Consider the following 122383-nt stretch of genomic DNA (forward strand, 5'->3'; position numbering starts at 1 on the left):
CACTGGCTCCGAGGCTGCAGTCCCATGAGCGAGGCCTCGTTCTCAGCCTCTGCCGGGCCGTGGTTCCTCCACCAGGCCGTCCGCTCCCAGCTGCGGGGCGTCCGGGCTGCCCGTGGACAGCACAGCTACAAACACTGCTGTGTCTCTTGAGTGACACCAGGTCGGGGAACCTGTAGGTGTGTGGCACTTGGGAGCCAAAGCTGCCACCACCGTGGCTGCGCCTGCGCTCACTCCAGCTTGCCTCTGAGGTTTTAGTCTTTCAACCAACACATTGCCATCAGGCACCCGTGCAGGGCGTGGCACCGTGCCGGGCCAGGGAGGATCATGGCACAGGGGCATCTGCCACCTCGACAAGAAACCAGCAAACCCGCGGACACACAGGATCATGCTGCCACGGAGCAACACTGAGGCCGTGATGCAGGGTGACCCAAAGAGAGGGGGTGACCGGAGAGGGCCTCTTGCTGGGGTGAATTTAAACAGGCTGAACTGCTGCCTGGGACAACAACATCTCAAATCAGGGTTCAAGCCCCGGCTGCTCCACTTCTGATCCAGCTCCCTGCCAATGCGTCTGGGAAAGCAGCGGAAAGATGGCCCAAATGCTTGGGCACCTGCCACTCACTCACGTGAGAGACCAGGATGAAGTTCCTGGTCCTGGCTCTGGCCTGGCCTAGCTCCGGCTGTCCCAGCCATTCGGGGAGTGAACCAGTAAATGGAAGACTCTCTCTCTCTCTCTCTCTCTCTCTCTCTCTCTCTTTCTCTTAGTCTGCCTTTCAAATTAAATTTTTTAAAAGAAAATGTTTTTTAAATAAAGTGACACTAGAGAGGAGGGGCTCCAGGGGAGGAATCCAGGCAGGGGGCCCAGCATGTGCAGAGGCCCCGAGGTAGGGGTGTCGCAATGTGCAACTGGGACTCGGACGGAGTCAGTGGACACTGACCATTCTGGGAATGCTGGGCGCCTGCTGTGTGCACCTGGGCAGGTCACTGGCCCCCTCTGAGCGTCTTCCTGCTGTCCCGTCCATAACACGGAGCTGGTACTAACTGCCTTGCAGCCCGCAGTGGGAATCAAGTGCGGCAGGAGGTGTCTGGCTTGGGCCGTGGAAGTGCGCTCACGCTAACCACGGGGACAGAGCCCAGCCGGGGGCCCTGGGAGTCGGCCCCTCCCCCGCGGCCGCGTGGCGCGCGCTGCGCTGCCGCCGGGCGCCGACAGAGGGCAGGAGCGGCCCGCGTCTCCCAGCCCCGGAGCGCCCCGGGCGCGCGGCGGCGTGCGGATGTGGGCTCGCGACGCTGGGGCTCCCGCGCGTGCGGGGCTGCGGATCCGGATCGTGACGTGGGCGAGGAGGGGCTCAGCGAGTGCCGGGCCCAGATCCCCACCTCCCATGCCGGTGCCAAGCGGGCTTCCAGGGTGCGGCCGCCGCCGCCGTGGCGGAGACCCGGCTGAGCTTGGGGGCCTTGGCTCGGTCAAGGCCGGCCCGAGTCCCCACGGGGCCGCCTGGAGCCACTCTGAATGTCAGGGGCTTAGTGTGAACAGAAGCGCCAGCAGCGGCACAGTAACGGCTTTCCTGTTGCTCGCAGGTGTTGTGTGCATCTTACTGGGTTAAAGAAAACAGCAACTTTGACTTTGCTTTCCTTTTAAAATGTGGCTGTTTAAAGTTGTAAATCACACTGGCGCTCCCCTTGGCTTCTGCCGAGTCTACACTGCACCGTGCTAGTCTACACGTCACGGCTCTGACCAGCACTTCATCATCGAATCCTCCCACTGAGACCGAGGTGCTAGGAGGTCACGTGACTTGACTGCTCGGGGCTGCGTGTGGGCACACGGCCCAGCAGTGCCTACCCCATGCCCAGGGGCGGGACACACAAGCATTAGCAGTGGGCAGTGCCTGAGTGTGTGTCGAGTGCGCCAAGACTCAGGTGTATCAGGTGGAGCGTCCTAGCAAACACCCACCACCCACGCCCCGGCTGGCGCACAGGCAGAAGTCACCTGCACGCCTCGGTCCAGCGACAATGTCACCAGCACACACGTCCACATCGCTGTGCACGGACCCCTGCTCACACTCATGCACACACACCTGGCAGTGTGGCCGAGCCCCCTGCCGGAGAACCTTCCAGGCCAAGGCCCCACCAGCAGTTGGCCCTGCTCACCTAGGGCCTGCAACCGGCACCTGACTGAGTTTCCACCTGCCTCAGAGGGACCAGGGTGCCCTTCGGGTCCCGTAGCCAGGCCAGGCCAGGCCGGTGCTGCGGGCCCTTCCTCCTGGCTGCCAGGCATTTGCATAAAGCTCCCCAGCCCAAGGATCGCATTACATGGAGGCCTGATGATAATCTTTGTTGAAATAATATTTAACACATGCTGCACTTTTAATTAACTATCTGAATAATCTCAAATTAATACCAGAGCTTTAAAAATAAGTTTTCATTTTCGCGTTTGGTAACATAATAGCGGCCCGGCTGGCCCGTTTCCCCCTCCTTTGATTTAATTAAAAGCCCTTTTGTGTATCTCTTGTCACTTCAGAAAGGGACAAAAGCCCCCGTGTGGGCAGCCAGGCTCCTGGCTTGGGGTCCAGTTCCGAGGCCAGGGCCAGCTCGGGTGTGCTGAGGTCCCGAGCTGCGGTCTCCAGCCAGGATGCCCCCCCACATCACACACCCGACAGCATCCTGGAGACGCTGGGGTAGTCACGCGCCCACAGGCTGCCCCCTCACACAGGGACACACACAGAGGTAGGCAGCCACCATTACCACCAGGCCCCAGCCAGGCCCACAGGCCACGCCCCCACGCCGGTGCGCACTGCACCTGTGGCACGCACCACTGTGGCAATCACACACACGGCTTAGGCTTCATAACTGGAGTCATTTTGGGCTTGGAGTTAGCAGTTTTCGCTCTGAACCTGGATCTGAGAAGGCCTCCTGCCCGGCCCCTCACCAGTCCCAGAGAACAGGAGCCAGTCTGTCTGTCTGTCTGCCTCTTTCCCTGCTTCTCTCTCTCTCTCTCTCTCTCTCTCTCTCTCTCTCGATGTCTGTCTCTGGTTTTTTTACTATCTGCTTTTCTGTCCCTGTCCCTCTGTCCCTTGCTTAACCCTCCTAGGGGCAGCCAGGCAGGCGGCCTCTGAGGCACATGGTTTGCTGCTATGTGTGATCCCACTTTCTTCCTCAGGCGACAGCCCCCACCCCACCCCCACTGCCACCGCCCCTCCAATTCCTGAGGACCAGACAGGGGACAGCTTTTCCCAGGTGGCCTGGGCCTTGCTGGCAAGCCGGCTAGGGAAACTCCTGAGCGCCCTGCCTTTCCTCTCCCAGGCCCAGGGGGGCCCAGCCCTCGGGAACGCTTCGGGGAGGGGGCTCAGGTAGGCCCCACCCCCACGAGCCTGGATTCTTGCCCAGGCAAGTGGAGATCCCTGTGCTTGTGGGAGGCCGTCTGGTCCAGGTGGGGGCAGTCATCTGCAGGGACCCGCTCGTGGTTAGTCACCTGTGTGGTCACAGATGCTGAAGGGCAGGGAGATGTGACGTGACTGGACGGAGCCTCGAGGTGCGAGGGCCCCTCTGCTCCCAGGCACCCACTCCAGGTGCAGAACACAGTGCTGTCGGGAGGCGGCTGGGCAGCCCTCAAGGAGGAGGAGGCGGGCTGGGGAGGACACACACAGGGCCTAACCTCCTGTCCCGCACCCTGGGCCTGGGACCTGAAGCATGAGCAGCAGGGCCAGGTCCTAGGAGCTGGCCACCCTAGGGTACAGTGCCCCTCGCCACCACCAACCAGTCCCTTCCAGCTCAGACTGGGGCCCAGCGCACTCCCCACCCTGAGCGCTGCCTGGAGGAGCTGGCGAGCCTGCTCCCGCCTCCCCACCCTGGCCGGTGAGGACTGGCTGGGCCACTCCAGGCACCTTGTCACACCCCTGCAAATGTCGCATATACAGCCACACTGTCACTGTCACACAGAGGGATGCAAAGCAGAGCCAGTGGGTGAGAACCAGTGACCCAGCCTCAGCTCATATCACACGTCTGTGCCCACGTGGGGCCACGCTCACACACGTGATCACAGACGCATGCACTTGGGGTCACCGAGATGACACACACAGGTGAGTACACTGGTCCAGACGCTATGTGCAGGAGTGACAGTCAGAGGTGGCCTCCGGAAGTCCCACCCACCAGCTCCTCTGCCTGAGCACCTGCCATGTCCAGGCAGCCGCTGCCACACAAGCTCCAGAAGTCCCCGCGAGTCTCAAGGCCGGGCAGTGGTCCCATTGTGCAGGGGGGGAAACAGGCTCAGAGAGATGTGTTAAGCTGCTCAAGGTCACACAGCAGGAGGCAATGCCACTCTGCAGCTCCAGCCTGCATGGTCAGCAGGGCCAGCGAGCCAGCGGTCTCCTAGCCTCTGAAAGGCTAACGCCAGGGTGACATCAAGGGCGAGTAGGGAGTGGGGCTCAGGGCCAGGCTACCCGGGCAAGGACAGGAGCATGGCCCTCAGGTCGTCCAGCTTGGAGCCCCAGGCCGGTGGTAAGGGTTCCCCAAGCCTCTCTGGGTTATCCTAGAACCTGGGGGGGACGGCTTGTCCCCAGCGAGGGACCTGTGGCATCACAGCCAAGGGCTGTTGTGTTCAGCAGAGAGAATTCCATGCCACCAGCAAGTCTTCCTTCCATTCATTTGCTCCATCACTGGGTCAGTCGGCAAGCAGGCGTCCAGTGCCTGTGGACACAGGGGCTGCCCGGAGCGGATGTTCTCCTGGGGAAGGTGGACAGCGTGCGGGCGCCATGCACATCTGTGACATGCACACACGGATCATTTCTCGGAGCAAGCAGGGAGGGCTTCCCGGAGGCGGCCTCTGGGCTGAGCCCCAAGTGACAAGGAGGCAACCAGGCGGAGGAGCGGCAAAGGCACCAGCCAGCCAATGGCTGCCTCGTGGGACTGAGGCCGCAGTGAGGACAGAGGTTCCAATTTTGCAAGAAAAGCTGCACATCTGGAAGTTTGCACAAAACCTTCTGCTTCAAAAGCAGCCGAACTGCTTCCATTTTTCCCCCCCTGAAACTGTTCGAGCCACACAAAACCTAATCTGAGGTCTCGGTCACAAGTAAGGACTTGAGTTCCAATTCTGGTCCCCACACTTTCTGGCTGTGCAGCCCTGAGAAAGTTGCTTGTTCTCTCTGTGCTCAGTGTTTTCATCTGTGAAATGGAGAGAACAGTGCCGACCATAAGGGCTGTTGTGGAGGAGTGAATGTTTTCACTTATTCAGCAAACACTGAGCACCTGCTGTGTGCACACTGGTGTCAGGGGCTGGATCACAGCGGCCTGCAGGACCCAGCGTCTCTGCCCTGCTGCATCCGACCGCCGGTCGGCGGGAGAGATCGGAAGTGAGCGTCATGGAAACGCCAAGGAAGAAAACCAGGCGGAGAGCAAGGCAGCTTAGGTCGAGGAAGGAGGAGACGGCATTTAAGCAAAGGCCTCCAGGGAACGAGGGGGTGAGGCGCAGGGACCCCAGGGACAAGCACGTTGCACGCAGAGCGAACAGTCACGCAAAGGCCCTGCGGCCTGCAGCCTGGCTACTCGGGACCAGCAGGGAGACTGGCACAGGCGAGTGCAGCCGCGGGAGCGAGTGGAGCAGGAGTGGAGCAGGGAATGGCGGAGGGCCTGTGATTTGCACAGGAAGAATGGGGGGGGGGGCGAGCAGGGAGATGGGAAGGGGGGGCGGTGGCCGCAGTGCAGGGGCAGGGGACCGAGGTGGCACTGGGAGTGGGAGAAGTCGCTGGGATTCTGGACAGACTGCTGGGGGGGGGGGGGGGTGGGCAGCCAGCAGGGGTCACAGGTGCTGCCCAGGTGCTGGGCCTGGGCTCCCAGAAGAATGGGAGGCTTTGGGGGGCCGCGAGCCTGGGAGGGGCAGCAGGCGCTGAGGAGGAGGAAGAGGAGTAGCAGTGGCTCCTGGGGGGGGGGCGTCCCATGTGGCCTGGACCAGACTTGGGGAGAACACGGGGTTGGGGGGATGGACAGAATCCTCCAGCCAAGACCCAAGCGTGCTGACAGCATCCGCTGGACACCTCCACTTCTGGCAAAGGCTCTTGGAACCGGAGACGGGACCTGAGGGGTCTCAGGGCCTGGGCACTCAGTGCTGGGGCACTCAGGCTGGGCTTCCCGCACAGGCGGCAGCCCCTCCCCTCCCCCACCGCTCTCTCCCCAGCGCCTCCCCCTCCCCCTCGCCACCTGCGGGGTCGGTCAGATCCGGGCCTTTGTCCCGCGCCCCAGCCCCGCCGCCCTGCGTGGCGCCCCCCAAGCAAACACAGCTGAGCGCCCGGGCTCGCGTGCCGCCCCCGCCCCCCAAATCTCCCGGCCGCAGGGCGGAGGCTTAGCGGGCAGCTGTGGGCCTGCGGGCCGGGCCCAGCGTGGCCGGCGCCCCTCTCGCGCCGCTGCCACCCGGCCGCGGGTGCCTTTGTCATGCAGATGGCCCGCTGGCGGCTGCCTCGCTTTCGCCAGGCGCCCTGCACCAACAGCTGACCTGGGGCGCTGGGGGTGGGGTGGGGGGTGGTGGGCCCAGGGTCTGTACCCGTCTTTCTTGCCTCCTCCCACTGCAAAGTGTGGCCACAGGCTGAGGTTGGCTCTCCAGAGAGTGTGGCGCAGCCCCCACCGGTCCAGCCGGACCCGCAGAGAAGGCCCCCAAAGCCAACAGGGACATCACCTGCACTGTAGGGCGATGGCACCCTGTGCTCAGGCCCCCAGGATCCCTCCCCCAAGTGCCACTCCCCCCCCCCCACTCCTACACGCCCTGTCCAGGGGCCCTGCCGGGGGCCAGGCGGTCTGCTTTCACCCAGCATAGGACTCAAAGCAGAGGGGACACGCAATGCAAAGTTATTTACTGCTGCCGCCATCAGGAGTCAGGCCTGGGGCAGGGCCTGGGAGGAGAAATTCCTGCTGCTGGAATCAGCCCCGGGCAGCCGGTTCCCCCTGCTAGGGTCACCAGCCAGCATCCTCCCAGAAGCCTCGTGCAGGCCAGGAGCCCCAGGCCCGGGAGCAGCGGCCACACCTGCAAGGAAGGGAGGCCTGGGGACCTGTGGTGGCAGGAGGCTGCCAGGTGGATCCACGAAGGAACAGCCCACCCGTGGGATTTGCCCGTTCTGGGCTCAAAAGCACAACACGGCGCGCAGGCAGCACGGGTGGCTGGCGCCAGGCACAGAACTCGGCCGCCTGCATTCCTGTGACATTGTGGGAACTCAGGTCCAGGGGGTCACCCCGAGGATTCCTCCTTGCAAGGAGTCGAGGGGACCAGTGGGCTGAGACGAGGTGGGGGCTGGAGCTCCCCGGGAGCCTGGCCTTGTGTGCCCATGGGAGTCCCAGTGCCGGGTGGCCTTGGGTAACTAACCTAACCCCTCCAAATCTCAGCGCCCTCCACTGTAAGATGGGAACTGAGGCGCGTGGGTCAAGGGCTCGCGACAGGAGCACCGCAGAGCGGCACCAAGGGAAAAGCAGGTGTTCCGACGCAGTGGGTTTTAAGCAGCTTTTGCAAATGGAGACAGCAGCCACCTGGGCTTTGGTTTCCCTTTGGAACAAAGAAAAACTGGTCTTGGGACCTCACCGGGAGTCTCCCACAACTTCCGGTCCTAGCTGTGGCTGGCCGAGCCGCGGAGGCTGGTGGGTCACGTTCTTCAGCCTGTCTGCCGGGCTGTGGGTCATTCCCAGCCTAGAGCCAAGGCTGCCTGCCCCCAATAAGGTCTCCATAGAAGGGGAGGACAGACGGGAGGCTCCACCTCCATCGGGGCCCCGCCCCTCCCTCGTGCTCCAGTTAGCCGGAAAGGCCGGTGGGAGGTGGGGGGTTTGTCCCGGGCACACTCCTGCAGGGAGGGGCCTGTGTGGTCAGATCCAGTTTCTGGCAGGACTGGTTAGTCCAGGTGGCCCTCCGCGGATGGCGAGATGGATGGCGAGATAAAGGCTGTGCAGATCGGCCCGCATCGGGCAGGAGACCCACACTGGGCAAAGACTGGGAAGTGGAGTGGGGCCTGCTCCTGTCTTGTCCCCGCTGCTGACCCCAACTCTGAGGGTCCCATGGGTGCCACTCGGAGCTTCCCTCCCCTGCCTACATTGGGAGGTGGCACAGAAAAAGGTGCTCCCTGGGGAGAGGGGGACACAGGCCCGAGTTCGTCCATGGGGGTTGTGGGTGGGCACTGCAGGCAAGCCTTCGTCCAGGTATAGGATGAGGCTGTGAGCACGCCCCGAGAGGGCCAGGCTGCTCCAGGTCCGGTGGCTCGGGTGCCATGCAGGCCAGCACCCCCTAGGGGTTGTCTGGGTCACACATCTCAGAAGCCCCAGGATCTGGTGAGACAGAGCATCCTGCTGGGCTGGCCCAGTTGACCAAAGCCAGCAGTCGGTGCCACCTCGCCCAGTACCCCTGCCCTCACCAGGAGGTGCCAGGCTCGGCCTGGGGACTCAGAGAGCAGGTCTCTTCCCCAGTGACTTGGCTCTGTGGTGCCCAAGTCGGGGAGCCCCCTGCAGCCTGGTGCCCACACATGTCCTTCATGGCGCCCCTCTTCTGCCTTCACTGGTCTGCCTCCCCCGTGAGGGCCCCTACGGCACAGGGTGGAGAGATGGGTCAGTCTTCCTCCTCTGCTTTCCCGGGCCGGGGTGGACAATGACCATGTCCTTGACCAAAGGTTATGCTGCCCTTGTGCTCAGATCAGCTCCGGGCCCAGGACTTAGGCTGGAGAACCCAGGCAGAGGGGGCCCGGGACCAAGATCAGCAGTTGGCGGGCGAGCCCTTGAAGTGGCCGCAGAAGCGTCGGAGACAGCCCTGTTTAAAATGGCCCGGGGTAGAGCAAGCCGGCCGCCATGGCGAAGACGGCTGCTGACTCACAGAGCCCCAGAACGAGGGGCACACCACGCAGGGCCAACAGGGGAAGGGCCGGGCTGGTCGGCGGGCAGAGAGAGAGGGAGAGGGAGAGGGAGAGGGGCCGGGCGGAGGGATTTCAGGGATCTAGGACGCGGGCTGTCTTTAGCCGTCTGGTGCACAGCCCTGGTTGTCCAGGACAGGGGAAGAGCGCCCTAGAAGCGGGGACCCTGTTGGGGGTGGGGGGACGGACGTTGAGGGCGTGGCCCTGGGTGGGCAGGTTTGTATCTGAGAAGCACACCCCGGACAACTGGAGAGTATCCTAGGATGGGCTAATCCGGGGAGGGGCGGTGCCTTCACGGAGCCCCGCCCCGGAAGTGACGGTCTGAGCGTGCCCCCCCCCCCTCGTTGACTGCGCTAGCCCTACGCTCTCGGTTCAAGGTGTACTTTGTTATTTAAATGTTCAACGGACATGCAGCAGCCCCAGAGCTGAGCCCCACGACCCCCATGCTCTGACCCCTAGGTTCCCCCCTTGCTAAGGAACAGTGAGTGCTCTCCTGAGGGGCCTGAGGCCGGAAGTGCTTTGCCTCGTCCAGCCGTGGTTGCTGTGATGGCTCGTTTGACTTTGCCACCAGACACGCGGGGACAAGGAGACACCCCGGGAGACACCCGGGCTCCAGGGCCTCCTCCTGGCCCCGTGGGGCTGTGGTGCTCGCCTTCGCGCGGTGGTCTGAGTTGAACCTCAAGGTCAGTGGAAAACGTATCACATCCGCCATCCCATCACCACCAGGGCCCCTAATCTGGCCAAGCAGAAGATCGTGGGGGCAGGAAGTAGGGGTTCGGGCAGCAGGGCCCGGGGTGAGAGGGTCCCCTCCACACGCACCCCGTCCCATCAGCCAGGGCAGAGACAAAACAGAGCAGGCAGGTTCTCTTGCCCCAGGGTGCTGGGTCCCACTTGTCCCCTGCCCAGGGCATGAGAAGCCCAGGCCCTTGGGCCCCCAGGATTTATTACCAGGGGGCCCCAGGTTCTCGGGCTCCAGGCCTCAGGCTGTGAGTCACACCAGCAGCCTGCCCGCTTCCGAGGCCTCTGGACGTGGCCTGCGCCATGCTACCAGTAGCCGGGAGTCTCCAGCCTGCCCCCTGACCTGCCCGGGGCTGCTCGGCCGGGTGATCACGTGAGCCGATCCCCTAAGAAGTCCCTTCTCCTGTCTCCATGTGTGCATCCCACTGGGTGTGTCTCGGGAGCGCTGACATGGACTGTGGCCGCTATGTCACTCCCTCGCCGCAGGCTGGTCGTGTGGTCTCAGCCGACTGGAGCCTGAGTGGGTGCACAGTGAGGGGAGTTACCAGCTCTCCTGTGTCTAGAGCCACGGCACCGGGAAAAAGCCATGGCTCGGGTCATGTTCCGCACGCTGGAGCCCAGATCAGAAACCAAGTGAGAAGTCCCTTGTCCCAGTTGGAGAAACACTGTCACCAGGCCTGGGGGTAGTGGTGCGTGCAGGCAAACCAGAGGGCGTGAAGGTGATATCCCAGGTGGGCAGGGTCCAGAGTGTCCCCCGTGCCATCAGAGCGGCTGCCAGTCTCCTCCAGGCGCAGGCCCCTCCCTGCAGCCCCATTGGAGCTCCCTGTTGCTGGAACATTGCCCAGTAACAGCAGCACGTGCCAGTCGCCTCCACCCCTGCCACCCCGGGGCACCTTGGTTCACAAACCCGTCTGGAGGGGCCGCGGGATGAGCCAGTCCTGCCCCTGCTGTCGCCACCTCTCTGCTGCAGTGAGCGCACACCCCGTGTTGTGCCAGTCCTGTGATCCAACCCGAACTTCCTGCTCCTCGGCTCCCTGCCCCAGAGAGGGCAAGCCCCTGCCTGCTGCCCAGAGCCCCCAGACCCATTCCTCAGGTTCCTTGCCCTCCCCATGCGGTAAGTCACGTGTGCACGGCTCCCAGCACCCCAGGGTCACCTTTCCTAGGGGGCAGGGAGGAGGTCACAGGGTGGCAGGCTCTGTATTCGGTCATTTGCCATCAGCTTGGGAGCCCTGCCTGGAGCAACAGGTGAGTACCACCACCAAGGACGCAGGTCCGCTTCTGCATGGGCCAGGTCCCAAGTCCTCCCTTTCGATCACGTGGCGGCATGCCACTTTCTTGGCCATCTTTCTTTTGTTTTCTTTAAGTTGATTTGAAAGGCGGAGTTACAGAAAGAGAGAGAGCTCTTCCATCCGCTGGTCCACTCCCCAAATGGCTGCAGCATCTGGAGCTGAGCCTATCCAAAGCCAGGAGCCAGGAGCTTCTTCCAGGTCTCCCACGCAGATGCAGGGGCCCAAGGACTTGGGCCATTTTCTACTGCCTTCCCAGGCCATAGCAGGGAGCTGGATGGGAAGTAGAGCAGCTGGGACTCAAACCGGCGCCCATATGGGATGCCAGTACTGCAGGCGTTGGCTTTACCTGCCACGCCACAGCGTTAACCCCTCTCTTGGCGTTTTAGGACCAGCCCTTCAGTCGCCTGATGCAGGGGTCAGAGCAGATTTTCCAAAGACGGTGTTTGTTACAGCTCCAATCCCGGGGTCCCCTGAACGCTGGACCTTTTCTTGAAGGGCGGGGGGACAGCTTGTTCTTTTCCCAGTGGGAATTTCTCAGATTTCTCCAGCTGGGAGTCCCTGAAGTCTCCATGGGCGGCTGCTCCCCAGGCCTCCCTAGCAGGACGTCACGCATTGCACAGGCCAGCACAATGTTCAGTTGAGGCAGGAGTCTAGATCCAGAGTTGGGATCAGCATTGATTCACTCACAGACTTACTTATTTTTAATTCATTTATCTAAAATTATATATTTGCTATGGTGGCTTTGTAGTGTAGCGGGTAAAGCCTCCTCCTGCAACACGGGAGTCTCGTATGGGCGCCAGTTCATGTCCAGGCTGCCCCACTTCCAACCCAGCTCCCTGCTAATGTGCCTGGGAAAGCAGCAGAAGATGGCCCAAGTGCTTGGGCCCCTGCACCTGTGTAGGAGACCTGGAGGAAGCTCCTGGCTCCTGGCTTCCACCTGGCCCAGCCCCAACCATTGTGGCCACCTGGGGAGTGAACCAGTGGGGCCAGTTCAAGTCCCTGCTGCTCTACTTCCAATCCAGCGCTCTGCTGTGGCCTGGGAAAGCAGTAGAAGATGGCCCAAGTCCTTGGGCCCCTGCACCTGCATGGGAGACCTGAAGGAACTCTTGGCTCCTGGCTTCGGGTCAACACAGCTCCAACCATTGTGGCCAATTGGAGAGTGAACCAGCGAATGGAAGACCTCTCTCTTTCTCTATGCCTTGCCTTCTCTCTCTGTGTAGCTACCTTTCAAATGAATAACTCAATCTTTTAAAAATTATTTATTTATTTATGAAGGAGAGAGACAGAGCTCCCATCTGGGTTCTCTCCCCAAATGTACATCCCAGTTGAAGCCAAAAGCCAGGAACTCAGTCCAGGTGTCAGATGTGGGTGCCAGAACCCAGCTGTTTGAGCCGTCACGGCTGCCTCCCAGGATCACATTAGTAGGAACCAGGCACTCCAGAGTGGGATGCTGGCATCTGAACTGGTGTCCTAACCACTAGCCAAGCACCTGCCCCAGGTATTTACTTCAACAGAGCCTGAAGAGCATTGTGGGCAAGGCAACAGGATATGCAAAGGCCCTGTGGCGAACAAGAGACTGTGACTGCAGAAGGAGCAAACCATAGAGAATAATGAGCCTCAGGGATCAGTGGGAGAGGGGGATGAAGAGGTGGCAGGGACTCTGCCTTTTAGTGCCTTGAGGCTGAGGATAAGGAGCTGGGGGCTCTTGTTGGCTTCTTGGGAGCTTTTGGTGAGTTCTAGGCAGGGCGATCACGTGATCTGATTTGCGCTTCTACAGAGCACACTGGTTGCTGCATGGAGTCAGGAGACAGGAGGGGGCTGTCGTCACATGGGCAAGGCTGAGCGCGGAGGCCGGAAAGGGCTACGCCCCAAAGCCTTCCTGGAGGGCCCCGCGCCCCCACCTCCATCCTCTCCCTGGACGGCTACTGTGCAGCCGCGCCTGCAGGTGAGCCTGGAAAGGTGAGCGGCAGTCCCGGGCCCGGCCGCGGAGGAGCCTGGCGCCCTGTTTCTGAGGAGGAAGGGGCGTGAATGTGGAGCAGCGCCTGGCGCCTCTGCCGCCGTGGTCTCGCTGCTTCCCGGTGTTCCTGAGCTGTGGTCGGCAGCCTGCCCTGGGGGCTGCAGGCCTGCTGGTGGTGGCGGAGGAGGTTGGGTACCGGTGGTGACCGTAGGGGTAAAGCTGCCCGTCCTGGCACTGGAAGGGGGCTGCTCGTCGGGGGCAGGGTGATGGGCCGGGTGGGATCCGGGTGCGGGTGGAGCGGCGGCCCTATCCGGCCGATGGTCAGTGGTGGCGATGGCAGGGTGGTGTGGGCGGTGGCTGCGGTGGTTATACCTGGGAGCGTTTTTGCAGCGGCTGTGACAGCAGAGGACGCCGTCTGCTGGTGACATTGGTGACGTCTGTGGTGATGGAGATGGCATTGCTCCCACGGCGGTGATGGGATGGTCTGGGGCGGTGGCGGTGGGGCTGGTGTCTGTGTGCGCTGTGATGGTGCTCACGGCCACATTCGTGCTCTGCTAGCGCTGACACTAGTGGTACTGGACGCGGTCTTGGTGATGACTTTAGTCCCCCGGCCCTGCCTGTCCCAGTGCCCAAAGTAGGGTGGGGCTTCTTGCGCTCAGCTTTCTTTCTGACGGGTTCTGTTCCTCCCACTGCTGGGGGCCGGCCTCGCAGGCTCCCCTCCCCGGCATGCTGGCCGCCTCTGCGGACTTCCCTGTCGCTCCTCTTCCTCGCCTGCGCTTCATCCCAGGCTGCCCGTCGTCCTGTAGGAGTCTCGTGTCCATTGGTGAGCCTAATGTCTGGCCTTGCCAGCCCCTGGCTGCCTCGTGTGTCGTGACTTCCGTGGGAAGGTGACACCCTCTGGGCTCCCCGCACCCTCAGTGCCCCCTCTGCCAGCTGCGGTCACCCTGTCCTGGCTGCTCCAGCTTCCCCCTTCCTAACGGGGACCCCCCGCCAACGTCTCCCGCTCCATAAGCGTCCTCATTTTCCTCAGGGTCCCCTTCGGGATCAGAGTAGCCACCACGTGTGGGCTGGCCCTGGACACTCCCTGCCATGTTGTCTTCCCAGGGTCCCCATTGTCGGTCAGCATGTGACAGATTTACCCCAGGAGTCAGCAGCTTGAAACAACAGCCAGGGGCCTGGGTCGTGGCACAGCTGGTCAGCTTGCTGCTCGCGACGCCAGCATCTCCTGTGGGAGCACCAGTTCGACTCCTGGCCACCCCACTTCCGATCCAGCTCCCTGCTAATGCTCTAGAAAAGATGGCTCAAGTGTGGGAGACCCAGGTGGAGTTCCAGGCTCCTGGCTGCAGCCTGGCCCAGCCCTGGCTGTGTAGGCTATTTGGGAATGAACCAGTAGACTGAAGATCTCTCTCTCTCTTTCTCTCTCTGCCTTTCAAATAAGTACATCAACAAACCAACAACCCACAGCAACACACACACTCTTCCACGGATCTTGTGAGTCAGGAACCCAGGAGCCAGTGGCTGGGCGGTTCTGACTCGGGGTCTCTGGTGAGGCTGCAGCCCCCTGCAGCTCCAGGGACCAGGGCCCAGTGACCACACTGGCTTGGAGCAGATCCCCTGCAGCCCACGACGCTCCCCTGGCCACCGTCTCCTCCTCCACATACTCCGCCTCCAGAGCCTTCGGCCTCTCCTCTGCCACTTTATTCTCAGAGAGTGACCTCACCTCCAATTTTACAGAAAAAATAGAAGCCGCAGGAAGTCCTCTTCCTGTGACCAGGCGACAAGCACACATGGCTCTCTCCCGTCCCTGCTGTCCTTCCGCCAAGACGAGGCGCTCACCTGCCCTGGGTGCGTCCCTGCCTCCCTCCCAGGGGCAGGCCCCGGGCCGATGCCCTCCACAGACCACAGGGACAGCCACGTTGGGAGGCACAGCAACGGGAGCTGACTTGCAGGGGCTCCCGGCCGGGCAGGCTGCAGTGGTCCTGCTGAGTCCGCTCAATTACCCTTCCCTTCTTAGCAAATCCGATCACTCCTGTCTTCCAAATACATGAGGAGGCTTCCAAGAAGTCCGTGGAAGGTGGATAGATTTAGGGTCAGCGTTGTGACATGAGATACTGCCTCTGACACTGGCATCCGTATCGGAGCACTGGTTCAAGTCTCAGCTGTTCCTCCTCCCATCAGCTCTCTGCTTATGGCCTGAGAAAGCAGTGGAAGATGACCCACTGCCTGAGGCCCTGCACCCATGGAGGAGACCCAGATGAAGCTCCTGGCTCCTGGCTTTGGTTTGGCCCAGCCCTGGCTGTTGCAGCCACCTGGGGAGTGAACCAGGAGATGGAAGATATCCCCTCCTCCAACAGTCTCCTTCACATGGCCCCCAGAGTGATTCTTGTCTACAAAGAGCACAGCCTTGGAGGGGCCGCAGGCCTCTCTCTGTGATCCAGCCCCCACCACCTCTCCTGCTCCTCTCTCCCTTTGGCTCACTGGCTTCTTTCTGCTTTGGAGAGTGCCTCTGCCTCAGGGCCTTTGCACTGGCTGTACTCCCCGCAGGGGAGACTCCTCCAGAGCTTCTGCCGAGCTTCCTCAGTTGAGGTGTGGTAAAGGTTCAACCAGGGCAGTGGCAGAGGGCAGGGGCAGAATCCTGGGACCTGGCGTCTTAGCTGGCGTCATGATGACCCCCGGGTGCCTGAGTATGCAGTGGGGTGGCCGGGGGAAGCATCACCGAGAAGGGACACAGGTAGGGGTCAGATTTGGAAGACCTCGAGCTGTGCTGGGCGTGGGGAGAGTGGGCCAGCCCGGAAAGGATGCACAAATGCAGGCCCAGTAGGCTCAGGGTCTGGAGCCCAAGCTGCCAAGAGGCAGTGGTCCCGGGGACAGCCCCTGCGGCTCAGCGGCGCCCGCACTCTTGACCCCCAGGCCTGCAGGGAGAAGAGCCAGGCCCTTCAGCAGCAAAATCAGTGGCAGAGGCCATGCCGGGACCCAGTTCAGTGGGAAGCACGAATGGTCTGGCCGGGAATGAGTCCGTGATCGGCCGATCGATAAGCCTACTTAATAATTAACTTTTTAATTCAGTATCAGTTCGGAACAAGTATGGAATCGGTCTCTTGCAGTTATGCCCCTGTCTTCTGTTCTCGGCCCTGTGGTTGTGGAGGCATGTGGCGGGGTCTGTGTCCTGTGCTGTGCAAGCTGGGGACAGATCAGAGACTGGCCTTACCCCCACAGAGCTGGGCTCAGACCCAGGCTACTCAACACACCAGATGGGAGACGTGCCCCTGTCCCTGCGGTCCCACAGGAGGGGGCGCCGGGGCAAGCCCAGGCTGGCTGGCCTCACTGGAGGAGCTGGACGGATGCTCTGGCCGTGGGGCAGCTGGAGCCGGTGGCTCCCAGGTGTCTGGAGAGCAAGGCTTGCACCCTCGCAGCCACCCTAGAGCCCTCGACCCCATGGGCTTCCTGACCGGCTGCTCGGGTGACCGCAGGCATAACCACGGCGCCTTGGGGGCTCACGTGGCTGGCGGTGCCGGGTTCCTGCTTCGGGGTGTGCCAGCGCAGTGTGGTTGGCGGGCGGGCGGCCCTGGCCCTGTGCTGCCCGCAGCGTGTGCTACCGAGCCCCCTGGGGAGGAGGTCTGTCTGCTGCGCCAGCCCCTCCCCACCCAGGTCAGGGAGAGGCAGGGCTCTCAGGAATGAGGCCGGAGACCCCGCCTTGCCTTGGGTGGGCCCAGACCCCTCTGAGATGCCAGTGGAGGTTGTGACTTGTCTTTTCCTGAAACACGACGAGCTTGCTCTTGGGCAGCTCCCAGCATCCTGTCTGCATCCGGGGGACCCTAGGGCCTCCCTTCTACTCCAGACTGCAACTCTGGGCTGAGACCGTGCCCAGGGCGACCAAGCCCTCCGGATGGAAGAAGTGCCGTGGCCCAGGCTCTGGAGCCAGGAACACAGCCTTGGGGGGTGACCACGGGAGTGTCCACAGAGCCAGCGCCCAAGGGAGCTCCTACAGGTGGAGGTAGCAAGGCCCAGAGAGAGGCAGGGCCAACCTGAGGCTACCAGCCAGAGAGGCCACACAGGCCCTGGCCCTGCCAGCTGCCGCCCAGCTGGGCCAGCATTGTTCTTGTCACTGTTCCCTGAACCGTGCAGAGTGACAGCTCCTTACACGGCACTCGCACTGCCTCAGCTGCTGGAGGCTTTGCGAGGCGACGTCGTAGGTTACGGGAAATGTGCTGCTTTCTGTGAGGGACTTTAGCACCTGCAGGTCGCGGTATCCGCGGGAGTCCTGGAACCAGCGCCACCCCTACACCCCCCGCCCCGCAGATCCCAAGGGACGACTGCCGGCCCCTTCCCTGGAGGACCCGCAAGTTCAGGAAGGGGACCCGCAGAGGAGCAGGCGCTCCGGGGTGAGGGGCAGCATGACAGGGGGTCACGGGGCGGGGCCTGGGAGTGTGGCCTTTGAGGCAGCCGGAAGCCGGCTGACTGCCCACTCCCCTCCTCGGACACTGAGGGGAGACAGGGCTGCCTGGGCACTGCCCCATGTCCCATCTCCCACGTGCTCCCCAGCACCGGTGTGAGGGTTGCTACGTGGCAGGAAACAACCCTGCACAAAAGGAAACTGAGGCATAGAGGGGTAGGTGGACCCTGGTGTCCGAGGTCAAACCACAGCCCTCCTGCCTGCACCTGGGGCGCGTGTCCCTAGGGGCTGGAGGTTGGGGAGGCCCTGCTGGCTCCCAGGCACACGAGGGTCAGCCCTCCCCACACCATGCCGCCCACCGCTGGAGAGGCCAGGTCGGGGCCGGGGGGCGAGGCAAAGCCAGGTGATAAAGGAGAAACCTGCTGAAAGCTGGCTGCACAGTCCCACCTGGATGGGGTCCCCAGAGCAGACAAGAGGTGAACAGGCAGCTGCTGTTTCCCGTGTGGGAGGGTGAGAAAGTGCAGGAAGTGGATGGACGGCGACGGCGGCTGCACAGCATCGCCAGTGTGCTCCGTGCTGCTGAGGCGGGCACTTAGAAACAGTTAAAGAAGGGGCCGGCGCTGTGGCGTCGCGGGTCAAGCAGCTGCCTGCAATGCCAGCGTCCCATACGAGCACTGATTCTAACTCTGCCTTTCTTCTTTTTTTAATGTTTATGTATTTATTTGAAAGTGAGAGTTACACAGAGAGAGGAGAGACAGAAAGAGAGGTCTTTCTTCCATCTACTGCTTCATGACCAGCACTGGGCGCAGGCCAAAGCCAGGAGCCAGGGGCTGCTTCCAGGTCTCCCATGTGGGTGCAGGGGCCGAGCACTTGGGCTGTCTCCCACTGCTTTCGCAGGTGCACCAGCAGGGAGCTGGATTGGAAGTGGAGCAGCTGGGACTTGAACCGGTGCCTATGTAGGATGCCGGCACTGCAGGCTTTGGCTCAACCCACTGTGCCACAACACCAGCCCCAACTCTGCCTTTCAAATAGAGAGATAAATAAATAAATCTTAAGAAAGGAGGAAGGAAGGGAGGGGGGAGAGGGAGAAATCTCTGGGTTGAAGCTGGCTCCCCAGATGCCGCAGGGGGAGCCGCCTAGAAGGCATTGCTGTGAGGGCAGCCCTAAGGACGCTGGGCCCTGAGCCAGGTGGGGGGAGTGGGAGTGGGCTGCAAGGGGGCTGTCTCCAGCACCCTCCCGAGCACTGACACCCCAAGGTGACCACAAACGCCCACTGCCTAAGTTTCACAGGGGGCTCTCTTTCCGAGTTCCTGTCTGGGACCACCCTGATCTGTAAAATGGGCACGAGGACCCCCTCTGAGCTGGGCTGTCTGGCGACACTGAGAACGTTTGGTGGGCAAAGCACGAGGTGGGCGCTCTGTCAGCCGGGCGAGGTCAGGGTGGCCAGGGCAGCTTCCTGGACCTGATGGTGTAAAAGCCAGATCAAGGGCCCTGTGAGCTGCCTGTGCAGCCTGTGACCCTACATGGCTGAAGGGGCCCGCTGGGGCGGACTGCCCGTCCCACCAAGACGCCGCCCCAGCAGGCAAGCGGGGAGTCCCTGGCTCAGCAGGGCTGTGGGGCCAGGGCTGTGAGTCTGTAGCCTGGAGGCATGCTTGCCCCACCCCGCCCCGCCCCGCCCCGCCCCATTGCAACCACTGTGGCAGCTCCTTCCTGAGGTCTTCTTCACTTATGTCCCCTGCATTCGTGGCTTGGGTCCCAGCCTTTCTCAAGTCTGGGTCTCTCCCTGCTCCCCACCCTCCAGCCCACTCCCAGACCCTTATCTGGGTCCACCCCGCACAACTGCTGGGAGCCCGTCCCCATGACAACGGGGCAGATGGCGGCTGCGATTAGATGCTCTCCCTCCCGCCCCGCTCAATCCGTCTTTGAAATTAAATCAGCTGCGATAACATCGACTGGCCAGAGGGAGGGAGAGTGGAGGGAGGCCCTGCCCCACCCACCCCAGGCACCCCCCTCCCCGTGCAGGGGGAGAGGACCAAGGGACAGAGTCATCTCCCAGGACAGCAGGGTGACCTTGGCAGGGTCTAGCACCGCCGAGCCTCAGTTTCCCCATCTGTAAAATGGGGGCAAACAGAAATGCCCCTTTTTGGAGTTGGTGGGAGCCTTGGAGTTGAACATACAGGCCACGCCCCTCACAGAGACCTGATGCCATTAGGTTGAGGACCTGTAGCTGCCCGCCCAAGTCTTCACAGAAGCCTGGCACAGCATGTCAGGAGAGTCGGCACAGGTGCCAGACCCGGCCCCCACCGGCCCTGTAAACCCCACAGCTGAGGTTCATCCCCCTCTGGCCATGGCAACTTGGCTTGTGTCGTTGAATCTGCCTGCCTGACTGAATCCCTTCAGTCAGGGCCCTCACAGGATGAGGGCAGCCAGCAACGGAGGGTGGAGGAGGCAGCCACTGCCCAGGTCTGAGGTAGGCCACAGTGAGAGGCAAAGCGAGCCGGGATCAGAGGGAAGTGGGGAAGAGGGCAGTGCCAAGGTCCTGGGGCAGGAACATGCTGGGTGTATGCGCAGGACAGTAGGAGGCTGGGGGTGCCGCCTGTGCACCTCTGTGAGGACCCTGGATTTCACCGAGTGAGGTTGTCACACAGGATCCCTCTGGCTGCTGGGGTGATGTAGGGGGCAAAGAGGGAAGGAAGGAGGCTGGTACGAGCTACAGGTGAGCGCCGACGGGGACGTGCACCGGGAGGCAGCAGTGGGTGGGCAGCTACATTCTGCAGATGGAGCCTCACCCAGGACAAGACACGGAGCAGAGGCGTTGGCGCTGAACTGAACAGGCAGGAGGAGTAGGCAGCATGGCCCAGCAGCAGGAGCTAGAGGAAGTGTCGCAGAAAGGGTCCATGCTGGGGGGGAGGGAAGGACGGGTGAAGGATCCTGGGAGCCAGCACTTGGCCTTCCTCACAGTGTGCAGCCCCAGCTGGGCGCTCCCGAGCAAGCCCCTCCACTCTCAGGCCTCGGTCTCTCCACCTGTGAAATGGGGCTAAGCGTGGACTTGGGAGTCGGCTAGAGACATGTTTTGGGCTCGGCTGGGCTGCTAGCTGCCACAGGAGTTGGAGCAGGGGGTGGCATGGGAGGGAGAGGACAGCCACTCCACATGTGAGGCTCAGCTGGAAGGAGGGAGCACGGGCAGACGGTGGCCCCAGCCCCGGGGACCCCAGGGCCTCGCAAGCACCCAGATTGCCACCGTGTGCCCAGCCCACAGCGTGTGGCCGCCTGGGCTGCAGGCTTGTAATTCGATTTGCCCAGCAGCTGCCTGTGCTAAGCAGGCCCACTTGACGCAGCCACGGCTGGCCAGTAATTGGTGAAATTAGCAGGTCGGCAGGGACAGAGGTCAGGTGGTTAATGCTGTAGTGGGGACTTTGATGAAGTTAGTCCCAGGGCAGGACTGGGAGCTGGGGTTCGACCTTCTGTGCGTCACAGGACTCCCTTACTCGGGGTAACATGGTTAGGGGCCTCCAGCTGCTGGCTGTCCCAGGGAGCCCGAGCTCAGGCCGAGCCCTGCGATGCAGCTGCAGCAGCCAGGTCGCCTGCTGTGCCCTATTGGCCTGGAGCAAGCCCCAGAGGGGCCCCCGCAAGCCCCTTGGCTTCCTGGAAGAGGCCTCAGTGGGTTCCTCTTGGAGGAGAGCACCCTGCCCACCTCTCAGGAGGGACCCGCACACCCCACACCCACAGGTGCCCCTTGCCCCGGCCGAGCTCCTGGAAACCCACACCAGTTCTTTCTGGCTCCTTCCTGTGTTCAGCCAGGTCCTACCCTGCCCTCTAGGTCCGCAGCCACCTAGGGGCTTCTCAGAGAAACTCCAGGAGTTCTCTGAGCATGCCCCGTGGTCCTGCTGTCCCCTGGCACGGTGTCCTCCTACTCCCCTCTTGTCACATCACTTGTCAGACACCTGCTGGAGGCCAGGCACTGGGCTGGGAATCGGGAGGCAGAGGTGAGCAGAATCCAATCCAGTCCTGGTCGCTGACACCTTCCCTGGCCACGCCAATGCGTCCCTCTCCCAGCCTGGGAGCGAGACCCTGTTACCCACCAACCTTGAACCCTGAAACCGGGGGACCACCTCCTTTTCTGGCTCCTGCTGTAGCCCCTGAGGAAGATGGCACTCAAGCACACAGGTGCCTTCATCATCATCATCATCATTTTCAAAGCGGGTCCTTTGGAATTCACTTCTGGGATGAAAGTCTGTGTCAGCCATGTGACAGATGTATGACCCTCCCCTCTCTGCATCTCACTCTCCTTTTGTATAAGCTGGGGCTGAGGACCCTTCTCTGGGAGAGTCGTGGGCGCTCTGCGGACAGCAGCTGTTCACTTGCAGGCCTCCCCGTTGTTCCTGCCTTTGGGCCTTTGCACCTGCTCTTTCCTGCTCTTCCCGAGACAGCTTTATGGTCTAAGGTCTCACTGTCATTCCAGTTCCCGAGAGGTGCCACCTCCTAAGAAGGGCTGCCGCAGCAGGTGCCACGGCTCACTAGGCTAATCCTCCGCCTGTGGCGTCGGTACCCCGGGTTCTAGTCCCGGTTGGGGCGCCGGTTCTGTCCTGGCTGCTCCTCTTGCAATCCAGCTCTCTGTTGTGGCCCAGGAAGGCAGTGGAGGATGGCTTGGGTGCTTGGGCCCTGCACCGGCATGGGAGACCAGGAGAAGCACCTGGCTCCTGGCTTTGGATTGGTGCAGTACGCCGGCCATAGCGGCCATTGGAGGGTGAACCAACAGAAGGAAGACCTTTCTCTCTGTCTAACTCTGCCTGTCAAAAAAAAAAAAAAAAAAAAAAAAAAAAGGGCCACCTGAATCAAGGTCCTACCCCTCCCCGCAAGCCACCCTCCTGGGCACAGTGCCCACCTGCATTCTCCCTGGCGCTCAGTGCCCCCAGGGCCCATGCTCTGCACACCTGTTCTTCACCTGGCTCTTGGGGAGAGTATTAGCTCCACATCTGCCCAGCGCCTGCAGCTGCACCCGGCACCCCGTAGGCACTCCACCAGTCTGGCCTGACGTACAAAGAATTGAAAGTGCTTGATAACATCTGTCAGTTTGAGGTTGATTCAAAATAGCACTTTACTTTAAAAATGTAGATTTCAGGGCTGGCTTTGTGGCACAGCAGGTTAAGCCGCTGGTGATGACACCACCATCCCATATCAGAGTCCCAGCCACTCCACTTCTGATCCAGCCATCTGCTAATGTGCCTGGGAAGGCAGCAGAAGATGGCTCAAGTGCTTGGGCCCTTACATGGGAGACTAGGATGGAGTTCATGACTCCTGGCTTCAGCCTGGCCCAGTCCCAGCCATTGAGGCCATTTGGAAAGTAACCAGCAGGAGGAATATAGATTGCTTGCTTGCTTGTTCTCTTTTTCTCTCTTTCTGTCCCTCCCTCCTCCCGGCCTCCACCCACCCATCCCACCCCACCTCCCATCACCATGCTTTTCAAATAAGTAAATCTTTTTTTTTTTTTAAATACACATTTCTGGGGCTGATGCTGTGGCATAGCAGGTAAAGCCACCGCCTGCCATGCTGGCATCCCATATGGGCACCGGTTCAAGACCTGGATGCTCTACTTCCGATCCAGCTCTCTGCTCTGGCCTGGGAAAGCAGTAGAAGATGGCCCAAGTCCTTGGGCCCCTGCTCCCATGTGGGAGACCTGGAAGAAGCTCCTGGCTCCTGGCTTCGGATTGGCCCAGCTCCAGCCATTGTGGCCACTTGGGGAGTGAACCAGTGGATGGAAGACTGACTCTCTGTCTCTTTCTCTCTCTCTGTAACTCTGCCTTTGCAATACATAAATAAATCTTTTTTAAAAATTACACATTTCTGAAAGAATAGCCCTCAGTGGGCCTCAGGTCACCAGGACAGGTAGCCCTCCTTCTGTGGCATTGTCAACTCCTGTGACAGGGAGCTCACTCCCCTTGCCTCTGACTTGTACATCTGCTCCATTCTATTGGGACCTGCTCCCTGTGGTCTCCCTCCCACAGCCTGTGGGTCCCAGTCCTGAAGACGGACAAAATGAATTCATTAGGAGAACGGCATATGCAAAGGCCCTGAGGCTGCCAGGCTTTTGGTGCAGTAGAAGAAAAGAAGGGAGCCAGTGTGGTGGAGCTCAGAGGAGGAGGAGGAGGACAGAGGCCAGGCCCCCACGGCCTCAGGGTGAGGCTGGGGTGTGAATTATTCATGCGTAGAGCAGAGGGAGCTATGAGAGGTTTAAGGCAAGGCAGGAGGTGGGATGTGCCTTGGAATTGGCTTGGCTGCCACGTGAAGAATGCCGGCGCGGGGTGGGGGGGGGGGTGGCGATGACTTGAGGGTTGGAGCAGGAAGGCCCAAGGGAATGGCGGTGGCCAGCACTAGAGAGAGATGGTGGGAGTGGGACACGGGGCTGGACTTGAAGTAGACTGGGACAGGGTGACTGTCACATTATCAACCAGGATGGGAGGACGCACGAGATTACAAGACCCCTGCAGCCCCAGTGTGCATCCACCACACCCCACGCCAGCCCACCCCCTACACAGCTGGCCGAAGGGTGCAGTGAACACACTGGGCACTTTATTGGCCATGAGCCTGTGTGTGGGCCTGGAGCGGCGCTGGCGGCGGGTGGGTGGGCGGCCAGCGCTCACTTGCCGTCTACACGCTTGAGCTGCTCCTTGCCGTTGACCGTGACCGACCTGAGCTGCCCGTCCTCCTCCACCTCCACACGCTCCTGCCCGTTCTCCACAATGCGCTTAGTGGTGACCTTGTGGCCGTTGATCATCTCCGTGGACGACATGACCGACTTGAAGCCCGAGCTGCCGGAGCCGGAGCCCCCGAAGGAGGTGGACGAGAAGGTGGTGCGGCTGCCCCCGCTGCGACCCAGGGCGTCGAAGGACGAGAAGGCCTCCATGAAGGCGGGGAACTCGCCGAAGCCCGCCGAGAAGGCGCCTCGCAGGCCATGGCCGCGGCCGCCTCGCTCGCTGCCGAACGGGTTGTCCCAGAAGTCAAAGGAGAAGGGGTCCAGGCCGCCGAAAAACTCACGGAAGATGTCCTCGGGGTTGCGGAAGGTGTAGCCCGTGTCGAAGGGGCTGCTGTAGGGGGTGCTGGCGCCGCCGCCGCCGGCCCGCCAGCTGTCGCAGCCCGCGCGGTCATACACGGAGCGCTTCTTGGAGTCGGACAGCACCTCATAGGCCTCGGACACCTGCTTGAACTTCTTCTCGGCCTCCTCCTTGTTGTCGGGGTTCTTGTCCGGGTGCCAGCGCAAGGCCAGCTTGCGGTAGGCCTTCTTGATGTCCTCGGGAGAGGCACTCGCCTGCACGCCCAGCACCTCGTAGTAGTTGGCCATGCCCAGGGGCTGTGCCAGGAGCCGGAGCCAGCGGTCTAGACGGTGAAATGGGCCCCACCCCAGGGGTCAGGGTGGACACGGCTGGTGGGGGTCCCTGCAGCAGCTGCCTTTACCTTTTCATAGTACCCACTCTCAGGGACAGGTGGGGCCTCCGCTGAGAGGGGTGGGGGAGGGGAGGGACTCTGCCGCTGTGGGGCCAGGCCAGGTGGACCCCCTTCCAGGGCTGGGGCCTAGGCCCTTTATGACATCAGCTCCCGGGCGTGGCCCATCCCCATCCCCCAGCTCCAGAGCAGGCCAAGCCTAGCAAACTGGCCGGCCCAGGCCGACGAGGGAAGCTGCGGGAGTGGGCCCGGAACTGTGGAGCTGGGTCACGTGGGGATGACTGGCCAGGTTCCTGGGAGCCGAGGCACAGAGGCAGGGTCAGCCGTGGGGTCTGAGCCCAGGCTGGCGACAGAGGTCAATGGCCGTGGTCAGAGCTGGAGCGAGGGCTCCCTGGAATGTGTCCACATAGCTCAATGGCTGGGATGCCAGGGCGAGGAGCCCCCAGGTAGTGATCAGGCGGCCTGGGGAGTAGGTAGGGGCACCCTGTTATCTTGTCACATTACAAAGATGAGCTTCGCAAAGCCGGGGGCGTGTTTGTTAACATCTGGGCCAGTGCCAAGCACACAGTGAGTATTTGTTGAATGAAGAAGGCTCCGAGACATGGCTGTACCGTGCCCAGGGGCACACATCAAGTCAGGAAGGAAGGGGAGAGTCGAACCTGGAGCTGCTGGAGACGGTAGCCTTGAAGGCTGGTAAGACTGGGAAGCTGGCATGTGCGAGTGTCATGGTTCCACAGTGACCGTCACCTACAGAGACAGGTCCCACCCTGGTCCCCAGAGCCTCTAGTGTTCAGGTTCAGAAGCGTCTTTGCTTGCAATCGAATGAAGGCCGTGGAGATGAGGTCGACGGGGTCAGCCTGTCCCATGCCCCGTGTCCCTGAAAGGGACTCAGAGGAGGGCAAGAGGCAGAGAGTGCAGGGGTGCAGCCGTCGGGACCCTGACGACACGAGGAAGGGCTCTCTGTCTCGTGCGGCCTGTGCAAGCCCTGCTTTTGGACTGCAGGCCTCCAGAACTGGGAGATGCTCTTCTGTTCTTGCAAGCTGTCTGTGTGTGGTATTTCGATACAGCAGCCCTAGAAAACCAGTAAGGCGCGTGAGGTCACCCCATGTTCGCAGGCGTTTGTATTTCATTAATTCTCGCTCCTACTTGGAAATGGCTGGAAACAGTACTGACTTGCATCTGTTTCTACCTTCACCTCACGCCCTCCTGTTAAGACGGAAGCGTGCTAAACCTCCAGTCACGGGCCAATGCAGAACCCGCACCCTCGGGTCACAGAGGCTTAACTGAGACAGCTTCCTCCTCCCCCCTCCTTCCTCCCTACTTTCCTTCCTCCTTCCCCTTCTCCCCCCACCCCTTTTTTAAGGTGTATTTATTTAACTGAATTACAGAGAAGGAGAGATACACGGAGAGAGAGATCTTCCATCAGCTGGTTTACCCCCTAAATGGCTGCAGCAGACAGAGCTGGGCCAAGGCAAAGCCAGGAACCAGGAGTGTCATCCAGATCTCTCACGTGGATGGCAGGGGCCCCAGCACTCGGGCCATCCTCTGCTGCTTTCCCAGGTGCATTAACAGTGAGCTGGATCAGACGTGGAGCAGCCAAGACTCGAACCGGCGCCCACCTGGGATGCCAGCATCACAGGCAGCAGCTTAACCTGCTATCCCACAATGCCAGCCCCTCTACTTGCTTTTTCTAGTCTTTCCGTGGGTCAGTCTCTCTCTTTTCTTCCAGTGCTCATAGGTGGCGTGGTCCAGGCACAAGCATGTTCTGATGAGTCCCAAATGCCAGGAGGGATGGTAACATGGTCTGGAGACGCTTGGCAAACCCAAGCTCAAGTGATGAACAGTTGTCACTGCCTGTGTGTCCCCAAGAGCGTGTCTCACCGTACACCTTCCACATTCTCAGCCATCCACGTGTGCTCATGCATGGTGCTGGCAGAGGGACAGCGGAATAACGATGCTGGGCAGTCGCAGATCGAAGCATTATGGTGTTTCTGTCACTGTAGCAGAAAACTGTTTTGGGGCCAGAGTTGTAGCATAGTGGGTTAAGTCTTCACCTGCAGTGCCGGCATCCCACATGGGCACTGGGTCGTGTCCTGGCTGCTTCACTCTTTTTTTTTTTTTTTTTTTTTTTTACAGGCAGAGTTAGAGAGAGAGAGAAAGGTCTTCCTTTTTCCATTGGTTCACTCCCCAAGTGGCCGCTATGGCTGGCGCATTGCGGGCGCGTTACAACTGGCGCGCTACACCGATCCGAAGCCAGGAGCCAGGTGCCTCCTCCTGGTCTCCCATGCAGGAGCAGGGCCCAAGGATTTGGGCCATCCTCCACTGCACTCCCAGGCCACAGCAGAGAGCTGGACTGGAAGAGGAACAACCGGAACAGAATCCGGTGCCCCGACCGGGACTAGAGCCCGGTGTGCCGGCGCTGCAGGCGGAGGATTAGCCTAGTGAGCCGTGGCGCCGGCCCCAGCTGCTTCACTTCTGATCCAGCTCCTTGCTTATGTGCCTGGGAAAGCAGCAGCAGATGGCTCAAGAGCTTGGGGCCCTGCACTCATGCAGCAGACCTGGATGGAATTCCAAGCTCCTGGCTCAGCGTGGCCCAGCCCTGGCCTTTGAAGTCATTTAGAGGGGTGAACTAGCAGATGGAAAATCCTCTCTCTCCCTCCCTCCCTGCTCCCTCCCTCCCTCCCTCCCTCTCTCCCTCCCTCCCTGCTCCCTCCCTCCCTCCCTCTCTCCCTCCCTCCCTGCTCCCTCCCTCTCTCCCTCCCTGCTCCCTCCCTCCCTGCTCCCTCCCTCCCTCCCTCCCTCCCTCTCTCCCTCCCTGCTCCCTCCCTCCCTGCTCCCTCCCTCCCTCTCTCCCTCCCTCCCTGCTCCCTCCCTCTCTCCCTCCCTCCCTGCTCCCTCTCTCTCTCTCCCTCCCTCCCTCTCTCTCTCCCTCCCTCCCTGCTCCCTCCCTCCCTGCTCCCTCTCTCCCTCCCTCCCTGCTCCCTCCCTCCCTCCCTCTCTCCCTCCCTCCCTCCCTCCCTCCCTGCTCCCTCCCTCCCTGCTCCCTCCCTCCCTGCTCCCTCCCACCCCACCTGTAACTCCGCCTTTCAGACGTAAGCGAATCTTGAAAAAAGACAACTTGTTCTCCTTCACAGGCATGTCCATTAGAAGAGCTACAGGAAGATGCTCAGCCCACACAGCTCTCCACGATGACGGTAGAGAGGGCCTGGTGGCGGCTAAGGCGTCACCACAGCTGCAGAGGTGTGTGGCAGTGTTAGAGTGAAGGCGGTGGTGACAGTGGCGCTTATAATGGTGAGGGTGATACCAGCGGTGACAGTGGGGGTGGTTGCCATGGAGACGGTGAGTGGCAGTGGTGGTGTTCAGAGGGACGCTGGCCATGGTAGAGGGGCTGTTGTCAGGGCGCAGGAATGGTGGGGAGGGGTGGGGGTGGCGACCTGGGTGCTGCTGGTGACGGTGATGAAGGTGGTGGAAATGTAGGCGTTGTAGTTAGAACCTGTTCTCCACATCTCTGTGCCTCCCAGCCTTCAGTCCTTGCCCCCTCTACTCACCAGCACCCGAGAGTGAGCTGCTGGATCTCGCCTGCTCAGGTCTCCTCATTCTGGGTCCCAGGCTACAGGGGAAGCTCTGAGGCCCTAAGACGCCCATTCTCATGGCAGAGCAGCTGCAAGTGAGAGCTGCTGGGACTTTGGGATGCCTCCTACAGCCTCTGTCAAGGCCAGGGTTCTTGGGAGGGGGAAGGCAATCCTTCTGGAAAGTTCTGTGTGGTTTTCTTACCGCGTAGAAGGAGTTAGAGATTCTACAACACAGGGCAGGTGGTGCTGCTGGGGTGTCCAGGTGGGAGTAATGAGGGTCCTGGCAGAAGCAGATGGTGCCGACGGTGGTTGTGGTAGTGGTGGGGTGGGCAGCTGATCGTGTGGTGAATGGAGGAGGGTTGTGAGCATGACTGGGGGAGGATGCTGAGTGGCGTGGACAAGAACACGTGGCTGGAAGGAATGGAGGTGACGATGCGGACTTTCTGTTAGCTCTGCAGTCTCCTTGCTGCCTGGAGAACTCTGGAGGGTTTTCCGGAATCCATTTGCCTGGCTCCAGGTTAGGGCCTGCCAGTGTATGAGACTTGGAAAGTGAAGAGGGAGGCTTGCTTCAGCTGCAGACTGAGTCCTCAGGGGCAGCTCCCAGAATGCCATGGGGTTTCCGCTTCCGTCCCAGCAAGCTCTGGAGAGCACTGGCTTTGAGGCTGCAGGCAGAGCCCGTCAACAGCTCCTTGCTTCCTGGCCTTTCATCTCCCACATCATCCAGTGGCCACGCAGGCTCGCGTTAAGCGTCCACCTGCGTGTGACCCAGGCAGCAAGCGTGCACGCACGGTGGCAACAGTGCTCAGATGCACGGGTGGTCTGAGGCAGGCATGGTAACAATGGCACTGGTTCTGGTGCCACGTGGCGTTGGATGTGTCGGGGCGGTGATGGCCGTGGTGGTAGGGGTTTAGTTAGGGGCTCTGCTGGATCTGACTGAGGTCCACAGAGCAGTAGCAGTGGGTGGTGCTGGGACTGTGGTGGGGCAGGGACCCAGGTTGGATTGGAGACGGTGAGTGGTCGTGACGGTGCTGCTGGTGGTGTGGTGATGATGGCACGGCAGTGACATGACCTGGCTGGCGTGGGGACGGTCCTGGTGATGACAGTGGTGATGTAGTGAGAATGGAGCGGTGGCCGTGGTGGAGGAAAGCATGAAGGGTGTTGATGGCACTGGTGACAATGGCGTAGCTAAGGGTGACGTCTAAGTTGCTGTGATGATGTCCTCAGGACAGGGGTGTGGGTTGTTACAAGGAGCCTAGGGCAACAAGGTGAGCAAAAATTCTGTGTCCGTGCCCCCCACCCCACCCCGGATCCAGGCTCCCATTGCCGCCTTGCTGGAGACACTGGTAGAGTTCTTCTGGCTTTGCTGCTTCCTGAGCACCTGGGGCGCTCCTTGCCCTGCACTGACCCTGGTTCCCATGCTCAGCCGGAGCCACCCCCAGCCCCTGGAGTGGAACTGTAGGAGTCAGCTGCGTTGGAGACGCAGCCAGAGACCCCCTCACTCTCCCCGAAGCCAAGGGCTGTCCCAGGGCTCAGAGAAGAGACTCCCAAGTAGGACACATGTGGAGGCAGGGCGTAGCTCCTCCCTGTCAAGGGTGCTCTGAGGGTGGAGACCCCAGGGGGAGGGGGTAAACTCCCCATAAAGGAAGGTGTGGAACTTGGAACTGGGTAGCCACTTGGTGGCAGCATGCAGAGGTGAGGTCCCTTCTATGAAGGGTTCAGACCCACGTCCTTGAAACCCTCAAGTTTTGGGGGATCTTCTGAGTTCCCCCTGCAGGGCCTGCATGGAGGAGCAGAGGGGAATAGGTATGAGCTTCACCCCAGGCCTTGAACCCTCACCTCTCACTGGCTGTAGGGTTGCTCACCCCTCTGAGCCCCTCTGTCTTCACTCACCCGTAGGGTGGCGAAACCTTTGCCTCCGGGAACTTCCTCCTGGCTGGGGAGCCAGCCCAGCCTCCCTGGCTTCTGGCCTCTGATGTCCCCTGTCTCTCATCTCAGGCTCGCCCTAGAGACGCCTGAGTCATGACCTGAGAAGAGAAAGGAGACCTGAGGTGACCAGGTGATCACAGGTGGAATCTGACCCAGTGTGCGGGAGGCCCAGAGAGGGCAGAGCACCCCCAAGGTCACACAGCAGTTCCAGGCAGGCCTCCCAGGGCGGCTGATGGAGGCTGATTAGTATTCTGAACAGCCAGAGGCCCCTCTCTGTCTCTGTAATTAATGGAGTGGCTTTTTAAAAGGATTCTAATCAGCCCAGATCCTATCTGCTTATCACTAGCGGTCCTAATTAGATGATCTGGGCAGTCACTCGGCTAATTCCCTCCAGCCCCCTGCAGCCCTGTCCGGCCTGGGGCAGCCACCCCACCCCCCAGGCCACCCTGCCCGGCCAGATGGACAGTTCGGGACTTGCTCTTCCCTTCGGGGCCATGGTGCTCTAACCGCATTAGCTGCAGGATGGATGGGTGACAGCCGTGGATGGATGGGCCACTGGATGGACAGAGTGGCAGGTGAGTGAAGGGGCTGAAGGTGGACAGCTCTGAGGGTGAGTGGGCGGATGGACAGACAGGCAGATGAGCAGATTACACAGCGGTTAAGGGATCATCCCATCCATTCAGACAACCCGAGGGCCCAGGTTCAAATCCCGGCTCTGCCACTTCTGAGCTGTGTGTTCTTGGAGAAGTCACTTGTCCTTGCCTTGCCTCAGTTTTCTCATGTCATCTGCAAAATGAGGGTAATGATTGATCTGCCTCACAGGCTCGATATGCAGACAGCTTAGAACAGAGAAAGAGCTGTGTGGACAGACAGACGAGAGGGCAGACTGACGAGTGAGTGGCAGGCGTAGTAGAAGGGTGGGTGGCCAAGCAGGATGCTCCACTTGCAGGGAGGGACTGACTGCCCAGTGCCAGACAGGGAGGGGTGGGCAGCAGGGGCAGCTTCTCGCCTTCTCCAGAGGTGATGGGATGACGTCACTCAGTCCCCAACACACACATGGTGCCAACCTTTGGGGACACGTCAGGCCCAGGCTTCCCAGCCAGGGGTGATGGGTCCTGCCTGGGCCCCGGATCCTTTCCCAAGAGCCCCCGCCCAGGTGCACCCTGAAGGTGGAGGCCCATGGGTGGCTCAGACCTGCCTGTGCATAGGCATCATCTTTGGGGGCCTCCGGCCTGCTAGGGGCTACCTGCTCCTCCAGCGTCCTAGCCCCTCTGCCTGGAGCAGCCCTGGGCAAGGCTGCTGTGATCCTGGGTTCTGACATTGTGCTGAGCCTCGAGAAGGAAGCAGCCCCTACAGCCTCCCCACACACCTGGGGAGCTCTGTAGCTTCTGGGGTGGGGGGTCTCCTGGGTCCTTCTGGGAGGAGTTTAGAGTAAACAAACCTGAAGTGTCTTCCAGAGCCAAGGCCTGCTTGCATGTGCACATGTCCACAGCAGAGATGTCCACCCAGTCTCCCATCTTCATATCCACATCCATCCATCCACTCCTCCATCCATCCATCCCTCCATTCATCCACCCACTCATCTACTAACTCACCCATCCATTATCCATCCATCCACTCCTCCATCCATCCATCCCTCCATTCATCCACCCACTCATCTACTAACTCACCCATCCACTCCTCCATCCATCCACTCCTCCATCCATCTACTCATCCATCCTGCCATTCACCCATCCACCCACCCACCCATCCATCCATCCACTCATCTGTCCATCTACTATCCATCCTGCTATTTGTCCATCCACCCACCCATCTACTAACCCATCCATCCCTCCACTCATCCATCCAGGTGCTCATTCATCCTGCCATTGACCCATCCACCCACCTACCCACTAAGCCATCCATCCATCTACACACCCATCCATCCACCCACCCACCTACCTCTCCACCCCACATGTGTTCTGAGCTCCTGTGCAGGCATATGCTGTCTTCCAGGAGCTGTAGTCTCTTGCATTAGGGAACACAAGGAAACAGGAGAGAGCTTTGCCCTAGTGGAGCTGACCTCTGGTGGGGGAGACACAAGCGTTTAACATAAGGTCAGGCAGTGATGGGTGCCATGAAGAAAAGCAAAGCAGAAGGAGGGCTCTGAGTGTGCTGTGACCTCTCCAGATGTGGTGCCTCATGCATGCTCGGTCCTTGACCCTTGCAAGTGCATGCCTGCACACATGATCACAGTGCCTGCAGCCCTACTGTGTCTGCGGAATGGGATGCAGCATCTCCAAAGGGGTGGCTCTGGGCAGCCCCCGCTGAAGAGCTCTGTTGGCTCCATGCCCCTTGCAACTCTGGCTTCCCCATGTTCCTCTGCAGCCTGCTCATCTGGGTCAGCTGGGAAGGGTCTGGGTGGCTCCTCTACAACTGGCTGTTAAGTTTGTCTAATTGTTTATGTCTTTTATTTGGAAGGCAGAGAGACAGAGCTGCCATCTGCTTGTTCACTCTGCAAATGCCTACAGCAGCCTGCGCTAGGCCAGGCTGTAGCTGGATACCTGAATCTCCATCTGAGCAGCAGGGGCCCAAGCGCACAAGCGTCGTCTGCTGCCTCCCAGAATGCTGCAACTGACAATTTAGATTCAGTGTTCCTTGTGCTTAGACTGTGGCTGGAAACAGCTGCATATAGCAGTGTCACCCCACCCTTATCGCCCAACACAGGGTGCTCCCCACCCCAGGCTGAGGGAGATGGAGCCCCCCCCCACATATTCGCAGCATGCATGTATACACACAGAGGGAGGAGAGAGGCCACCCGGGGCCCTTTCACCCCTGCTGGGGGTGTGGGAAGGCATTTGGAGGGGGAGGTCCCAGCAGGACTTGCCTCATGGACCCGGACATCGGCTGTCCTTCCCAAATGAGGCGGCTGGCTCCAGGCACCGAGCGTTGCAAAGTGGGAATGTGTTCCTCAGGAGACTGTCCGCTCGGATGCAGGATGAGTTCATCTTTCTAAACCCGTGGTTCTCCCCAGGATTCGTCCTCCGTCCCCACGGGAGATGTGGCAGTGATTGAGGACACTCCTGTTGTGGCCTGATGGGAGGGGGATTGCTAGCAGCACCCCGGGTACGTGGTCCAGCATCCCGGAGCACACAGGGCTGCCCCGCCCCAGATGTCAGCAGCTGAAGCTGAGAGCTAAGTCCCCGACCAGCACCACTGTGTGGCCCTGACTTTGGATGTGCCGACGGCCTGGGTGTGTTCAGTGTGAACTCAACACGTGCAGGTGACCTGCGTGGGTATGTGCCTCTTGGGAAACTGGAGCCACTCAGAGGGAGAGCCAGGGCGCACTGTGTGGAGAGAGAGCTGTTGTGTAGCCTGCTGGGCTGCGGGGCGCAGATGCCAGGCCTAAGAGTGTGGGTCATCCTGGGGCAGGGAACCCTGGGAAATATTTGAAGCCGAGGGAGGGTGGAATCAGTTGCATGTTCTAGAAAGATCCTTCAACAGTGGTCTCCCTTACTCACAGAGTTGGTGACAGTACAAAAGTTGGACTGGGCCGGAGTCTGGAAGGAAGTGGGAACATGGGATTCCTATGCCCCGATGGTAAGAACAGAAATTGGAGCACCGAGTTTGCACAGTTCTCGGGCCTTGCCTTGCAGATGTCAGGGTGTGACAATCTTATCTCAGTAATTCCACTTCCAGGCTTCTTTGCTGCAGAGGCACTGTCGCTTGTGGGCACAGGGACAAGAGCTGTTGCCCCTGAGGTGTCCATCTTGGCGAGCATGAGCTACCGCGTCGTGTGGTCTTCACACAGTGGGTTGTTGCTGTGCAGGGGAAAGTGAATGGGCTGGACAGTCTGAATACAGGTGAAAGGTGGGGAGCAGAAAGGGCCGCCGGAAGCGTCCACCATCAGGATGCTACAGTAGGCCCCCTCATCCGAGGTCTCGGTGTTGGTGGTGTCAGCTCCCTGCCACAGTCAACCACAGGCCACAAATACTCAATGGAAAATTCCCAAGATAAACAGTCAGTCAGCTTTGTTCTGAGCAACGTGATAACATCTCGTGCTGTCCTTCTCCCTCGGCCCAGGATGTGACTCAGCCTCTGTGTGGCATGTCCACGCCAGCCGAGTATGCACTACCCGCCCGGCAGTCACTCGGTGGCCCTCAGCTGTAGACTGGCTGCCGCCGTGTGCAAGTGCTTCTGTCCAAGTAACCCTTTTTGGCTGACCAGGGCCCCAGAGCACTGATGCTGGCCGTTTTGACACAGGCTGTTGCTATCACTGCCTTGTTTTATGATTACTTAGCATTCATCCCACGCTGTGCTCATCTATAGACTGAACTTCAGCATCCCATGCAGGATAGAAGCAGAGTGTGTGGAGGGCTCGGTGCTGGGCGTGGCTTTGGGTGCACGCTGTGGGTGTTGGAACGGATGCCTGGGCAGGGGGAAGAGGACTACCGTAAAGTGTAAAACTACACAGAGTAGGAATAGTGTGCTTGGTGCTTTCCCTGGCCAAAGTGCAACATTTGCTGGAATGCAGGGGTCCTGGCTACCTCTGGGGTGGGTGGGGCTGGGGACATGGACGATGTCTGTGATGTTTCTTTAAGCTGCCTCCATTTCCCCCTGCCCCCGACCCTGGAAGGCGGGTGGGAGCGGGGACTTCCACACAACGCACAGAACGTGCACACGCAGAGGCGACGGCGCCATCCATGGTTGCCAAGCACCACTTAGGATGCAGCTGGGAGGGCCAGGGTGCCCAGGCCCCTGCAGCTGTGAGAGGGGCGGAGTCTGCTGGGAGCCTGGGAGAACTCGGAAGCCGGCCCATGCCCAGTGCAGCCTCGTATGAGAGGGCCAGCCCTCGTCCACTCCCGGACCATGGGCAACAGCACCGTGCTCATAGTATTATTAGCTGTGCTTTGGAGTATCTGAGACATTTCATAGTTGAATTTTTAAAGATTTATTTATTTATTTGAAAGAGCTGCAGAGAGAGGGAGAGACAGAGAGATCTTCCATCTCCTGGTTCACCCCCCAAATGCTCCAAGCCCTTGGGCCATCTTCCACTGCTTTCCCAGGGCACATTAGTGGGAGTTGTGTAGGAAGTAGAGCAGCCGGGACACAAACCGGCACTCACATGGAATGCCTCCTGCGCTGCAGGAGTAAATCAGCAGATGGAAGATCTGTTTCTCGCTCTAGCTCTAGCTCTAGCTCTGTCTTTCAAATAATTTAAAAAAAAAAAAAAAAAAAAAGAAAGAAAGAAGAAAGATCGCTCCAGTGGTCTCACCAGAAGAAAGAGGAGGCAGGCAGCAGACCTGGGGGCTGGGAGACAGGAGAGAGGTGGGGCTTCACTGGCTGCTGGGCAGGTGTGCGTGGAAAAGCCCCCCCATCCCTAATGTCTGAGCAGAGGGAGGGGCCAGCATGCTAGGGAAGCCTGGACCACAGCCTCACAGCCCCACCCCCAAGCAGCAGGGCCATGCCTGGCAGGGGAGGGCAGGGAAAAGGCACACAGACAACATTTTCCCAGGGCCCCCAGGGGAGCACTGTGCTGGGCTGTGGGTGGGGTCTGGGGAGGACAGATGAGTGGAGGACGGGAGCAGCTGCCCAGGGCCTCCCCTCTCCCCTCCCCAGCCCGCATGTGTGGTAGAAATCCTGTCCCAGCCCCGCCAGTCCCTGAGACCTCTGCGCATCCTTGCCGCCACCAGTCCTGTCTTCCCAGCTGTGTGAGAGGGATGACCCGTGAGGCCTTACCAGAGTTGGGGGCAGGAAGGGAGGAAGATGCTGCAGCCGCCACACACATACCAGGAGCATGCCACTGGCACCGCCCCAGGCCCTGGCAGCATGTGGTTCTTGGGGAAATGGAGCACAGAAAGCAAGGGCAGTTTGCCCAGCTCCCCCCTCACCCTGGTCTTCGAGGCGTGGAGAAGGGCTTGGGAGCCCAGGCTGAGCAGTGGGGCTGCCCAGGTTGAGCCACGAGTGGGAGATAAAATGGCATGAGAAAGGGTCTCCTTGCTGGGTGGCTTCCCCAAGGAGCCTCCGTGTCCCCCAGTGTCTTCACAACTCTGCAAGGTGTGGTCTTGTTTTGCCTACGGGAGCCCCCGGTGAGCTAAGCCCCTGCTTCTCCAGGCAGATCTGAAGGGGAGAGGGACCCGCAGAGGACAAGGCATGGGACAGAAAACTGGTGGTTGTTAATGCTTTTATTATTATTATTATTATTATTATTATTTTAACTACACAAGTGGCAAAATCTCATCAAAATAATAGACTGCGGTCAGCCAGGGAAGAGTGCCTGCCCTGGCTCCTGCATACCACACTTCTCAGAAGGGGCAGCTGCTGTGGATCAACTTCCAGTGGTCCCAGACATGTGTCCATGGCTACGCAAAGCCAGAGCCATGCTTTACAGGTTGTTCTGCAGCCCCCCACCCACCCAGTGCTTATCCTTTTCTTGCATGAGAGATCCCCCAGGAGGGCTGGCCGGGCCACTGAGCGTTTGCAGTCGGGCTCACTTCCTCAGCCGGTGGTATGAACCAGGTCTGCTTCTGCACTAAGCGGGGCACCCCCCTGTGTAGCTTGCCTGTCTGACATTGGCGAGGCTGAACCCCGCTCTGAGTGTCTGCTGGCTGTTCATTAACATTTCTCTTGGGCCTGACCTCTTGGTATGTCCTTTCCTTTTTCTTTTTTCCAAAGATTATTTATTTACTTGAAAGGCAGAGTTACAGAGAGAGAGGGAGAGACAGATCTTCCATCCACTGGTTCACTCCCCAAATGACCACAACAGCTCGAGATGGTCCAGGCAAAAGCCAAGAGAAGCCCTAGAATTCCATGTGGGTCTCCTACTGGTTACAGGGTCTTGAGCACTCGGGCCATCTTCCACTACTCTCCCAGGAAGCTGGATCAGAAGTGGAGCAACTGGGATTTATACTGGTGCTCATGTGGGATGACAGCATCGCATGCGGCTGCTCAGCCTACTCTGCCACAGCGCCCGCCCCATTTGATGTATCATTTTGCAGATTTTTCTCCTTTTGAAGGTGGGGTTTTTTTTATTATTATTTATAATAAAAGTAGATTTTTGCATTCTGAGATGGTGCATATTTTGCAAAACTGTCTCTCGTTCTGCTATGAAATTATTCTAGAATATTAATTTTAATCATTAAGGTTATTAGACCACATTGCAAAACCTTGGGAAAATGGGAGAAAGAAGAAGGAAAAAATCATCTTTCACACAGACACTGCTGTTTGGTAATACTTGGTGAAAATTCCTTCCACTCAAGTGTCGTAATTACTGCCATAATTACTGTTGTTTAGGTAGATGGCATAAAGCACATTCTTGTTGTTGCACAATCACTGCCATCCATCTCCAGAATCTTTCCACTTTCCCAAACTGCAGCTCTGTCCCCACGCAGCTGTCACTCACCTTTCCCCCTCCCCACCCCTCACCCTGGCATCCCCTGTGCTGCTTGCTTTCCCTGTGGCTCTGAGTGCTCTAGGGACCTCTTCCGAGTGGGCTCAGACAGCGTCCGTCCTTTAGCATCTGCTTTATTTCACTTAGCGCCGTGCCGTGCCCTCAGGGGTCTTCTGTGCTGCAGTGTGGACCAGAATGTTCTCCTTCTTAAGACGGAGGAATATTCCAGTGTAAGGATGGACCCCCTCTTGCTTATGCACCCATCTGTCAGTGGACTTTGAGGGGCTTCACCTCTTTTTCTTATATAGATTTATTTGAAAAGCAAAATGAGAGAGAAAGAAAGGATCCTTCATCTGCTGGTTCACTCTTCAGATGGGCCCAATGGTAGGGGCTGGGTTGGGCTGAAGCCAGGAGCTGGGAAATCCATCATGTCTATCATGTAGATGGCAGGAATCCAAGTACTTGGGCCATCTTCTGCCTCCTGCCTAGGCACATTAGATTAGCAGGGAGCGGGATTGGAAACAGAGCAGCTGAAAATCAAACTGGCACTCTGATAGGGGCTGCCAGCCTCCCAGGTGACGGCTTAGCCCGCAGCACCACACCGCCAGTCCCTGTCTCCGCCTTTTGCCTGGCAAATCGTGCTGCTGTGAACATGCGTGGGCCAACATCTCTGTGAGTCCCTGTCTTCACTTCTTTTGGATATTTACTCTCCCCTTCCCCCTTTCTGAGATAGTACGCCATCTCTTGGTTTTATAAATCATGTCCTAAAAATCTGTGCCAAGAGCTTCTTGCAAAAGGTGCTTGGATGGAAACCTAACACTGAAGTCCTGGAACGGGGGTTATGGGCTCCGAGCTGATTGCAGAAGCACTGTCCCAGGCGAGCCTGCCACTCAGCCTGGAGCACAAGCACGCTCGTCTGGTTTGTTCAGCAGCTCCTCTGCATCTGGGAAACTCTGGTTCCTAGAGAGGCTGAGTGAGCCTAGCGTGGTGTGCAGTGAGTCGCTCTCACCATGTGCGGGGTGGCCCAGCTGGGCAGGTTACAGTGCTTGGTGTGAAGACTGCATCTGTCTCAGGCCTACAACAGACATGGGTGGAGTTGTCAGGACTCAAACTCAGTGTCCCCAGGACCCCAGCAGACACGGGGGCGGGGTCAGGTGAAGGGGCGGAAGCAGGACTTCGGGAGGAAGCAGTGTCCTTGCATCTGAGTAGAGAGACTCAGAGATGGCCCAGACTTCTGCCTATTCAGGGGAGAGTCCCTAATTTAAAATCACTTGTGACCCACTCACATTTTTTTTGCAAAACACCACACAGCCCCAACAGAACTTGTGCCTTGGTGGGCTAGGTCTCTGGAGGAGATGGTCCCGGCGGGATGCTGACCAGCTGGTCCTGCGGCCTTGATTGATTCGGGAAAGCTCCTTTATCATCCATTATCTTGTAAAGAATAGAGTCTGGCCCATTGATCTGCTTATTCTTATGGCAGAACCACAAGGTTTGAACGATTGTGATAACAGAATCCTGTTTAGTATTGGAAACCATCACACATACACATGCACGTTCCTGATTTTCTGACGTAATTCTGCTAGTCTCGTGTGAGTTTTTACAGATAAAGTTGGAACCGTTTTACCATTTTGCCTAAACACCATACACACACACACACCCACACACACACCAGCACTTTGCAGGGATACCTTTGATCTTGAAACTCATTTCGGGCTGGCCTACCTTGGACTACCTCTGCCTTGGTTGCTCCCTTTCCTGTGGTTCAGGTGAGCGCTGCTGGCAGGCCTGTGTGGCCGGCATTCCTCATTCCTTTGGACATTTTTCCCCTGGGGCGCGGCCTGTTTCTGCAGCCCTGGGAGACCAGGAAGACTGTTCCTTTCTCTCTCTCTCTCTCTCTCTCTCTGTCTCTCTCTGTCTCTCTCTGTCTCACTCTCACTCTCTCTCAGTTACTGGCGGGCAGAAGGCACTGGGCTGGACCGTAAGAGTTACAAAGGGGACTGGGTTTCTTCCTACGGAGAATGGAAGAAGCCAGGCCTGGAAGAGGCCCAGCAAGAGGAAGGGAGGAAGGGCTGTGGACCCAAGCCGAGTCGTGGGCCGGCCAGCCCCACCTGGGTGCAAACAGATGGAACAAAGGCTGACCCCACCCCAGCCACCCTGGCGCCAGGCCCCACGGAATCATAAAGGCCACCATCGCCCTGCTAAAGGCAGTCAGTCGCTCGCACCACCTGCCCCGTGTGCCTGGCCTCTCTGCGCATTTTGTGGCCACAAAATCAAAATTGGCTGCCCTACACAGTGGACAGTGGGAGGTGCTGTGGGGAGCTCATGGGTTTACAGAGTAGGGAACAGCAGCCCTCTGAGCCTGGGCTCTGTGGTTCCAAAGTAACCGGGACTTAAACCTGAGCCCTTACCCTGCGCCCCACTCCACACCTCCCCCTGCCTCTCCCAGCTCTGGCCAATGCCTCCTGGTCAGAAACGGCTCCTGCCTACCAGAATTTGTCACCAGAGCAAGGGTCTCAGTGGATGTCATTCTCACCCCACACTCTGGGAACAAACAGGGCCCATGGACAGACACTTGTGGGATACAAAGAGGAATCTCTGCACCTCCCACAAGCCAGTGAGGGACACAGGGGACAGAAGAGGGACAACACACAGTCCCTGCATTCTTGGAGCTGCCTCCACAGGGAGAGGGAGCCCACCCATCTGCTCCTGCCGGGTACCCACCACTGGGCCTGGCCTTCAGTGCTCTCAAAACACTGATTGACAGGGTAAGAGAAATAAGCCAGGGGGAACAAGAAAGAAGGTGGGCTCCTCGGATGTCCATCCCGAGCTCTGGGCTCTGGCTTCTGCCCCCTAGGCCCTGAGCTGAGTTCTAAGCTCTGGATTTGGGGTTTTAGGCTCTGGGACCTACAGCCTCATTCTCCATGTCCTTAGTGTTAAGCTATGGTTTTCTGGGTACCAGCCTCCAGGTTGTAGATTTGGGGTTCCACGTTCAGGGCCCCAGGTTCTAGACTCCGTGTTCTGAGATCTGGATGCTAGGTTGAGGCTCTGGTTCCGTCTCCAAGTTCTGGGTTCTGAGCTCCAAGCTCCAGGCTCTGTATTTAAGTGCCGGCCTCTGTGCTCTTCGTCTGGGGCGCTGGGCTAGAGAGTGCTGGGACACAGAGCTGTGGTGCCTGGTTTCAGCTTCTAGGCTGCAGATTCTAGCCTTCAACCCCGGGCTCTAGGTTCTGGCGCTGAGCAATGGGCTTTGGGTCAAACAGCAGGGTTTCCAGGAGGCCAGGAATGCTGCCTCGCTGAATGCGTCAAACCAAGCTCCTCAGAGGCAGGAATTCCTGTTGTCTTTGTAGTCCTCGTGTCCAGGAGCTGTTCTGCAGGCGCGTGCCTGTGCACACTTGAATCCGTGGTCACCTGGCACACAAGCCTGCAGCGGTGACCATCCCTGCCCTCACGGTGGCTGCAGCTGGCAGAGGAGGGAGGCCCGCTCACTCTGCAGCTGGATGCGGGGAAGAGGAGCTGCTGAGAGGGCCTGGGGGTTCAGGGCCACTGCGCCGTCTGCTCTGGGTACCCAGTCTACAGGGAGGGAAGTGGGCAGGGCAGTGGAGGCACACAGGGCACAGGTGTCCATGGTGAGTCCCAGAGCCGTCCATCCCACTCCATCCTGATGGCTGGGACAAGCTGGTGGCCTCCCCAGCTCTGTGACCCTGCTCACACCAGCAGTCTGTAGCAGGATTAAGGCAAAATCTCCTGGACCAAAGACATCGGTGATCAGCCAGGGAACCTGGCCATCAGGAACAGGCGGAGGAGTCAGCCAGAGATGCTGTCATTCAGACGGAGCATTGACCCGAGAGGGGCGTGCCACGCGCTAATGACCAGAGGCAGTGCTCAGAGGGCTTGGTGGCCTGAACTAGCACTCGGGGACGTGAGAGACAGAGGATGTGAGGCACCAGAGCAGTAGTGGTGACAGCGCGGGGTGCACCGGTCCTTGATGCCCAAGCGTGCAGGAGACACTGGTGATCTGACTCGGTGCCTTCAGACGTGGCTCCAGGGAGTGGGTGAGGGCAGCTGTGTGTGACCGTGGCAACGATGACCCTAGAATTTAGTGATCAGAGACACTGGTGCTGATCCCAGACACCAGGGAACTTGGTACCCAGTCACCGGAGACCAACCACGCTGATGGAAAGTTCCATGGTGAGAGAGGATTCTATAATCAGGGCCATTGTCAATAGGAGATATTGGTCATGTGACACGGACATGGCTACAGAAACATTGGTGACGGGCAGTAGTGTGATTGGAGCGGCTGGAGATCACAGCTCACGATCCATCATCATGAACACTGACCCATGACATGGGTAACACAGATGACCTCACACATGCGTGACAGGGTGCATGGTGACCAACACACAGGTGTCAGAAACATCGATGAGAAAAGATATTCGTGATCAGATGTGGTGTGGCGACTACTGGGAGCCGCTGGTGACCAGACACATCGCTGATGAGAAGCATGGATGAAACGCTGGTGGGTAACTGTTGGTGATCAGAGAGTTCTGGTGGTCAAGTGTGTCTTGACCAGGAACGGCAGGCATGGTGGCTGTCTCTGATGGCCACCATCATCGACCCCAGATGACAGCAGTCGGTGGCATCAGTGAACAGACGCTGGTAATCAGGTTGGCCAATGAGCAGGAACCAGAAACCAGAACTGGGAGGAGGTGAATGGGGGACAGGGGTGGAGTCAGGCCTTGTTGGGGTCTGCAAGAGCCTCCCCACTCCCCACAGGAACTTTGTTGAGCCATGAGGAGAAGGCCAAAGGCTGGAGACCCTCTCTCCACCTCCCCAGTGGGCACCCAGCAACACGGACCTCTGTGAAGTGACAAGGAGGAGACCCCCAGGGAAGCAGTTCAGAGGAGGGGTACCAGGACATCCATGTGAAATCTGACCTTCAAACCCGGGCCAGGCAGGGCCCCACCCCCTACTCCAGAAGCCCCTCCCCTGCACCCCACGACAGGCAGCAGGAGCAGCACCACACAGCTGGCAGATCCACACCCGGGACCCAGCAGCCCCGGGAGCTCCCAAGACATGCCGGGGCGTTCACAAAAAGTATTTTATTATTCTTAACAGTATTCACTTTAGAGGAATAGGAGGATAGCATACAATCTTTACAGACAATATATAAATGTTGTACATAATTAACAATAACTTAGTTCACTAATCCAAAATAAAACCGGTCAAATAAAACATAAAAACAGAAAATACTGCCGATTCCTCTGCTTCTGCGATACGAGTACAAAATAAGTTACTCTGGCCACGGTGCTCCCGCAGCGGCAGCCTGCCCTATTGCACAGCCCTCGTCCCGGGCCGCCGCACCCCGCCACCACCGCGGACACAGCCGGAGCTCGGGACTCGTCTATGTACAGCTGTACCTTGGGAAAGATCCAGAGAGCCACAGCGAAGCAGACCCCCAGGACCCCAGCCGAGAGGTAACCCCAACTTCTGGCCTTGGAGAACGCCAGCCAGCCGACAGGCGCCCAGCCTGACCCCGGCCCTCAGCTTCCCTGCTAGGGCCGTGGGATCCAAGCACGTTTTGCAAACGTAACTGCAAAAGCGCCAACCTGTTTGCAGTCTGATTCCCTTCCAGAACGCGACTTCTGCAGCACCGTACAATTGGACCCAAAAAAATAAAAAGTTTAAAAAATAAAACGACTAACTCATCAGCGAGTTAAGCTTATGTAGTTTTTTTTTTTAATGTTTCTTTTTTTTTTCTTTCGTCTCAGAGTGAGAGGGGAAGGGTGGAGGGATTTGCAGAAAAAGGCAGTATTTACAGGGGGTCTGCCTGGCAGAAGGCGGGCCGTGACCTGGGCCCGCGGAGGGGACACGGGTCACACCAGCTTCGGCCTTGTCCGAGCCAAGGGAGCGATCTGGAGACATTTCCCCTTTCAAGAAAATGTTGTTTCCTTCCTGTGACCCAGCCCTGGCCTGGGAATCTGCGCCGGACCGGACCGCCCGCGATTGTCTCTGCCTCCAGGGCCCGGCCACCGGCCCCTCCGTGGTGTTTGGGAGATGGCAGCCAGAGGAGGAGAAGGGGGTGCAGGCTGGGGTCCCGCAGATCTGCCTCTGCCCCACGCCACCCCACGCCACGGCCCTGGCAGGTGGACGGGCCCAGGGGAGAAGTGGGAGAGCTTGGGACAGCTCAGACCTCCGAGTCTCCAAGTCCTTGTTAGAAACAAGAGCAAAATAAATTATTTTTGCCTACTCCTTTTTCCTTCAAAATAGGATTTCCTTCATCTGTTCCCTGCCCCCTCCTTTTCTGTCCCCAAGTTGTCCTTTTAAATTGCTCTCCACAGAGTTGTCCAGCAAGGAAACCCTGGCTGGGTGGCAGCCGCGCACATGGGCGGCCTCTCATCCCGGCTGAGAGCGTTCACAGTAACTGCCCCCAGGCCGACGCGGGGCCCTCAAGGGAGAGGGGCCCAGGCTCTGGCTGGGCTGGCAGGAGCGGCAGCAACCTGCAGGGAGGGCTGGGCAGTCAGGGGTCGGTCCACCCATCCTGGGAGTGTCCAGCCTCAGTGCGCCAGCCGCCCTCCTCAGCATCGCCCTGTCGTCCAGCGGGAGGCTGTCCTTAGCCCATGGCGGTCACCATGCTGGATGGGTGAGGGTGGCCAAAAGAGAGGCTGGAGGAGGGGTGGATGGGCGTCGGGGTGGGCAGGATGTGTCCCGAGTGGCTGAAGGGCGGGAGGTGGCCCACAGGTGCCATGTGTCCAGCCAGAGCCGCCGCGCTGAAGGGGGACGACTTCTCCTGCATGCACTTGGACAGCTCCTCGAAGCACTCTGCCCCTTTCTTGCTCTTCTTGGATTTGTTGGACATCTTCCGGTTCCGGGTCTGGATCCCCTCCTTCTTCATAGTCAGTGGCCTGTTAACCTAGAGGCAACCAGAGGCAGCGCTCAGGGGTCAAGGTCCCTTCCCCAGCAGGACCCCCTGCTGGACGTCTGCACAGGCGGAGCAAAGGCAGGCCTGGCCTAGGGGTCCCCAGGAAACCGGCCATGCCTCTGGGCCAATCTCCAGATGCAAACTGCGGCCCTGCCCTCATCAGCCGCTACCCTGTCAGGAGGGCAGCTCTGGCTGGACAGGACTGGCCCACTCCAGGCATTCACTCAGCCTTCCGCCAACAATGCCTCCGATCCAGACAACTGAAATGCTTCCCACCCCTAGCACCTTATTTTATTATAGTTTCTATACATTTTTAAGTTTTAAAATATATTTATTTAGAGGCATAGAGACAGAGCGAGCTGCCATAAACTGCTTCACTGGCCAGATGCCCGCAGTGGCCTAGCCCGCTCAATCCTAGCCAGGAACTCAGTCCAGGTCTCCCAGTGTTAGGGTCTCAGGAACCCAACTGCTTGAGCCATCACCGCGGCCTCGCCCAGGGTCTGCATTAGCAGGAAGCTGGAGTCAGGAGGTGGGGCCAGAATTCAAACCCGGGTACTAGGATGTGGGATTCCAGCGTGTAAACCACTGCCCACAGCTTTTTTCTTTTTTGACACAGAGATCCCACCTCCCACCTCCCACCTCCCTGGACCTATTGGGCCCTGCCAGCCAGCTCTGTCCTTTACGCAGGGACTCCTCTTACGGGAGGCCCTTCTGGCGCCCAGGGCTTGTCGTGCGGGCAGCAGCAAGCTTCCCAAGCCAAGCCAAGCTGGATATTGTGCCTGGGGCCTCTTGCCTGGCAGCACAAAGAGCAGAGGTCCCTGGGGAGGGGCAGGCGGGCCGGGGCGGGGCGCACTCACATTGTGCAGCTTGTAGTAGAGGCCACAGGCGTTGCAAACAGGGTCTCCGTTGGCGTTTCGGCGCCATAAGGTGGTAGTTGTCGTCTGACAGTTCGCACAGCAGGTGCCTGCTCTCCTGGCAGCGGACTGAGAGGGCGGGCAGCGTCAGCGGGCTGGCTCCCACGCCCCGCCTCGACCCCCCTCCCCGACCGCCTCCACCCGCTCCGCCAAGGGAGCGCTCAACCTCACGGGGGAATGGAGACTCTCAGGATCGAGGAATCTCAGCATCTGAGAACTCCTCAAGTCCGAGAATCACGGAGCTCCAGAAGAAAGAGCGCTCAGAAGCCGGCTCTGAGAGTCCAGGGGATCGCAGAATCGAGACGGGGAACTCCGTCCCCTCCCGCAACTGCTGAGCAATCCAGTTCCGTGACCAGGGAAACTGAGGGCCTGAGAAGGGCGGCCCCCGGGCTCTAGAGCCTCCCTCGGAATCCATAACCCTGGATGAGTCAGGGTCCCGGGAGGCCAGGGCCAGAGACCCCGCAGGCTGCCCAGGGTGGCTAGGGGAAGGGCCAGGCAGCCACTGACAAGGGCCAAGTCAGACTGCGACGTAACAAGGTTAAAATGCCCTTCCTTCGATTGCACGCTCCACGTTTCAAGTGGGCAGGCGACACTTGTCCGTGTGTAGCCAGCTGGGCCAGGTGCTGGGCTGCTGGTCCAGCCCCATGACCCCAAACCTCCCCCTCCCAGCCCCTCTGCGTCCCATTCCCTCAGGAAATGCCTGGGAGAAAGTGAGGAGGAGCCTTTCTCCAAGAGCGCAGACCCCCACCCCCGCCCCCAGCTCTACCAGCGCCAGCCCCACGCCCACAGCCCACAGGCGGGGGTCCCCCCCAGCCCCTTGCTGGAGGCCACAGGCCCGGGGAGGGGGCGGTGGAGGGAGCTGAGGCCAGCAGCGTCGGGAATGGCCCCAGGCCCGAGCCTGGCCACGGAGGGGGATGAGGGACTGCAGCTGCGGGGGCGGGGAGGGGCAGGGTGAGTAAGCGGCCTGAAGCTGGAATTCTGACTCAGGGGCCAACACCGTATCCTCCACCCCCCTCCACCCGGGCCCTCACCCCGCCCTCGCTCCAGGCGGGGAGAAAGGGCCCCCAAAGCGGGGGAACGATTTAAGCCTCATAAATCACTTCGCCCTGAAAAAATATATTTATTATTCTTAGCATTTTGCGCATTATTTGCAGAGCGGAGGGTATTAGAAATTTCAAAACAGCCCAGCGAGAGGCAGGACTGAGCCGGGGAGACTCTCACAACTCACAGAGTCCGGAAACAGATACACGGAGTTTCCTTATCTCCAGGCTGCAGATGTCCGGATAGGAAACTCCGGCAGGAGATCCGAAAGGGCATTTTTTTTAAATCACCCAAATGAAAATACACAGTATAGGTGACTCCATGGAAAAATAATAAAGGGCAGGTTTTTTTGGTGGCCGGCATGAGTGTGTGTGTTTTATTTAAATAAGCGGGAGGAGATTGGGAGTTGGAAAGCCGCGGGAGGCTGCCCAGAGCCAGCCACAGGGAAAAGTACTTCACGGCCCTATTTTTATAAAGAGTTAAACAGAGGCCAGAGGCCGGGAGGTGGCCCCTGGACACTCAGCAAGGGGGCATCCCTGAGCCGGTGACTCGGGGGTGCCCGGTGGGCTGCTGATGAGGTCTGGCCAGAAAGAAGGACGCTGCAGCACTTCGAACGTCAGAGGGCTTTTAGTGCAGAGTGTCTGCTCTGCCAGGGCAGTCGGGTTTTCTCCCCTTGACCCGTCCAGGCGGGGGTCCCTTCCCCGGCCCCGGGCCCCGGATCCGGCCCGCCTGGCCGCGCCTTACCAGTCTCCGCTTGGGTTTGATGAGCGGCCGGTTCTGCCCGTTCATCTTGTGGTAGAGCCCACAGGCGTTGCACAGGTAGTGGCCGGTGCCATCGCGCCGCCAGAGAGGGGTGGCCGTGGCCCCGCAGTTGACGCACTCCCGGCCTTCTGGAGGGTGACAGGAGGGGAGACGAGGTCACGGGCGGGAGCCAGGGCGGGTGGCTGGGCAGCCGAGCCGGCGCTGGGCGCCACTCAGGCATGCGGTCCGCCCGGCCAGGCCGCATCTGGGCTGATTTTCAGTCCCAGACCTGGGAGAGGGAAGAACTTGGGAGAGGGTCCCCAGAACCGTTTATGGCCAAAATCCCCCACGACAAATCCTCGGGGCAGAAAGGGAAACAAGGGAGGGGGACGGCGCGGGGTCAGGGCCAGGAGAGAGTATTTACAGCAAACTTTGCCCAGGGCAGGGCGGGGGTGGGAGTCACCCAGCCCCACCTGGCTGCGCCCGCCCCAGGGGCCACCTTTGGGCCCGCGATTTCACCTCTCTCCTTTCTCCCGCCCGGTCTGCGTCCCCAGTCAGCACCCTCCGTCCTCTCGGGCTTTCTGCTCCCCGCCCAGGGTCAGAAAGAAAAGTTATCTGCCCCCAGCTGTTCTCCCCTTCCTCGGAAGCCCTCCGATCCATTCCTGGACTGGGATCCAAGCTGTCAGTCTTTAAGCAAAATTTAAAACGAAGCTCTTTCACTTTGAAACTAAGTGGCCTTTTTGTTTTGTTTTGTTTTGTTGTTGGTTTAGTGGTGCTTTTTTTTTCCCATTTTGTTGAGAGGCCATCTGGAATTCAAATAAAATGAAAACTAACTTGAGAGAAAGGACTAAGAAAATGCAAGCTGACCGGTCTGAGTGGAACCAGGGACCCCTGAGTGGAGTCGGGGCAGCGGGAGCCAGGGGCCACAGCCAGCAGCCTCAGCACAGGCGACCCAGGAAATTCTCCCCGATTCACTCGAAAATTGTCGGTGGTTCCTGTACTCAGGATGAAAGTTTAAGGAATCTTCCCCTGCCAGCTATTAACAGCAGGGCCCCCAAGCTAGCCTCGGGTGTTTGTTAATGGCCAGATTCCTAGACAAATTCAGCCTGGCCCCAGCCGGTCACTGCGGGCATAGGGGGTGCGGGCACCCGCAGCCTCAGCCGTCCGAGAGGGAGGACCGGAGGGCTCACCGGGGGATTTTGCTTGGGGCAGATCTCCCAAGGAGATCAGGAGGCATCAAAATCCCAGGATCAGACTGATTAACTTGGAGAACCAGATTCCTGAAGGCTCTGGATCCCAGGAGTGCCTGAAGCTCACACATATGCGTGTGCACACAGACACATGTACACACACGCACACGCAGCCCCGCTTCTCACCTACAGCCTGCATTCCCGCGCACTCAGTCATAAGGCTGCTTGAATTTTCACTTAAGATCTGGGGAGGGCAAGGGGGAATTCCCATTCTGGTCTGGCAGTGGCCAACTTTGGAGGGCAGGTGGCAAGGGGTGTGGGGCAGGGGATGGGGCTTTGACGGCCACCAGGGACACTTAAGAAGAAGGGGCAAAGTTTCAGGATCCCCTCTCCCCTGTTCTGAGGTTGCAGACGTCTGTCAGGGGCTGTCAGAGAGGAGCATCACCTGTTCCCAGATCCCCTCTCCAACCTCACAGCCTGCCCCAAAGGCACCAACCACCCCCACTTCCACCAAGAGCCCAGCCCCAGCCTTTACCTGAGCAGGAGCGTGCTTTGCTGCGCTGCTTAGGGGTGAAGCTGGAGGCCGGGCCGCCCAGGAAGCCCCCCGGGTGGAAGAGGCCGCTGCCGTAGTCGTGGGCGGCAGCCGGCACGTAGGAGGGGTAGGTGGGAATGGGGTGGTGTGTGGCGGGCTGCGTGCCCATGGTGGCCAGGCCCGGGCGCAGGGGACTGCCACCTTCCATCTTCATGCTCTCGGTCAGCGACACCTGGTACTTGACCCCGTCCTTGTCCTCCCCCCGGGCCGCGCTACCCCCTGCAGAAGAGGAGGCCGGGGAGGCGGCCCCTGTGGTGCTGGGGTCCGGAGACACTTCTTTGGGCGGTGTGGGCGGAAAGCCAAAGAGGTGAGAGCCAGAATGGGCCGCAGTGGGGGTGAGGGAGGCCACGGAGCTCCCACTGCCTCCCCCGCTCCCTCCCCCTGCCCCTGGGTACACGGAGAGCGGGCCCCCGGGGCCTCCAGCAGCTGAGGGGTGCAGCGGTGTCTTGGAGAAGGGGCTCACGGTCCAGGGGTTGTGGTGGTGCGCGGCGGCTGCAGAAAGGGCTGCTTTGCCCCCGTCCAGCCAGGGCAAACCCGGGCTATGCAACAAGTGTGGCCGGCACATCTGGCCTCCGGTGAGCCTGGCTGCAGGTGGAAGGAGAGTGGGTCAGGGAGGCAGGGGGCTGGGCTGTGCCCTAGACAGACACACAGGGTCACCACTCAGAAACCAGCCAGCAGGAGCCCCCTCCCCAAAGAACACCAGAAACACAGCACGCCAACCGCTAGCAATCAGAGTTACCAAGCCCAGGCCGAGGGACCAAGGCCTACAGGGAACCCCCAGGAGCCAGCTGGAAATGGGCAGAAACCCCGAGGGTCCCCAGTCTTCCCCAGGAGGCTGCAGCCCCCCTCCCTCCCCGATTTCTCAGCTGCTCCGATCCCTGCGGATCCCACATCCGGGAAGCCAACAGCAGGGCCCTCCTCCCTTCCCGCGCCTGGAGCGCGGCGCCTGCACTCTGGGTCACCCACGGGCCCGGGCTCACCGTGCGCGGGGCTGTAGGAGACGCGCGCCCGTGCGTGGGCTGGGTTGGCGTAGTAGGGGTTGCCCTGCGAGTCGAGGTGGTTGAAGAAGACGTCCACCTCGTCAGGGGGCAGCAGCTGCGCGGGCTCCATGTAGTTGTGCGCCAGGCCTGGGTGGTGCGAGTCGGGGTGCTGCGCGTTCAGCACGGCGGGGTGCGCCATCCAGCGCGGCTGCTCCGGCGCCACCTCCATGGCCCGAGGTTCAGGGTCTGGGTGGAGGCAGTGGCGGCCCTGAGCGACGGGAAGGGAGCGTGAGGGGTGCCTCTGGCCCCCGACACCCCCCTCCAAGTCCCACGACGCGGCGTCCCGCACGCCACTGGGCCGCAGCGGAGCCCTGCGGCGGGCCAGCCCCCGGCGCGAGGACAGCGCAAAGCTCAAAACGAAAGGAAGGCGGGGGAGGGCGTCCAGCCCCGCACTCTCACGTGGTGACCCGCAGCCCCGGAGCCCAACACTCGTGCACTCGGGGTAACGCACAGTGACTGGTCCCGACGCCCGCGACCCCCAACACACACACAGAGTGGCGCCCAAGGCGGGCGCTCACACTGGGCCCCCGCCCTCGGGGACACAAACAGAAACACGGACCAAAAGTTAGAAAGCCAGGTTCCCGGGCCCCCCCGCAGGGCCGCGTGCTCCCCGCGACACGCACGCACCGACGGCGCAGGCGGCGCACCGCTGACCCGGGCGCCCCAAATGCGCGCAGGAGCCTGTGGCTGAGAGCCAGCACCCCCCAACTCCCCTTCCCAGCGCACCGGTGCGCGACACCCTCAGGACCCCTGCCCACGCACAGCAGAGCGATCGCCCACCAGCTCGGCGCGGCTCGCAGTCATCCGCAGAGACCCTGAAGCTAAGAAAGCCGCAGGCCCCCTGCCGGCTCTCGAACCCCAAACTTACACGCGCAGCGCCGTGGGGACAGGAGGCACGCGGGAGCAGAGCGCAGGGGGCGCCGGGGGGCGGCGGGCCCTGGGACGTGCGTCGGGAGGCTGGCAGGGCTCACGAGGTAGGGGCGGGGGGCAGCGCGCGCCTCGGCCTCGGGCCCGCCCGGCTCCGGCCCCTCGGCATCCTCCGGCCGCCCTGGCGCCAGCTGCCGACTCCTGCACAGACATGAAGCGGGGGCCGCGCACGCCTAAGAAGCCAGCGCCAGCCAATCAGCGCCGCCTGCCGCCCAGCCTCCGCCCCCCATTGGCTGCGCCCGAAACTCCCGGGCCGCGGACCGCCGGACTGACCCGTGGCCGGCCCCCTCCGCCGGCGGGCCCCCTCCCAGCGCCCTCCCGGCGGCCCCTGCTGCCAACGCCGCCCGGGACCCTCGCCCCCGGCCAGCCCCTGCGCCCCTTCCTGCGGGCTCTTGGTGTCTTGCGACCGCTGGCCCCTCCCGGTCGCTAAGCACCAAGCCGGCCTCTCCCTCCCCGGGAGCCCCGGCCGCGCGCGCTCCGGGGTCCTGTGCCCGGGACCCCGGCCCCTGCGCTCTCTTGGAGGAAGCCCCACCTCCTTTACCGCGGGTCGCGGTCAGTCCGAGTCCAGCTCCCAGCCTGACCGCTCCTTCTCCCAACTCGGGCGCTGGCTGGGCGGCGGGTGGGAGGGCTCCGAGGGCCGCTGCGGGACAGCAGGAGCCGAGGGCCTAGAAGGCACCTGGGCCCCAAGTACGCGGCCGCTCGGGTTCTGCTTGACCGGGGGAAGTGGCCAGGCCGGCGGCTCGAGAGAGGGGGAGGCGGTGTCCCCTCCCCGGGCGTGGCCTTCGCAGACCCCCCGGCCGAACTGCCTGGGGCGAGGCGGTGGAGCCGGCCCTGGCGCCGGCGCGGGCTCGAGGGAGACGCCTCGGGCAGGAGAAGGCTTTTTTTTCCTCCCGCGGGTCCCTGAGGCGGACCCAGGGGATGGGGCGGAGGTGGCCTTAGGACTCTGTCCCCTGAGTCACCTGGAGTTGCCCTCCGCACACCTCCCGCCCCCAGGCCCGCTGCGTGGGTCGAGGGGGCCGGACGCACCGATGTCTTTGCTTCCCCCACCCTCGGTTGTACGGATTGGGGAGACGAGGGCTCGGAGGGAGCCTCAGACCGAGGATGGGGTGTGCAAGGCGCACACCTGGGGGGAGCCTGGACAGGTGCCGGTTGCCGGGGGAGGCACCGACGGCCTCCAGCCACTGTCCCCTCACTAGGCACAGCGCTCGCAGTGCACAAGTCCAGAGGGATCCCAGGTGGGTCCGGTGCTGGGGGAGGGCTGGGGTCTGGGCCACCCCCGGGAGGCTGGGGGAGGGGCGGCGGGATTGACAGTCGGTAATTGGGTAACTGGAGGCGGCTTCTCCGGCCGGGCGGCCCCGCCACCGCGACGCCGGGCCCCTGACGTCACCCGATTCGCCAGGAAATGAACTTTTTAATAATCTGAGGAGGGAGGAAAGCCCTCGGTCCCCTCGGCTCGGGGGGCGCCCAGCCGGGCCCAGCTCCGCCGGCGCGCCCCCGTCACCTCCTGCCAGGCCAGCTCCGGGCAGCGCCCAGGGGGGCGCGGGCCCTGGCTAGGGCCTCCCCCGGCCTCTGCGTCTGGCGTCAATTTGTCCGGTCCCCGGCGCAGGTAAAGGCGTGGGGGCGGGGGGAGAGGGCGGAGGCCCATTGGGCTGGGAACCGGCGCGTCTTGGGTCCTCGGGGACCCGCCTGCCTCGGCTGCCCGCTGCTCCTCCCGTTCCTCCCCACTCTGGGGCGCGCAGGGCCGGGCTAGCCCGGAACTGCGCTCCCCAGGAGAGGGGGCCGGCGTCCGCCCGGGAAAGCGCGCGGGACCCGGGAGTGGGAGCGCCACAGGCCTCGGGAGCCGGGCCTCTGCGGCCGGGCGGGGCAGGTGAGCGGTGCCCGCAAGCGGCGCGGGAGGGCCGGGCCGGCGGCCTCGCGAGCATTTCTAACTTCTGGCCTTTCGCTTGCCATCCTCCAGCGGCGCGTAACGTGAGATCGCCGCGGAGCCTATCGGAGCCTCTCCAGGACGCCGTGGCCCGGGAGATACCCCGCGCTGGGCACGGCCGCTCGCGGAGCTCGAACCCCGGACCCCGCGCGAGGCCGAGCGGCCACTGTCAGCCGGTCGCGGGGCCGGGAACGCCGGAGCCGAGCGGAAGCTTCTCGGCCGGCAGCGACCAGCGCCGCAGATCGCAGGAAAGTGGCCGCGCAGGGCCCTCGACAAAGCAGGTAATTCGCCTTTTTCTGTCAAAGGCGCGCTTAAAAAAAAAAAAAAAAAAAAAAAAAAAAAAAAAAAGGCAAAAAGCTCAAGGTGTGTCTGCGGAGTCTGCACTTCGAGCTCAGCCTCTCCGGGGCAGCGTCCTGGTCCCCGCGGGCGTAGAGGTGGCCAGTCCGGCTGGGTCCCCTGCCCGAGCGGAAGCCCTGCGCTGCCCGCCCGCCTGGCGCGGAGCGGACGGCAGGCCAGGGGATTTAATTACCCCGCTCGGCAGCTCAGAAAATCGCCGCGCAGAGGGGCTTAGCAGGGCGGTGAAGCAGTGCTTGGGCAGAGGCCTCGGGAGACCCGCACCGACTGCCCTGCCTGCGCGACCTGGACGTAGAGAGGGACGGGGACGGGGGCGTCCCGCCAGGTCCCTCGGGCGCTCCCGGGGGTGCTTTGGCGACTTCGCGGGCAGGCTGCTGGCTGGGCCGCGCCTCCGCCTCCGCGGGTGCTCCTGCGTTGGACGCGGGACTGCTGCGTTCTCCGGTAGGAACGAACCCGCTTGGGAGAGAGAAACCGCGCCAAGCTGCGCGCAAAGGAGGGTCTGCGCTCCTGGATATGTGGGAGTCAGACCGACCGACACCAGCGGGAGCCTCTCCTGCTTCGGCCACAAAAAAAAAACACGTCCCCGGAGGGTCGGGGCAGCCCCCAGGACCGGCTCCATCTAGGGCTGCGCTCCAGGCCTGCTGGGAACAGATTTATTTCCGTTGACCAAGTCGGGCTTTGGGGTGCCCAGAACACCGTTGGAGGGGCACGGTCCCCTCTTCGATTTTTTGCTCGCTCCCGAGGGTAGCTGGAAATGCCGGCGGTTGCCTTTGATCGCACTAAAAAGCTGCCGCTTTCCTTGCCTGGGAGCAAGATTTCTTGTTGGGGGAAGATCGAAACCGAATTTCCTAACGACCCTTTTCAAGTGATGCTGGGATCCCAGCCCGACAGGCAGAGGGACAGCCTCGGACGCTTTGCCTGCAAGCTGCGGGTACCTGGTGCCGGGTGCCTGGCTCTGGCACAGGGCTCCCACTAGGAGTTGCCCAGGTCTCCCCTGCTCAGAGCTGCCCTCCCTACTATGCCCTTTGTTTAAAGTTCGCTCATCCAGGCGGCCCTCTGGGACCCTAAGTTTGCCCTCTTTGTAACCTAATTCTTCTCGCCTTTTCCTCGGGCTAGCTAATTGGCCTGCAGTGGAGGGGCGGTTAGCCAAGGGGCTGCCCTCCACGGGGACGTTTAATCCGCAACCTAGCGGCCCCCAACTCACACTCCATAAAGCCTTGAGGGCTGTGAAGGAGAAGGTGGGGGCACCCCAGCAAGAGAGGGCCAGAATCCCTCTTGGAGTCCTCAGATCTGCTCTGTCTGCCAGCAGCTTTGCCTCCGAAAGGGTCCTCAAGGGGAGACTTTCCCTAGCAGTCCCTGCTGCTCTTTGGGGCCCAAGTCCAGCTCGCCCCTCACCCCCAATCAAAAGACCCCATCTCGGCCTCGAGGTGAGGCTCCCGGCCCTTGGTACCTTGAGTCGTTTGGCATCGCAGACACCCATTCCCGGGTTCCAGAAGTCCCGGCCCCGTGCGGCGAGGCCCCTGGGAGAGTCCAGTCGCCCCCTTTTTTACTGGGTTACAGCCGCGGTGGATCACGCCGCGTTCCTCCCTCCTCCACCAACAGCTTTGGTTTACGCCGAGCCCCCGGCGGCCCGCGGCTTGTCAACTGGTAAATGCGTTTTGTTAAACGCAATTTGTTTGCAATTTGTGAGCCCTGCTGGGGAAACGCTCTCCAGACGCCTGGGCAGCCGCTCTGGCCCTACCTGGTTCTCGAATCTCGCCTGTTGGTAAACGAATCCCAACGCGAGGTGCCTGCGTAGACCCCCCCAGCTCGTCACCGCCAGGCGTTCCTGACCCGGGGAGACGTGGCTTTTTCCAAAACAACGAATTTCCTTCCTTGTTTTCCGGTAAAGGAGCCGCCGCCACACCCGAGCCCCCTGAACGCGGGGCCTTTCCCCTCGCGGTTGGGGCAAGCCGAGTTCCAGCCTGGCTACCGCCGTAGGATTCTAAATGCCCCCGCGTCCAGACGCATCCAAAACGCCATCTACGCCTTCCCGGCGGCAGATCCCGGAATCCGCGGCGGCCCCATTCTTATTGAAATCCCACTAAACGGATTCCGACTCCGGCTTGAGGCAGGGGGGAGCCTTCCAGACCCGGCGCTCTCCCCCACCCGGACCCCAGCCTCACAGGATAAAGGACCGCGGGGCGCGGCGCGCGGGGGCGCAAGCAGGAGCGAGCCGGGTTAAGCCGCGCAAAGCCGGCGCACGGGACTGGCCGGCAGGTGCAGCCGCCGCTCCGCTGCCCGGCTCGGGCGCATCCGCCTCGGCAGCCCCGGGATGGGGGGTGGCGGAAACAAAGGCCCCTGCTCGGGGACCGGGAGGGGGGAAGCGTTTCGAGGCTCTGGAAATGCCTAGGGCTGTCGGCTTGGGGCTGGGAGAAATGGCCAGGCAGGAGGCCCGAGGCAGGCCTCCTGGCCCCAGGGCCCCGAGTATTCTCCCTGGGCATAGGTCCCTGTGCCCGGGAGTGCCAGTCGCTAGCAGGGCCAAGACGAGCCCCAAATACGGAAACCACAGGGCCAAATGGACCGTCCGATTTGGGCGCCCAGCGGGCAGAGCCGGGGACGGGAAAGGCTGGGGCCGGGCCAGCCGGGTGGAGTAGAGAGAACTTACCGAGCGCGGTGCGGTGGGCGGCGCCCCCGGGCGGACAGGGCCGGAGCGGAGGAGCTAGGAGCACGGTGCGGTGCGTGGCTTAGGCGGGCCGGGGCGCCCGGGCGCGGGATGGCGGCGCTCACCAGCAGCGCTGGGCCAGCGAGCCGAGGGGCCGCATAGCGCGCAGCGGGCCGCTTTTGTCCGCCTGCTGGGCGCTGTTGGTCGGCGAGGGTGGGGGTGACGGCAGCCAGGAGATAGAGACCTGAGCGGCGAACCCCAGAGGCGCTGGCCTTGCAGTCTCACTCGCGCTCTCGCCGCCTCTCCCTCCCCCCTGGCCGCAGCTTTTTATTTCGACATCACTTTGAGGGGGCGGGAGCGCCGCAGGAGGGCAGGAGGATGCCCCGTCCAGCCACCAGGCTGGCCGCCCGCGGGCCTCCGAGCACGCGGGGAGCACTCATCGGCTCCTCCACGCTCCAGGTCACTCCCGTCCAGTCGGGAGCGCCAGCGTGCGCCCCTGCTTTCCGGGAGTCTCTGTCCTGAGACTCCCCCAGGACCCTCGCGAACCGTGGGTACCGAGCACTGATGCCCTCACGGACACGCACACATCTGCGCAAACAGCTGATGCTGGGTTAAGATCCCTGGACAGGCCATCTGGGCATCAGCACACTCAAGGGGTAGCTCCACACTCTGGTACCCGCACAACTCCCTGGCTCCCTGGCCAGTTTGGCTAAGTGTAGACCCACCCCCTCTCCCTCTCCACCTCCACTCCAATTCCGAATTCTAGAGCGGGCCTGGGTGTTTTAGGAGTGGAGCTTCCCAGGCAGATCCCCGCACTGGAGGGAGTGGGATGCCGAGGGCTTGTTCTGAAGCGGCTGAGGCAGGGGCTGAGGGTGGGAGTCCCTACCAGGAATTTGAGAATCCCATTCCAGCTGCCCAGGGAGAGAGAAGAATGACCTGGGGATCTTGGGCCAGAAGAGAAAGTGCTTTGCCTTGAAAGTACTCGGGTGTCCGGTGTCCACAGTTGGGTGCCCAGGTGTGCCCCCAGAGAAGAGTGTGCCTGTGTCCCCCACCTCACCCCACCCCGTGGCACCTGCTGTCTGTGGTCTTTTTGGATCTAGTGGTGACGGCATTGATAAGTGTTATGTATAAGCTTCGTGTATGTGGTTAATACTTGTGCCCATAAGCACAACGCAGTGCCCGCCACATGTGTCACTGTGCCCATTTCTCCTCGTGGGCTCCTCAGGCTTTGTGTATAGGGCGCTGGACCTTGACCCCAGACTGCACAAAGGAACTATGGAACTGGGTGTGTGTCCCGGTGCCTGTGTATCTATGGAATCATGTCATGGAGAGTAGGTATTTCCAAGTGTTTGTGTGTAAATGCGTGTGTCTGTGTGTGGAGCAGGGAGGGGGCACCCTGTGTCCTTGAATTGGTGTTTTTGCTACACATGTGCACACGTATCTGGGCACATGCTACTGTGTCTGTGTTTGCTAGTATATTCCTGGCTGTGTCCGCATGTGTGCAGTGTGTTACTGTGTGTCTGGATAGCCATGTATAATTCTACTTACTAATTGATAACTGTTTGGGGGGACGGTGTTTGTATCTGGACAAGCATTAGCCCATGTGTGCATCTGTCTTTAACAGCATAGGTATGGGTGTGTGTCAGTGTAACTTTGAACTGGTGGCAGGGAAGGGGAGATGTGTGCAAGTGTGTCTGAACATCTGCGCATGACCCTGGGAGTGAATTGATGTGTGCAGGGATGGCTGGCTGTGGTCTGGGCGTCTGTATAGACGGCTGTGTCCTGAACGGGGTGTATTTCTCTACCTGTGTTTGTGGTCTGTGGAGGAGTCCGTTCCTGGGTGACACACCGTGGTGCATCCCCTGGGATCACCCTTTCTCACCAGCAGGGCAGCCCGCCAGCGGAGCTCCAGGGTGCCATTTGTGCGGGCACTTTCTGTCTGTCTGTGGGAGGGGAAGATGAGCTGATAAGGCTTATCTGCTGTCGCCAGCGCCATGCTGAATAACTGCTGTAATGAGGTGGCCTCGCTGGGACCACCCGCTCCCAAGGCACCCCCCTCATAAGGGAGGGCCGGCCAAGCCAGCCCCCTAGCCCGTTCCCAAGCCAGGAGGGCCCTGGTGTCTATGGGGCCTCGTTTCCTTGGCGGGGGTTCCTGACCTTGCATCCACCCCTCCCCCCAAATCGCACCTGCTGTCTGCCAGTTATTGGGCTGGGCTGACCAGGCCAGAGCTGGCAGGAGTCTACCCATCTTGGGTATGCGGCCAGGGGCCGGGTTTGATGGGCACCCAGCATGACACCCAGAGAAGTGGGGACCTCTGGGGTGAGAGGGATGGAGCCACCCAGAGAGACCCAAGGACAGATTTTTTTTTTTTTTTTTTTTCCCAAACAGCAGTAGTGACAGAGAAGAACAAAAGTACTGGTGGGAACGGGGGTCAGGATTGGAGACACTCAGGGACAAACAACCAGAAAGTGGCAGAAGGGTCAGAGAGATGGGATTAAGGGGACAGGACTGCTGACCCGAGAGAGACAGAGAAAGCGAGCCAGGATGAAAAATACAGAGGAGTAGAGAGCCCAGAGCGGCTGCCAGTGCTCAGAGGGGAAGGGCAGAGGCCCAAAAGGCGGGGAGACCAGAGTCGGGACACAAAGGAGCGAGGGCTGGGCGGCCTGGCCGGCCTGAGAGGGGGACGCCGGACCGCTGAGCCCGAAGGAGAGCCGGGGGAGCTGAGCGCCAGGCGGCGGCCGGCAGGGGCAGGGCGTGAGCGCGGAGCCCGCGGGCCGGCCGCGGCGGCGGCAGCGGCGGGCAGGGGGGTCCGCGCGGGGCTGCGCCGCTGTCCGGGGTAATTTTTCATCTCGGCCGGCTAATCTTTGTTCCCGGCGAAGATAATGAATAGCCAATCGTTATCTGCCCGGCTCCCGGAGGCTGCCCGAGAATGGGGTTGTACAGGGCTGGGAATTGTTTCCAAAGTGCCGCGGAATAAATGGTGTTCCTTATCTCTGCCTTCCAGATTATCGGAGCCCTTTCAGAGCGCGCACAACAAATGCGCCCGCCATCGAATGCATCATTTACCACCACAGATCCGCGCGCTGATGGGCCGGCAGATAGCCGTCCGCGGGGGGCACGCCGGGCGCCCCGGGGCCCGCGCCGCCCGCCCGCCCGCCGGGCCGCCGAGTGTGTGCGCCCTCGGGTGTGCCCGACGGGTTTGGATGCACTTGTGGGCGTGCCGGTGCGTGGGCACCGAGCAAGCAAGGCTGTGGGGGGTGCGCGCGCGCGAGTATCAGACAAGCGGGCAGCGAGTGGGCGCCCAGGGGCTCCCCCGTGGTGGACGTGTGTGCCCGGGGCCGGCGTGGCTGTCCGACCGGGCACGCGGGGTGCACGGGCGTCCCAGGGAGGGGAGACGCGGATGCACAGGGGCGCGGGTGCAAGCGCCCGCCCTGGGCAGGCGGTTGAAGAGTGCGGGCTGGGGGAAGCGAGTACGCTGTTCGCAGGCGGGCGCCTGCGCCCCACCATGTGTTCGGGGAGCCTGCACTTCCACGTGCACGTGCGTCTGCGGTGGGTCCACGGGGGTCCAACTTCCTGACATGTAGAGCCTTTCTCTGGGCTGTGCGTGGGACTGTATGAGGACATTTGTGGCCTCGGGTACCTTTCTGCCCAGGTGCATTGCCGGGGGTCGAGGAGGGGCCGTCGGGGGTCCGACCTTATGCCTGCGCGTATAGCCTCAAAGCCGGCAGTGTGACAGACGCTGGGGCGGCCGAGGGCCGTGTGCGGTGTAAGCCGAGCGCTGGGGTAGAAAACTGGGGGTGCAAGGGAGTCGCCCGGGTATGCGGCTGCCCCAGGGCCCTGGCGCCAGCGGCTCCCCGCTGGGGCTCCGCAGGCCCCGAGCCCCGCCGCCCGGGGTCCCTGCGCCGTGAGTGACACGCGCCGCCGACAAAGGCTGTATTTTTCCAGGCTCGCGCCCCGCCCGTGCGCGCGCGATGGTCCCCATGGCGACGCAGATAGCGCCGCAGCCATTTTCCCTATCTCCCGCGAGTCTATTATACGGCGGGATTAGCTCATCTCCAGGCAGGTCAAACCCAAAGTCACACAACCTGCGGCGCGGGCCCCGCCCCCCGCCCGGCCGCCCCTCCCCCGCCGGGGTCGGGTCTCAGCCCCACGACCACCACCCCCTCGCCGCCCCGGGCCGGGCTGCGGCCCATGCGCAGGCCCATAGCGCCACCTGGCGGCCGCGGACGCCCGGAGTCCGGGGTGCGAGAGCCGGCAGCCTGGGGCGGGGTTTGGGGGGGGTCCCTTCCTCGGGGTATAGGGCTCTCCGGGGCATAGGAGCTTTGTTTGGTCACTGCAGTGTTCCCAGGGCTAGACGGGCACACAGTAGGTGCTCCAAAGGTGCGTGTTGAAAGGATGGATGGATGAGCAGGAAATTCTAGAGGGGGGGACATCTGCCAAATGCCACAGCTTATTTGATAGTGAATCATTTCTGAGAATGCATCCCCTTGAATTTAGAATAAAAGCCAAACTATGTAGTGGCCCTTCCTTGCCCAAAGGTAGCGGCCTTCTTTCCCATCTCAAAACAGGTGGAATTCCCCCCCCCCCGGGGGGGGGTTGCCTGTGTCTGCCCTGAGTGCCAGGCTCCTACCATCTCCCCTGCCTTTGTCCTGCTGTGCCTGGCCCCACCAAGCCACCCCAGCGAGCCACGGAGGACCCTCCGGACCTCTGCACCTGCCACGCTCCCAGAGGCAGAGAACACTTGGTGGCCAGTTCTCAGGCAGCCGCGGCCTCCCTGGGGCGAGACGTCACTCATAATACAAGATAATTATCCCAGGCTTGTTATTCGGCTGTGATGATTAATTGCTGTGCATGGGGCACGGACAGCAAACCGTAGAGAGCAGAGACGCGGCAGCCTGGCTGGGCTTCGAGGTGAGCTCGCCTGCCCGGCTCTGTACCACAAGGGGCTCAGTGGGCGCCAGGCCAAGCTTCACCCTGCCCAGACAGGCTTGGGGCGAACCCTGGGAAAGGCCTTGGCCAGGCGCTCCTGAGAAATGCCTCGACTGATTCTCCCCTGGAATTCTGTCATGGGATAGCTCAGACGGGGCCTCGGGCCTCCACTCCCGTCCACACCGCACACACGGCCCTGCCTTGGTGGAGGCCGAAAGCAGATTCCTGCCCCGCTCGGAGCCTCAGGCTGCGCCTCTGCAAACCTCCCCCCAGGACTGCTGTGAGAGTGAGGCAGGAGCGAGGAGACAGAAAGAGTCCGGAGCCCAGGCTTTGCACATTGGCGGCCTGAGTCTGGGGGCCTGAGAAGTGCAGCTTCAAGTACAGACTGCATTTTCAGCTTCTCTTAAAAAAAAATTGCTAAGATTGAGGGCCGGCGTAGTGGTGCCGCGGGTTAAGCCACTGCATACCACAGGAGCACTGGTTTGAGTCCTGGGCGCTCCATTGCTGGCCCAGCTTCCAGTGTGCCTGAAAAGGCAGCAGATGATGGCCTGAGTACTTGCGTGGGCCCCTGCCACTCACATGGGAGACCCAGATGGAGGTCCTGGCTCCTGGCTTCGGCCTGGCCCAGCCCCAGCCATTGCAGCCATTTGGGGAGTGAACCAGTGGGTGGAAAATCTCTCTTCATTTCTCTCTAATTCTACCTTTCAAATAAACAAATGAATAATCTTCTTTAAACATGGTAAGATTGGCTACGCTGGACCTGCATTCCTATACCACAACAGAAGGCTGAATTCTGTGGCCCCGACCCCTGGAGCTGGTGCCCCAGGTCCCCAGCCACACACCTCTGGCCCCGGGGTAGGGACTGTGTCCCTCGTGGAGACCCTGGGTACTGTGGCTGGGTTGGTTCAGGCTTTCTTCCCCACATCCATTAGCAGAACATATAACGTCTTTCTCCCTCCAGATCCTGTAAAATATTAATTAATTAAATAATCCAAGCAGCATTTTAAAATTACGTGCTAGGCCACACTGTAAGGACCTCCAAGGATACAGCCCCAGTGGCGCAGTCAGTGGAGCGGAGGAGCCCGACCTGACTCACGACCCAGATCAATGACTGATCACAAATGATAAGAATTCCAAGGGCAAAGAACCTGTACTTACTGGTGTTGAATGCAAGCTTTTTTTTTTTTTTTTTTTAAATTCATTTGAGAGGCAGAGTTACAGACCAACAGAGGGAGAGACAGAGAGAGAGAGGTCTTCCATCCACTGGTTCACTCCCCAGATGGCCGCAATGGCCAGAGCTGCACCGATCCGAAGCCAGGAGCCAGCAGCTTCCTCTGAGTTTCCCACGTGGGTGCAGGGCCCAAGGGCTCGGGCTGTCCTCTACTGCTTTCCCAGGCCACAGCAGAGAGCTGGATTGGAAGAGAAGCAGCTGGGACTTGAATGGTGCCCATATGGGATGCCTGTGCCACAGGCAGAGGCTTAGCCTATCATGCCACAGCACCAGCGCCTGAATGCAAGCTTATCTGCAGAGGCATGGGACAGGCCCCAGGCCGGGCAGTGTGGTGTGGAATAAAGTTGGGTGCAGTCACCATGTGTCGACAGCTCAGAGCAGTACAGAGGCAGACACTTCAGTAGAGTCTGTGAATACCAGCCGTTGAGAACCGGGACTGCAGGGTGCTTGTGACACCAAACTGAGGCCATCATATGCAAAGAGTACCCACAAATCACTAAGAAAATATACATACAAAATGGGCCAAGGGCACAAGCAGAAAACTCATTAAAAAGAAAATAGAAATGGCTCTCGAATGAAAATGTATTTGATGTTACCCAGAGATGTGAAACTTTAAAATACCGTGAGATAGCTGAGGTGAAGGGAGACTGTGGTGGTGGCTGTAACTCTATGAGTTTACTCCAGCTCACTGGTGTACACACAACACAAGTGAACTTTTACATTGTGATGACTACACCACAGTATGACTGTTCTAAAAAATGAAGTCCACTGAGATATCACTTTATACCTGTCAGTATTAACAGATGTCAAAACATTCGATGATGTATTGCGTGCCAAAGGGGCTGAGGGAGGGGCAGGCTGGTGGGGGCGTCCACTGGCACACTCCCAGTGGGTGGGCAATGAGACGCTGTCAAACTTTCAGATCTGTTGTCCTTTTTTTTTTTTTTTAAGGTTTATTTATTTATTTGAAAGGCAGAGTTACAGAGAGGCAGAGACAGAGAGAGGTCTTCCATCAAATGTCTGGAGCTGCACCAATTCGAAGGCAGGAGCCAGGAGCCTCCTCTGGGTCTCCCACGCGGATACAGGGGCCCAAGCGCCTGGGCCATCTTCTATTGCTTTCCCAGCCCATAGCAGAGAGCTGGATCAGAAGAGGAGCAGCGAGCACTCAAACCGGCGCCCATATGGGACGCTGGCACTGCAAGCGGCGGCTTTACCCGCTATGCCACAGCACCAGCCCCTGTTGTCCCTTTGAGAAAGGAATTCAATCATGGAACTTGGTTGGATGCGCTGTTACATCTGCGAAATGCAGCAGGAGCTCCGAGGCTGTGACCAAAGATGGGAAAGGAGCCGTTAGTGTGGAGGGGCAGGGGACGCTAGTGTGGAGCAGGAGGGCGGGTGCCCTGTGTGCTGCCGCGGGGTGTTGGGAAGACAGGACTGGCGCGAAAGCACAGGTGTGAGGGGTGCCGTCCTGACGAGCGGCCGAAGGAGTGATACACAAATGGTTGCTGACGTATTTGCACGAACTCTCTTGATAGAAAAGCAGAGGCGCTGGTGACAGTGGTTGAAATCTACAAAAGGCACTGGGCCTAGGTGGGAGGAAGATTCGCCTGTGTCCCCTTTGATGAGTGTTGAAATTATATAGATAGAGGTCGGTAGGTAGATACACACACACACACACATACATGTTACATGTATAGCCTCTATGTTCAAAGGTTAAAATCCAAAGCAAAAACTTTGCAATGAATAAATGTGGGGCAGGCATTTGGTGCGGCGGGTTAAGCTCCCACTCAGAACACCTGTGTCCCGTATGGAAGTGCCTGGCTCCAGTTCCGGCTGCTGGGTGTCCCATCCAGCTTCCTGCTAGTATGCCTAGGAGGTACACAGGATGGCTCAAGTACCTGGGCTCCTGGCCACCCCTATGGGAGACCCAGAGAGAATTTCTGGTTCCTGGCTCCTGCCTGCTGCAGCCCCGGCTATTGTGGCCAGCTGGGGAGTGAACCAGCAGGTGGAAGAGTGCTCTCTCGCTCTCTCTCTCTCTTTCTTTCTCACTGTCTATGCTTCTCTGCCTTTCAAGTAGATGAAAATAAATAAACTTTCAAACAAACAAAGAAAGGAACTTTGGACCCAGGCTGCTGACCCATCTCTGGGTGCTGGAGACACAGATGATGGTGGCACATTCTTCAAAAGAGAAATCGTGTGGCAGTGACATTGTGTGTGTCTGTGTGGAGAGGTGCAAGGGATATGATGTCACCGTCGGAGAGAGGACTGGCAGAATTTTAACCACGAATATATTGTTTATGGAAACGAAGTAAAAGCATGGAAACACAAATGGGATTAAACCTTCTAGAAGATTTTAAAACAAGATCAGGACAAGATCTTGGATTGGGAAACTTAGGAAATGTCAGTTCTCCCATATTTTCCATTTAAATGTAATGTAATTCAAATTGAATACCAAGAGGACAATTAAAAAAAACTGGATAAAATGACCTCAAAGATTATGTGGCAGAATAAATGCCCAAGAATAACCAAGGAAAATTGGAAAAAGAATAGCGTGGGGGTTTTGCCTTACCGGAAATAAGAAGGCACTCTAAAGCCACTCTAATCAAATCAATATGGCACTGGCAGAGACATAGACAATGGAAAGGATGGAGAATGTGAAAATAGGCCCCAGTGCCTGTGAGCAGGTGGTAGATGCGGGTATCTGTGAGCGTGTGCTGTATGACAAAGGTGCTGCTTCACTCGGAGGGAGGAGGCGGACGAGCAGGTCCCTGCTGGCACCAGGAAGGCCATGTGCAGGGAAATAAAGCTGGACATCTCGTAGGCATTCAAACACATTCCAGATGGGTTACAAATTTCCATGTGAAAACTAAAATGACTGACGACAATCTTGCAAAACAAGATTCCGAGAGAAGGAAGAGCACGTGCCAAGGCCAGAGGGTCGACAGGAGGCCCCCCCCCCCCCACGGCTGGGAGGAGGGCGCAGCTGCAGGGCGAGTGGGGAGCGCAGGGGTCGGGGCGCATCAGTATCTATAGAGGTTCTCGTCGTGTCTCTGGATCCCCTGTGCGGCTCCCTGGTTCTTTTTCTTTCTCTCAGTGCATGTCTTTATGCTACAAATTATTTCCAAGAGGCAAACTTTGTATTACTCCCCAGATGACGCGTACCAAGGGCTGGTTATGTGTGTTCTGAGTCCCATGGAAATAATGTGGCGACTGTTAAGAAGGAGAAAAAAGTGTTCTGGAATCACTTATTTTTTTTTTTAACATTTTTTTTTTTATTTGACAGGCAGAGTGGACAGTGAGAGAGAGAGACAGAGAGAAAGGTCTTCCTTTTGCTGTTGGTTCACCCTCCAATGGCCGCTGCTGCCGGCGCGCTGCGGCTGGCACATCGCGCTGATCTGAAGCCAGGAGCCAGGTGCTTCTCCTGGTCTCCAATGCGGGTGCAGGGCCCAAGCACTTGGGCCATCCTCCACTGCACTCCCTGGCCACAGCAGAGAGCTGGCCTGGAAGAGGTGCAACCGGGAAAGAATCCGGCACCCCGACCGGGACTAGAACCCGGTGTGCCGGAGCCACAAGGCGGAGGATTAGCCTATTGAGCCACGGCGCCGGCCCTGGAATCACTTATGTTGGCATGTGGGCCCTCCCCCTGCCCTTCTTGCACCCCCCAGACATCTGCCATTCCTGCGTCTCACCACTTCCCACCAACACTGGGGCCACCCCGGCCCACACTGCCATCATCTCTCCCCGGGGTTCCCGCCACAGCCTCCCCACTAGGAGTCTCCCGGCATCCCCAAACCCAGCAGCCAGAGGGCTCCTGTGCAGACGTGAGTGCCGGGCTCACTCAGGAACCCACATGAGCTGATCACTCACTGCCTCTTTGATCTCACTCCATTCACTTTGCTCCACTCCAGCCCAGTTGGCTTCCTTCCTGTTTCTCGGACAGAGCTGGCACATGGCCACCCCAGGACGTTTGCACTTGTTCCTCTTACCCCTGAAGGCACATGGCTCCTGGATGGATAGACCTCAGGTCCCCTCCGATGTGTTGCCTTCCCAGAGCCTCTCCCCGTCAGCTGTGGGTGACTGCAGGCTGCAGATGGTTCCTAGAGACCCTGCTGTCTCCAGGCAGCGGCTGAAAAGAACCAGCAGCCTTGGAGCCAGCCGTCAGGTGTGGGGCTGATCTCCAGGTTCCTGCAGCTCCCTAACAAGATGGAGGCAGCACCCTTGCCCTTCCAGGAGTGAATGTTAAGATCCAGAACATGTCGTGGTCCAGGGCCAAGGCCGCGCATTCAGCTAAAATCCTAGGGAGAGGGGGAAGAATGGATTTGGAAACTACCACAAATCCCTCCATCCTTGTGACGACTAGTATTAATTTGAAAGCCTTTGGCTCTGAACACCCGCCATGTGCCAGCTCCCACGAAGCTGATCACCAGATTGAGCCGCACAGGACGTGGCTGAGGTGGCTGGCGCATGCATAAAAGTAGCAGACCCGCAGTCCATGCTGGCTTCCTTTGCTCTCTGGCTGCCTGTCCTGCCTCTCTCTCCAGTGGCCCTTCTCTGCCCCCACCCTGCAAGGATGGGTCTCACCTCTAGGAAGAAGCCCTGTTCTGTCCTCTGCAGGGCACCTGTCGCAACTGAGTTTCCATATTTGTCCACCATCCATCCACCTCCGTCTAACACAGTGTGAAGAAGAGGCCGGATCCCCAGGGCCCAGCCGGGAAAGCAGAAACCACTGGAAAGTCGGAAATGTAATTGAAATGCTTCCATTCGGGGACAGGGTTGTGCAGGAGGTAGAGCTGCTGAGAACAGGCGGGCAGGGGCAGCACAGAACTGAGTAAAGGAAGCTGTTCCCTCCCCCAGGGCTAGAAAGAGAGAAGCGCAGCATCCACTCCAGTGGCAGCTGGAGCCACAGAGCAGAGAGAGCCAGCCGGCGGAGCCACCCGAGACGGAGCTGAGCGGAAACTCCCTGGCTGCCCCCTTCCTCCCACCCGCCTGGTCTCCTGCACCGGCTCCCATTGGCTGAATCCACCTGTCAGGTAGGTCCCCGTGATGCAGAGCGGAGGTGGGGGCGAGCGGGACTGAGGACTAACCCTAACCAGACCCAGGAGGTGGCACTGGGACCTCGGATGTCTCCTCCACCCCCAACTCCGGAGCTTTGCAGACCTGGCCCAGCGTGACGCAGGCTGGGGCTGGGGCTCTCAGGGGACCATGACGACACCAAGGGTCCTGCTTGCCCGGGATCCAAGCGTCAGCTCCTCTTGCTTCAGCCCCTTCCCCGGGGACCTGGGGCTCTGTGTGCTTTGCCTTCGAAACTGCGCAGGGTGCAGCCCGCCTGCGAAGGCTGTGAAAAGCTCTAGGTGTGCCTAAGGGGACTCCCACCCTTGGCAAAGTGGGGAAGCCTTCGTCCAGATGCACGTGCCGCAGGAGGAAGCCCAAGGATGGGCGGACAGGCCCTGAAGCCGGCAGGGAGGCCTGGCACCAGAGCAGAAGGCATGCACATGGCTGGTGGGCGTGTGTGCTGGGGACCACACTTTGGCAGGGGTGTGGCCGCCCTAGCAAAGAGACGTGTGCGCACCAGCTCGGCAGTTCCACAGGACTCACAACAGCCACAGAAATGACCTGGCCCACGGATAACACGCCCACACACGGCCCACAGGTGTGGCACAGCCGTGTGGAGAAAGGAATCACTGTAGCCATGCAGGAGAGCACCACACAGCAATCAATGCCAACTCCCCAGTGGTGCCGAGAGAAAGGAAAGCAAGCCATGGGCTGGGCGTTTGGTGCAGCGGCTCAGCCGTCGCCCAGGACACTCACGTGCCACGTTGGAGTGCCTGGCTCAGTCCCCAGCTCCGCTGCTTCCGAGCCAGCTTCCTGTGAGTGGGCAACCCGGGAGGCGGCAGGCGAGGGCTCGCGTGCTTGCGTCCTCTGTGGGAGACCCAGATGGCCCAGATGGGCTGGGCCAGGCAGAAGCCAGGAGTGTGACCCTGGTCTCCCACCTCGCCAGCAGGGGTGTTTGGGCCATTAGCAGCTGGATTGGAAGTGCAGCAGCAGCTTTAACTGCTGTGCCTCAACACTGGCCCCCATGATTTCACTTTAATCGTGTTTACAAGTCAGTATGACATTTCTGCGTTCTGTATTTTCACACTCAACGTTTGTACAGAGCATTGCAAATGCAAAACTTGGGCACAGACACTGAGGGGGTGACCCCTGGGGGTCTTCAAGAGCAATGCTGGCCTTGGCCTCCTGGGGAGTGTCGGGACATGTGCAGTTCCTCACCTGGCCCAGATGACCCCTCGCGGGCTGCTGTGAGGCCGGGAGGGATCCCAGGACGTGGCCTGACTCCGGGCTCATGTACAGTAAGTGGCAGGTGTTCAGCAGGATCCTTGGCGGATGGCCCTTATCTTAGGAGTGGATAGAGACCAGGCAGGGAGGGGGCGTTGCACAGGGGAGTGTAGCTTTTGGCTACCACACTGGCGACTTAATCAGGGATTGTCACAGCTGCCCGGTGGCACCTACAGATGAGCCTCCTCTTGGACGAGAGAGCAATTGGAGGCCTGTTGTCCTTTTTCCCCACGTCACTGGGCAAATTGTGTCCTCCCTCACCCCAAGCTGACCTGCCCACAACCTAGACCCCACCCCAGCCACTGAGAATGGGACCGCATTTGGGGACCAGGAATGTGGGCTCCGGTTGGGCGCACATCCAGAGGCTGCTGGGAGAATCCCAGGGAATGCAAGACATTGAACGCTCACGGGGCCCGGCAGTGCAGTCCTAGGTATCCACCCAGAGAAATGAAAACACAGCCCCGGGAAAATGTGTGTGCCCAGGGCTCGTCATAACGGCTAAGAAGTGGAAATAACCCAAGTGCCCATCAGCTGCTGAATGGGTTAACGAAGCGTGGCCTGTCCATACGATGGGCTGTCCACGCAATCCAGCTGCGAAAGTGACCTGACACTCAGGACCGCTTGGAGATGCTACGTGATTGGAGCCGGGCACAAAAGGCCGTGTGTGATCCACGTGTGTGCAGTGCTCCTAACCAAGGCGGAAAGCGAAGACGCTGCCTGGGATGCTGGAGTGCTCGGGTTCGAGTCTTGGCTCTGCTTCCTGTTCTCGCTCCTGCTAGTGGTGTACACCCTGGGAGGCGGCAGATGGTGGTTCAAGTAGCTGGGTTCCTGCCACCCACCTAGGAGATCCAGACTTAGTTCTGGGCTCCTGTCTGTAGCAGGCACATGGAGAGTGAACCAGTGGACGGAAGATTCTGTTTCTGTCTGTTTATGTTTTTCTACCTTTCAAAGAAAATTTTTTAAATGTTTTCATTTTGGGGTTCCGGCATTTTGTTGTGGCAGGTAAAGCTGCCTGTGATGCCAGCATCCCTTGTGGGCGCTGCTTCATGTTCTGGCTGCTCCACTTCCAATCCAGCTCCCTGCTAATGGCTTGAGAAGGCAGTGGAGGACGGCTCAAGGGCTTGGGCCCCTGCTGCCTTTGTGGGAAACCAAAGGAAGCTCCTGGCTTCCAGCTTTGGCCTGGTCTAGCGCTGACCATTGTGACCATTAGGGGAGTGAACCAGCAGATGGAAGATCCCTCTCTCTGTCTATCCCTTTCTCTATTTCACTGACTTTCCAATTAAAAAATATTTTTAAACAATGTTTTAATTTTTAAAAAATTGGAGAGGGGATTTTTTTTTTCAGCCAGATTTGGAGTTTTTCTGATAGCGTAACATAATCAAAAATTTAAATATTCCCCTCTTTATTATTTTTTTAAAGATTTATTTATTTATTTGAAAGTCAGAGTTACAGGCTGGCGCTGCGGCTCAATAGGCTAATCCTCCACCTTGCGGCGCTGGCACACCGGGTTCTAGTCCCGGTCAGGGTGCCAGATTCTGTCCTGGTTGCTCCTCTTCCAATTCAGCTCTCTGCTGTGGCCCAGGAAGGCAGTGGAGGATGGCCCAAGTCCTTGGGCACTGCACATGGGAGACCAGGAGGAAGCACCTGACTCCTGGCTTCGGATCGGCTCAGCGTGCCGGCCATAGTAGCCATTTGGGGGAGTGAACCAACAGAAAAGGAAGACGTTTCTGTCTGTCTCTCTCTCTCACTGAGAGAGGTCTTCCAGTCGCTGGCCCACTCCCTAGATGGCCACAACGGCTGGAGCTGCACTGATCTGAATCCAGGAGCCAGGAGCTTCTTTCGAGTCTCCCACTCGGGTGCAGGGGCCCAAGGACTTGGGCCATCTTCTACTGCTTTCCCAGGCCATAGCAGAGAGCTGGATCAGAAGTGGAGCATCCGGGACTTGAACCAGCGCCCATATGGGATGCTGGCGCTGCAGGCAGAGGCTTTACCTGCTACACCACAGCACCATCCCCCTCTTTATTACTTCTAAAAAATAAATTGCAGGGGCCGGCACAATGGTGCAGCAGGTTAAGCTGCGGTCTGCTGTGCCAGTGTCCTGTGTGGGCCCTGCACCCATGTGGGAGACCCAGAAGAAGCTCCTAGCTCCTGGGTTTGTTCTGGCCCAACCTTAGCCATTTGCAGCCATTTGGGGAGTGAACAAGTGAATGGAAGATCTCTCTCTTTCTTTGTCTCTCCTGCCTCTCTGTTAACTCGGACTTTCAAATAAATAACTAAATCTTTGAAGAATTGCAAAATATTTGAGGTACACAAAAGGTGAAATAAAATAATATTTAAAAATTTCTGTACCCAACAGCTAACTTCAGTATTCAAGTCTCACCAATACAGTTGAAGCATAGGAATTTACTACATACCAAGATAAAATATGTGACCTTGGAGTGGGAAGGAATTTTATAAGTGTTGCAAGGAAAGCAGAAGCTATAAAGAAAAAAGATTGATTTATTGAACTATTCAGAAATTCCAACTTCTGCCTCATAAAACATACTACAAACAAATTTAAAAGACAAACAATAGATCGACACAGTATTTGCCATGTCTATAATGAAGTAACAGCCGTATCTATAAATGCAAAGCATTCCTAAAAATCAATTAGAAAAAGCCAAATAACCCAATGGAAAAACAGGCAATTCACACGAGAAGAGAAAGAATGGTCAATAAAGATTTGAAAAGGAAGCATGCCCTCATTTCTGATCTAATAAGTGGAAACTTAAGGAGACACCACTTTTCATCGGGCAGATTGGCAAAAGCCATTTGCATAAATAACAAGAACCACGTCATCCATCCCACGGCGACAGCAAGCAGGTTCTCTTGGACACGGCTGGTGCGAGTGAAAGTTGACGCAGCTCCTTAGGAAGGGCAGCAGGATCTAAATTTAAACTGCTCACATCACAAACACGCGCTCAGTGATACAGCACGCAGAGGTGCAAGCACGTGGGAGAATTAGTGCCCGGCCATCACTTAAAGTGGCAACAGTAACCAAAGCGGCATCCATGTCAGTTAACAAGCCTCTACAATCACCCACAGCCTTTGGAACAGACGCCTCTAGTATGCAGATGCAGGTAGGGGGCAGGAGTGAGGGCGGTTATGCCCGCGGGGCAGCCGGTCCCGGGAAATCTCTGTACTTCCCTTCCAATTTTGCAGAGATCCTGAAACTGCCCTTTTTAAGTCCAAAAAACCAAGTTACAGAACAGGGGTGGGGAACATCCAGCCCACAGGCCCCCTGAGAGCTGCAAAATCATTCGTTCTGGCCCTGCCACGGCGACCGCAGGAGGGACTCGAAATTCAGTCAATCTGTAGCAGGTTATTTTTACATTGATCATTTTGTATGGCCTGTGACTGCTGTTATAATATCCAAATGGCCTTTCAGAGAAAATATATTCCCCATCCCTGTTATAGAATAAAGGATGTATTGTGGTTCCATTTGTATTAAAACACACACACACAGAATATGATGCTGTATAAAAGTACATTATGTTGGGTGTCTCTGAGTGGCACTGTTTGAATTGTAATGGCATTACAAAAAGCATAGGATTCTTGTAATCTAAAAAAATAAACTTTCAAAACCCTACAAATAGGTTTATCATCAGACCGAGTACATTTCCTTCTATTCCAAGTTTGCTGAGAATTTTTATTGCGAAACTGTGTTGAAGGTTTTCAAGTGCTTTTTCTGCATCTTTCAATAGTTATAATACAGCTTTCTCCTCTTGTTGTATTAATACAGTGAATTATATCGGTTGACTTTTGGATATTATATGAACTTTGTATTCCTGGGTTAAGCCCTACCTAGAAATTATGCATTTTATTTTTTCTGATATTTCTGTATTTAATTTGCTAGAATTTTGTTAAAGACTTTTTCATAAGGGATTTGGGTCCATAGTTATCTTTTCTTGTTATGCTTTTGTCTGTTTTGGTATCAGGATAATACTTGTCTCATAAAATTAGTTTAAAAGTGTTCCTTCTTTTTTTTAAAGATTTATTTATTTATTTGAAAGTTAGAGTTACACAGAGAGAGGAGAGGCAGAGAGAGAGAGAGAGAGAGAGAAAGAGAGAGAGGTCTTCCATCTGCTGGTTCATTCCCTAATTGGCCACAACGGCCAAAGCTATGCTGATCTGAAGCCAGGAGCCAGGAGCTTCTTCTGGGTCTCCCATGCAGGTGCAGGGGCCCAGGGACTTGGGCCATCTTCCACTGCTTTCCCAGGCCATAGCAGAGAGCTGGATCAGAACAGGAGCAGTCGGGACTCGAACCAGCGCCCATATGGGGTGCCAGCACTGTAGACAGCGGCTTTACTCGCTACACCACAGCCCCGGCCCCCCTTTTTCTAAATTATGAAATAGTTTTCCTTAAATGATTTCTTTGTGGAAGGGTTTTTAGTGGCAAATTTGGCTTCTTTAGTTGGTTTAGGGTTATTCAGAATTTCTGGTTCTTCTTGGATCAGTTTTGGTAATTCATGTCTTTCAAGGAAACTGTCTATTTCATCTGAATTTGCAAATTTACTGGTACAAAGTTGTTCATATTGTTTCTTTATCATCTTTTAAGTGTCTGAAGAATCTGTGGTGTTGTTCCCTCTTTTGTTTTCTGATTTTGATGAGTTGTAATTTGTGACTTTTTTTCTTGGTCCATTTAGTCTAAGAGATAGGCTTATCAATTTATTTGCCATTAAAAAACATTTCTTCTATTTATGTTTTATTATTTCTATTTTCCCTTTGATTTCTGCTTTTTAATTTCCTTTTCTTCAGCTTACTTTTTGCTTAGTTTGTTATTCTTCTACTTTCTTTCTTTCTTTCTTTCTTTTTTTTTTTTTTTTGACAGGCAGTTAGACAGTGAGAGAGAGAAACAGAGAGAAAAGTCTTCCTTTTTCCGTTGGTTCACCCCCCAAGTGGCCACTACGGCCATTGCATTGCGGCCGGCACACTGCGCCAATCCGAAGCCAGGTACTTATCCTGGTCTCCCATGCGGGTGCAGGGCCCAAGGACCTGGGCCATCCTCCACTGCCCTCCCGGGCCACAGCAGAGAGCTGGCCTGGAAGAGGGGCAACCGGGACAGAATCCGGCACCCCGACCGGGACTAGAACCATGGGTACCGGCACTGCAGGCCGAGGATTAGCCTAGTGAGCCGCGGCACCGGCCCTTCTAACTGTCTTAAGATTGGAGCTTGGATAACCCCGTAATCTGAAAAAATACTCAAAAGTATATCTGGTAAAGGCTTATATCCAGAATTTTTAAAGGGGGGGGGCACTACAACTCAACCATAAGACAACCTACTTGATTACTTTAAATGGACAAACTATGTGAACAGTCACTTCGTAAAGGAAGATCTGTGAAAGACCAGTAGGAGCCCAGGAAGATGCTCGGTGCCATCAGGGAAATGCATTGAGGCCGAAGTGTAGAAGACCGACCACAGCAAGTGCTGAGGGTGGGGGGTGGCACCTGCTGTTTTCATACTTAGTGGAGATGCAACATGGGACAGCCACTTTGGAAACCAGGATGGCAGTGTTTTACAGTTAGCCATTATTTACCATGCTATCCAGCCATTCCTTCCCAGGTTTAGATAGATAGATAGATAGATAGATAGATAGATAGATAGATAGATAGATAGACAGACAAAATGAAAACAAGACCTGTGTGTAATGGTGTTCAAACAGCTTCACTCACAATATCCCCAAACAGGACATGATGACCCGGGTTTCATCAGCTGGGGAAATGGATGAACAAGTTCTGTCGCATCCGTGTTATGGAATAGTATTCAACAAACCAAATGAATGAAATATCCATTTACACAATGGCGTGGATGCATTTCAGACACATCAAGCTAAGGAAAAGAAGTCAAACACGAAAGACCATCAGCTGGGGGTGGGCCCTGGGTGCCTGGGACACCTGCATTAGACATAGGAGTCCCGGCTCCACTTCCGACCCAGCTTCCTGCTCATGCACGCCCTGGGAGGCAGCAGTGACAGCTCATGTGGGAGAGCTCCTGGCTCCTGGATTTGGCCTGGTGCAGCCCTGCCTGTCACAGGCATTTGTGGAGTGAACCAGCACATGAAAGATACGCCTCTGGCTGGCGCCGCGGCTCACTAGGCTAATCCTCCACCTTGCGGCACCGGCACACCGGGTTCTAGTCCCGGTCGGGGCGCCGGATTCTGTCCCGGTTGCCCCTCTTCCAGGCCAGCTCTCTGTTGTGGCCAGGGAGTGCAGTGGAGGATGGCCCGAGTACTTGGGCCCTGCACCCACATGGGAGACCAGGATAAGTACCTGGCTCCTGCCATCGGATCAGCGTGGTGTGCCGGCTGCAGCGCGCTGGACGCAGGCGACCATTGGAGGTTGAACCAACGGCAAAAAGGAAGACCTTTCTCTCTGTCTCTCTCTCTCACTGTCCACTCTGCCTATCCAAAAAAAAAGAAGAAGAAGAAGAAGAAGAAGAAGAAGAAGAAGAAGAAGAAGAAGAAAGATACGCCTCTGTCTCTTTGTGTGTCAAATAAATAAGCAAATAAGTCTTAAAAGATCAGATGCTGTATGATTCAGTTTGATGAAATTCTAGAAAATGTACAGATACAGTAACAGAAAGATCAGGGGTTGCTTGGGCTGGGGAAGGGATCAACTGCAAAGAGACCAAGGATGAAGTCCAGGCTGATGGGACTGGCCAGGCTGATTGTGGTAGAAGCTGCATGGCCAGTACCACTACAAGAACTCATCCAACTCTGTGTCTAAAATGAAAGAATTTTTTCTTATGTCAGTTACACTTCAATACATTTATTTATTTATTTATTTGACAGGCAGAGTGGACAGTGAGAGAGAGAGACAGAGAGAAAGGTCTTCCTTTGCCGTTGGTTCACCCTCCAATGGCCGCTGCTGCTGGCGCACTGCGGCCGGCACATTGCGCTGATCTGAAGCCAGGAGCCAGGTACTTATCCTGGTCTCCCATGGGGTGCAGGGCCCAAGCACTTGGGCCATCCTCCACTGCACTCCCTGGCCACAGCAGAGAGCTGGCCTGGAAGAGGGGCAACCGGGACAGAATCCGGCGCCCCGACCAGGACTAGAACCCGGTGTGCCGGCGCCACAGGCGGAGGATTAGCCTAGTGAGCTGCGGCGCCGGCCAATACATTTATTTTTAAAAATAAATTATTTTAAAACCTACTTTAGGGGCTTGTGCTGTGGTGCAGCTGGTTAAGCCATGGCCTGCAGTGCTGACATCCCATATGGGCACCAGTTCAAGTCCCAGCTGCTCCACTTCCAATCCAGCTCCCTGCTAATGCACCTAGGAAAGCAGCAGTAGATGTTCCAAGTCCCTGGGCCCCCGCACCCACATGGGGGACCTGGAAGAAGCTCCTGGCTTTGGACTGGCCCAGCCCCAGCCGTTGTGGCCGCTTGGGGACTGAACCAGCTGATGGAAGACTTCTTTCTTGTCTCTCCTTCTCTTTCTGTAATTCTGCCTCTTAAATAAATCAATAAAACTTTTTATAAAAAAGCTAATTAAGAGATCCTTTTAAAATATTTTAATTTTTAAAAATCTCTTTGTTTACCTTAAAGTACAGTCTGCTTTCTCGGAGAAAAGGAATGTCAACACGTGTCATTGTGAATGGATCGACACACTGGGCAAGCACACAGCCTGACTCAGCCATCAGTAGGCAGAGTAACGGCCACCTCCCTGGAGGCCACGTCCTACCACCCAAAGCCAGGAATATGTCACCTTCCAAGGCCAAGGGGCTTCACAAATGGGATCAAGTTAAGGATCTTAAGATGGGAGATTATCCTGGATTATCCCCCATGGGCTCACCATGGCCCTTGTGAGAGGGCGGTGGGAAGAGGGGGAATCCGGGGAGAAGCCCCCACAATGCCGGAAGCAGGATGAGGGAGGGAGGGGTCGTGAGCAGGTGGCCGCTGGGAGCTGACGAGTTTGAGATGGCAGAGACGCCTCTGAGAGGGCCCAGAAGTCAGAGGTGGCTGGTGCTGTCTGAAGCCACTGCGGGAACGAGTTCCGGCAGCAACAGCGATCATTGGAAGACACTACACCAGGACGCGGCCGAATCTCGGGCCAGAGGGAAAAGCCCACGCTCAAGGCCCCACCCTGCGAGGCCCAGCTGGACGCCTTTCTGGGTTCAGATTCTAACACTCCTGCTTCTTCATCGTGTGGTTTCTGGGGGGTCACTGAAGTGGCGTCTGCCCCCTGGACACCCGTGCCTTCCAAAGTGCGTGGGCCCCTGCAGACCCTCAGTAAGGGGGGGGAGGGGCGGGACGATGCCCAGGGCTGCTTCCCGTCTCCCAGCCCCACGGAGTGGGCCCTGCTCAGTCTGCTCCTCATCAGAACTCCGCTCTGGGCCAGAATGTTCTCGGATCCTCAACAGCCACTTCTCCCCTTTGTCACAGAACTGTCCAGAACGAAGCCTTGAAGTGCCAGCCTCTTTGTGCTTCAGAATGGATGCTGATTTAGTTGAACCAGAAGGAGATGAGCGAAAGTTATCTCTGAACCTCCAGGTCATGCCTTTAGAGGAAGTGGGGTGTCCAGCACCTGCCCCCTTTCCAGCCGGCTAGAACGAACGAAAGCCATGATGGCAGGAGCTGGCACAGCCATCTTGGCTCACAAAGGAAGGGCTCATGGGACAGGCAGAGACACCAGGGTCCTCTTCATTGTGGACCACAAATAAGCCCCGACTTGGACTGCCCCTTGAGAGCTAAACAGTGCCTCTGTTAAAGCCGCTGTCACTTCGGGATGCTTGTGACGGCCACGGAACCTGAGCCCGGCATAGATGAGGCATGCATATCTGTCACAGGTGGGGCCTTGGGGACATCTGTTCCGTGGACGTTGCTGTGATATGATCCCTGGAGTCGACGCAGCCATTTTCCGACCTTGAAGAGCCAATCCTGGGGATGAAAGCAAATTTGTCACGGCTGGCAGAGGGGACAGACATACAGCCAAGGTGGCCTGGGTGATGCCCCTGAGCCACTCTGTAAGCCAGACCAAGAACGCCTACCACCAGACTCCCTGTGACAGGAGATAGTAACTGTCGGACAGAAGCAGCTGTAGCCAAAGAAATTCTCTAACAGAGAGGTTCTAATCACAGTTGTGCATCATTGAATAGGGAGTTAGGAAGCCGGCGCCGTGGCTCAATAGGCTAATCCTCCACCTTGCGGCGCCGGCACACCGGGTTCTAGTCCCGGTTGGGGCGCCGGATTCTGTCCCGGTTGCCCCTCTTCCAGGCCAGCTCTCTGCTATGGCCAGGGAGTGCAGTGGAGGATGACCCAGGTGCTTGGGTCCTGCACCCCATGGGAGACCAGGAAAAGCACCTGGCTCCTGGCTCCTGCCAGGATCAGCGCGGTGCGCCGGCTGCAGCGGCGGCCATTGGAGAGTGAACCAACGGCAAAAGGAAGACCTTTCTCTCTCTGTCTCTCTCTCTCACTGTCCACTCTGCCTGTCAAAAAAAAAAAAAAAAAATAGGGAGTTAGGTTCCAAGAAGCGCAGCGTTAGATTTGGTTATTGTGCAGACATCAGAAAGTGCCCTTCCCCCAGCCTAGACAGTACAGCCTACCACAGACCTAGGCTATGGGGTGTCTGTGAGGAGCTGCAAAATATTCAGAGCCTGGAATTAGAAGACAAGTTTGGCGTGGATGTTCAGCCAACCGATTAAGATGTCTGTGTCCTCTGTGGGAGTACCTGGGTTCAATTCCTGGCTTTGGTTCCTGACTCCAGCTTCCTGCTAAGGCAGGCCCTGGAGGGCAGCAGGGATGGCTCAAGTGATTGGATTCCTTATGCTGTTGTGATAAACCTGAATTAAGTTTCTAACTCCTGAGGCTGGTGCTGTGGCATAGTAAGCTAAGCCTCTGCCCGTAGCAACAGCATTTCGTATGGGCCGACTCGTGTTCTGGTTGCTCCTCTTCCAATCCAGTTTTCTGCTATGGGAAGGCAGTGGAAGATGCCCCAAGTGCTTGAGCCCTTGCACCCACAAGGGAGACCTGGAAGAAGCTCCTGGCTCCTGGCTTTGGATCAACACAGCTCCGGCCATTGTGGCTATTTGGAGAGTGAAGACCTTTCTCTTTGTCTGCTCCTGGCTTTGGATCAGCTCAGCTCCAGCCTTTGAGGCCATTTGGGGAAGTGAACCAGCAGATGGAAGACCTTTCTCTGTCTCTCCCTGTAACTCTGCCTCTAAAATAAATAAATAAAAAATCCTAAAAAGAGAAGAGAAGAAGAGAAGAGAAGAGAAGAGAAGAGAAGAGAAGAGAAGAGAAGAGAAGAGAAGAGAAGAGAAAAGAGAGGGAGGGAGGGAGGGAGGGAGGAAGGAAGGAAGGAGGAAAAGAAAAAGTTTCTAGCTCCTGGTGTTGTTCTGGGCATCTGGGGAGCAGACCAGTAGACAGGAGTGTTCTGTCTCTCTCTCTCTGTGTCTTTCTGCCTCTCAAATAAATAAATAAATGTTGAAAAGATACATTGACTTGGGTGAAAATACTTTTTTTAATTTTTATTTTATTTATTTTTTTGACAGGCAGAGTGAACAGTGAGAGAGAGAGACAGAGAGAAAGGTCTTCCTTTGCCGTTGATTCACTCTCTAATGGCCGCCGCGGCCGGCGCGCTGTGGCCAGCGCTCCGCACTGATCCGATGACAGGAGCCAGGTGCTTCTCCTGGTTTCCCATGCGGGTGCAGGGCCCAAGCACTTGGGCCATCCTCCACTGCCTTCCCGGGCCACAGCAGAGAGCTGGCCTGGAAGAGGGGCAACCGGGACAGAATCCGGCGCCCCAACCGGGACTAGAACCCGGTGTGCCGGCGCCGCAAGGCGGAGGATTAGCCTAGTGAGCCATGGCGCCGGCCGGGTGCAAATACTTTTGAAAACTATGCTTAATTGTTCGTACTACACACTGCCATGGATTTTTGAGATATCCTCACACATATGCGATAGCATAGCCTATGGTCCTAGGACCACAGTGAACGAAATGACACAAAGATGAAAATCAAATCCAAGAGGCAGTGCTGCAGTGAAGAGACCTGGTAAGCGGGAGAGAAAGGAGGCTGCTGCCGGCGCAACACAGTCCTTGCCTTAAAAAGAGTAGAAGGCGTCCACTCGGAAATAACGACAGAAAGTGTAGCACAGCGAATACGTAAGCCAGCGACTTCCTGGCACATCATCTTCCTGCAGCACGAAGCCTGCCCGCAAGTGTCCGCAACGCTGCTGATGTGGGTGGCCGTGCATCACCAGGTGTGTTCACACCGGCGGCGTCCCCACACCCGTGAGCGATGCCTTGTGCCACGCCTCGCCGTGGCTGTGAGTCACTTGGTGGCAGGGGTTTTCCAGCTCCATGGTAATCGTACAGGACTGCTGTGTGTGTGCAGCCCACGGTGGACGGCAGCATCGCTCTGGCCGCAGGACTGTGCTTTGGGAGCGCACTCAGACACTCAGGGGTCCCCAGCCAAACCATCTGGGCTCTGTGCTGCAGGAAGCGTCAGCACTTTTCGGCTTCTTCCTGCCTTGGTGCACGGGGCCAGGCTCTTCCGGCATCGCCAGTCCTTGTCTCTCTCTCTTTCTCTCTCTCTCTCTCTCTCTCTCTCTCTGTCTCTCTGGCCAGGCATGCTGAGGGCTGGGAAGGCTGCATTGCTCTTAGGGCTGGTATTTATCAGGCATCTAGCAGTCCATTAAGCTGCATGTGAACCATGGAGTTCTCTGAGCCCCTGTCTCCTTATCTGCAGAATAAGCTAATGTATCTAACAGTCTCTCTTGCAGGATCTTTGTGTGAATCAAATCGGATAGTGGATTATTTTTAAAGTTTGTTTTAAGCCCGTTTATCCTACTAAAAAGCGAGTTCTTGAGGGCAAACGAATGACCACGATATCTCTGTAACCCAAGAAGCTGTGGCCGGGCCTAGCACTCAGCAAATATTTACAGGTGAGTTTTAGGCACGGCCAATCAGGGCACTGCAAGCTCTCTCAAGGCTCATGCCCTGGGTGGGATCCCACCGTGGACTGATGGGTGAGGATCTCTCTCCACTCTGACTTCAGGGCACCGGAACCCCAAGAGGAGCTCTTAGCATATAATGATGGCTTCTCGAAAACCATACCCTCCTGGGTGGATCTCATGTCTTTCTGATGGGAGGATGGCGGGGGGCGGGGCAGTTCCTGGAACCCTCCTGCTCTCCCTGGCCAGGGGCCCTGGCTCAGCCTGCAGAGTGAGGAGCAGGGGCCTGAGGCTGCTGGCTTCCTGGGAGGCACGATCAGTCGAGTTTCCCTCTCAGTCTTGCTCCGGCCTCTCTGGGAGGCCTGGCCCATGCCAGCTGACACATGTGGCATGGCGGGCTGGGTTGCAAAACATATCCGGCGTGGCAGTTGGTGAAGGAGTTATGCAATCGCCGCCAACTTACGGAAACCACCGTGCGATGTTCCCCAGGAGGAGAGGTGCCTGGCTCTGCCACCCTGGCCACAGGCTCGGGGTCGGCGTCGGTGTCCTGAGGCGTGGCGCCGGCTGAGTGACAGATGTTCTTGCAGAGACGTCGATGCAGGAGGTCCAGTTCTGTATTGGAAAGAGCGCGACACACGGAGGACACGGAACCCTCCTCCTCCTGGGGCCGCCGGTCCAGCAGCAGGCGGCGTCCTCAGGTAGCCTAAGCACTGCTGTGCCCATCACAGAGGGCTCTCTCCAGGGCCATTCCCGGGAGAGCTGCTCAGCAGTGGGGTGGAAGGAAACCTGCCATCCAAGCAGGCAGTCAGGTGAGCAGTAGCCCCGTCCCCTCCCTCCAGCTCCCCAGAGCCCCCGCCTCTCCCTCAGCCAGGAAGTAGTGGACCAAGCATGCACTTCAAGACCCAACCTTCCTGGAGCTGAGTCCCTGCTCTGCCGTGCAGCCTCCGCGTGGCCCCAGGTCAGCCGTTTACCTTCTGTCAGCCTCTGGCTTCTCTGAGGACGAAAAGTGAGAGCCGGCTCACTGCCCGAGTTCCAGCACCACCTGCCCGCCTCCACCCTCCCAGGAAACTCACCCCTGGGCTCCCTCAGCGCCTCCAGGGATGGCAGCCTGGGCCTTCTCGAACTGTTCGAATGACCTGTGCTCACAGGTAGTGGAGCATCAAAAAGGTCATGGGAAAATGGGGTTAATAACGCAGAGCCGTGTGGCCCAAGACCCAGTCTGTCTCCTGCTGCAACAGTGCTTGGTGAATCAGGCCTGGGACCCTCTCTCTTCCTGCCTCCACCCTCCCTCCGATCTGCTCTCCAGCGGCTGCCTCCTGGACCACTTCATGGCCATCTCCTGCTTCTGGGACCCTCTGCCCCCTCAACACCCTCTTTTGTGGACTAGCTTCTTCTTGTCGACCCACTACAACCTCCCCTCTCCCTGGAAGTCTCTGAATTCCAAATTTCATCTTCCTGGGCTCAAGAATCTGCTAAGAGCTTAGTGTTCTTAACCTCCCAGCCTTTGAGGACCAGTAAGTGCCTGGAGAGAGACACAGTGCCAAATGGCAGGTGCACCTCTCTGGGGGTCCTGTATTCTAGGCCTTCAACCCCTCATTGCCATAGCAGCTCTTCAGCAAGATGGCTTTGAACATGCTAGTTATTCTCAAAGAAACAGCTGGCCTGCATCAACAGACTGTGCCACTGGTGGGGGTTTCAGCCAGAGCGCTTGACAGTGAAGATGAAGGAGTGAGTGGAAGAACATTTAGGAGGCAGTGTAAGGAATTCAGTTTTCTCCTCCAACCTTCCCCTCCCCCACCCGACACCACCCGCCCTCAAGCATTGCCTGGAAAGCCCCTCTCCTCATCTCCACCTTCACAAAGCTCCTACATCCTGAGCTCAGGGTGCACTCAGCTATCACTCCAAGTATAAGACAGTGCTAGATGCCCCTGGCTTCAGCGACTGGATAACTTGTGGCACGGGCTGGGCCAATCAGAGCAAATCTGGGACTTGTGCTGGAACCGTCGGGAAAGTAAAGTCTTCTGCCACAAGGTGGTTCAGCTGGTAAGATGAGACCCGAGCGCGCAAGGACTTCTGTGCCACCTGGGAAAAGCCCACATAATGCAGAGCAGAGAGACGGATGGAAAGACTGCTCTGTGTGATTCTGTTTCTGTTCAGTGCCTCGTACCTCCCAGTTGCGTCAGCCACACTGCCTTGGTTTTGTGTGAGCAATTTGAGTTGCAATTCCATCACTTGCAAAAAAAAAAAAAAAAAACAAACTCTTGGGAAAATCAAGAGTTCTGACTAGGAAAATCCTATTATTTTCAACACCAAATCACTTATCATGCACCAAGTGTTGGATGCCTTCCTCAGATTCAGTCTTCTGGAAAAGACAGACATTAACCAAGAGGAAACACTATTTTATGTGTGATTTGAAAAAAATGGCAAAATTACAAATAGAGAGAGATCTTCCATTCACTGGTTCACGCCCCACATGGCCGCAACAGGGCTGGGCAGGCTGAAATCAGAAGCCAGGAGCTTCTTCTGGGTCTCCTGTGTGGAAGCAGGGGAAAACACTTGGGCCACCTTCTGCTGCTTTCCCAGGTGCATTAGCAGGGAGCTGGATCAGAAGTGGGACAGCTGGGACTCCAACGAGCTCCCATATGGGATGCTGGCATCGCAGGCAATGACTTCACCTGCTACGCCACAACACCAGCCCCAGAAGATATAGAAAATTTTTCAAAAACCTGTTAAAAACATGTTCACTATGTTCAAGAAGGCAGAATAAAACATGAACATGATGAAGAGAGAAAATTAAGATATAAAAAACTCAAACTTGCACAAGTGAAAAATGCAGTGGATAAGATTAACGGCACATTAGACACTGCAGATGAGAAACAGGGCAGGAATAGAAGAAAAAACAAGAACGGATGGGACAGAGCTCACAGGAAGCAGCTAGCAGTGTGCTAGATTCAGCCACATCAATAATCATTTTAAATGTTAATGGCAGCAAATTTCAGATAGAATTTTTTTTAAAAAATGACCTAACTCTACATTGCCTACAAGAAATTCACTTTAAATACAAAAACTACAGATCAGGAAAAATAAATAAAAGAATGGAAACATATATGTACTCTGCAATTACTAAAAAAAAAAAAAAAAAAAAAAAAAAAAAGCTGGCTGGCTATAAAAAGTAGATTCCAGAACAAAGACCATTACCGAGAATAAAGAGGGACATTTAACAATGATAAAGGGGTTAATTGGTCCAGAAAAGCTAACAATCCTAAATGTTAATGTACCTTACAACACAGCTTCAAAATCCATGCAGCAAAAACCGAATAAATGAAACAAAAGATAGAGAAATCCAGTTATGATTGGAGATTTCCAAACACTCTCTCCTAAACTGATGGAACAAGCATAGAGACGGGGACCAACAAGCCTAAGAGCACTGTGTTTGTAAATAAAGTTTTATTGGTACACAGTCATGCACACTCCTTTATATATATATATTGTTGATGGCTTCCCTCGTGCTATTGTACCAGAGCTGAGTATTTGCGACATACATAGTGCAGCCTGCAAAGCCAAAAATATTCACAAGCAACTCTTTACAGAAAAATATTGACATTTTTGGGACACTGCATCCAAAATCTGAGCACACGTTTGTGCTACAGGAACACCAGAAAGGGACGCTCGAGCCCCAGAACTGAGAGCTTCTTAACTCTGGGCCCGAGTCACCTTCATTGCTGTCCATTGTCCCATGCAGATCACACAGCCCAAAGCCAGATACAAGGAGTGGGCAGATGGACTCCACCTATTTCTAGCAGATAAGAATAAGTCACCGAGGACATCCACAATGGTGACAGAGCTGGGTTTGATCCCAAGTTTAAGTGATGGGGGACAATTTCCCCCACTGGGTTTTACAGCTACCCTGGTCGTCATCCGACCAGCACCAGGCTACCATGGGAAGCCCACACTGCCCCTTCTCCAGGGAGTACATGCCCTGGGGCGCCTGCCCTGGGCTACACCTAGCCCTCTGCGATGGTCCTCCCCAAACCCCACTCAGCTGTCCACACACATGCCACTGGGGGCACTGCTCCTGCCAGCTTCCCAGAGGAAGCCCAACCACACACCCTGAGAGCTGGCTGCGCGAGTGTGGGACGTCAGCCACCCCAAATCTGTTTCCTCGGGGAACAGACCATTCCGAAGGGGAATTCCTAAAACATTTTGGGAGGGTGGACGTCCTCCCTCGCACAGGCCTGGCCAATCAGAGCCACCAAGGATAATTCAGAGATGGGCACGTGAGCCAGTCCGAGCCAATGCCTGGCCAACCTTATGGGTTTTTTTTTTTTTTTTTCTGGGACTAACGGGAAAAGGGACGCTTTCTTTCCACTGGAATTGCTGAGTAGGTTGATTATGAGCCTGAAGCCTTTGGGAACCCTCTCACCAGCACCAGGAGAAGCCTACGGAGAGTGAAACTCGCACAGAGGCGCGGGAGGTGGCCATTCCTGGAGCTGGAAGAATTTTCCATTGTTCGCTGAAGCATCCAGTTGGGTTTCTGTCACATGCAGTCAAACAGACCTGTTGGATCTGATCAACCGTGAAAGCCAACTCAGGAGACCAGCGCGGTGGCATAGTAGTTTAAGCCTCTACCTGCAATGCCCGCATCCCATATGGGCACCGGTTTGAATCCCAGCTGGTCCACTCCAGTCCAACTCCCTGCTGATGGCCTGGGAAAGCAGTGGAAGGTAGCCCAAGTGCTTGGGCCCCTGCACCCATGTGGGGGACCTGGAAGAAGCTCCTGGCTCCTGGCTTCAGACTGGCCCGGCCTTGGCCTTTGCGGCCATTTGGGGAATGAACCAGCAGATGGAAGACCTCTCTGTCTCTCCCTCTGTCTGTAACTCTGCCTCTCAAATAAATAAATAAATAAATAAATCTTAAAAAAATAAAAAATAAAAAGACAAGTCAGGGTTCTCCTTGTTTTACCAGGCACAAGCTTTGTTCCTCTCTCAAGCAAGAAAATCCCCCATTCCTAACACCTCGCCCCGTGCAACACGAGAGCCCCTCCCCCTTCCTTGCCAGTCAGGCTGCCCCTCCCGCCCATTCTCCCACTGAGAGTTGACACAAGCTCGTGCTGGGAGTCGAGAAGAAACGCACTAGACTGAAGGTCCCCAAACTTTGTGGCACGCTCTCCCATCCCCATGTACCTGTTCATAAAATACATATTTTACAACACTATTTGAATTTTATATATTCATAAGGCTTCATTCATTCCTCTTTGCAGGAATTCTACGGGTAGGCATTTGACCTAGGAGTTAGGATGTCGCCTGGGATACATCAGAGCACTTGGGTTCAACTCTTGGCGCCGCTCCCAATTCCAGCTTGTTGCTAATGAGCCCCTGGGAGGCCGTGGTGATGGGTCCCTGCCATCCTTATGGGAGACTCAGATGAAGTCCCTGGCTCTGGCCCTGCCCAGCCCTGGCTGTTGCAGGCACTTTGGGAGTGAATCAGCAGATGGGAGCTTTCTCTCTCTGTTTCTCTACTAATTAAATCAACAAATAAAATGTTTTTCTTTTCTTAAGTGGCTATGTGTGTTTAAACACGATAGAAATTCTATTCTCCAGCCTGGGCTCTTCTCGCTCCTCCCCGGAGTTGTTTTCCATATTCCCCTGCCTGGGGAGGGTCCGGTGAATCAGACCATGGAAATAGGGGCCCCTGGGCTGGGGGCAGGCAGGGCCGGGTTTCCAGGAAGCGCTTGGGCAGGAAGCCAGGCAGGAAGGGGCCGGAGAGTTTCTGGAAGGGCAGCCTAGAGAGGCCCGGCCTCTCCCGCTTCAGACACGGGGAATCCGTGGCACTTCCTGGCACATGCCAGGCCTGGGGGAGGAGGGCTGTGGAGCAGAGGGGAAGGGAGGGGACGGGGCTTTCGGGGCTGGCTCACCCAGCCTGGATTTGGGTTGGGGTGGGGGCCGGAACAGTCAGCCTGGGCATCTTTGCCGCTAAGCCAAGTGCCTCCTTGTTTCTTCGTGGAGCTGTCAACGCTGAGCCCACAATGCAAGATGGAGTGCAAGGCTCCCGGCTGTGGCCTGGCCCAGCCCTGGCTGCTGCAGGCATTTGAGAAGTGAGCTAGCAAAGGAAAGCGATCTCTCTTTCTCTCTCTTTCCATGTCTGCCTTTCAAATAAATAAAAATAAAAGTCTTCATAACTGAAAGGATGAAGTTGCGGCAACCTAGCAGGCACCTGGAGAGACCCAGGTGAAGAAGTTAAACGGGCCGAGGCCCGCACCCCTCACCCCTCACCCCAGGTGGGAACAGTGAGTGGGAGCCGCAGCAGGCGCAAGGAGCGGGAAGCGAGTCGGCGGAAGTGGAGGGCTTTGGCTACACCGCCTGCCGGGGCGCCTTCACCCTCGGCCCCGGGGTCCGGGGAGCCAGGACCACGTGGTTGGCCCCTGCCTCACAGGCTCTCGGGAAGCGGGGCCTCCAACACACCAGCCCCTAGCGCGGACCACCGCGAGAGCAGGTGACAGGGCGCAGAGCCCACGCTGCCCCAGGCTGGACCCGGAGGACGCCGGTCAGGAGGAAACAACAAACTACATTTCCCAGACTCCTCTACGGCCAGGGCGCCGATTGGCTTCCACCAATCAGGGGCACCCATGTGTGATTTGGAGGGAAGAGGCCGTCTCCCGGCAGCCTTTGGGGGTTGGCCGTGGGTACCCCAGGCCGTGGGGAGCTTGGGTCCCTCTGCAGGGGTGCCTCAGGTCCCGGCTCCGGCTTCCTGGGTGTTCGTCAGCCGCACAGCGCCCGCAGTGGCGTCGGGCCCCGGCACCGCCGCTGAGGTGCCGTGTTCTTCAGCCGGCACGGGCCAGGCCGTGGGTCCCTCATGGCTCCCACCCGCGGCAGAAGCCAGGGCCGTCCCAGCGGGCCCGTTGTGCCGCAGCCCCGGGCTCACCCTGGACACCTCCGCCAGGCCGCCCCGCAGGACTTGGAGCGCATTGGCCAGACAGCGGGCGAAGAGGGGGCCGGCGCGGGCTGCAGAGAAGTGAGAGGTCTGCGTGGGATGGCCTAGCGGAAGACGGAGAAGGAAGAATGGTGGCAGGAGTCGGCGAGGCCGTCAGAAGCAGGGAGTGTCTCGCCGGGGTGACCCACCCCAGGGCCTGTCAGATCCCCTGGGCTAAGCGTGGTTGAGAGAGCCCCCAGGGAGCCAGGGTCCGTTATTAAAACAAGAGGGGGCAGATGCTGGCCCCCCAAGGACTTCCAGCAAAGAGACCTAAACTACCATCCTGCCCTTGCCGACGATGACAGTAACACACATTGTCCCAGCAGGGGCTCTGGGACAGGTCCCCAGCCTATGTGGGACCCTCTGCGTCCCTTGCACATGTCGCCTTGTCTCCATCACAGTCCCCGAAAGCAGGCACTCGCAGCACGTGAGTACTGAGTATCAAGCACCTGCTGAGGGCCCCGCGGCGACAGTGACGCTCCCAGAGGTGAGCTGGATCATCTGGGAGCTGTGGGACCGATGGAGCGGGCAGGCCGGGGTGGGGTGGGGGTGGGGGCTTGGAGATGGAGACGGTTGAGTAGCCCCTCAGAGGGTGTGAGGCAGCGCACGCGGGAGTTACCGGAAATCAGGGCCTTCCAGGAAAAAGGGGTCACATGGCTGTCGGCTGCGGAGCCAGGAGGCCCCTAGGGCTGAGTGGAGGAAGTGAGTGCCACAGACGGCGGAGGCTCAGCGCGGAGGAGAGGGTTTCGACGGGGCAGGATCCTGCTTGCCACCATGTGGGGAGAGGTCGTGGTAGGGAGAGGTAGGGGCCTGGCAGGCCGCAGGTGTGGGGTGCGCAGTGAAGGTATCGCTGGCGGCATAGGCTGATGGGTACAGGAGGGGTGAGGGACCCGGAGCCTCATCCCCACGCGAGAACACCTGGACGCAGCAGGAGGTCAAGCGATGTCTCTGGACCCCGCGTGGGCCTCGGCAGGCTGTGGGTACCCGCAGCGCCACCCGGGCAGGGCCAGGCAGGTGGCTGAGCCACCCAGAGGAAGGGGCTGCCTCGTCCGTGCAGGCTGGGCTGTGACCCCCACCGGGGACACCGCCGCTCGTGGGCCCAGAGTGCCTGGGCCCTCTCTGGAGAGGTTCTGAGAGCAGGGGCTGACGTGTTTCAGGAAGGAAACCCTCGCTGCTGTCTGGGAGGCTCGGCTCAGCCCAGCCAGGAAGCCACCCCTCCTGCTGCCCTCGCTGGCCGCTGCGGGCAAGCACTTTTGAGGACAGGAAGGGGAGAGGTGAGGTGCGCGTGGGAGCAGCTGTGGAATGTGGAGGCAGCTGGGCCAAGGGTCCTTTGCCATCCTAAGCGCTGAGGGTGACTTCCAAGCCCCCCAGTGGTGAGGAGGCCTGGTGGGTAGGACGCCTCCCCCCCCCCCCCCCATCGCCTTACCCGGCCGGAATTCCTGCAGTACGCTTTGTTCTCCCACGCCTAGAGCCGTCAGACCCGGGCAGGGGCAGGGGCCAGCCGCAGCAAGGCCTTCGGAAGCCACCAGAGGCCCCAGGCCCCAGGCACTGCCCCATGGTGCCTGCCTGCCCTCCTCCAGGCAACCTCCCTCCACCCACCGGCGCCACTGCCCGCCCTGGCCTCGCCGCCCTGGAGCCGCCTGGAAACTGGGCCCAGTCCAGCTGGACAGGCCACGGTAACAGCTGGCAGGCTTCCCTGGGGCCACCCCATTTCTGGTGGCCATGCCTGTTGTCTGCAAGAGACCGGCCCTCTTGCCTTCCCTTCCACGGCCCAGTTCCCTCCTCTCCCCAGAGCACCCCCACCCCCACCTGCTGGGCGCCGTGTTGGGGACTGTCTCTGAATGAGTCACAGTGAAAGCTCCAGTAGGCTGTGTGACATCAGGAAAGCAGTCTAACCTCTCTGGGCTCAGAGTAGCAAAGCAAGGGCATCCCTGAGACAAGAAACATTCGGTCTCTGTGGACCAACTCCGAGCCCTGCGGTCAGAAAACCTGGGGGGAAAACACTTGGGTGGCGGCACGGAGTTCTGAGTTCGGTGTTGGCTTTGGTCTGTGATCCCCGGCTGCTGCCTCCACGTGATCCCACCCCTGTCAACTCCAAAGGGGAAAGGTCCTTAACCTGGAAGCAGGGCGCAGGTTACTCCTCAGGACTGAGAAAGGGCGTGGGGTGTGTGTGTGTGTGTGTGTGTGTGTATTGAATGTGAGCTGCAAGAGTGAATGTGAGTGTGAAACTTGCGTGCATGTGTGTACATTCTAAGAGGGCGTGGCAGGACCGTCAAGACACAGTAGGTTAAGCCACCACATCTATCGCCCTAGCAAACCATATGAGCACCGGTCTGAATCCCAGCTGTTCCACCTCCAATCCAGCTCCTTGCTAACACACCTGGGAAGGCAGCAGAAGCTGGCCCACTTGCAGCCCATGTGAGAGACCTGAATGGAGTTCCAGGCTCCTGGATGCAGCGTGGCCCAGCCCTGGCTGTTATGGACGTTTGGGGAGTGAACCATCTGGTAGAGGATCTCTCTCTCTCTAACTCTGCCTTTCAAATAAGTAACAAAAAATAGCACAGGTCTGTGAGTACCCAGGTCAGTGTGTGTGTGTGTGTGTGTGAGAGAGTGCATCTGTATATGGGAGTGCATATGTGTGAGTGTGTATCTATATGGGAGTACATGTTGGTGTGTGCATGTGAACATCGGTGTATGGGAGTGTGTGTGCCTATGAGTGTGCATCTGTGTACAGGAGTGTGTGTGAACCTGCATTGTATGGGAGTGTGTGTGCATCTGAGTGTGCATCTGTGTAGAGGAGTGCGTGTGTGTGTAAGCATGCATCTGTGTGTGGAGTGTGCATTTGAATGTGCATCTGTGTATAGGGGTGCTTGTGTATGAGTGTGCATCTCCGTGTACAGGAGTGTGCACCTGTGTATGGGAGTGCATGTGTGTGAGTGTGCATCTGTGTACAGGAGAGTGTGCATCTGTGTTTAGGGGTGCATGTGTGTGAGTGTGCATCTGTGTACAGGAGAGTGTGCATCTGTGTTTAGGGGTGCATGTGTGTGAGTGTGCATCTGTGTACAGGAGTGTGTGCATCTGTGTATGGGAGTGCGTGTGTGTGAGTGTGCATCTGTGTACAGGAGAGTGTGCATCTGTGTTTAGGGGTGCATGTGTGTGAGTGTGCATCTGTGTACAGGAGTGTGTGCATCTGTGTACAGGAGTGCAAGTGTGTGAGTGTGCATCTGTGTACAGGAGAGTGTGCATCTGTGTATAGGAGTGCTTGTGTATGAGTGTGCATCTCCGTGTACAGGAGTGTGCACCTGTGTATAGGAGTGCATGTGTGTGAGTGTGCATCTGCATACAGGAGTGTGTGCATCTGTGTACAGGAGTGCAAGTGTGTGAGTGTGCATCTGTGTACAGGAGAGTGTGCATCTGTGTATAGGAGTGCTTGTGTATGAGTGTGCATCTCTGTGTACAGGAGTGTGTGCATCTGTGTATGGGAGTGCGTGTGTGTGAGTGTGCATCTGTGTACAGAAGTGTGTGCATCTGTGTTTAGGGGTGCATGTGTGTGAGTGTGCATCTGCATACAGGAGTGTGTGCATCTGTGTACAGGAGTGCAAGTGTGTGAGTGTGCATCTGTGTACAGGAGTGTGTGCATCTGTGTATAGGGGTGCATGTGTGTGAGTGTGCATCTGTGTACAGGAGTGTGTGCATCTGTGTATAGGGGTGCATGTGTGTGAGTGTGCATCTGTGTACAGGAGTGTGTGCATCTGTGTACAGAAGTGCAAGTGTGTGAGTGCATCTGTGTACAGAAGTGTGTGCATCTGTGTATAGGAGTGCTTGTGTATGAGTGTGCATCTGCGTACAGGAGTGTGTGCATCTGTGTATAGGGGTGCATGTGTGTGAGTGTGCATCTGCATACAGGAGTGTGTGCATCTGTGTATAGGAGTGCTTGTGTATGAGTGTGCATCTGCGTACAGGAGTGTGTGCACCTGTGTATAGGAGTGCATGTGTGTGAGTGTGCATCTGTGTACAGGAGTGTGTGCATCTGTGTATAGGGGTGCATGTGTGTGAGTGTGCATCTGCGTACAGAAGTGTGCATCTGTGTATAGGAGTGCTTGTGTATGAGTGTGCATCTCTGTGTACAGGAGTGTGCATCTGTGTATGGGAGTGCATGTGTGTGAGTGTGCATCTGCGTACAGGAGTGTGTGCACCTGTGTATAGGAGTGCATGTGTGTGAGTGTGCATCTGCGTACAGGAGTGTGTGCATCTGTGTATGGGAGTGCGTGTGTGTGTCTGCATGTGTACGGGAGTCTGTGTATGTGTGAGCACACATCTATCCGGGAGAGCCTGAGTGTGCATCTGTGTAGGGGTACGTGTGTGTGCATGTGAGCTGCATCTGTGTAGGGGAGTGCTTGTGTGTGTGAATGTGCATGCATGACTGTGCATCTGTGTATAGGAGTGTGTGTGTGTCTGAACAGCTGAGAGGGATCTCGGGCAGAGGACGCGAGAGTGGGGCGGGGGCGAGACTTGGGCTGTGCTTGAGAACATGAAAGAGCGATGAGTCAATGCCGCATTGTTTTTCTAAACTCCTAATGCAAACAACATGTGGGGCAGGGCCCAGCTGGTGCCCAGGGAGCCCCTGACGGGGTCCTCAGGAAACAGGTGCTCCTGGAAAGCTTCCTGCCGCTGGGCTGTGGCGAGAGGGCGAGGCCACCATGCGTTTACGATCTTCAGGCAGGCCCAGCTGCAGCTGGGTGGGAATCCATGGCCACACGCCCCAGCGGTGCAGGCCTCAGCTGGGATAGGCTGCACGCCTTGGCCACACCCAGCTTCACAGGCAGATGGGAGGTGTGGCCCTGCAGTGCTCCGCCCACTCCGTGGAATCGTTGATGAGGGGGTTATGAGCATCTTTCATTTGCAAAGCTGTCACCAAGGATTCTCCCAACGTGTGGCTCCGATCATGGCGCCAGCAGCTGCGAATGCTTGGGGCTGTTTCTAAGTGCCTTCTACCACGTGGCAGAACCTCAGCCTTCGCATCCTTGCCAGTTTGAGAGGGCGATGGCACCTTCTAAGTTGTGGAGGCTAAGAAGAAAAAAGCGGGCCTGGCGATGGGGCACAGTGAGTTCGGCATCCCACACGCATGCAGGCTGCAGTCCCAGCTGCTCTGCTGCTGACCGGCTCTCTGCCAGTGAGGCTGGGAAAGCAGCACAGGGGGCTCAGGTAACTGGATTCCTGCCACCCATGTGGGAGACCTGGATTGTGTTCTCAGATCCCAGCTTCGGCCCTAGCCACTGCAGGCATTCGGGGCGTGAACTGGAGCAGAGGCGTAAAAGGGAGCTGCGCCCCCGACTCCATCCTATCTTGTCATTCTGCCTATGAAATAAATAAATCATTTTCAAAAGTTAGAAAAATGAAAGCTTTCCCCCTCACTATCTTTTTTTTTAAGATATATTTATTTGAAAGGCAGAGTTACAGAGAGGCAGAGAGAGAGAGAGAGAGAGAGAGAAAGAGAGAGAGAGAGAGAGAAAGAGAGAGAGGGAGAGAGAGAGGGAGAGGGAGAGGGAGGTCTTCCATCTGCTGGTTCTCTCCTCCAGATGGCTGCAGTAGCAGGAGCTGCACCAGTCTGAAGCCAGGAGCCAGGAGCTTCTTCCAGGTCTCCCATGTGGGTACAGGGGCCCAAGGACTTCAGCCATCTTCTACTGCTTTCCCGGGCCATAGCAGAGAGCTGGATTGGAAGTGCAGCAGCCAGGACTAGAACCGGTGCCCATATGGGATACTGGCACTGCAGGCAGCAGCTTTACCTGCTGCGCCACGTTGCTGGCCCCTATCTTTTAAATCCTGTACTAAGACAAATTTAAACAACTGCCTATATCATTCCATACTCCTAGAGCACTGGTCCCACACTCTCAACATTAAGTAATAGACTTAACCTTCAGTTGAGTCTCAGCACATTTTAACCGCCACAGGGGGATGGCTGCTAATCTCCCTGACCCTCCCAACCTGTGCCACCTCAGATCTCCTACCCTGATCTGCAGCAACTACACCCTTGCCAGGGTCCAGGCCGAAGCCCCGAGTCACTTTGAGTGTTCTCTAATTCTCACGCCGCACGCCTGCCTGGGCATCTACTGGAGGCTGCAAGGATAACCTGCCTGAGAGCCGGAGTCGGCAGCCGGAGCTGGCAGCCGGGAGGCAGGGGAGACTGAGGGGCTGAAGACAGTGTCTGGAAGCCACCAGTGAGCAGAGGAGCGATGTCCACATGGAGTAGGGTGAGACCGGAGAGGAGGTTCTGGGGGGACTGATGGCGAGCAGCCAGCCGCAAGGAGGGGACACAGCCAGAGCAGGCCTCCCGAGGCCATACCGTGCTCTCTGCAAGCAAATAAGCACAAACCCTGATCCATGGAGCTTGCTGATAGCCATGACATGAACACTCCCACTGTGGCCCACTTCAAGCAGCAACGTGGTGTCGTGGACCATGGCCTGGAGAGCTGTGCACCAATCACCTCTTGCAAACTGATAGGAGCTGGCTGCTGCTCACCACCGCCTGGAAACCAAGCAGAGAAGACCTTGCCAAAAGAGTTGTAAGAATGAAAGTGCGACCTGTTCAGTGCCGTCGAAGTGTCAGATTAGCTGAGAGCCTCCGTGGTGATGTGTGTAACATTCTGCCTCACAGAGATGTTCAGCCGAGCTCAGGCAAGATGCCAGGACAGTACAGCATGCCCTGTGTGCAAAGTCCAGACCTCCCAGGACAACGTACAAACCAGGGAAAGAAAGAAGCCACTGCTGACTGTGCGGCTTGTGCATTCTCAGTCTGTGCTGTTTTCTGACAGATGCACCCAGGCTATAACTGGCCCTCTAAGTATAGCTTTAACTGCGTTCTACAAATGTTTTTTTTTTTTTTTAAAGATTTATTTATTTATTTGAAAGAGTTACACTGAGAGTGAAGGAGAGGCAGAGAGAGAGAGAGGTCTTCTGTCCTCTGGTTCACTGCCCAGTTGGCCGCAATGGCTAGAGCTGCACGGATCTGAAGCCAGGAGCCTCTTCCGGGTCTCCCATGGGGGGTGCAAGGGCCCAGTCACTTGGGGCATCTTCTACCGCTTTCCCAGGCCATAGCAGAGAACTGGATTGGAAGTGGAGCAGCCGGGGCTCGAACAAGCACCCATATCAGATGCCAGCACTGCAAACAGCAGCTTTACCCACTACATCACAGCACTGGCCCCAGCATTCTATATGTTTTTATGTGTATTATTTTAATTATCATTTGTTGAAAATATTTTAAATGCAATCAAGCCTTTTTCTAAGGTTTTAGGGGTTTTGTTGTTGTTTTTCAAGATTTATTATTTGAAAGGCAGAGTCAAAGAAGTAGACAGAGAGAGAGAGACATGTCTTCCATCTGCTGGTTCACTCCCCAAATGGCTGCAATGGCCGGAGCTGAGCTTATCCGAAGCCAGGAGTCAGGAGTTGCCTCCGGGTCTTCCATGCGGGTGCCGTGGCCCAAAGACTTTTACCATCTTCTACTGCTTTCCCAGGCACATTAGCAGAGAGCTGGATCAGAAATGGTGCAGTCGGGACTCAAAGCGGCACCCATATGGGATGCTGGCATTCCAGGCGGCGACTTTACCTGCTACGCTATATTGCCAGCCTCTGGTGTTTTTGTTCTGTTTTGTTTTGTTTTGTTTTGTTTAAGATAAATGCTTAATTTCCAAACATCAGCACTTTCTAGTTATCTTTTTAATGATCATTTCTAAATTATGTTGTGAAATATACTTTTTTTAAAAAAAGATTTATTTATTTATTTATTTAAAAGAGCTACAGAGAGGGAGAGACAAAAGATCCATCTGCTGGTTCACTCCCCAGATGGCCGCAATGACTGGGGCTGGGCCAGGCCGAAGCCAGGAGCTTCTTCCGGGTCTCCCATGTGGTGCAGGGGCCCAAGCAGTTGGGCCATCCTCCGTTGCTATTCCCAGGCCATAGCAGGGAGCTGGATCAGAGGTGGAGCAGCCAGGACTCAGACTACTGCGGATATGGGATGCTGATGTTGGAGGCGGTGGCTATGTGCTATGCCACAACGCCGGCACCATGGATGTACTTTCCATGATTTCAGTTCTTTGAGATGGTTTTGAAACTTGCTTCCCTGTAACAGTTCATTTTGGTAAATTTCCCTGTGTGAGCTTGAAAAGGACATGTTGTTAAGTAGTTGTTGAATGCAATGCTCTACACGTGTCTACTAGGTCAGATTCGTGGATCATTGTGATCACCTTGGTGTGAGCATACCCCATTGACGTTTGCCTGCTTGTTGTGGAAGTTACTGAGAGAGATCAGAAGTATGTTAATGCCACCCACTATAATTTTCTGTTGTCCGTTGCTTCCTCTGGTTTTCATGCGTGTTGTCTCTGCCCATCTCTGGTTATTTTTATTGTCTGCTTCACGTTATAATTTTAAGCAAGGATCCGGCATTTAGCTTGGTAACTGAGGCACCCACATGTCGTATCGGAAGACGTGGATTTGAGTCCCAGCTCCAGCTCCTGACTCCAGCTTCCTGCCAGTGCAAACCCTGGGAGGCGGAGGTGACAGTGAAGTGACGGGGTTCTTGCCACCCACACAGAGTTGGGCTCGGTTCCCACATCTCCGTTCCAGGGCCAATCCAGACCCGGCCATTGCAGACTTGGGAAGTGAACCTGTGTGAGTGTGTGTGTGTGTGTGTACAAATAAAAAAAAATTCAAACCTTGTCAGTAAAGTGATTCAGCGTCTAGAACGCTCTCCTCTCCGTCCAGAACGGGGTCATGCTGCTACTCTTGGAGGCTGAGGGCACCTGCAATCCTGAATCCAGTTTTGGAGTTGGGGGTTCCTTGAAGCTGAGCGGTAGTGAGTGGTAGTTCCTGCCAGGGCTGTTCTAGCGCTGCTGCGGGCATTTGTGGAGTGAATCAGTGAGTGGAAGATCTGTGTGTGTGTGTGTGTGTGTGTGTGTGTGTGTGTCTGCCTTTCAAGCAGAGAAAAGTAAATAAAAATTATTAGAACACAGACATTCATCGCAGGTGCTGGGTCCCCTTGGCAGAGCACGGCCACCATGTGTGCTGGCTCTAGGGAGAGACAGCATCTCCCAGGGCAGGGTGGAACCTTCAGGGTCCTGTCCTTCAACCTCCCTGCACCCTGCACGTTCACTTCTTTAGGAAGTCACCTCTGCTGGAGCACCCGCAGTGATGGGGGGAGGGGCTCACTACTCTTCCCTCCCACTGGGAACAGCAGGGAAGAAAGTGACCATCACGCAGTTGTTATCTTCATGTGAGATGTTAATAAGAACACGGTGATGACTACAGGAGCATTGTTCGGTGTTGAGCAGGTCCTTGCACTCACTCCAGCACAGTAGTTTTCTCCGTATTATCTCATTTAGTGTTTGGAACTGAATTACCGTGCCCCTCCCCAGCCCACTTGGACAAAGACAGGAAGTTCTCAATTTACGAACTAATTGTGCTCCTGCAATTCCTTTGTGAGGCTGCTGTTTGGATGACAGACCGCTGCTCCACGTAAACAATGCTATAAATGGCCCTGGGGGCCCACCCCCCGGGGCCCCACCCCCCCTACTCCACAAGCCCCTTGGCTTGTGTGAAGCTCACCCTTCACACCCGATGGACCTCCACACACTTACAGTAAAGGGAACAGAACGAAGTTGGGCTAGACAGCAGTCCCGAACAGTGCAGGAAAACCGTGATTAGGTGGGGGGACTGTTGGTCATCCACACTGGCTGCTGGAGGAAGCGCCTGCCCCAGAAGGGGCATCCTGGGAACTGGTTTCAAAGCCGGCTCCCTCCCACTGGTAGAAGGAGATAGCGTGCCCCAGAACACTGGATCTGATGGTGGGGATGGTGCAGACTCCGAGGAGTGGGCTGGACCCAACTTGTGTGGCCCCCTACCCTGCACCTCTCCCAGCAAACACCAGGTCCGAGCGCCTGGCACACAGGAAGTGCTCGCTGAATGGTGATTCACACTGTTAAAAATAATGTAAGTGCAGCAAGGTCAGTGTCTGGAGAAGACAAAAAAAGCAAGCAGTTCCCAAGGCTAGGCACTGAGCCCTGCTCAGAACACATGGGCCTCTCCCACCTCACCCTTCCCAGTATCTCCGCCCTGCAGCGAACTGGGAGCTGAAAGGGAGCCTGTACGCCCTCCTACTTCATTGTCACAGAAGGCCTTGGTGAGGGGCCGCTTCAGCCAACCAGGGCAGCCTTGAAGTCTGCTGAAACCTAGGAGGCACAATAGATGCAGGTGGAGTATTCCTTATCCAAAATGCTGCGGACCTCAAGTGTTTTGGATTCCAGATTCCACCCCCCCACTGGGGGATATTTGCATACATGCATACATAATGTGGTCTACTGTGGTCCACTTGCTCCTGTGACAAACCACAGCAGAGAACCAACTCAAGTCCTGGCTGCTCTGCCTCCCATCCAGCTCCAGGCTCATGCATCTGGGAAAGCAGCAGAACATGGTCCAGGCACTTGGACCCCTAACAGCCATGTGGGAGATCCCGATGGAAATCCCGGCTCCTGGCTTCAGCCTAGACCAGTCCTGGCGGTTGTAGCCATTTGAGGAGTGAACCAACTGGCAGATAGAGGATCTCTGTCTCTGTCTCTCTTTCTCTCTGCTCTTCAGGTAAATACTTAAATCTTTTTTAAAAAGGAATTATCTTGAAGATGAGGCCTTGGCTAATCATGAAATTGGTTTTTGTTTCATGTACAACTCACACAACCTGAAGGTAGTTTGCCTGCTGTCTGCACCTGTGCTCTGCCCACCCCCTTCATGTGAGGTCAGCTGTGGAGTTGTCCACAGACCCAAAAGCTTTCAGACTTCGCAGCATTTCAGATGTGGGATTTTCCGAGTAGCTCTGCTCAACCCATGGGGAATTCAGACGACACTGCACAGGCTGTGCCCATAGGTTGTCTCCAGACCTGGCTCGTTCACCCAGAGCGTTGTACTTTGGACAGTCATCTCAAAAACTCACATAGCCACATTTAGCCAAGGGCAGCCACAAAATTCCAGTCCCAGTGTTCAGGTGTTCCCTCACCTGATAGCCATTGTATGATCTAAATGACACAGGTACCAGGGGAAGAAGAAAGATGGGCATATGAGGTCAAGGTTGCATTCACGATGCAGGGAGGGCAAGCCATGTGTGTGTGTGTGTGTGTGCGTGGGCGTGCGCCCGTACCCGTGCGCATACACTGAGAAACTGAGGCTTTGAAATAGTTCAAGTAAGGAAAGGTGGCAAAAGAATCAATCAACCAAGAGTTTTAAAATGAGCCAGGGAAGACCTTTCTCTCTCTCTCTCTCTCTCTCTCTGTCCGTTCTGCCTGTAAAAAAAAAAAAAAAAAAAGCCAGGGGGCCAGCCTTGTGGCACAGCAGGTTAAGCTGCTGTTTATGACACCAACATCCCATATTGGTGCACTAGTTCGAGTCCTGGCTGTTCCACTTCCTATACAGCTTCCTACTAATGCGCCTGAGAAAGCAGCAGAAGATGGGGAAGATGGCCCAAGTACTTGGGGCCCCCGCTGCGCATGTGGGAGACCCATTTAGAGTTCCTAGGTCCTGGCCCAGCTCCAGTTGTTGCAGCCACTTGAGGAGTGAACGAGTAGATGGAAGATGTCTTTGTCTCTTGTCTCTCCTTCTCTTTCAAATAAATATAAATTTAAAAAGTCAAAAGAAAGTGCCAGATTCCTGGCCAGGCTGCAGGGTTGGTGAGACAGCAGGCCATTCGTTTGCTTGTGTGCATGGCAGCCAACTGGACAGCCTGTTAAAATGCAGGTTCCCGGATCCTCCCCCAGCTGCTAAGTCAGAAGCTCCATGGGTGTATTTTTTTTTTTTTTTTTGACAGGCAGAGTGGACAGTGAGAGAGAGAGACAGAGAGAAAGGTCTTCCTTTGCCGTTGGTTCACCCTCCAATGGCCGCCGCGGCTGGCGCGCTGCGGCCGGCGCACCACGCTGATCCGATGGCAGGAGCCAGGTACTTATCCTGGTCTCCCATGGGGTGCAGGGCTCAAGGACTTGGGCCATCCTCCACTGCACCCCCTGGCCACAGCAGAGAGCTGTCCTGGAAGAGGGGCAACCGGGACAGAATCCGGCGCCCCGACCGGGACTAGAACCCGGTGTGCCGGCGCCGCAAGGCGGAGGATTAGCCTAGTGAGCCGCGGCGCCGGCCCATGGGTGTATTTTTAACATGCTCGCCATGCACCTGCTAGAGTGTCAAGCTGGGCAGCTCAGAGGGCTAGAAGAACCCAAGCTTTCAGTCCATAGCTCTGATTTCACAACTTGCTGCCGTCTCCCTGCCATGCGACTTGGCCTCTCCGGGTTTCAGTTTTGCATCGATGAGCTGGGCACAGAAACAGCCACGTTGTGTGGGGCTTATTTTGAGGATTAGTAGCGCACACAAAGCACCCGGGGTGGCGACTAGAACACAATAGATGCTCAGTAGGCCGTAGTTGCGGTTAGGATTTGAGTGCCTGGAAGAGACCAACCTGTTGGCACTGGCAGGCAGGTGAGAGCGGAGAGCAGCCCAGGGGCTCAGCACTTTGCTCTCCACAGCTTCTCAGCAATGGGTCGACCCAAAGCGCACAAGTGTTCCCTGGAGGACAGCACCTTCAGCCTGTACCGTGAACATGGCTTGTCACGCTAGCTCTGAAACATGGAACAGAAGTTGCGAAGGAAGTGGTGCTGTGGGATCCCCCCACACACACTTTCTCCCCTCACCATCCCATGCCTGCTGCCTGAGCTCATCTATACCAGACTGGCGCCTCTCCCTATAGAAACAAAATTTACACAGCTCACTTGGCATTCCAATTCCATCTGTGTGGCTTTGAGAAAACCACACAGCCACTCTGAGACTGCAGTGTCTGCCCCTAACTAGGGAGAGCATGGTGACAGCCATTCATCCATCCTGGGGACGTTCGCTGAGCAGCTACTAGTGGGGCCCTGGCTAACAGTGAGCTGGTAGACCCCGTCCTCATCTCCTCATCGCTGGCGGATAGGCCAATGGGAGAGCTGGGCTTTCAAACCCCACCCCCAAAAATGCAAATGTCTGATTGCAAAACAAAAGCATCTACCTTAGATAGGTCAGGTCATGGTTCTTCCAACACTGTTTTAGCAGCAGAACGCTTTGTTCGACTGAAACCGACACAGGACAAGGTCACGGAAAACAGATCAAAGGGAAGCAGCTCCGAGGCCCCAGAGCTGTCTCCAGGGAGAGCCAGTTCAAGGAACAGAGCTGGAAACCGTGCTGGGAGCGAGAGGTGAGGAAGTGTTTGCGGGTGGCGGAGCCCAGGCCAGGTTCACAGAGAAACAGTGACTCCCCTCCTTCGCTTTGTCCTTTCTCTTTCTCTCATCATCCAGGACCCCCACATCTCTCGGCTGCAGAAGCACTGGCTGCCCAGAAACCCCTGTCCCTCCTGGCTGAGGGATTCCGGGGCGCTGAGCTTCCTGGGGTCCCTGGGAGCGGGAGCCAGAGAGTCTGGGCAGCCAGCGCTGGAAAGCGGCTCACTGCCGAGGCCGATTATCTGATGGAGCGCTTCCTTCATCAGTGCTAATATCCATGTAGCGAAACAATGAAAGGGTTTCCTATCAGTTCCAAATAGGACGTGAAAAACTCTCCGTGCTAAGAGTAGAGGATGCTCGAATAGGGCAATGGGAAACGGCTGAATCACCAGAGGGCCTCTTTGATTCCCACGGCCCAGTCACTGAGAGGGAAGACAGAGAGAGTGGTTCATTAGCTGTGCGAGGGAGGGCGGGGACAGGAAGAACTGGCCCTTCACGTGGGACCTCCCGGATGGCGGATGGCTGAGAGCAGAGAAGCCCAGCTTTGGGGACACCACCCTGAGGAGGAGGCAGAGCCCGCAGCTTCACCCATGCACCTGCCCGGCTCCTCCCACCCCCAGCAGCTGAGCGTGTGTGTGTGTGTGTGTGTGTGCCCCGCTCTGTGGGTAGTTCGGGTTTCCAAGGATAAAATTCCTTTGAAGGAAGCTGGGTGTGTTACTCTGGCTTATATCAGGGACTCCTGCTGAATCTTCCTGGGACAGGGAGGCCAAACCAGCACCGCCTTGCTCAGGAGCTGGCCAGTCCCCTTGGCTTTGCCATCACTCAGATTTGCTGCAGGCAAAATGGGAGAGCCACGCATTCAAAGATTTACCCAGCCTCGATCCACCGAAAGCCTTTTGGCACCAATCTCCCAGGGCCTCTCTAGCCCAGACAAGAAATCTCTTCTTTTCCTTTGCTGGAATATGCTAATCTGCTTGTCCTTAGAAGACAACACATGTGCCAGTGAGGAAGTGCCTGGGGCGTGTGCGGGCCCATCATGCCTTCTGGGAGGGTGCAGCCACAGCCATGGTTATCGGCTTTGGAAATTCAAAAAGAGCCTCTGGTGTCTTCCCCTTCTCTTCAAGGAGCCCGCCTGCGCCAGAGCTGGTGCCTGCCCAAGCAAACCATCAGGCCGGAGTCCAGCTTCCGGAATTATTGGCCTGGTGCTCAGAAACCATTGTCAGGAAAGCCTTGGGTAACCGTCCTCCGTGGTGGGTGCTATGAGACCAGAACCACTCGGAGCCTTCCAGGGTGGGTGCGATGGCAGCTGGTGTCCCATCCGGGACGCAGCCTCACACTGGGAAACCTCAGACCTGCGTGCTGGCGTCTGCTCCAGGTAGAACAGCAGCTTTGCTGAGAAACCTCGCGGTGGTGTCCTGAGCTTTACAGGGCCTATAAGAATATGCACAGGGCGTGTACTTGGTACAGCAGTGAACATGCTGTTTGGGACACCTACACCTCATAACCGAGTGCCAGGGTTCGAGTCCTCGCTCCACTTTTGATCCAACTTGCTGCTAATGTAGCATCCTGGGAGGCAGCCGGTGATGGCACGAGCTCTTGGGTCCCTGCCGCCCATGTAAGAGACCGAGGTGGAGTTCCTGGCTCCTGCCTTCTGTCTGGCCCAACTCTGGCTGTCGCAGGCATCCGGTGGACAAACCAGCCGATGAAAGATCTGTCTCTCTCTGCATTTCAAGTTAATAAAAAATGTAAAATGCATGCATGAAATGCAAACGAACCAAAGGAAGCATCAGTGGGGCTCTCCTTCCACGGCGTGTATGTCTGGGGAGCAGAGAAGGCCCCCAGGGCTCTGTTCCAGAAAGTGCTGTAGGCTCCAGAGAGAAAGGGGCCCCGCTGGACCACAAGTGAGAACAATGCCAGGCGCTCCCCACGCTGCAGGTGTGTGCGTGGGGGACTTCTTCCTGAAGCTCCGGGGTCAGGGGCCGGGGCCCAGAGGCCTGGCTGCGTTTATTGTCCATTGTCCCAGGCTGGGACAGGAAGCACTTTCTGTTCCCAATTGCTCGGGTGGATTAATTTACGGCGGGGAGCTCGGAGTTGGCGCCAGCACCTGTGTTCCCCTCCGAGAGGCCAGCTTCCGGGCTTGGGGGTGTTTCAGGAGGGGTCCCCTCTGCACAGATGTGGCTCCCCCCAACCCCAGCCCTCAGCTACTGCCTCTGCCCCCCTCCCCATGGGGCTCTGGACTCCAGCAGCAGCTCTGGGAATCTGCACCAGCTTGCCCCCTCAACTCTACACCTCCTACCCTCCAAACCAGGACATCTGGTGGGGGGAGGCTTAGCCCTGTGGGGTCCACACCAAAGTGGCCAATAAGGAGCAATGGCAACGAACCCCAAGTGACAGCATCCTGCCTTCTCCTGGGTATCTGCTCACTCCCTGTCATGTTCAGGCTTGGGTGGTGCACACACACTCCTCTCTTTCATTTGGTGGGTATTGTGAGCCCATTCTACAGATGAAGAAACTGCCCTCCAGAGATGTGAGGCACCCAGGTCGTGGATAGAAGTGGTGGGATGCACACTTGGGTCTGTTCTAGGTCTCTGAGCTCTCAGACTCACAGGGCTGCAACGGCAGGAAGCTGTGGGCGTCAAGGAGGACAAGGGGACCCTGCACCATCTCCAGGGGAGAACGGCTCTGCTGCTTACCTCCAGCCCTCTGCAGTCTGGTAGTAAGGTGGGTCCAGTGTGGCCAGACTCTTCCAAGGAATCACCACACTGTCCATGCTAGTAACTCAGTGCATTTCTCATCCCTGGATGGCACGCTGCCCATGGGCCCTGCGTTCCTCCACTGCCCTGTGCCACCAGACCACTGTAGACAGTGAGTACCTGCTGTATCATAGGGGGCTGAGCCAGCGCCTCCCCACCGGGACCCAGTCAGCATGTTCAGATCCTCCACAGATGGCAGGCACTGTGCTCCAAGCAGACTCAGGCTCAAAAGGGCAGCAACCCCCCTTCCCGGGGGTCTCAGCTAATGCAGGCCAGGTAGCTCCTTGGGTCCCCGCCATATCCATCAAAGGACAGAGGAGGAAGACTGGAGTTGGGCGGCAGATGCTGACCCTGACCCTGTTTGTCCAGGCCCTGCCTTCCTTTCACTAGGATACCCTGGGATGGTCACCTATCCCTCACCCACACTCACCACCAGCTGCCACTGCCAGCACAGCCCACTTGCCATGTGTCCCTTTAGGAGCTGTGCCACCACACTTTTCCCACGTAATCTTAGCTCTCTGGTGGCTCAGGACGGCTCTACTCCCCCTCGCTGTGCCCCAGCAGCCTGCCCTTTGAAGGGCCATGGCCACCTCCCCTAGGTGCTGCCTCCCACCCATGGTGGTGGCGGGGACGCAGTATCGCGTGGCCCCGGATGCAGGTTCGCCTGCTGTGCCCCTGAGTGACAGGGCTGCCCTTTGTGGAGGGGGAGATTAGAGGCAGGCTGGAGGCTGCGCGGCCCTCACAGGGCTGACAGGAGACGTCAGCCCGGCACGCCGCCTGCCGCCCAGCCTGGGGGGAGAGGGGGGCTCTTGACAGGCCTGGAGGGGGTCCAGGAGGGAGCGCCAGGGAGGGGCCGGCTCCTCACACACAAAGACCGGGCCTGTCTTCACACCTGCGGGACACGCAGAGCCCAGGGCTGGGGGAGCGCAGGCCGTGGGGAATGAATAATTCGCTCTGAAAGAAGCATGTCACGGGGAGATAGCTCAGCCAGACACTTCAAATAAAGGCGAGCAGCCGCGGTGACAGGGGACATTCTTTGCCGCCGATGCGCTGCAGGGACCTAAGTGCTGCGATGTCGAGAGTGGAGCCTTGAACCCTTCAGAGTTATTTTTATTAAAAAAAAAATGAGAAAGAAGAAAAAAAATCCCACCGCAGAAGCAGGGCTGAGCGTCGGAGCCCTGAGAAAGGCCAGATAATGAGTGCTGGCACCTTCATTCTACCTTTGTCACAGAGAGCCACACTTCCTGGACACACCTGGAGAGCCAGGGCTGCCTGCTCTCCCCGCCTCTAAACCTCCGGCCAGGCTGTTCCCCGCCTGGAACGCCCTCCCACCCTGCATCCTCTCCTCAGAATCCTGCCCAGATTCCAGGACTGACTCAGAACCCCCCAGCTCCGGCTCCCCAAATTCCAGAACCAGCTGAGGATCACAGCACGCAGCCGGCCGCCCCAGCTTCTCTCGCCCTCCTCGCTTGGTGTCTAGGCGTGTGACGGTATCTCTTGACGTATTTATCTCACCCAGCCAGCCAGGATCGTGTTCACTCCTATCCCATACCCAGAGATGACCACTTGCTAAATGTCAGCCCACAAAGACAGTCATAGTGAAGGCCACAAATCACAGGGCCACAAGTACTAGGATTGTCGTGAGGAAAAAAAAAGAAAAAAAAAAAAAAACCTTGGGGCCAGTGCTTTGGTGCTGGCATCCATATGGATGCTAGTTTGAATCCTGGCTGCTCTACTTATTTATTTATTGACAGGCAGAGTGGACAGTGAGAGAGAGAGAGAGACAGAAAGAAAGGTCTTCCTTTACCGTTGGTTCACCCTCCAGTGGCCGCTGCGGTCAGCGTGCTGTGGCCGGTGCACCGCACTGATCCGAAGGCAGGAGCCAGGTGCTTCTCCTGGTCTCCCATGCGGGTGCAGGGCCCAAGTACTTGGGCCATTCTCCATTGCCTTCCTGGGCCACAGCAGAGTGCTGGCCTGGAAGAGGGGCAACCGGGACAGAATCCGGCACCCCGACCGGGACTAGAACCCTGTATGCCAGCGCTCTACTTCTAATCCAGCTCTCTACTATGGCCTGGGAAAGCAGTAGAAGATGGCCCAAGTCCTTGGGCCCCTGCACCTATGTGGGTGACCTGGAAGAAGCTTCTGGCTCCTGGCTTCAGATTGGCACAGCTCCAGCCATTGTGGCCATCTGGGGAGTGAACCAACAGATGGAAGACCTCTCTCTCTGCACCTCTCTGTAACTGCCTTTCAAATAAATAAATAAATCTTTGAAAAAAAGTTCATAGGGAAAATGCAACTAAATGTTAAGTTGATTTTGGTGCAAAACTTCTGCATTATTTTTTGTAATATGCATTTCCATGAACTTTTTGAAGACTTTCGGTATTTGAGTATTATCTTAATTTTTATATTAGGTATATGCATTTCTTTTTTAATTTAAAAACACATTCTTTCTTAAAAATGCATTTATTTATTTAAGAGATAGACAGAGATAGAGCTCCTCCTGTCTGCTGATTCTCTGCCCAAATGCCGGCAACAGCCAGGAGTGGGCCAGGAGCCAGGACCTCGTTTACTTGAGAGATCACCACTGCTTCAGGATCTGCACGAGCAGGACGCTGGAGTCAGGACCCAGAGCTGGGAATCCAGCCCAGGCCCTCCAGTATGGGATGCAAGCAACTCAACAGCTAGGGTAGATGCCTGCTCCCTAAAAACCTGTTCTTAACCCATGCGGTTCAGCAACACGCAGCCCTTCCCCAAGCAGGGACTCCGAGGCCTGGCTTTGGTTCAGTCAGAAGAGGGCTAGGGAGTCGGTGGCGGGAGCTCCAGTGATGGACATAGGAAGGGCCAGCACAGGCCTTGGCCATCATCCTACGTCCCAGGGATGCAGCGCTGCCTGCACACCTCCCTACCGGCACCGCTGGTGCCAGAACAGGGTCACATGATGCCACGGTTCGAGTGTTCCCCAAGATTTCACGTTAATCCCCTTGTTTACATGTTGATGGCCTTTAGAGGTGAGGCCCTCAGGGTGTGACTCGGATCAGGTGCGGTTCAGAGGCTGGGGCCCCACAAGGGCTCCACGATGCCGTGAGTGGTTTCAGCTCACCACCCCGGGGATGCCCTCCACCTCGCTGGGATGCCACGAGTCGGCCTGTTTCAGACTTCCAGCCCCTAGAGCCATGAGCCGAACACACCAGTCGGGGCGCCGGATTCTGTCCCGGTTGCCCCTCTTCCAGGCCAGCTCTCTGCTGTGGCCAGGGAAGGCAGTGGAGGATGGCCCAAGTGCTTGGGCCCTGCACCCCATGGGAGACCAGGAGAAGCACCTGGCTCCTGCCATTGGATCAGCGTGGTGCGCCGGCCGCAGCGTGCCAGCCGCGGCGGCCATTGGAGGGTGAACCAACAGCAAAGTGTCTCTCTCACTGTCCACTCTGCCTGTCAAAAAAAATAATAATAATAAAATAAAATAAATCACCCGGCCTGTGGCATTCAGTTCCAGAACAGAACCCGTGGGCAGTCCAACTACCAGGGATCTGGGAAGTGGGGCAGGGTGGAGTGGTAGGTGTAACCCAGGTGTAGCCCAGTAGGGCCGAGTGGTAGGTGTAACCCAGGTGTAGCCCAGTAGGGCCGAGTGGTAGGTATAACCCAGGTGTAGCCCAGTAGGGCTGAGTGGCAGGTGTAGCCCAGGAGGCCTCTTCTGAGCCAGAGGGCCTCCCACTCACTTCCTTTTCCTCTTGCTGTGAGTTGACGGCGACCTGGTCCCTTGGTGGCTCCCTCTTCCATGGCCCTGGTGTCCCCTTCTTCCCATCCCCTCCCCTGTCTGCTCAGCCCTCAGCTGTCCCAAATGAGAGCTTTTTTCGTTGCCTTCCAAACCACAGCTCTTCCCCTCCCAGAATATTCTAGAAAGGCATTTTTCTAAGGAAAGCTGGTTCCCTCCAGGAGAAGGAGCCTGGTGCTGGTGACCCAGACTCAGTATCCGTCTCGGGACACTTGGATTTTTTTCTGCCCTAAGCATCAGAGTGAGTGCAATGTTTGGGGCCCAAGTGAAAAGTACTCGGTTCCTGAAACAGGAAATCAACCCCGTGGATCCAGCAAGAGGAACGGCAGCCCGGGACGCCCAAGCTGAAGTATCAGAGGTAACCGCAGACCGCAGGGGATCTCGGGGCAAAGAGTCGCCAGTTCTATGTTGACTGAATGTCGGGGTTTTTCTCTTGGCGTGGTCCCTCGGTGGGTGCCAGCAGGTAATACTAAGCAATAGTGACTCGCCTTACGTTCAGGTTTCCTCAGTTCCCCTTCGAAAGCTTTAAGATATTCAGAGCAGGAGCAGGCGCTGTGGCTCAGCAGATGAAGCCACGGCTGGAGTGTCTGCATCCCACACTGCAAAGTCTAGTTCCAGCCCTGGCTACTCCGCTTCCCATCCAGCTTCCTGTGACTGTGCTGGAAAGACAGCAAATGATGGCTCCAGTGCTTGGGCCACTGCCATCCGTGTGGGACACCTGGATAGGGATGCAGGCTTCTAGCTTGGGCCAGGCCCAGCCCTGGCTACTACAGGCATTTGGGGAATGAACTAGCACATGGAATCTCTCTCTCTCTCTCTCTCTCTCTCTCTCTCTCTCTGCCTTTCAAAGAAAAATTTACAAATATAATGCATTGCCGCCTGCAATGGTGCTGTCCCATATAGGAGGCGATTCGAGTCCCTGCTGCTCCATTTCTGATCCAACTCCCTGCTAATGGCCTGGGAAAAGCAGAGAAAAACAGCCAAAGTGTTTGGGTCGCTGCCTCCCATGTGGGAGACCCAGATGAAGCTCCAGACTCGTGGCTTCGGCCTGGCTGTTGGAGCCATCTGGGGAGTGGACCAGAGGATGGAAGATATCTCTCTCTGTAACTTTAACATTCAAATAAATGTAAGTCTTTAAAAAAAAATACCTAGCAAGGTGCGAGAAGCTCTGTAATGAGTTTTCTTGACCATGGTTGGGATTCTCCACCAGCACTCCACCCTCCCCGGCCCCTGGCCTTTTCCTGACCTGAGTCATCTGCAGGAAACTCACCTTTCCTCTTGCTGCCCATTGCACTCACCTGGGGACTTTTTTTTTTTTGGCCTTTGAAGAGGCAGAAAAGCAGACAGCTAGCTCCCAGGAGTTGGTTCACTCCTGGCCCGATGGAACAACTGAGGAAGCGACAGCTAGGAAGGAGCCCTGGGGGGAGGCCTGGGGCTGTGCCGCGCTGTGTGAGCCCTTGAAAGAGAGTGAAGAGCCAGTGGGATGGGGTCCGTGAGGCCCCTAGAAGAGGCCAGGGCCATTTCATCTGAGCATCATGTTCCCAAAGGACCCTGGATTTCGACTTTTTTTTTTTAAATACCAAGTGTTTTTATTATTATTTTAATTTGAAAGAGTGACTAAGGGAGACAGAGAGGGAAAATATCTTCCACCTGCTGGTTCACTCCCCAAATGGCTGCAAAGGTCAGGGCTGGGCCAGGCCAAAGCCAGGAGCCTGGAACTCTATCTAGGGTCTCCCACATGGGAGGCAGGGACTTAAGCACTTGGGCCATCTTCCACTGCCTTCCCAGGTGCATTAACAGGGAGCCAGATCAGAAGTGCGGAAGCCTGGACCCTAACCAGTGCCCATATGGGATGCTGGCGCTGCAAGCATCCCTATCACAGTGCTGGTCCAAGACCTTTTTGTATTACCTCCACGTGAGGTCACACCTCTAGTCACTGTACACCATGTCTCCTACAGGACTTACCCATGCAGGGGAAACACACCAGACGCCACCTTGCCCTTGTCACTGTCTGATGTTCTAGAAGGCTCTGTACATGGAGATCAAGGTCCTCAGGGAGCACTCCCTGCCTGTGCATCTCCTTCCCCTGCTCAGTGTGGCCTCCCTGCCTTCGTGCTGGCCCAGGCCCCCCGGAAAGAGCTGATGGAAGTGTGGTCATGCCATAGTCTCCTCTTCCCAAAAGCTCAGTCCCAGCCACTGTCCCCCATCAAAGGCCATCAGGATGCCACCAGAGCAGCGTCCACAGGGCTGGGCTCCAGCCTGCAGCCCTGCTGGGCTTCTCTTCCCTGAGCAGTGGCTGCCCCCGTGAGGGCGAAGGCAGCCTGGCCCCGCCGTCTCTGTGCAGGGGACAGCTGGAGTGAGGGGAGTGCCAGCTGGGTGCACAGGAAGCTTCTGGCGATGGGGCAGCCTCTGGGAGGCTGTGTGGGGCCAGCATCCTGGGGCAGCAGGGGAGGGACGCCTCAGCCAGGCAGCCCTTGGGAGGCCAGCGTGGGAGAGCTGGAGGGCGGGGCAGGCCAGGAAGGATCTTTTTGCTGTTGCTTGTTCTTTTTGTTTGTTTTATCTTTCTTACCAAAGACCTGAAGCCCCCATAAGCATGAACAATGCGGTAATGACCCCTGACTCATGGTCACTCAGCATCAACAACCCAAAGCCAGCAGCTCCTTCGTGGACTGCGGCTGCCTGGTGCCCCACCCCACCCAGGCCGTGGTATTTTGTGGCAGATGCCCCTGGTCACAGCATTTCGTTTGTACATGTTTTTGCTGTGTTTCTCTAAAAGAGAAAAGGAGCAGAGAGAGAAAGAGAGAAGGCTCGGCCAAGTACCGGCTTTTACAGCAGCTCTGTGTGAAGAATTCTATGTAGAGAGGGAGAGCCAAGAATCTACCAGTGACTTTAAGACCACCCCAGGGGCCAGGCCTTTGATGGAGGACTTTTGGGGGTACTCAACCCAGCTCAGCACTCACAGGATGGGGGTTTGTGTAGAGACCACGTGTCGGGTGAGGGCCGCATACAGGGTGAGGAAGAGGCTGAGGCATGACACATCTGTCGCCTGCGGAGGGGACAGAGGTCAGGCCCTAGCTACCTCCATGTGCGAGGGCCACCAGGACTTTGTTTAAAATCAAGGAAATGCCAAACATGGTTATGGAAGCGGTCGGATATTTAAAGCGTTTCCATTGAACACATGAAAGCTGTTGCCAGGGGAGAGAAGGCTGCAGTGTAATCATGGTCACATAAATAATTAGAAATTTTATGTAAGAACGTATGCATGTGGCAATCTGGTGCCGCTCTACAAGGAGCGGGTGCGGGAGCTTGCATTTAAAGCTGAATGAGAAAGTCTGTCTTCTTTCAACGCTGTCCGTGGATCTCTGGTTCTAGCTTCAACCTCCTTGGTGCTTTAACTTTTTCTTAAAGTAAATTTTATTTTTCGAGCAGTTTTGGGTCCACGGTAGAACTGAGCAGAAGCTGCAGAGAGTTCCCTTACGCCCCTGCCCTACAGTGCACCAGGTCCCCCAGCAGAGTCCTACGCTGGATTCAGTCAGGGAAGTGACACTGACCCAGAGCACACAGGATGGAACCAGGCTGAAGTCAGGAGCCAGGAGCTACATCCTGGTCTCCTCCAGGGTGGCAGGAAGCCTAGTACTGGGGCTGCCTCCCAGACACATTGGCAGGAAGCGGGATCGGAAGCAGAGGCAGGACTTAATCCCAGGCCATCTGATAGGAGATAAAGTTGTACCAAGGGGTGGCTCCACCCATCGCACCACAATGCTGCCCCTTGGTGCCTTCACCCTGTGGGCTTTGACACAGATGAGACGACCTGTGACCTCCATTGCAGAATCCTTTAGGACAGTTACATTGCCCTGAGACGTACACCTCCTCTCCTCTCCACGCCTCCCTCCCTCTCCCCAGCCCCTGGCAGCCCCTGGTTGTTTATTATTATTATTATTATTATCTCGTAGTTTTACGTCTTTCAGAACGCCATGTGGTTGGGACTGTCCAGTGTATAGCCTTTTCAGAATGGTGTCTTTCACTGTGTAGTGTGTATTTATAGTTCTATGTTTTTTCACGGCTTGATGGCTCGTATCATTTTGTCACGGAATACTATTCCGTTGACTGGTTGTAACACAGCTTGTCCATTTGCCTACCGAAGGATACCTTGGTGGCTTCCAGGTTTGTGCAGTCATTAATAGAGTGGCTCTAGCCAACCCTTGTAGGTTTTTGTGTAACATAAGTTTTCATTCAGCTCCTTTAGATGAGCACCAAGGAGCACAGTTACTGAGTGGTACGGTGAGAATGTGCTTAGTTTGGTAAAAATCCTTCAACCTGCCTTCCAATGTGGAAGGTTACACCATTTGCTTCCCTCTAGCAACAAAAAGAGTTGCTGTTGCTCCACATTCTCATCAGCGTCCTGGGTGTCAGTGTTTTACCATTTGGTGTGTGGCTGTACCTCATGGTTGTACTTTGCATTTCCCTCATGACATAGGATGCTGGACACATTTTCATATGTTTTGCTGTCATCTATAAATTTTCTCTGGTGAGGTGTGCACCCAGGTCTTTTGCCTATTTTTTTAGTTGTTTATTTTATTGTTGGGTTGCAAAGTTTTGTGTCTATTTGGGGTAGTAATGCTTTGCCAGGTGCGCTTTTACAAATACCGACTCCCATCCTGTGGCTTGTATTTGTATTCCTCTTGATACCCAGCCTCTTTCGAGGAGATTTGGAGACCCACCAGGTGCAATGGGGGTCACCCCTCCTCCACCCCCATGCCCCCAGTGTCCTTGAAGAGAAAAGCAGGTGGGGGTACCCCTCCTCCACCCCATGCCCCCAGTGTCCTTGAAGAGAAAAGCAGGTGGGGGTCACCCCTCCTCCACCCCATGCCCCCAGTGTCCTTGAGGAGAAAAGCAGGTGGGGGTCACCCCTCCTCCACCCCCATGCCCCCAGTGTTCTTGAAGAGAAAAGCAGGGTGTGCAGGAAAGAGCTTGATGTGGCCCAGAGGGAGTGGGAGACCTGAGGCTGAGCCTGTGGAGACACGTCACTCACTCAAGGGAGACGCAGGTGCGGCCGAAGGCATGCAGGGAAGCGTGTGCAGGGAGGAAAGGGGCACCGGAAGTCGAGGAGAGAGCAGGAGACAGCCTGGCACGGGCTGGGAGACCCAGGGAGGTTGCTGTCCCCGTGGCAGCCTGGGAAGTCCTGCAGGCTGAGCGCCTGCCAACCTTGTCGGGACAGGTGGACCCCAGAGGCAGCTGGCTCAGATAAGCTCCAGCGAAGACCGCGCAATTCAGACGCTGTCACTAGGGGTCCTTCTTGCGCTGCCCGTGCGGCAAGTCACTTGGCCATCAGCCCTGTCCACAACAGCACTGGCAGACCCCAGTGAGCCCATGCCAATGTCAGGTGCACCATGCTCACCTATGCCACCCTTTCTGGGAAACTGAGACCTTTCAAAAACCCACCCTCCCAATGTAAAGCATTCCTGGTCCCGGCGCCCAGGGAGAGGGTGTCACATTCTAGGGGGCAGCCTTCACTTAAATATTCCCTGACTCAGCAGGACAGGCCGGTGTGAGGATAGTCCCCGAGACTGTTTGCTTCCCCGTTTCCTTTTCAAACCCCTACACCACCAAAAACAACCAAAGAAGCCAGCCCGGAGCCCCGCCTGTCTCTGTGGGCGTGAGTCCTCTCCTGGTTCACAAAGCTTCGCCCACGGTCAAGGCAGGATGGTGACGCTGTACCAGCGGGCCCAGAGGCAGCCCCAGCTCGCTGAGCATGAGGTCTCAGAAAGAAAATCTTGGGCACATTTTCTCAGCTCCCCCCATCTATCTAAAAATAAACCAAATCAGGAACTGCCTTGTCGCAGCCCTGGTTCAGGACAATTTCTGGACCCATTAAGGCCCAGCGTCCCCACAGGGGCTCATCTCGGGCACCAGTGATCAGGCGGGTGGATGCTGTAAGAGAAGAGGCTGGCAGGGGTGAGGATGGTGGGCAATGGAAGATCGGTCTTGAGCCGCCTCTGAGTCACCAGCCTGCAGAGTCACGGGTAGGCTTGCAGAGCCAAGGGAAGGAAGCGCAGCCACACGTGGGCCGTGTCCCCATGACAGGCAGGCTGAGATCCCCGGGGCTCCAAGGTCTCCTAACCTCGGGTGGACATGGGGCCCACCAGCACTGGGAGCCTCTGTCTGGGTAATCTTTCTGTGCCTGGAATTCTGCCATTGAAGGTTCTATAGCAGCTAATACAGCCCCGACGTGTACCTGCCTTTGATTCCTGCCTCTGGCCCCTGACTCCAGCTTCCTGCTCTTGCAGGAGCTGGGAGACAGCAGTGATGCGCAAGTACTTGGTCCCTGTTACCCATATCAGAGATCTAGGTCAAGCTCCTGGCTCCCAGCTTTGGCCCTGGCCGTTGTGGGCATTTAGAGAAAGCCAACAGATGGTATTTCTGTCTTTGTCTGCCTACCTTTCAAATAAATAAATAATTCTTAAAGACTCTATTTTCTCTAAGCACATACACAGAAAAAAAAAAAAAAAAAAAAAAAAAACACTGGAATAAGCCTGACTGCAGATGGAAGATCTCTCTCTCTGTCTCTCCCTCTCTCTCTCTGAAACTCTTTCAAATAAAGTATATACATCTTTTTTTTTTAAAGGGAGGGAATAAAAAAACTCTTGTTCCCCTTTCCTTCTCTCTCACGATCAGTGATTCAATTAAAATGAGTCGAAAAGAGTGTGTCTAGTGCTGTTCCATCTGTTTTGCTGTTTCTTGTTTTTTAAGATGTATTTGTTTAAAAGGTAAAGACAGCAAGAACGATCCCTTGATCTTCCATCAGCTGGTTCACTCTCCACATGGCCACAACGGCTGGGGCTGGGCCAAGCCAAAGCCAGGAGCCAGGAACTCCATCTGCATGTCCCATGTGGGTGCAGGGACCCAAGCACTTGTGCCATCTTCCGCTGCCTTCCCAGGAGCATTAGCGGGGAGCTAGACAGGAAGTGGAGCAGCCAGGACTTGAACTGGTGCTTATATAGGATGCAGGCCTTGCAGGTGGAGGTTTAATTACTATACCATAGTGCCAGCCCCTCAATCCTTGTTTTATTTTATTTTTGTTTTAAAGAAAATGGCTAGAATATTCTCATATGTACTTGTAAATACAGAGAAAGTGGAATGCCAGATACAGATGATGGGCTAGGAAACAGATTCCCATTGGAAAGGAGGGCTTCAAAGGGGAGTGGCGTCCATGAGAGCTGAGGGTAAGGGAGGGCACCTGCAGGAGGTCTCCATTCCCTGGGGGGTGCGGTGGGAACACCAGAGTCCACCAGGAGGCAGGCCTACGCTGTTGAAAGGGTTTAGGCTCTCTGCACCTGGGCCTGCTGGTCTGGCGAGAGGGGTGCAGGCTCCAATGCCTGGGATGGGGCCTGGAGCGTTTGCAGATATGTGCTGGATGCTCAGGAAATGTGGTTTCCTTCCCCTTGGCACAAAGGGGCAATCCCAGGTGATCCCAGAGTGGAGCGCTGCAGTCTTCCGTGGGTTGCTTCCCCCACCTGCTCCCAGAGCCCCTTCCCTGAAAGCAAACACCCAGGAAGACAGACCTGGTTCACGTGAAAGCCTATGGAGGACAACTTCCAGAGCCCACTCTCCAGCCCTCCCAGTGCGGGGCCCTAGCCATCTGCAGCCCGTGTGACCGTGGGTCCAGCAGTTAGCCCCCCTGTGCCTCAGTTTCCTCTTCTGGACAGTTGTGAGGATTAAATGAGATGCTACAGACAGAAGGGCCTTGGGAACTGCAACAGTTGTTTGCTCCTATTCTTATTGACCCTTTTGGTTTTTCCAGATTTGTCTTACTTATTTGAAATGCAGGGTGACAGGGGCGGGGGGGCAGAGAAAGAAGCCTTCCATCTGCTGATTCACTCCCCAAATGCCCACAACAGCCAAGGCTGGGCCAGGATGAAACCAGAAGACAGGAACTCCGTCCAGAAGACAGGAACTCCATCCAGATCTCCAATGTGCATGGCAGGAACCCAAGCACTGGGACCACCATCCAGGGTCTCTCAGGCACATAAGCAGGAAGCTGGATCAGAAGCGGAGCCAGGATATGGGATGTGGCCTTGCCCAGCAGTGGCTTAACCTGCTGTGCCACAACACTGATCCCATTGTTTTCATTTTTGAAGACCCTTATTATGCTGTCATACTTCCCCACTTGCCACAGCTCCATCAGATGCTAACGCAGATGGTAAATGAACAGGATGTGGGGCAAGCATTTAGCTTCATGGTTAAGACGCCCACATGTCCCACATCAGTGCCTGGATTTGATGCCCAGCTCCAACTTCCTGCCAGTGCAGACCCTGGGAGGCAGCAGGTGATGTCCCATGTGGTTGGGTCCCTGCCATCCACACTGGGAGTCCTGGATTCAGTTCTTGGCTCCTGTCTCCAGCCCTGGGCCCAGCCCCCAGCTGTTGTGAGCATTTGAGAAATGAACCAATATGTCTGTCTGTCTGTCTCTCTCTGTTTCCCAGACAATAAACTTGAAAAGGCTGTGAGCTGTACTTAGTAGAAGTGAAGCGTATTCACGCTCACTCTCCAGATGCCTGTCCTGTCCAGCCGGCCTTACTGCTGATCCCTGGGGGACACTGAGTGGTCCAAGTGTGCAGGAACAGCACCGCCTGTTTGACAGTGTAGACCAATGTCTCCATGACAGTTGCTGGCATTGGTAACCTCAGATCTCAGGGTCCTCAGTCTGTCCCCCCAAGGTGGGCATGTGAGGACCTCCCCAGGTCTGAACATGTCCTCCTGTGTGTCCCACACTCGTCTTTCTGTCACGTGCTCTGCTCCCATGCAGGAAAGCCCCAAGGCAGGCTGGTCAGTGGCGGCGGTGTGTGTGGGTGTGTGTGTGTGTCTCTCTGAGCCCCTCTCGCACTTCCTGAAAGTGCTGTAGATAAACACAACGAAGATGACCAGATGACCGTCGGTGATAATGACAGGAATTGTGCTCGGGCCAACTGCGCTTCCCACGAGCTTCTCAAAAGTGATCTGATCTGTGACAGCCCACAGTCGGCCTCCACAAGTGGGAATGCCTTTGTTTAAGACTGCGCCTCACGCCGTATCTGCCAGGAACCATAAAAACACGTTCTTGATCTGCTCCCCCTGGTCACCCATTTCTGAGACTCTAGCCTTAAAAAGTCATTGAAAGAGAGAAGGGAAAGAAGAAGTTGTGCTTTGTGAGAATGTCCACTGGGCGGGAACCCACGCAGCTGGCCCTCGTGGCCGTGGGTATCCCGGGGAAAGCTTGTGCTTGCTCATCTTTTGTTATTGTGAAGACTTTGTGCCGCGTCTTACTACTTTTCTGATCAAAATAAGGACATGTGTCGTGAAACAGGATGTGCCTTAGGGTCTCAGATCACCTGTGCCCTCAGCTGGCCATGAAGCTGATAGTTAAGAGCAAGGAGCCAGGCCAGCTGCCTGCGTGCGCTACCCAGCTCCTCCACTCACTTGCCGGTGCCTTCGGTAACCACCATTACCACTCTGCTCAGCTCCCTTCTTTTTCTTTGATGATTGATTGATTTAAAAGAGTCCCAGAGGGGAGGGAGATGGGCAGAGAGAGAGAGAGATCTTCTATCTACTGGTTCACTCCCCCCAGGTGGCCACAATGGCCAGGGCTAGGCCAGGAACTCCATCCAGGTTTTCCACAAGGGTGGTAGGCACTCAAGTCCCCGAGCCATCATCTATCCTTTCCAAGTGCATTAACAGGAAGCTGGACTAGAAGTGGAGCAGCCGGGACTCAGACTGGCGGTCTGACATGGAATACAGGCGTCCCAACCAGCGACTTAGCCTGCTGTGCTACCACGCCCACCCCAACCAGTCTCCTTGCTTTTAAAATGGGTTTGACAGGTAGGAATATGGGCCACGTGGGGTCATTATTGCCAGGACCAAATAAGTTAACACACGTAAAAGTACTAGGAAGGGTACCGGCTCACAGTAAGCCACTGCTGTCACTCACCCTCCACGGCCGGCTGCCTCTGACCAGAACCTTCTGCCCTTCCCCCTCAGCTTCCGCATGCTCTGAGCCATCATCTTCCCCGGCCTTCCCCAGCTTGATGGCTATCATCTCTCCAAGCACTGATAAGAAACTCTAAAGTTCAACAGCAGAGGAAAGTTGTACGCATTTGGTTTGTCACGCTGACATGTTCCAAAGTGAACCAGACACCATGTCCACTTGCACCACCACAGAGCCCAGGGCATGCCTCCAAAATCGGGAACCTTTCCCCCATTATCAGAACACATGGCCACCACCGGCAAACTAGCAATGCATGAAGTCCATCTCATAGTTGGCTCAGACATACATATAGAGGCAACAGTTGACACTCTGTAATCTTTGACTTTTGGAACCTGGATCAGACACCTGCTATGAGGATGGAGAGAGACCCAAAGCCCAGAGGTGTGCTCACATCTTGTGTGGAGCAGGCTGTGGGTTAGGTGCCGCCTAACCCTGCTGGTGTAGAGGAGATCAGAGGCTTTCTGGCCAGGGGCAGCAGATACTTTGTGTGTGTCTTCTAGAAAGATACTTGACGGGTGTTTGTCCCATCAGTTGAAAGGTGCATTTACACAGGAACTCCTCCCCAGCTTTGCTAAGGGGGGAACAAAAGACAGGAACATTTTTTTGAAAGATTTATTTTATTTATTTCAAAGGCAGAGAGAGAGAAAGATTAAGATCATCTATCTGCTGGTCCACTCTCCAAAAGGCTGCAATGGCATGGCAAGGCAGACTGAAACCCAGAGCCTAGAGCTCCATTCAGGTTTCCCATGAGGATGGCAGGGACTCGAGCACTTGGGCCGTCTTCTGCTACTTCCCCAGACTCATCAGCAGGGTGCTGGATAAGAAGCAGAACAGCCAGGGCTATGGTGCAGTGGGTTGAAGCCCTGGCCTGAGGTGCTGGCATCCCATATGGATGTCGGTTAGAGTCCTGGCTGTTTCACTTCTGATCTGGCTCCCTGCTAGTATGCCTGGGAAAGCACTAGAGGATGGCCCAATTCCTTGGGCCCCTACACCCATGTGGGAGACCCGGAAGACGCTCCTGGCTTCAGATCAGCTCTACTCTGACCTTTGCAGCCATTTGGGGAGTAAACCAGCAAATGGAAGACTTCTTTCTCTCTCTGTCTCTACCTCTCTCTGTAACTCTGTCTTCCAAATAAATTAAAAATAAATCTTAAAAAAAGAAGCAAAACAGCACTTGAACCAGTGCTCCAATATGGGATACCAACATTGCAAGCAGCAACTTCAGCTACTGCACCACAATGCCAGCCCCAACAAAAATATTTTTTGAAGATTTATTTATTTGAAAGAGTTAGAGAGGTAGAGACAGAGAGAGAGAGAGGTCTTCCATCTGCTGTTTCACTCCCCAGGTGGCCACAATGTCCAGAGCTGTGCCGATCCTAAGTCAGGAGCCAGGAGCTTCTTCCAGGTCTCCCACGTGGGCGCAGGGGCCCAAGGACTTGGGCCATCTTCTACTGCTTTCCCAGGCCATAGCAGTGAGCTGGATTGGAAGAGGAGCAGCCGGGACTAGAACCAGCGCCCATATGGGATGCCCGTGCTTCAGGCTAGGGCTTTAACCCACTGCGTCGGCCCCCTCTTTTTTTCTTTTTTGATGTCCTATCTATCATGTTCTGGTTTTTATTTTATTTTTTAAAGATTTTTTTTTGATAGAGATCTTCCACCTGCTGGTTTACTCCCCAAATAGCTGCAACAGCCAGGGCTGAGGCAGACTGAAGCTAGGAGGTTCTTCTAGGTCTCCCACATGTGTACAGGGGCCCAGGCACTTGGACCAACTTCTTCTGCTTTCCAAGCACATTAGTAGGGAGCAGGATCAGAGGTGGAGCAGCCAGGAATTGAAGACACCTACATGGGATGTTGGTGCTACCGGTGGCAGCTTAGCCCACTATACCACAATACTGGCCCCAGAGAACATCTTAAATGTCCATCACCAGGATGATTCCAGCAATGAGGGCTGTACATGATCTAGAACTTTTAAAAACTCAGGGGCTGGTATTGTGGTGTAACGGGTGAAGTAGCCGCCTGCAGTGCTGGCATCCCATATGGGCACCGATTGGAGTCCCCGCTGTTCCACTTCCGATCCATCTCTCTGCTATGGCCTGGGAAAGCAGTAGAGGATGGCCCAAAGCCTTGGGCCCCTGCACCCATGTGGGTGACCTGGAAGAAGCTCCTGGCTTCTGGTAGGCCCAGCTTCCAGCCTTTGTAGTCATTTGGGGAGTGAACCAACAGATGGAACCTCTCTCTCTTTATCTCTCTCTTTCTCTCTCTCTCTGCCTCTGCCTCTCTGTAACTCTGCCTTTCTAATAAATAAATAAATGTTTTTTTTTAAAAAGTCCTGGAATCTGGGTATAGTTAAGACACCTGCATCCCATACAGAGTGCTTGGGTTCGATTTCCAGCCCCAGCTTCTGACTCCAGCTTCCTGTTAATGCAGACCCTGGGAGGCAGTAGTGATGGTTCAGGTCATTGACCAGGATTGAGGTCCCAGCTCCTGGCTTTGGCTCTACCAAAGACTTGGCTGATGCCAGCACTTGGGGAGTCAACCAGAGGATGGGAGTTCGCTCTCTGTGTGTATTTCTCTGCCTTTCAAGTAAATATTTTTTCTTTAATCTCATGATAATGAAATGCAATACCTGACTTTCACTGGGTCCTGTGTCTGACAAGGGAACGTGATGTTACAGACATTATTGGGGTGAGTGACAGAGCAGCTGGTAGATCAGAGAGAAGTGGTGTACAGACATTCCAGCTGAGTTGTGAGCCCTCGCTCTTAGGAAATACACAGTGAAGTCTTTAGAGTGAAGAACCAGGCTGTACACAGCTTATCTTCAAATGCCCCCCAAAATCTGCCTGTGATGTGTGCACAATACACACGACACCTACCCACAAGCATGCAGACACACACAGCGGGAGGGTGACACAGCACAATGTTATTTTTATTTTTATTTTATTTATTTTTTGACAGGCAGAGTGGAGAGAGAGAGAGAGAGAGAGAGAGAGAGAGAAAGGTCTTCCTTTGCCGTTGGTTCACCCTCCAATGGCCACTGTGGCTGGCGTGCTGCGGCCGGCACACCGCGCTGATCTGAAGCCAGGAGCCAGGTGCTTCTCCTGGTCTCCCATGGGGTGCAGGGCCCAAGCACTTGGGCCATCCTCCACTGCACTCCCGGGCCACAGCAGAGAGCTGGCCTGGAAGAGGGGCAACTGGAACAGAATCCGGCGCCCCGACCGGGACTAGAACCCAGTGTGCTGGTGCCGTTAGGCAGAGGATTAGCCTAGTGAGCTGCGGCGCCGGCCAGCACAATGTTAACAAGGACTGGGTCAGGGACCGCCGTATGCTGCTTAGTAACTTTTGTGCAAGTTTGAATATATGCCTAAATAAAAAGTTAAAAAAATGGCAGACAAATATAACCTATGTGTACCATCTCCAGAAAGCCAGGCAAGGCCAGCCAGCATGGGCTGGGCAGTGCTGGCAAGGTGGCAGCAAGAGTGGGACTGGGGGGGTCATCACCGGGAAAAAAGAAATGGGTTGGGGTGGGGCACTGAGAATAAGGTCATCACCCCTCAGGAATTGCCACAAAGTCTAGGGCCCTTCACATCCTTACAACAAGGATGGGGGTCCAGATCTCTGACCCACCTGCCCCCAACCCACCTGCCTTGATCCCCTCCAGAACAGTCAGCCGGGAGTCCCCAGGGAGGGCTTGGCAAAGATCTCGCCATTGCCTGGGCATGCAGCCACATGGCCCCTGCTGGCCTGGCTTTCATAGCTTCCCTGCATGAGGGGGACAGGCCTGTTCTCCCAGACTCAGCACCCAGAGCCCACTTCCTCCTGGCTCCAGCCCTTGCAGTGGCCCCAGATGCCCCCACCCCACCTGGGCAGTGCTGCCTGCAAGCCTCTTGCTGGACAGATGACCCAGGGCCCGGACTCTGTGGTAAGGGCGGCTGTGCCAGCCCAGGCCCCTCTATCAAGTCCCACCCAGTGCCAGTGCCGGGGCCTAATCACTCGTGGTCAGTGGAAAGCCTGCAGAGGGAGAGCCGAGATTGGCCCCTCAATCCCTGCCCAGCTAGAGTGGCTGCTCCCTGCTGAGTGGGGCCCCAGGGATCTGCAGGAGCAGCTTGGAACTTTCCGAAGATTTTGGGGAGCAGGAAGCCGAGGCGATGATGAGAATGGCCACTCTCGTCAGCAGGGGCCAGAACCACGCAGCGGCTTCCTTTCCTGTGCTGACTCTGCTCGGCTGCTAGTGCACCTGGCACTGTGATGAGAAGGACTCTGAGGCCCTCTCCAAGCTTGAAGGAAGGAGTGTACATGGAAGATCTGCTGGCTGCCACAGTGAAACACGGGAGACACGCGGTGTGCCCACCACAGCTTACCACGCTGGGGCAGAGCCTGCCTGCCCTAAGTTGCACACATGACCCTCTGCAGAGAGCTGGGGAGAGGGCATAGGAGAGCTGTTGTTGTCATTCTTGTCACTGTCAGCCACTGAGCACCTCCCTTTAGCCAGAATTAAAAAAAAAAAAAAAAGATTTATGTATTTATTTGGAAGGCAGAGTTACACAGAGAGAAAGAGAGAGAGGTCTTCCATCTGATGGTTCACTCCCCAGATGGGTGCAACCACCGGAACTGCGCTAATCCGTAGCCAGGAGCCTCTTCCAGGTCTCCCACGTGGGTGCAGGGAGCCAAGGACTTGGGCCTTCTTGAACTGCTTTCCCAGGCCAAAGCAGAGAGCTGGATCGGAAGTGGAGCAGCCGGGACTCGAACAAGCACCCATATGGGATGCCTGAACTGCAGGCACCAGCTTTACCTATTATGCCACAGCGCCGGCCGCTAGCCAGTATTTGACGCTTTCCCTGCCGCAGACCCAAAGCATGTGACAGGAACAAGCAGCAGCTCCAGTCTTGCTGCTCTCAGTATCTGTCGAACGAGAGGGTGGGCAATGCAACCCATTTTGCAGCAGTGGCAACTGAGACTTTAGCAGGTGGCAGAGCCAGCCACAACCTGGGTACTTTTCCTCCCAGCCACCCTCCCATGCCAGGGATGGGCGGGAGCCTAAGTGTCACGCTGCTATTCCTGAGCCCCCACCCCAGACCCAAGCCCTCCTCCCAATATGGGGGACAGCAAGGTGGGCAGAGGTGGGCCACGCCCACAGACAGCAGCCAAGGCCTCCCTGCATCCGTTACTGACCCCCAACCCAGGCTCTGCCCACCACACAGCAGTGATAGATAGTTTGTGAAATACCCCGAGCTTGCGGTTGACCAGAATTCTGAAATAATTCCATTGAGACCGGAATTCATGCAATGTTCTGTATCCTGATGTGGTAAAGAGGGCCGCCCGCGGGAGGGGTCGAGGGGATGTGAAG

The 122383-nt window shown here is 57.1% G+C and overlaps 2 protein-coding genes and 2 long non-coding RNA genes across 26 annotated transcripts; 2 read left to right on the top strand and 2 right to left on the bottom strand.

The window, feature by feature from the left end:
* Positions 1 to 23783: 23783 nt before the first annotated feature.
* DNAJB8 (DnaJ heat shock protein family (Hsp40) member B8) lies at positions 23784 to 24805 on the bottom strand. The gene has a single exon (XM_002713085.5). The coding sequence runs from the start codon at positions 24572 to 24574 to the stop codon at positions 23873 to 23875; it is 702 nt and encodes a 233-aa protein (XP_002713131.1). The 5' UTR covers positions 24575 to 24805; the 3' UTR covers positions 23784 to 23872.
* A 2919-nt stretch (positions 24806 to 27724) lies between these two features.
* On the top strand, positions 27725 to 43007 carry LOC138844130 (uncharacterized). Of its 2 annotated transcripts, XR_011379636.1 has the most exons (3): positions 27725 to 33448; positions 33676 to 33752; positions 36987 to 43007. It is a non-coding gene; the product is annotated as an uncharacterized lncRNA (long non-coding RNA). The 2 variants fall into 2 exon arrangements; XR_011379635.1 differs by having other exon boundaries at positions 27725 to 33752.
* Positions 42624 to 56123, bottom strand: GATA2 (GATA binding protein 2). 6 transcript variants are annotated; one of them, XM_002713156.5, is made up of 7 exons: positions 51445 to 52112; positions 50845 to 51044; positions 49917 to 50162; positions 48880 to 49521; positions 47158 to 47303; positions 45316 to 45441; positions 42624 to 44449 (listed from the first exon to the last, which is right to left on the bottom strand). In XM_002713156.5, exons 3-7 carry the CDS (start codon positions 50143 to 50145, stop codon positions 44150 to 44152), a joined length of 1443 nt encoding a protein of 480 aa, XP_002713202.1. In that variant the 5' UTR covers positions 50146 to 50162; positions 50845 to 51044; positions 51445 to 52112; the 3' UTR covers positions 42624 to 44149. The 6 variants fall into 6 exon arrangements, with proteins under 6 accessions (XP_002713202.1, XP_008258548.1, XP_008258549.1 ...); XM_008260326.4 differs by having other exon boundaries at positions 49917 to 50184; positions 51436 to 52110; XM_008260327.4 differs by lacking the exons at positions 50845 to 51044; positions 51445 to 52112 and adding an exon at positions 55829 to 56123 and having other exon boundaries at positions 49917 to 50184.
* On the top strand, positions 52206 to 85810 carry LOC103349169 (uncharacterized). 17 transcript variants are annotated; one of them, XR_011379630.1, is made up of 8 exons: positions 52206 to 52509; positions 52861 to 53108; positions 66841 to 67016; positions 75907 to 79560; positions 80071 to 80244; positions 80841 to 81401; positions 81492 to 82009; positions 85514 to 85810. It is a non-coding gene; the product is annotated as an uncharacterized lncRNA (long non-coding RNA). The 17 variants fall into 17 exon arrangements; XR_011379624.1 differs by having other exon boundaries at positions 80841 to 82009; XR_011379628.1 differs by lacking the exon at positions 85514 to 85810 and having other exon boundaries at positions 52208 to 52509; positions 81492 to 85190.
* The last annotated feature ends 36573 nt before the right edge of the window (positions 85811 to 122383 follow it).

This window comes from Oryctolagus cuniculus, chromosome 10, assembly GCF_964237555.1.
Source record: "Oryctolagus cuniculus chromosome 10, mOryCun1.1, whole genome shotgun sequence".
Lineage (NCBI taxonomy): Eukaryota > Metazoa > Chordata > Mammalia > Lagomorpha > Leporidae > Oryctolagus > Oryctolagus cuniculus.

Excerpts from the sequence above, each read along its gene's own strand:
- GATA2 (XM_051851780.2), bottom strand. The coding sequence starts at position 54,661 with ATGGGTGTCTGCGATGCCAAACGACTCAAG. Across the intron at positions 47,304-48,879 it reads CAAAGCACGCTCCTGCTCAG|AAGGCCGGGAGTGCGTCAAC; the intron begins GTAAAGGCTGGG and ends GTCACCCTCCAG. Across the intron at positions 44,450-45,315 it reads TCTACTACAAGCTGCACAAT|GTTAACAGGCCACTGACTAT; the intron begins GTGAGTGCGCCC and ends GGTTGCCTCTAG.
- DNAJB8 (XM_002713085.5), bottom strand. The coding sequence starts at position 24,574 with ATGGCCAACTACTACGAGGTGCTGGGCGTGCAGGCGAGTGCCTCTCCC.